The 144179-nt window shown below is 41.3% G+C and overlaps 8 protein-coding genes and 1 pseudogene across 8 annotated transcripts; 8 read left to right on the top strand and 1 right to left on the bottom strand.

Annotated features, from left to right (window-relative positions):
* Window positions 1–14548: 14548 nt before the first annotated feature.
* LOC133367780 (olfactory receptor 14A16-like) lies at window positions 14549–15511 on the top strand. The gene has a single exon (XM_061591882.1). The coding sequence runs from the start codon at window positions 14549–14551 to the stop codon at window positions 15509–15511; it is 963 nt and encodes a 320-aa protein (XP_061447866.1).
* Window positions 15512–22921: 7410 nt separating this feature from the next.
* Window positions 22922–37895, top strand: LOC133367779 (olfactory receptor 14A16-like). The gene is made up of 3 exons (XM_061591881.1): window positions 22922–23376; window positions 25382–25535; window positions 36912–37895. Exons 1-3 carry the CDS (start codon window positions 22922–22924, stop codon window positions 37893–37895), a joined length of 1593 nt encoding a protein of 530 aa, XP_061447865.1.
* Window positions 37896–65807: 27912 nt separating this feature from the next.
* On the top strand, window positions 65808–66740 carry LOC133367778 (olfactory receptor 14A16-like). The gene has a single exon (XM_061591880.1). The coding sequence runs from the start codon at window positions 65808–65810 to the stop codon at window positions 66738–66740; it is 933 nt and encodes a 310-aa protein (XP_061447864.1).
* Window positions 66741–80874: 14134 nt separating this feature from the next.
* LOC133367777 (olfactory receptor 14A16-like) lies at window positions 80875–95455 on the top strand. The gene is made up of 3 exons (XM_061591879.1): window positions 80875–81012; window positions 92948–93920; window positions 95442–95455. Exons 1-3 carry the CDS (start codon window positions 80875–80877, stop codon window positions 95453–95455), a joined length of 1125 nt encoding a protein of 374 aa, XP_061447863.1.
* On the top strand, window positions 85220–85322 carry LOC133368101 (5S ribosomal RNA; annotated as a pseudogene).
* A 13050-nt stretch (window positions 95456–108505) lies between the features above and the next one.
* LOC133367776 (olfactory receptor 14A16-like) lies at window positions 108506–109438 on the top strand. Its single transcript, XM_061591877.1, has one exon. The coding sequence runs from the start codon at window positions 108506–108508 to the stop codon at window positions 109436–109438; it is 933 nt and encodes a 310-aa protein (XP_061447861.1).
* A 5743-nt stretch (window positions 109439–115181) lies between these two features.
* On the bottom strand, window positions 115182–115909 carry LOC133366561 (ADP-ribose glycohydrolase OARD1-like). Its single transcript, XM_061589794.1, has one exon. It carries the CDS (start codon window positions 115907–115909, stop codon window positions 115457–115459), a length of 453 nt encoding a protein of 150 aa, XP_061445778.1. The 3' UTR covers window positions 115182–115456.
* A 4047-nt stretch (window positions 115910–119956) lies between these two features.
* LOC133367775 (olfactory receptor 14A16-like) lies at window positions 119957–120922 on the top strand. Its single transcript, XM_061591876.1, has one exon. It carries the CDS (start codon window positions 119957–119959, stop codon window positions 120920–120922), a length of 966 nt encoding a protein of 321 aa, XP_061447860.1.
* Window positions 120923–131480: 10558 nt separating this feature from the next.
* LOC133367774 (olfactory receptor 14A16-like) lies at window positions 131481–132446 on the top strand. The gene has a single exon (XM_061591875.1). The coding sequence runs from the start codon at window positions 131481–131483 to the stop codon at window positions 132444–132446; it is 966 nt and encodes a 321-aa protein (XP_061447859.1).
* Window positions 132447–144179: the final 11733 nt, after the last annotated feature.

Genomic DNA, 144179 nt, shown 5'->3' with positions numbered 1-144179 from the left:
GTACCCACATTAAATCCTAAAATAAATGTTTTATATGTGTGTCCTCCTAAAATATGCATTTTTTTATTTCTATGTGTTTTTGTGGATTTCACCAAAATAAAAATTATCTCATTTAATTATGTTAAATATGGTCTAACCTGGGGTGGCTCACACCCATAACCTTTCTTTCTATTTTGAGAAATACATTTTCTAATCTTAATATTTGGAGCTAAATGATTGCAGCCCCAGCAAATTGAGAGAGTGGAAACATCTAAGAGTTAAATGATTTGTTCATTCGAGAGGATTTTTAAAAATAAAATAAAAAGTGGGGAAAATTTGTGACAATTATCAACTGTCAAACTTATCTTGAATACACGGTATCTGAGTATATAATTTGGAGTGCCTAAAAATGTGAGAGACTCTGTCAGGGACGCTTGAGCAAGGATTGGACTGTGTAAATTGTTAATTGTTAACTTCCGCCAGGCCTTGAAGACCTGGTTTTTTAGGCAGGCCTTTGGGGAGGGTTAGGTTTTTATTATTCTTGGTTGAGATTTTATTGTCTTAATGTATTTGTATCTTCTTCTTGTGTACATCGCTCAGAGTGACTGAACAACCAGCCGGATGGGTGACAAACAAATCTAATAAATAATAAATAAATTCTTAAAAATAATTTGTTTTACAGACTTAAATGGAATTCAAGCATCTTTTGGTCTCATTCATGGGAAAACTGCTGACCTAAGAGAAGGCAAAAGGAGGAAGGGAAGCAGAAACATGGGAGGGGGCAGCTTCTGAGGGCTCACACTTTAATTCTAAAAATTTCTACTCAGAAGTAACTGCCACTTCCTTCAATGGTGTTTACTCCCAGGTAAGGGGAGTTAGGATTGCCTAAAAAAAGAGTGATCCCTGTCAGGGAAGTTAGAGTTAGTCATGGGCTGTCTAAACTGTTAGTTTTTTTAAAAAAAGTTTGTTTTACATTCACAGTGCAACCCTAACCATGCCTACTCTAAAGTAAAGTATATGCACATGTGTATCTGCCATCAACCAAGATGGCAGCAGGGGCATCAGACCCTTAGGGAAACTTTATGTGCCATCTTAGTTGATGGCAGGCTTGTGCCCACAGTGCCACTAACATTTATTTCAAAGGAGAGGTAGGTGGGGCATGCAGGTGGGTGTCGCAGGACTGCACAGTAGTAGAGGGGTACCTGGAAGCTCCCTCTCTTCAATTTGGACACTGCCACAGATCGTGGAAGGGAGAGTTACCCACCCACCCTAAGGAGAGGCCCTTCAGTTGCCCCTTGGGCCCAGGGGCCTTCAACCAGGGCTCAACCTGGCTGCCCTCTGGTGCTGGCCCTGATTACTACTGTCCACAAGTATTCTTAATTTCAGTTGTCAAATTTCCAAATGAGTGTATGTCCTTTTGTTGCTATTGTTAAAGACCTGGAAGCCAGAAGCACTTGCCAATTGACTACAAATCTCCCAGGAATCTACTAATAGATTACAGCTTACCTTCTGGCCACCACTGCACTAAATCATTCGTATGGGCAGAGGCCTACTTGCAGGGTTGTTGTAGCATGATTCAAAGGAGTGCTTGCAAGAATGAAACTACAATGGCAGAGGTATGACTCATCAAAACATTGTCAAAGAAACCATTCTCAAAAATACAATGTCACCTTCCTACTGTGTACCCACAAACTGAGCAGTTTTTTGGGGGGGGGATTTCCTCATCTCTGTGCAGCTCTCACTTTCTGAGTCAAGAGTCATGCATCAAAATTAGGCACACGTGATGGTCAAACACAGGATAATGGCTGCCTCCCTTAGAAACTGCCGCCAGAAGCATCTGCATCACACACTAACCTGCCTTGTGGGGTTGTAATACTGTAGATCAGGATGACTTTTGGTATCCAATTTTTTATCATTATTATTATTACAATAACCCAAGATCCATCAACCCGAGCAAGCCACAAACGATCTACATTTAGAGTTAAATCATTCTTAGCCCAGGGATTTGTTTTGAGTTCTAGAACTGAATTGAGCTCACAATATTTCCACACAAAAATCCATTCCTGATTACCAACCCCCAGCTTTCTTCTTTTCTGCAGTACTGAACTGACAGGCACCTTGACCTCTCCCCACTTAGTGAGTGGCAGTGCTGCCATTACCAGGGGAGCACTGCTGTTGCAGAGTCTGGGATCTACCCTGTGTTTTACTAGAACCCCAAATTCGACCAACTGCAGCCAGCTGCAAAAGACAGATGTTTAATATGAAAGAACATGATGTCTCTGAGATGATGTTGAGCACAAGGTTATCAGAACTGAGATCAGCTCACAGTCTTTCCACACATAGATCTATTCCTACTTTCCACAAGTATTCTTAATTTCAGTTGTCAAATTTCTAAACAGGTGTGTGTCCATTTGTTGCTATTGTGAACAACTGGGAGCCAGAAGTGCTTGCCAATTGACTACAAACCTCCAAGGGATCTATCTATAGATTACAGTCTACCTTCTGGCCACCACTGCATTAAATTATTTGTATGGGCATAGGCCTACCTCGCAGGGTTCTTGTAGCATGGAAGATTGAAACTACAGTGGCAGAGGTAAGACTCTTCAAAACATTGTCAAATAAGGCATTCTCAAAAAAACCCCACAATGCCACCTTTCTACTGTGTATCCAGAAACCAAGAAGAATTTTTGTTGGATTTGCTCACCTCTGTGCAGCTCTCACCTTCTGAGTCAATAATAATGCATGAAAATTAGACACACATAATGGTCAAACACATGATAATGGCTGCCTCCATGAGAAACTGCCGTCAAAAGCAGCTGCATCACACGGTTGTATGGTAACACAAACCTGCCTTGTAGGATTGTGATACTCTAGACCAGGATGGCTTTTGGTATCAATTTTTTTATAATTTTTATTACTACAAAAACCCAAGATCCACCAACTAGAGCAAGCCACAAAATATATACACTTAGACTTCTTAGCCCAGGGATTTGTTTTGAACTCACAGTATTTCCACACAAAAATCCATTCCCGATTACCAACCCCCAGCTTCCTTCTTTTCAGCAGTATAATGGTGGGGTGGTCATTTTCTTGTTTTCATTGTGAAAAAGGAGTCTGAAATCCTCACTGATCTTATTCCCTACCAGAAGTAGTTGAATTCCTCACCTGCCCATATGTTCTAATTTTGTTAATTGGAGATATTTGATTCTTGTAATATTATTTTATTTTTTAAAAATATAACATTCAATCTAATGCCTTGTCTCCGATTCTTCTTCTTGGGTGTGGGGGCAAAAGCTAAACATTATGACATAGGTCATAAAAAGGAGATACTGACGACCACTTCTTGATACTGAGCTACAAACTTTCCCACTGAAACACCATAAAAACCAAAGTCCAGAGCTTTCCTGTTTCCCAAATACCAGGAAAGGCTTTCAGGAGACAGAGTATGCTACAGGGGGAGCAGCAATCCAGAAAGCCCAACTGATAATTTCCCCCACGTTTATATTTTGAGTGTAGGTCTGTGTATTAAAATAGATGATATCCTTAAGAAAGAATCAGGTATACCATGTTGGAAGAATCATTTCAGTTCATACTGTTTTAAACAACTTGTTTCTATTGCAAGCACCTCCTCTTCAAAATATCTTCATATATAAATATTCAATATATTTAGGTCTGCATTTACACAGATTTATCGATAAGTCCTATTGAACTCTATAGGACTTATATTTCAGTAGACATTGGATTCAGTAGACATAGGATTGTTCCGCGAAAGCCCACATCAAAGAAAACCATACATACTTTAAGAATAACAGGCAATAATAACTGCTGTATTTTAATAGCTATAATTACAGAAGTGTAGGGTTGCCAGGTTCCTGGCCTGAGACTGATCCTGTATCTTTAGGAGAAGAGAAAGTCAACCAAGTGCAGGTGTTCTTGCAACACTATAAGAGAAAAACCACAAGGTAGAATTCTCCCTTCCCCCTGCACAACTTTTAAAGATACAGAAGACCTCTTGGTTGCCAGGCCCAGCCTCCAAGAGGTCTTCTGTATCTATAAACATTGTGCATGGGGAAGGGAGAATTCTATCTTGTGGTTTTTCTCATTATAGTATTGCAAGAACACCTGCACTTGGCTGACTTTCTCTTCTCCTAAAGATACAGGGTCAGTCTCAGGCCAGGAACCTGGCAACCCTACAGAAGTTGGTATTTTCTTTTAGACGTTGGTATTTTGATTTAAAATCTTAAGAATATTCAGGAAAAATGAAAAGAGTAAAACTACATTCCCCTTTCTGCCAAAATTCTTTATATTGAATACACCTTGACAGGAAACAGTTTCAGGAAGTATACTAGACCCAGCCTGCCTTGTCTTGTTGCCAGTAAAAGGGAATTGTTCAATGGCACATGTAATATATGTCAATGAAGCCATTTTCTTTTCCTGGCAACAAATGTGTATATAATGGAGACTCTACACTCATTGAATGTTACATGTGAATAACTGTACGAGTGTATAGCCCAACTACTTGTGTAGCCAGGTACACCGACTGTACACTCATTGAATGCACTGTGTGAACTCAGTCTTCTTCCATTCCTCCTGCACACCATTCATACTTTTATTTGTGAGACCGCATGACCTGGTGATCATTAATCCATTCATTTATTTTTAAGTTTACACCCCAATGTTCAGTTGAGTTATCCTCTGACTGATGATTTGGGACAAGCCATGTTTCCCATCTACTCTGTCATCCAAGAACATGCAACTGGCAATTGGAACAGATTTTTGGCAGAGAGCAGGAAATGAAAATCTCTGCAACTCCTCCTCCTCCTCTGGCTAATGGATTGGAGTAGGTTGATCTCCCCTTACTGTGACTCTCTATTTGGGAGACAGGTGCAGCCTTTTGGTGTTCTTTGGTCCTTTCACATATGTTATAGAGGGCAATTGTTGTGACATTCAGTTCCATAACAGTATTCATTCTTGATTGAATTTAGCTTTATGTATCTTCTTCCATGCCTAGACATAAAGGCATACAAGACTGCTGAATGTGCTTATCACCTTAAAGGAAGATGAACCAAATGGAGGCATATATTGTGACTGCTGCCACCAGTCACAGTACCAAGGGTCATTCTGTGTCTAAACCTCCTGCCCAGGAAGTAAAGAATGGCAAAAGGTAGACTAACTTGGTCCTGTCAGTGTCCTGTCCGATCAGTGATGCTTGATTTCCTCTTCCCTTAAGAATCCCTTGGGTAGCATGTCAGTAGGATAGGAAATATACCTCTGGTTAACTTACTTAAGCCTCATCCAAACTTCCGTTTGATGACATCACTGGATTTCCCACTTCAGATGTTCCACCTCTGAATGTAAGATCCTAGACAGGGAAGGCATGTTTCCCCTTTATGAGCACGTGGTCCTCAGCGAACCTGTGATGTTTTAGTCCACTAAGTCAAAATGGAGTGCAGGAAACAGAAGCCAAATAGTCTCACTTCCAGCCCCCTCTTCAGATTTGCTCCATAGAAGTATGTGATCCCTCTATGGATATATCACCCAGCTGTGGATGAATATGGGTGATAAGCCCATAAGTCATAGAGATAAATGGCAATGGTCCCTGGTCTGTTTCTATCCTTCTTCCTGGATATGATGAGCACAGTGGACAAACAGGCTTAGGTTTTGAATCCCAGCAACCTTCCCTAGCCGATCAGGAAAGGGGACTTGGAATATAAAGAGGACATTGTTTATAAATAAGTGTAAATCAGTAAAATGTTTAAATCTGAAAAAATATTTTTAAAAATTCATTTTGAAACAGTAGTTGAGAAGACAATTCTGTTAATGTTTGCTTTGTCATTCTCATGTACCTACCAATACTGAGCTAGTAGCTGGCTACTACTACTAGCAGAAGTCCAGTCCAGAAAGTTAACATTACTCAGCATGCCTTGATTGCTAATTTGTCTCGGACTCCTGAATCCAAGTCTCAAGGAACACAATTGTTGGGTTGGGTTGGACTCCTGAGACCAAGCCAGTAGGAATGAAAAATCTTATATTCTCCACCCGATAGTAAAAGCTTCATACTGTAAGGGTGCACAAACCTTTTAATGGTCTCAAAAACAAAAGGAGTCACTTATTTGTTCATTCGTTTAGAAATAGTTTCATGGTGCTTGAGGCATGCTGAGCACTGTAAGGAGGCTGAAGCTTAAAGAAGCAATTACATCTGGGAATTTACTATTGATGAAGAAAAATGGTAAGTTATTTTCAGCATTTATAACTTTAGTGATCACCTGGGTAATTTTCTGAGGGGGGGATGCAGACAAATACTACATTACATCTGTGCAGGCTGGGGCATCCTATTATATGATCTCTCCTAGAATCTATATAATCTATAAATTGTATACAAAATGATTTAGGAAGACTGCACAAACTCTTATTGACATCAGGCAGGCATGTTTGCTTTGCTCTTTCCGCTGTCTCCTTGAAACAGCTTTCTTTACAGCAGCCTATCCAGACATACAGAAGCTACATATAGACATATAGAACTAGTTTGAGCTTATTGTTGATTGTAATTAGTTTTGGAATGCTTTTAAATAGCTGTGTTACTGTCCTTTAATTAATAATTTAAATGTTTTATTTTATTGTAAACAGCTTTGAGGTTTTATTACAATCAAGTGTTATAGACATTTTGATAAATTTTACAAATGTTCAGCAGTTTTACATTATCACCATTTAAGGACAGAATTACATCTCCTCCCCCAACAAAAATAGGGAACATGCTTTCTTCAGTAGCTTGTGACAACTAAGTAGACATCAGTTTGTTCTGGCCATTAATTTCCACACCACAAATTGGGCTTCATTTGATTAAGAACATAAGAACATAAGAAGAGCCTGCTGGATCAGGCCAGTGGCCCATCTAGTCTAGCATCCTGTTCTCACAGTGGCTAACCAGGTGCCTGGGGGAAGCCCGCAAGCAGGACCCGAGTGCAAGAACACTCTCCCCTCCTGAGGCTTCCGGCAACTGGTTTTCAGAAGCATGCTGCCTCTGACTAGGGTGGCACAGCACAGCCATCACGGCTAGTAGCCATTGATAGCCCTGTCCTCCATGAATTTGTCTAATCTTCTTTTAAAGCCGTCCAAGCTGGTGGCCATTACTGCATCTTGTGGGAGCAAATTCCATAGTTTAACTATGCGCTGAGTAAAGAAGTACTTCCTTTTGTCTGTCCATAGTAGTAGTAGTCTTTATTACGGTCACAAGACCAGCCTTAAACAAACACATTTTAATTACATAGAAGAGGATATAAATAAGTAAATTTAAAATTACAGACATCATAGTATGAGTCCTATGATCAAACAGCATAAATCTTAAATGTTAAAAACTACATAGGTGTCAATTATATGAGTCGATTAGAAACAAATTAATCTGATAATTAAAATTAAAATTAATAGTGAAGTTTTAGTTCACTTCAAAAGTCAGATGAAATTTAAAAGAAATCAGTTCAGTTATTTTTCTTAAAATTTATAACTATCAGACTAAACTTAGCAACTGCTAAAGTTATCTCTGGGTAGTGGTCTGATAATAAATAATCCATCCAAAAGGATTCCGTTTGATGGCTATATGGGTCTAAAATTGGGAGAATTAAATGAGATCTATAAGAATGATAATATCGGCATCGTAATAAGACGTGAGCATTGGTCTCTATTTCCCCCAATCCACATTGGCATATGCGAACTTTATATGGAACTTTATTGTATCTTTCTTCAAGTACCGCTGAGGGTAGAACATTTAGCCTCATCTTAGTGAATGCCTTGCGATATTTAGGAATGATTAGATTAGATATATACGGCAATGGTCTTAAAAAGCTTAAGTTACAGCGATGATTTTTTATAAGCATTTGTTGATGTTGCACGTCAATATCTCTTAGACGTTGATTAATATTGCACCGAGCAGCATCAAAACCCATGGCTATAAGTGATGGTAAAGAGAAACCTATTTTTTGGACTTTATTTTGGATTGTGTTAGCCCAGATTGATTTATGATTATCGTAAAGGATAGAAGGAGTTAGGCCAGTCGGGTCCAATATTAATTTTAGCGATGTGGTGATTCTATAGAACCAAACCTTGGATTCTATAGACTGAACACCCAGCTCCAGCCTTAAAACACAATTAGGAACGCAAGGGGAAACTGCCATAATCGATCTTAAAAAACCATTCTGGACCGTTTCCAGTTCAGATAGGTTATAATTTTTAGCCAACTGCGACCCAAAGGTTAACTGCGGGATAACTTTAGCACTAAAGATTTTTAACGCTGGGAGAATGGACTGTCCACCTTTAGCATAGAAAAAGGTTGTCAATGCTTTCGTGGTCTTTTTTGCATTGAGCACCTCCAATTTGGTATGTTGTCGGTAGCTACCAGATGATTGGAAAATTATTCCTAGATATTTGAAGGAATTCACTTGTTCTATCTCTTGGTCTTGAATTACCCAGCGATGTTTGGATCTTGGTTTATTAAAGATCATTACTTTCGTCTTTTGATAGTTGATATTCAATAGTTCGGAGGAGCAATAGAAGGCTAATTTAGAAAGTAAGCGTTTCAGACCTATCGGGGTTTTTGAAATTAATATTATGTCGTCTGCATATAAGAGAATGTTTCTAGATTTACCTGCTAAAATAGGAGAGTGAGAGGATGTAGTAGCCATAGTTGTAACAATATCATTAATATAAATATTAAACAACAGGGGTGCAAGAATGCAACCCTGTTTTACGCCCTTGAATGTCGGAATAGGGTTAGTCAAATGTCCCTTGTTGTTACATCTAACTTGTAAAGAGGTATTTTGATGTAATCCTTGTATTAATATGAGCAGGCGCTTGTCAATCCCTAGGTTAATTAATTTAGACCATAATCTGGCTCTATCAACCGAATCAAAGGCCGCTTTCAGATCTGTAAACGCTGTGTATAAAGCACCACCTTTTTTATTTGCGTATTTTTCAACTAGATGTTGTAATATAAGTGCTTGATCTAGTATGGAACGTTTAGAACGAAAGCCCGCCTGTTCTGGCGCAAGAATATCGTTTTGTTCCGACCATAAGACCAATTTAGAGTAAAGATGGGCTGTGTATAGTTTACTTATAATATTAAGTAAGCTTATTGGCCTATAGTCGGCCGGATTGGTTTGAGAGCCTTTCTTAAAGATTGGGATAACAATTGCCTTACCCCAATCTGATGGAATTTTCATTGAGGAGTCAATATAGGTGAAAAGCGCCGCAAGGATGGGGGTCCACCATTTAGCATTAGCTTTGAAGATTTCAGATGGCAAATTGTCAGGACCTGGTGCTTTGTTGGATTTTAATCGGGAAATAAGCTCTGAGATTTCCTCAAGTGTTACAGGTGGCCAAGAAGGGACATCACTTGTCAAAAATTGGATATCGTGAAAAATATTATTATTTGCTTGGTAAATTTTTGAAAAGTAATTTTCCCAGTGGGTTGAGGGAATCACACAATTTATTTTAAAGTTAGACCTAGGCCAGTGACAAGAAATTAGAGACCAAAAAAGATTAGAATTTTGCAATTTGGCGGCATTTAGCAATTGTTGCCAGGTCTCAGTGATTTCTTGGGCTTTTTTCCTCCTTATCAAGTTTTTATATTTCTTTTTGATCTCACAGTAAGTTTGCAAATGGGAGATAGATTTGTTCTTAACATAACTATGGTAGGAGTCCAGTAATTCCTTGTGGAGTACTCTACACTCGTGGTCAAACCAGGGTTTTGAATTATAGTAATCCTTATGTGGTTTAATTTTTGTATTTTTATAGATAGCAGTTTGCAGAGCAAGTATTAATTTTTGAAGTTGGAAGAACGGATCATTGTGACAGGTGGGAAAGAGTAGTTGCTCTTTAATGGACTGAATTTCGGGAGAGTTTAGGCTGTCTATAATTGCCTTTTCTATTCTAGGGACCCATTTAATCCTAGCTTGGCGTATATTTATTTCCTCATCAGCAGAGGTATATTTATCTAAGTGTATAAACTCCTTACCACAATTAAGTTGCAGTGATACAGGCGAATGATCGCTTTCCGGGCGGTTTGCTATATGATAATTTTCAATCGATTGATATAATTCTTCAGATATGAAGACTAGATCAATCGTTGACGAACCCTGAGCAGCAAAGTAAGTAAATTCACCTTCTACGTCACCTCTAGTACGACCATTTAACAGGATAAGATTGAGTTTAATAATCAGGTTCATTAAACAGAAACCCGCAAAATTTATTCGTTTATTCTTTGATTGTCTGAGGGGTATATTATGGTCGTTTACTAATGAGGGGGAAACTAGATGAAATTTAGCAAAAAGGGATGAATCAGATTGTCCTAGTCTGGCGTTAAAGTCGCCAGCTAGGATCACCAGCATTTCTGGGTAGCTTGAAATCAAGTTGGTTATTTGAGATTCTAATGAGTCTATTTGATTTGTAACTGTTTTTTTATGTCGACATGGAGGAAGATAAACATTGATCATTATTAGCGAAAAGTTTGGCAATTTTAAGATGATAGCTAATGCCAAGTTACATAACTTGTGAAGCTTAATAAATTTAAATTTCATTGAAGTCGCAATATAAATGCTGAGTCCTCCTTTTGGGCGACCGCCTTTGTCACTTGCGGTAGCTGGCATATGGTATGCTGAATAGCCTTGCATATAGATCTCTTGCGTGGACCATGTTTCTTGGAGTAAGATGAAGTCGTAGGTGCATAAAAAGTCTTTTATATATTCGTCGTTCACTTTATTCTTCCACCCAGAAATATTCCAGGAAACCATTTTTAATTTGTCTGTTAATGGCTTGTCATTGAGTCAGTTATCAATAGAAGAAAGTTGATTAGGATTCAAGGATACGTCGCGTCGTGGGATTGTTTCATGTTCCAGTGAGTTTGGCTTGTTTTGAGACATTATATCAACTGTAGAACTTGAAATTGTATTTTGTTTAGCAGAGGATGTTTTCATTTCTAATACTTGAAATAGGTTTTTTAATCCTGTAAGAATCTCAAGTTGAGCATCTAAGTCCAGTTCATGGTATGAATTTAGAAGTAATAACTCTTCTGGTAAGAAATTTGGTTGCTCATTTGCCTTGTTTACTGATGACAGGTTTGCTTCTGCTGGTAGATGGTAGTGAATAACAACATTTTCCAGTAGGTTTTGAGGACTCACGGGAATTGGTTCTCCAGATGATCTATGATCCGGCGCTTTATTTTCTTCATTAGAGGAGCAAAGAGTTAAAGAAGATTTTAATCCCATTAGTAAGCTTAACGGGGAAGCATGATTCTCAAAAAGTCTGGTGATCCATATTTCACTATCTCGTAGATTGATTCGATTCCTAAGGAGAGTTTGCACTAAATTAGAATCATGAAAGGTTATTATAGTTCTGGTGTTTGTATAATTATAGAATAGATATTCAATATTAACAATTTTATTAGGTGGAATAGTTTTGTTCAACGTTTTTTTAATCAATTTGCAGAAATGATGTTTACGTTCTTGCAGATTAAGAACTGCTTTGGGCTTTGGATAATTTATTTCTGTTTAAGATTAAATTTGTGGTATGGCAAAATGAATTCATACTTGTGTGAATGTTTCCCTTTAGTTCAGGTTCTTTATAAATATCCTGTTGTACAGCCGTTTGATCTACTTCTGCAGCAGGAATGTCTAGTTTTGATGAGGAGTCTTTAGACGACAGGCTGGTATTTCCATTTATGGATAGATTTAACACCTCAGGGGCTTTTGATTTCTTATTTTTCCTTCTTCTCTTTCTCTTTTTCTTCGTTGTTTTCTTGGAATTCTGAGATGGAGGATCAATTAGCTTAAAAAGCTTACCATAGTTCATACGCGATTTGGTTTTGTTTCTAACATTTTTTATTTTTTTGTTATGAGGATTTTTGCAGAGATCTGGAACCTGAGATCTATCCCTTGGATCTTTTGTAATATTTTGTCTACTGCCTGTAGACGTCGTTTGACATGATTGAGATAACATGGGTTTTTGAGAATTCCTTCGGTCTTTATTGTCAAGTTTCATTAAACAGTCTATTAAAATAGTGAGTAATGAAATGGATTCTGTAACAAAATTTGATATCTGAGATAAAGATTGAGTTACAGCCGAAGCCCAGGTTTCATTTAGTACTGTTGGATTGTGAGGAGGGATCTTTATATATTCCTCACTCTTCAGAGTTTGCAGTCTGGCTGAGGTGTTAGGGCTAGATTGACTTTCATGCTGTAAGTACTCCGTAGACAAATTAGATTTAATTAGCAATTCATCTGAAAGATTGAAATCAGACATCACTTCTTCCTGTGCCCATTTTTCAAGTTGGTCCTTTAAATGAGATGAATCAGTAGATATCTTGTTGTGGGAGGATTCAAGCAAAGGCATAGAGCTATATGAAATCTCATCCAGCAAATTTACTCCCAGGGTTTTTTCATCCAGCTGAATAGAGTTATTTAACTCTTTGGCGAGTAAAATTTCCTGAGCCAAGTTTGAGTTTAGTACTTTACCTTCATTGTTTTCCATTAGATACATATTACAGAAGAGCTCTTTGAGATGTAAAGTCAAATAGGAGCTGGAAAGAAAAGTCGATGTGGCAAAATAATTTAGTAGGAGAATAATCCTTTTAGATAAGCTTTTAAATAGCAAACAGATGGAGCTCTAAGTAACCACGTCTTACTCCGTCGCCATCTTGAATCTATCCGCTTTGTCTGTCCTCAATCTTCCAACATTCAGCTTCTTTGAATTCTTTGAATGTCCACGAGTCCACCAGATTGTGGGGCAAGCTGCTGTCAATTGACTCTCGTCTTGCAGTACTTTTTTTATAATCCCACATTTAAAACATTAATTTTAAAATGACTAAATTGCAGCAGTTCTAGTTTAACCCGTGGTCTGCATAAGGTGAAAGAAGGGAAATTGGCCCAGACTTAAGGTACCTAAGAGTGTGTCTGTGCTACTCTGTGTGTTGTGTGAATGTGTGACTGTACAATATGGGAATGGTAATTCAACACTGACATCATTATGAAATAATGGAAGGAAATGTAAAATATAGTGAGTCTATCGAAAAGCAGATGTACCTGTGTGGGCATAACTACACAAAAGGTTTAAACCCCCCCCCATGTAATGTCAAATTCCTGGCCCTGGCCAAGTATAAGACAAGTTAAGTTTGAGATTTCAAATGGATAACAAACACTGCTGGTGGTGAAGTGGTTAAAGGTTTATTAGAGACTGTTTATTTTGTTTGCAAGCAGTAAAACACTAAAACAAAACTAATAGCTAGTGGGTCTCTTCCCCTCCCCTGTCTTTAGTTGCTCTTATGTTTGCCCTGCAGGCTGGAAGTCTTGAAACACAGCAGGAAGGATTCTGGCTGGAAACTCTAATTGAAGCTAAAGCTTAATCTTTCTTCTTGATGGTACTTCGAGGCTGTGTTAGCCCCCTGGAGTCTTTTCCTGATGTTATCTTGGAACTGCTTCAGTCCCATTGAGGCATAATCTCACTGTTCTAGGGGTCCTGTACTTATACCCCCCAAAACCCCTAGGAGAGGGCACCTTATACCTATTAAATCATTATCTTCCCATCATCCAGGTTGCTGGTTTAATCATCAGGTGATCTCTCCTGATCCTGTCCTTGTGACACCTTGGACTGGGAATGCAGCTGTATTCCCACTGTTAATGGCTTGTTTTCACTACAAAATGTATTCCCACTGTTAATGACTTGGCTACTTGTTTACATTAGCCAAGTGAGAACATTTGTAAGCCAATTAGCTCACCATCCCTTCAAAGCTTGAGAAAGTTCCGAACAATCCCCTGGAAAGCAGGAGTGCTGGACAGATTATATTGTTTTGATTACTTCAGCAAAGATTCTCAGACTCTGTGTTGGTTGTCAATACAGGCATAGGGAATTTCCCAAATGCTGCTTCTGTGTCAGGGAGCCTGCATTTTGAGCTCTCCAGATTCAAATGCTAAGCAGTAAAGTGTGCAGATGCAATCAGCACACCCATAAATCGGGTTTGGGGCAATAATCAGGGGACAGAGGGAGAATGAACATGCCATTCTACACCTCCTCAATTTACATCTAGATTCTTCCAGAAATTGGCCATACACCTCCCCATAATAATAATTGTGGAAAAAACTGCAGTTTGCAGAGGCACTGAGAATTCACCAATGGAATAAATCAAGGATGACACAAATATCAATGCAGAAAGCAGGCAGGAGAAGAAAAACAATGTAATTCTTTTCCTTACCAAATCATTAAGCAGCACATCTGTTAGCCCAAGGCAAGAGACAGACTCAAAGGTGATTTATTGATATGTAAATAGCACAATAATTTTCTGTAAGCATTTTTGTTAAAAATTATGTTATTTTTTTATTCTGCAAATAAAAACATAGCGGATGAAATCAGCAAATAGAAAAGCAAGCGGGGACAAGAAAGGGCGGATCAGGAATGAAAGACTGACTATCAGAATACAAGTGGACCAAAACTAGGCAGTGAAACCATCCCTAAATATTGCTTACCAGAACATCATTTGGTTTACTATTCATTGTTACTTTTTCTTCCACAGGTGGAAAGCATTTCAGTAATGAATGAACATTTAGATAACAAATCCTACGTCTCTGTGTTTCTGCTCCTTGAATTCTCAGCAATCCGGGAAATGCAGATTCTACACTTCTTTCTCTTCCTGGGATTGTACCTGGCAATTGTATCAGGGAATCTGCTCATTATCTCTGCAGTAGCCTTTGATCATCACCTTCATACTCCCATGTACTTCTTTCTGATGAACTTGGCCATCCAGGACATAGGTGCTGTTTCAGTAACTGTTCCCAAATCCATGGTCAATTCCCTCATGAATACTAGGCACATTTCTTATACTGGATGTGTGGTCCAAGTTTTTGGATTTATCTTCTTTGCCGGTTCTGATTTATTTCTTCTCACAGTCATGGCATATGATCGGTATGTTGCCATTTGCAATCCATTGCAATATGAAATGGTGATGAACAGAACAGCCTGCACCAAAAGGGTTGCTGCTGTGTGGATTGCTAGCTTTCTTTATGCAGTGCTGCACACTAGTGGAACTTTTGCGACCCCTTTCTGCTCAAATGCTATCAATCAGTTCTTCTGTCAGATCCCCCAGTTACTTCCACTTGCCTGCTCTAACTTATACTTAATAGAAACTGGGGTTATTCTGATGGGTGTTATACTTACGTTTAGCTGCTTTGTGTATGTTGTTGTCACTTATGTCCACATCTTCAGTGCTGTTCTGAAAATCCCTTCCACTCAGGGAAGGAAAAAGGCCTTCTTCACTTGCCTACCTCACCTCATTGTCTTCTCTGTATTTTGTTTCACTGCAAGTTTTGCTTACCTCAGGACTCCCTCTAGCACTCCATCTCATGTGGACTTTGTATTAACTGTGATGTATAGTATTTTTCCACCCATGTTCAATCCAATAATCTACAGCATGAGAAACAAAGATATAAAAAATGCATTGTCAAAGTTGTTGTGTTTGAGGCACTTTTCAGGGTCATTTACTTCCACAGGTATGTAGATATAAAATCCCACCTATATTACAAATTGGTCTACTTGCATTCCTTCAGCTCAGCTGCGCTATTCATATTTTTGCTTGTCAGATCACATGGCCTGATTATCAATAATGCATGCATTCATTTATTTTAAAGTTTGTACCTCACTGTTGAGTTCAGTGATTCTCAAAGTAGCCTACAACAAGGTGGATACCCACACAATAGAGCAACCATGAATTCTCTGGTTGACGTATGATGGATGGGACTAGGCTGATCTTCCCACTGTGCTGATCATCTTTCTGGGTGGCAGATGTTGCCTCCCAGAAACAACTTATATATTATCCTGAGAAAGAAAGAAAGAAAGAAAGAAAGAAAGAAAGAAAGAAAGAAAGAAAGAAAGAAAGAAAGAAAGAAAGAAAGAAAGAAAGAAAGAAAGAAAGAAAGAAAGAAAGAAAATTAATATATTTTAGTCAAAGTGCTATGATCCATGGGAAGAATTCAGTGTTCTACAATTTCTTCCTAATATGTTTCCTCTATTATTTCTTCCCTTGCACTCCTTGATCATGGGAATAGTTCTTAGGGAAATATGGGGATTTTCAACATGGATGATGATGTCTTCTCCGACAATGATAATTGTGGTTATTGTCAGGTTAAAAATAAAAATACTTTGCTTACAAGAATCCATTACAATACTAACATTTTGTATTCCAGTTATATCCAGATACTCGGGTAGCAAAAAGGATGTAATTCTTGTGGTGGAAAACCTTGCTTTTAAATTCACTTGTGTTATTCATCCATTTGATTCATTCAGATACTTGTTTTAATGATTATTTAATTATTATATTTGTATTTGACAGAAATCTTCAACTTCCTGCTGTGCTTAGGGATGTATACATCACTCTGTCATTCTCACATATTCAATTAAAATATGTTCTATATCATTTTCAGTAGTTGTTTTTTTTGAAGAGTGCACAAAAAGAAACATTAGATTATATGCATTTCCCCATGTGTGCATTTTCTAAAGTGTACACACACTTTATCATAAAATACACATTTTGCATATGCTTTCCTCTAAAATATGTATTTTTGGAACTTATATGTGTTTTTGTGAATTTCACCAAAATAAAAATTATCTCACTGAATTGTGTTAAATATGGCCTAACCTGAGATTGCTCACACCCATATTTTTTCAATATTTGGAAAAATACATTTTCTAATATTTTTAACTGATTAGGCCTATGAAGCCCCAGCAAATCGTGAGAGGGGAAACAACTAAGAATTAAATTATTTGTTCGTTTGAGAGGATTTTTAAAAATAAAATAAAAAAATGAGGAAAATCTGTGACAATTATCAAGTCACAAACTTATCTTGAATATACTGTATCAGAGTATACAGTTTGGTAAACTAGCAGCTACTACAAGCCTTGTGGTTCTCTGATTGTGCCTCCCTGTTGCAGTGAGATGGTAGTGTTCCCCTCCTCTCACACACATTTCCATGAATGAGGAAGACACAAGCATATTGGTACACCCAGAGCTTGGAAAAGTTACTTTTTTGAACTACAACTTCCATCAGCCCAATCCAGTGGCCATGCTGGCTGGGGCTGATGGGAGTTGTAGTTCAAAAAAGTAACTTTTCCAAGCTCTGGGTACACCTTGCATAGCATGGTTTTCAGCTGCTCATGGCAAATCAAAATATTGCACCCAACAAATTTCTACTCAGAACAGACCTATTAAAATCAGTGCACTGAATTGTCAATTCTAAAATGTTAAGTTTGTTTTACAGACTGAAATGGAATTCTTGTCTCAGTCATGGGCAAATTGCTGTCATAAGAGAACTTTCCTCTTCCAACAAGCCTTTTAAGTTGAGACCTATCCCAGTCTGTGTCTGTGTTAGAATTGTTTTTAATATGTCTTTTAATATTTTTAACCCTTTTAAAAAGATGTTTTAATGTTTTTTTAAATATTTTTAACATTGTTTTGTTTTAATGTATTTTAAGGACTTTTTATGATGTTTTAAAGTGTTTTTAGTGTTTCTGTTGGCCACCCTGGGCTCCTGCTGGAAGGAAGGGCTGGGTATAAATAAAATAATTAATAAATAAACAAGAGAAGGCAAAAGGAGGCAGGGGAAAATAACCTGGGGAGCAGCTTCTGGGGGCTCACACTATAATTCTAAAAATGTCTACTCAGAAGTAAGTCCCAATTCCTTTAATGGGGGTTACTCCCATGTATGGGAAGTTAAGATTGCCTTAAAAAAGAGTGATCATGGTCAGGGAAGTTAAAGTTAGACATTGGCTGTCTTAATTGTTTGGTTCACAGTGCAATTCACAGTGCAATCCTAACCATGCCTATTCTAAAGTAAATTCCATTCAGTTCAGTGGGATTTACTCTCAGGTAAGAGGGTTAGGATTCCAGCCCTATAGAAGACAGTTCCCCTGGGTGGAAATGACATTGGTACCTGAGGAAAGGTCCTCAGATGGCAGGCATGTAAGGACATGCAGGTGATAAGGCAACGATGGCCTGCGTACATCTGCTGCAGTCAGACATGCTTCCACACAGGGTGTGGCGTGGTGTATGGGATTCATGGGGAATGGATGAAGCACGGAAGAAAGTCAACCGGCAGATTTGGGTGGCTTTTCTTGGGCACGGGGAGTTAGCCATTCACATCCCCACATTCAGCACTGGAAGGGTGAACTATGCAGGGCCGATGGTGTTCACCTGTCAGACACAGGTAACAACATATTTCTGGGAGACCTGCAGAGGTGTTTGCAAGAGGTGCTTCTTGGCAGTGGGGTAAAGGGGACTAAATAGAGATTTGTCCCCCTTTTGTGGTGGGAAGGTGCAGGAAGGGAAATAGGTAAGGACAGCTAGGTGGCCCCTGAGGCACCTTTGGAGGTGAATGGCAGTTCCAGAGGCCTTTCTGTCAGGGCTTTACAGCTCAGGGGCAGGATATGGGCTGCTTCTGGGGCCAATTTATCTCATCTACACAGGGGTTATACAGCCCCAGGTGGGGATGATGTGGGAAGGCCCCCCTACTCACCTACAAGGTGTTGCTGGGACAAGGGGTAAGCAGATGGGTTTGCCCTTGTCCCAGCAGGGGCTGGTCGCCCGAGAGCTGTGTGGCAAGCTGTTTGCTTATAGACAGTTCCCACACCTAGGTTTCCTTCTGCAGGTCACTTTAAATTGGGTTTTTTATTACTATAATTTTAAATAAAGTGGCCCTTGTTCAACCCAAGCTGATGTCTCTGTGTTTTATTTTGCCCCTCAACTGCAATCCTGGGAAGTGTAGTTTCCTCCTCAAAATTATAGTTCCCACCACCCTTAACAAACACATTCTGTGGTGGGATTCATGTGCTTCTAATGTATGTTGAATGTGCTTTAAATGCATGGTGTGGATCTGCCTTAGAATGCATTCATTAGTGAACTGAAAATAACAATTTTAAAAGACACTTTTTTAAAACAGGGCCGTAGTTCAGTGGGAGGGCACATGCTTTGCAGCAAAGGTCCCAAATTCATTCTTTGGAAGAGCCAATGTTAGTCCATGTCATCAGTACTGAGCTAGATGGCATCATATGGCCTGACTCGGTATAAGGGGGATTACTTTGTGCCTAAAAAAGGAAAGAGACCCAAGGGCCACAGTGACTCCAAAATTTATTTATGTATTTTATTTATATTTATATACCATTTTTTTGTAAAAATACTGAAAGCGGTTTATAGAAGGAATTAAAACAATGAAATTATTTGCAGAAACAGTTAAAGACAGATTTTAAAAAAACATTCAAAATGCTAAAACCAACAATGAGATAAAAACAGATAAAAAACATAACCCCGCTTCGCACCCGGGACTTACCGGGTTGCGGGGTGTGTTTGCGGCCTGGGTGAAGCCTGAGCCTCCATGCCTGGAGAGGGCAAGCGCACCAGACTGGGGTGACGCAGTAACGGTGCGCTTCTAGAGGGGGCGGGGCATACAAGCTTATTTAGGCTCACGCCATCCACCCCCTCTCCCTCTTCATAATTGTGGCAGAGTGCCTACAGCAGAGTGCCTTGTTGATGTGTGCGGTATTTGCATTGTAAGCGCTGTTACACTAGACTATAAGTGGTCAAGAAATCCAAGAACACGACATAGTATTAAGAGTCCATTTACTCCAGACATTAAGGCATGTAAGCTTTACAAGCAGTTTAGTTTTTCCCCATAGCAAGAGCACACACAGAAAGATGCTTCTTCTTCAAGAACAAAACCCCCACAGAGAAACTGGCTGCTCTGTCTCCAGCCCTTATCTCTCGTTGCCTAGAAACCAGCAGGTGTTGACCTTGACAGCCTGCAAGTTCCTACAAAGACATAACAAAAACTCTTCCTTGCTCCAGGCTTTCAGACTTGATGAAAATAACCAGAGGTAGTATTGCCTAAGGGTCAACATGCCCACCTTTTCATCAAGACTGTATCTATAACATTTGCAACTATAACATTTCCATTTCAGCAGTACAGTTCTACAATACATAGTTACACATATGCATCCAGTAATACATTTCAATTCATGGCATCATACATTACAGTTTCCAAGCTCAAACTTTATTAATCAAACTTTGGTTGTACACAAGTCAGATATAACGTTTCTGCCTCCATCTGTATTTCTTTGTGCATACCTGGGCTGCTGACTATACCCACAGTAAATCTGTCAGGAGGTTTCCCAATGTTAGCTCTCTCAGAGCGCCTTAATGGAATTGGAGCTTCGGCTCCTGCTGCACCCCCATCTGAAGCACTTGTACTTGGAACGACTTGCTCAGAATACATTAGATCGTCAGCCTTACATTTCTTTGTTTTACGTTTGCCCCAAATCAGTTCATTTAATGCATCCTTCAGTGGTATTTGTGTTCCTTCCACTTTCACCCCTTGTGTAGGTGTTGGTCCTGGTGTTGTTGTTTCATCTGACCCATTGAGAATAATTGTTTGTTCATGATCCCAAGGCTTGTCTGAGACTTTAATGCTTCTGCTCAGAACAACTTGCTGTGTTTGTGGAACCCACACTCTGTAATATGCATTCTGAAAACCCAGCACAAACCCTTCCTGTGCTCTAGGTGCCAATTTGCCATGTCTTTTCCCAGCAACGGGCACCAAATCTCTCAATGTGCTGCACCCTCGGCTTTCTCCCAGTGAGTTTCTCGTAGGGTGACATTCCAATGGCACTATGTAACACCCTGTTGTGCATGTAATTTGCATACAGAATACATTCTCCCCAAAAAGAGTGTGTGAGACTAGAATCCTCCAACATGGCTCTCAAAGCTTCCTGAAGCACTCTGTTTTTTCTCTCCGCTATCCCGTTAGAAAACGGAGAAAATGGAGCTGTGAAATGTTGTTCTATACCTTCACTTTCAAGGTATGCATGTAATGCTTTGCTTGTAAACTCCCCCCCTTGGTCTGATCGTATCGCCTTCACGGTGACATTATGCTGCGTTTGAATTTTCTTGATGAACAGACGCAACTTCTGCTCTGCCTCATCTTTCCTTTTGAGCAAATAAACATGAGTGAACCTCGAAAAATCATCTACTATGACCATAAAGTATCTTGCACCTCCTCTTGAACTGTTTATTGGCCCTGATAAATCAACATGGATTAGCTGGTAAGGGGCGGTTGTCAAGCTTTCCGCCTCCCGGTTTATGGGTGCAATTGTATCTTTTGCTTTATGGCAGGCATCACAATCCATCATCTGCCCACACTCAGTCAATTTCATGTTTTCACTAAGACTCGGGGTTTTCTTAATTGTTTTGTAGTTTGCATGCCCCAGCCTTTTGTGCCAATCATGTACACAGCCTTTATGTGTTCCAGCATTTAACATAGCACACTCTGCCTGATTGCTCTTTAATACAAACTGTGCATCTTTCAGGCTCCCTTGCATGCATATTTCACCCCCTCTTTTCACAAAACATTTGCCTTTTTCAAACACCACTGAAAACCCAATGCTGGTTAATTTTCTGACTGACAAAATATTATTAGACAATTCAGGGACATACAATACATCAGAAATTATGCCAATCTTACTCAGTTTCAATGTCCCTTGCGCCTTGACAGTTCTTCTCGATCCATCAGCTAAAAGAACAGAGTCCTGCACCGCCTTCGAAGTGTGCAATAAACGTAAATCCTTTACGAGACTATGGGATGCTTCACTATCACAGACCCATTCTGTCTCCATTAAATGAGGCTTTTCTGCGCTAACAAAGTTCACACTGCTCTGCTTCCAGCCTCCGTCTCTGTTTCTTTGTTTGACTGCACAGTCCCTTTGAATGTGCCCACGCGCTCCGCAAAAATAACAAGTTTTCAGCTGTTGCTGCTCCTGGTAGTTTGCCTGCTTGCTTCTGACAGCTTCCTTTGGCTCGGCCTTTTGCGCCTCCTGTCTCCGCTGCCACTCCTGGGTCAATTTTTCCTCAATAAAACCCACGTTCAGGTCGCCATCTGGCATTGCTTCCATAGGCATGACAAAATTATTCCAGCTTCCATCGAGTGAAGCCAGGATAATATACATCTTCTGAAGGATACTGTGTTCCACGCCTCTGTCTTCTAATTCAGCAAATAGGCGCCTAAATTCAGTAAGATGCTCAGACATGGTGCTTTCTCCGGTGAATCGCATCTGGTACAGCTTTCTTGCCAAACATAATTTTGATCCTGCAGTCTGTTGCACATGCAAAGCCTGCAACACGTCCCACATACGTCTGGCAGAGGGTTCATCTCTCACGTACATCAGTTGAGAGTCAGATAGAGCCAAAGTAATAAATGCCTGCGCCTTCTCATCTTTCCGCTTCCAGGCCTCTGTTGGTGGTGCTGGTGGGGTCCCTTCAATCACCTCAGATAAATCCTCTTTTATCAGAAAAGCCCGCATTCTCATCTTCCAGCTGGCGTAATTATTTTCTGTAAGTCTCTCCATCGGCATGCCTCCAGACATGTTTACAGCCATCTTCGTTCACCTCTGTCTGGCACAATTAATCACGCTGCTCTCTGGAACTCAGTCTGCAGCTCAGACTGCAGCTCAGACCACTTACTCCGTTCCAACGCGCGCTGGATCTGGGCCCATAACCCTGTTGATGTGTGCGGTATTTGCATTGTAAGCGCTGTTACACTAGAGTATAAGTGGTCAAGAAATCCAAGAACACGACATAGTATTAAGAGTCCATTTACTCCGGACATTAAGGCATGTAACCTTTACAAGCAGTTTCGTTTTTCCCCATAGCAAGAGCACACACAGAAAGCTGCTTCTTCTTCAAGAACAAAACCCCCACAGAGAAACTGGCTGCTCTGTCTCCAGCCCTTATCTCTCATTGCCTAGAAACCAGCAGGTGTTGACCTTGACAGCCTGCAAGTTCCTACAAAGACATAACAAAAACTCTTCCTTGCTCCAGGCTTTCAGACTTGATGAAAATAACTAGAGGTAGTATTGCCTAAGGGTCAACATGCCTGCGCTCTTGGTGTTAGAGCGCGAGTCGGCAGCAGCAGCAGCGCCATTTTGGGGAGCACGAGGCTCGGGCGCTAACCTTGTCCAGCCGCAACTTCGGCCTGAGGGGCCTTGCTGGGCCGCGATTGCGGTGCGCAAGGCTCGGGCGTTGGCCTTGCTCGGCTGCGCCGACAAGCAGTTCCACGCGGCTTTGGACTGCGCCGACAGTCAGCTCCATGGCGTGACGGGCCTTCCCAGCGGGGCTCTGTCAGCTCCGCAGCAGCAACAGCGGCAACCTACAGCAGCGCGACAGGCCTTCTTTGACGGGCCTTCTGGCCTTCACAGCAGGGTTCTTCTCTCCTGGCTTCCCGGCGGCGGCAGGAGTTGCGGGCGGTGGCGCGGTGGCACCCCGCCTCAGGTGCAGCAGCGCCAGTTTAAAGCACTCTTCCCACCCACTTACAGGCTTTTGGCTGGGTACCGGGAGGGAGGAGGCGCATACACACATTTTCCCTAAGTATTTAGGGCAGGACTAGCGGCCTTGGAAGGCGGGTTGGGCCTGATTCTGGGAGAGAGGGAGTGGGTGCGTTCCTCCCCTCAATATAAGGCTTTTGGTTGATAGGCCGGTGACCTGTCAACGGAGGGAGGAGGCAGGAACATTTTCCGCCAAATTATCTAGGTCTTGCTAAGGGTCGCCTGCCTATATATATTTTAAATATCCCTAGATCTTCCATCATGGCACCAAAAAAAGGTCAGGGTGGGCCCAAAGGAAAAGGGAGGGCACCAAGACCAGGCCTGAGATCTTTCCCTCCCGGAGTCTCTGGGGCGGGGGATGGCGAACTACCATGGGCGGCTGTCCTGGCTCATCTTACGGCCCTAGAGGGATCTTCCTCCCGTCCATCCCCACCAGCACAGTTAGTTACTGCTGTGGCATGCGCCCCCCCAACGAAGCGCACCAGAGGGCAGGCGCGAAGAGCCTCCAATTCAGCGCAAGCCTCACCTTGTGGCAGCCAGTCCAACGCAGCCACAGGTTGGCAAGCATCTGTTTCTAATCAGTCACTGTTGGATTCAATTTTAGCCCGTCTGGATGCCCTCGAGGCTGGTCCCATCAGCTCGATCGGAGAGACTCCCACCCAGGACCTATGTGCCACCACTGAACAGTCATCCATGGAGGCTGGGTCAGAAGGTGAGTACGTGGTGACTGGCTCGCAGGGGCCGGGCCCCACGTGGGGCTGGCCACCATGGGGGTACCCATATTGGGGACCGGGGCAGGTTTGGCCTTTTTCTCCTCCACACAGCACTGAGAATCAGACAACACTTCCAGCTGCCCAGGCAAGTGACACACCACAATTACAACCCTCATCGCTTGAGGGCTGTGACCAAGTTTGGGCGGCTCCCCGAACAGGAACTGGGGCTGAGGCAGCTATGTCTGTCCAGCCCACTGCTTCTTCGGGGGTTCCAACGGTCCCCCAGAGCATTAGTGACCCCCTGGGACATATCAAAGAGGGTGCCATTCCTTTTGGAGAGACTTTTGCTCCTCTAGGTTTCCATTTGCTTCCAGCAACTAAAGAAAAAATCTGGAATGGGGAATACATTGACTTGTTTTCCCTGTTGTATAGGGAGCCTCTTAAGAGGGACAAGGAAAAGGGGGAGGAGAAGGAGCTGGACAGGCCCAGGAGGTGCAGGATTGAGCACACTTGGGCTAACTGGCTCCCCGCCTACATTACCTACATAGGAGTGGTTCTACAAAAACAGCCACAGCGCAGTTTGGTCCTGATTAAATATTTAGATATTATCTACAGGGGCTATACAGAGTTTATGGGGTCAGCGTGGCTCTCTTACGATGTGGTTTTTCGTATGAGGGCGGCGTATGACACCTCCTTGCCATGGGATAGGAAGGAGGCTGAACTATGGTTACAGTTCATGTCTCATTCAAGGCCGGTGGCCGGGGACAGGACTGATAGTGGCCACCTCATAGCTAGACAATTGACACCAGTTCCTTCCCGTGGGCCAGCGGGGCAGGGGGTTCAACCCCGCCTGCTCTGCTGGGAGTTTAGCTCCCGTGGCTTCTGTAGTAGGAACCCTTGCTGGTACAGGCATGACTGCACTCTGCAGGGGCCAACACACATCCGCTGCCTGCCCTAGGAACCGACCTTATAGAGGTGGCAATAGAGACTTCCAGGGGCAGCGCAGGCAGGGACCCCCTGGTGCAACTCAGGGAAAAGGGCCCCAGCCCAATTAAGTTACCAGCTTTGCAAAGCTTATTAAGTTTTTACCCTTGAACACAAGAAGCTCGTTGCCTCTTAGATGGTTTTTCAAATGGTTTTCGGATCCCTTATTCAGGGCCCCGGACTGCCTTCCGGTCTAGGAACCTGAGGTCTGTCTTGGGCATGGAACAGGTTGTTTTGGATAAGATTAATAAAGAAAGGGAAGCGGGCCGAGTTTTGGGCCCCTTTGCTTCCCCTCCCGTCCCGTCTCTTAGGGTTTCATCACTGGGTATTGTGCCTAAAAAGACGCCTGGAGAGTTCCGCCTCATTCACCACCTCTCCTATCCTCATGGGCAGTCAGTTAATGATTTTATTCCACCTCACTTATGTTCAGTACGCTACACCTCTTTTGACTGTGCAGTGCGCATGGTTAGGAGTTGTGGTGTGGGTGCCCTCATGGGGAAGTGTGACATAAAGTCTGCATTCCGCCTCCTCCCCGTCCACCCTGGAGATTTTGATCTATTGGGTTTTGCTTTTGCGGATCACTATTACGTGGATCGTGCACTGCCCATGGGCTGTTCCATTTCATGCGCCGTATTCGAGCTTTTTAGCTCTTTCCTGGAATGGGCGGCAAGGAGGCGGTCTGGATCATGTTCTGTTGTCCACTATTTGGATTATTTTTTATTTGCTGGAAGGGCACACACGGGGGAGTGCAAGGATCTTATGGATCAATTTATGGAGCTGTCTAGGGATCTTGGAGTCCCACTGGCAGGGGGAAAAACAGAGGGTTTGTCCCCGATTATTACATTCCTGGGGATCGAAATAGATACCTTGGCCCAGGCATGTAGGCTCCCACTGGCTAAATTACAGCTGCTACGTGAAAAGTTATCTCATGTTCGGACTTCCAGGAGCGTAACTCTGCTCACCCTTCAGGAGCTGGCGGGTTCATTGAACTTTGCCTGCAGGGTAGTGGCACCGGGGCGGGCTTTCCTCAGACGAGTATATGATGCCATGTCAGGTTTGTCCCATCCTCATTATCACATTAGGCTCTCAGGTGCGCTCAAAGATGATCTGTCGGTCTGGGCTAAGTTCTTACAGGACTTCAATGGGATTTCTTTTTGGAGGCAGGACCGCCTCCTGGAGGCTAAACTCCAGGTGCACTCCAACGCCTCGGGGGCATTTGGTTTCGGTGTCATCCTTAATGACTCTTGGAGCCATGGCAGCTGGCCACAGACCTGGGTTCAGGAGGGCTGGACTACAAACTTAACTCTCCTGGAATTTTTTCCCATCGTGGCGGCAGCGCATCTTTGGCCCAACAGGCTACGTGATTCCACAGTCCACTTCTGGTGTGACAACCTGTCCACGGTGCACGTTATTAACACCTTGTCATCAAAGAACCCCAGAGTTATGCACCTAGTGCGCGCATTTGTTTTACAATGTCTCCACTTTAACATTCTGTTCCTGGCGCGCCACGTACCGGGTATTGATAACAGTATTGCTGATGCTCTGTCATGGAACCAGATGGAGAGGTTTCGCCATCTGGCGCCGTGGGCCAAGGCTCAGCCGGACGTGGTCCCGCCAGATCTGTGGGAGATTGGCAACTTGAGTCGGAGAGAGCGATAAGCCTGTCCATTGCGCCCAGTACTATGGCCAGCTACCTGAGAGCAGGTAGGGAGCTATTGGCTTTCAGGGTAGAAAGGGGTTACGTACAGCAGTGGCCCATCCCGGTGGAACACCTCATAGAGTTTTGCGTGGAAGGCAGGAGGAAGAGACTTGCTGTTAAGACTATTCGAGGTAAGCTCTCTGGCCTATCCTTTTTAGCCAAGTCCCAAGGCTTGCGGGACTTTTCTGATGACTTCCGACTTTGTAAGATGTTGGAAGGCTGGGCAAGGGAACACCCCGCCACTTCTGATCCCCGCTCCCCTATTCACCCAGAACTTTTGCTAGGGCTCTTGGCCCAATTTGAACGTTTATGTTCATCGTCTTTTGAGGCCCGGCTTTTTCATGCGGCCGCACTTACACTGTTCTTCGGAGCTTTTCGGATCAGTGAGGTGCTGGCGGGGTCCAGGACTGACCTATCCTCCCGTGCCCTCTTGCTGTCTGACTTTAATTGGAGGGAGGGACAGGCTACCCTCCAGCTGCGCTGGTCAAAGACTGATCAGCGCAAGAGGGGACGTATGGTGGTTCTTTCCCCCTCACAGTGGCACGAAATTTGCCCTGTAACAGCATTGGCTAAGTTCTTAACAGTCCGTGGCCAACAGCCAGGATATTTATTTGTTCATAAGGATGGCCTTCCCCTTTCTAGATTTCAGTTTGGGGCAGTTACCAGGTTAGCCCTTGGGCATATGGGACTCGATCCCAACACGTTTGGGACACATTCTTTCCGTATTGGCGCAGCGTCTACGGCTGCCTGCTTGGGTTTTTCCCAAGGCCAGTTACAGTCCCTGGGCACATGGCGTTCCACAGCCTATAGATCCTATATTCGGCCTCTTTGAGGGGTTCCAAAAACCAGTTTGTGACTTGTTTCTGTCACTGTTATGAGTTTCCATTGGTTGTTTTGACAGGCCGCTGGAAGGGAGACGAAAGGGTGCGCATCCTCCTCTGCGGCCATACTATGGTCTTTTGGGCATGCCGCAGGGCGGCGAAGTTGCGTTTGGGCACACAGCTTGGGCTTAGCCGGTAGGCTACTGTGCAATGGTTGGGCCGCCGTGGTATGCACTGGGACGGGCTCCTTCCAGCGCTCTTCCAGATGGCAGTAGTGCAGAATGCACCACAGTTTTTGGTCATTCACCTGGGGGGGAATGACCTTGGCATGTTGAAGGGCAGAGCCCTTATTGAACAAGAGACTGCTGACTTCCGCGCCATTATGCAGCGTTGGCCAGGGGTACACTTGATTTGGTCCGATATTTTACCCTGTAGACACTGGAATAGTATGGGTGACCCTAGGGGGATAAAAAGGACCCGCAAAAAAGTAAATAGGCAGCTCCGTCTTGCTCCATTGGACTCTGGTGGTTTTGTCATTCACCATCCAGAGATAAGGCACAGTAAGGTTGAGCTATATTGGTCAGATGGCGTTCATATGACCGATGTAGGTAATGATAACCTTTTAGAAGACCTGCAGAGGGGCTTGAAAGACATCTTGTTTGAGGGTGGGGTAAAGGGTGACTAAACAGAGGTTTGTCCCCTTTCTGTGGCGAGGAAGTGCGGGAAAGGTTGAAGGTGAAGGGCAGCTAGGTGACACCTTTAGGCACCTTTGGAGGTGATAGGCGGTTCTGGAGGCCTGCAGCTCTGGGTTTTACGGCCCGAGGGCAGGATATGGGTTGCCTTTGGGGCCAACAGGTCTCATCCACCCAGGGTTTCAGGGCACCGGGGGACAGTGACGCAGGTTGGCCTCCCTACGCACAATTGGAGTGTGGTCAGGGCAAGGGGTTGACAGATTGCACCCCTTTGCCCGACAGGGGTTTGGGTCACCCGAATAGCTGCAAGCAGGCTTTGCCTAACTCATCAGTTGAATCCCGCACTTATGTTCCCCTTTGCAGGTTCATTGTCATAATATGAATTTGGTTTAATAAAGTGGCCCGTTATTTAACCCATCATATTGTGTCTGCGTCTTATTTCACCCCTGGGTCGCAATCACTTCTACATGCCTGGGTAGGCTTGCCTAAACAAAGATGTTTTTAGCAGATGCCAAAATGAGTACAATGAAGGCTCCTGCCCAATATAAGTAGGCAGGAAGTTCCAAAGCCTAGGTGCTGCCACACTACAGGATCAATTTCTTACAAAAGTAAAACAAGTACTATGTGGAATCCGTAACATGGAAAGCATACCTGGAACTTGGCCTGGTAGCAAATCAGCAACCAGTGCAGATTACAGAGCAGAGGAGTTATGTGCTGATTGGGATTCACTCATGTCATCAATCACGCTGCAGCTTTCTGCACTAACTGCAGCCCCGGGGTCACGTTGTGCTGCATGGGGATTTCTGTGACTTGACTGACTGGCTGCCAGGATTTATTTAGTTCTGGTTAGGAACCCTAACTGGTTGGGGGATGCTGAGTTTTCTGTCTTATCAGATTCTTGCTGTGGTTGGTATGGTATTACATTTAGAAAATCACCACTGTTTTTTTTTTCTGTTTCCATTTAATTTACGTCTGACCTTACTCCCTTATAGCCATAGAAGCGACAACAGCAGGTCCATGTGGTCAGCTCAACCCCCTTAAACCTACTGATCATGCACCTTGTTATTTGCATCATGGTTTGTTGTTTGCCCAATAGTAGTAAAAGAGAATTCACATTCTTGGAAGTTGCTGTTGTTCCCAATCTACTGTCTGTGAAAGTAGAGCAAACCATGTGTGTTTTCTCTGTCAATTATTACTAACTGAAATTGAGTTGGCTGTTGAAGTGAGTTTATAGCATCCCCCACAGTAGGCAGGGAAGCGGTGGGAATCTTCTTACCTTACTCATTTCTCAACCCTCTCTCTGCAGTGAAGGGGCAAGTCTGTACAAATCTCCCAGGGATCTACTAACAGATTACAGTCTACCGTCTGGCCACCACTGTACTAAATCATTTGTATGGGCACAGGCCTACCTTGCAGGGTTGTTGTAAAATGGTTCAAAGGAGTGCATGCAAGCCGCAAAATATATGCACTTCGAATTAAATAATTCTTAGACCATGGATTTGTTTTGAGTTCCAGAACTGAACTGAGCTCACAGCATTTCCATACAAAAATCCATTCCTGATTACCAACCCCCAGCTTTCTTCTTTTCAGCAGTATAATGGTGGGGTGGTCTCTTGGTTTCATTGTGAAACAGGAATCTGAAATCCCCACTGATCGTCTGCAAGTCATCCTGAGTTAAGCCAATACATTTTGATCTACCTTCTGCCCACCCTGCATTTAAAGTGCTATCCAAAAGCTAAACAATCTGACATAGATCATAAAAAGAGATACGGATGACCACTTTTTGATTCTGAGCTACAAACATTTCCACAGAAGAACCATAAAAACCACAGTCCAGAGTTTTCCTGTTTCCCAAATGCCAGCAAAGGCTTTCAGGAGACAGACTATGTTACAGTGGCAGCAGCAGTCTAGAAAGCCCAATTGATAAATATTTTCCCCATATTATATTTTGAGTGTAGTTTTGTGTATTAAAATGCATAATGTCCTCAAGAAATTAATTTGTAAATTAATTTGATTTTTTTAATTGTACCTTGTGTAATCTATTGTAAACCGCTTTGAGATCTTTTAGATAGTAAGCGGTCTATAAATGGAAATAATAAATAAATAAATAAATAAATAACGAATCAGGTGTACCATGTTGAAAGAATCATTTCAGTTCATACTCTTTTAAGTAGCTTGTTTTTTTTGTTGCAACCCCCTCCTCCTCAAAATATTTTCATATATAAATATGCAATATATTTTGTTCTGTGCTTACACAGATTGATCTATAAGTCCTATTGAATGCTATAGGACTTATATCTCAGTAGACATCTATAGGATTGTTCCGTGAAAGCCAGCATCAAAGAAAACCATACATACTTTACGAATAACAGACAATGAAAAATGCAATATTTTAATAGCTATAATTATGATAATTACAGAAGTTGGTGTTTTCTTTTTAAAAATGGTGTTTTGATTTTAAAAACCTAAGAATATGCAGGAAAAATGAAAATAGTAAAACTACATTCCCTTTTCTGCCAAAAATATTTCAATTGAATAGGGAGAGGTTATAAGCCCCTCAGTCATGGAGATAAGTGGCAATGGACCCTGCAGGCCCACCCTTAGCATGTGCGGGGCCTGGGGAAGAAACATAGTTGCCCCCCCATTATCTCTCTCTCTCTCTCTCTCTCTCTATATATATATATAGAGAGAGAGAGAGAGAGAGAGAGAGAGAGAGAGCTGATGAGTGGCAGCAGCACAGGGAAGCCACTGACTCAGTCACGCAGTCGAAGAGCAGGCAGGGGATTCAAACCTCCCACCTAAAATCAGCTCGGGAAGAGGCTGGTGAGACAGCCGCTGCACGGCTGAAGACAGAGGTTAACCCCCGCCGCAGCCCAGCTTCTCAGATTGCCAAGCGTAGGGCCCCCCGAAAGCACAGGGCCCAGTGCAACTGCCCCGCTTCCCAGTGCCTAGGGGCAGCTCTGGGACCCTGGTCCATTTCTATCCTTCTCCCTGGATATGATGTGCCACAGTGTATAAATAGGCTTAAGTTTTGAACCCCAGAGACCTCCCCTAGCCAATCAGGAAAGGGGACTAGGAATAAAAAGAGGACATTGTTTATAAATAAGGATAAATGGGTAAAATGTTTAAATTTAAAACTGAAAACAAATACGTTAAAAATCTATTTTGAAACAGTACTTGAGAAGACAACTCTCTTCATGATTGCTTTGTCATTTTCATGACCTACCAACACTGAGCTAGTAGATGCCTACAACTACTAGCAGAAGTATAGTCCAGAAAATTAACTTTCCTCAGCATCACTTGATTGCTAATTTGTCTTGGACTCCTGAATCCAAGTTTCAAGGAACATAATTGTTATATTGGATTGGACTCCTGAGACCAAGCCAGTAGGAACAAAAAATCTTATATTCTCCACCCCAAGGTAAAAGCTTCATACTGCAAGAGTATAGAAACGTCTTCAACTGCAAGAGTACATAAACCAACTCATGGTGTCAAAAAGAAAAGAAGTTACTTATTTCATCATTCATTTAAAAATAGTTTCATTGGTGACTTGAAGAATGCAGAGAGCTCTAAAGAGGCTGAAGCATAAAGAAGAAATTACATTTGGAAATTTACTTTCCATGAAGAAAAATGGTAAGTTATTTTCAGCATTATAACTTTAGTGATCACCTGGGTAATTTTCTGAGGGTTGAATGCAAACAATACTACGACACTCTGCGTTTTATGTGGTCTCCCTTGGAATCTATATAATTTTCACCAAGTGTACAGAATGACTTAATCTGCTTAAAATATTGTTGTTTAGCGCAACCTGTCCAGTGTGGTGTAGTGGTTTGAGTGTTGGACTATGACCTGGGAGAACAGGGTTTGAATCCCCACACAGTCATGGGTGACCTTGGGCCAGTCACTGCCTCTCAGCCTCAGAGGATGGCAATAGTAAACTACCTCTGAACGCCACTTACCATGAAAACCCTATTCATAGGCTCACCATAACGCAGAACTGACTTGAAGGCAGTTGATTTCCATATTCCACCCAGACAAGTACAAGCTACATGTGTTTAGAATTGTTTTTAACATATTGTTGATTTTCATTAGTTTTTGACTGTCTTTTATTGATCATCTCAAAATTTTATTTTATTATAAATTGCTTGGAGGTTTTATTAAACCAAGTGTTATATACATTTTGATAAATAAATAAATAAATGTTCACCAGTTTTACAGCATCACAGTTTGAGGACAGAATTACATCTATGCCCCCCAAAACGAAAATAGGGGACATCCTATCTTCAATAGCTTGTGACAAATCAACGAGTTATACCCAGCTCCAAGTTCTGCTCCAAGTAGACATAAGTCTGTAATGCCCATTAATGTCAGTCAGTTGACTCTAAGCAGAACTGGGTAGAGACAAGACATACAAACAGAGTGAATGGAGACCCACTAACACTTCAACACACCTCTTAAAGGGGTTACGTTTTGAGAGATTCTTAACCAGTGAGGGCTCAAAAAATTAGATTATGTTTAGTTTAATTAAGTTGTTAATCAGTTTGCTCTGAAAAAATCCTAAAGTCACTTATAACAAAAGTTTAAGCATCAAATAAAAATCATATTAAAAACAGATCTAACAGTACAATATCAGTACAATACAAAAGGTACTTTGCTGAAACAAATAGACTCCAAAGACCGTTCTTACGAGAGCAAGGATGTTCCTGTGCCCATGAAATACAAATCTATTGTGATTGAAACCTGGGGGGGAGCAAATTGGACATCAGAGATATTTGAGGGGGGAGACAGTCTCTGTCTCTGTCTCTCTCTCTCTCTCTCTCTCTTACTGCATTTTAGACTACGTGTCTAAATACAATTTATATGAAGCTTGACACCATAGCTTCTCAATGGTGTACTGTATGGTTGAAAAGTCACAATGAAAATAAAATCAGTTGAAACGAAATCCAATAACTTAATTAAAATTAATATTAAAATCCCTGCTTAAATAAAAAAGTCTCCTCTAGGTTCCACAGGTTCAACGGGGAGGAGGGTCTCTGATCTCAGCTGGAAGGGAACTACACAGAATTGGGCTTACAGTACTGAATCCATGGCCCCTAGCGAGTACAAGCCATGCTTTTGAGCCATGGGGAACTCTCCTGAAGACTGCAATGATCAGACAGGGTGTAAGGGTTCAGGCCATCAGTAAATCCCACTGTACTCAACAACCATGCAATTAATCAAACGTGCCCTCCCCCTCCCCTCCCCCTCAACCTTCTCCCATCTGGCTTGTTCCCTCTGTACTTCCTCATCCCACCCTCCTCCTACACTATCCCTGCCTTTTCTCCTGCTCCCCTCCCCCACCCCATGGTCAGTTTCACCTATCCTAAGCATGATTACAGGGAAGTAAATCCCATTGAAATCAATAAGCATGCAAATGATCAATCCATTCTCAGCAAACATTCACAGGATCCCATTTCTTACTTCCCAGTTTAAAAAACAGACATATTCACTAATAGACAAAAAGAACCAACTGTCAGTTTTCTAAAAGCCAGACTCACAGCTGCTTGGCTTAGCTAATCAGACCTTTATTTCACTTGAGATAGTCATGGCTTCCCCCAAAGAATCATGGGAAGTGTAGTTTGTGAAGGGTGCTGAGAAGAGAACCTATTCCCCTGACAGAGATCCAGTGACCAGAGTTGATTTAACAGTCAGCCCCTCTTCCCAGAGATTTCTGTGAATGCAGCTCTGTGAGGAGAATAGGAGTCTCGTAACACCTCTCAGCCGCCTTCACAAATGATACTTCCCAGGAAGCCAGGATTGTTTAAATTGGAATAAATGTCTGTTGTGGATGTGGCCAGGGACACATTGGTTAAAATTTGGGTGGGAGACTGCATATGTCTGTTGTAAAACAAAAAGGTGAGGAAAAGCCTGAAAAATAATAATACTGTTAACAATGTTTTCCTTTTGGAAAGGCATGGTGCTTTCCTTCTGCCCAGTATCCAATCTCCTCTCCTCCCCTTCCCCTCCCCCTCCCCTTTACTCCCCTAGGTCAGGTAGACCTATCCTAAGTAGGATGGCACAGGACTAAATCACATTGAACTCAATAAGCATGCAAATGATCAAACCTACCCTACCCTCCTCCTCCCTCCTGCACCTTCCTCTCTTTCTTCTTCCTCTCCCTTGCCAACTCCGGTGATCCCTCCTTCCCCTCCCTCCCCCATAGTCTATTACACCTATCCTAGCATGATTGCACAACAATAAATCCCACTGAAGTCATAAAGCATGCAAATTATAAAGCCTGCCCTCTTCCTCCCCTCCTGCCTGCATCCATCCCCCTTCCTCCACTCTGCCCTTCCTCTTCCCCTATCTCGTCCTCCCCCTCCCTTCCCTGTGGTCAGTACCATCTTTCCTAAGCATGATTGCAGGGCAGTAAGTCCCTGTGAACTCAATAAGCATGGAAATGATCAATCCATTCTCAAAGAACTTGCACTGGACCCCATTTCTTACATCCTGGATTCAAAAGCAGGCATATTCATTAACAGGCAAAAAAGAAACCCTTGCAGTTTAAGAATATACATATAGCTAACACATTTTTCTATCAAACTTTAAAAAGCAGGGAAATTTGGCAGCTGTAATTAATGCACCAGAGGAGCAGGAGACCTGACCTCCTCTCTGAGATATTGTACCGCCCTACAATTTTGTAAAAATGCAAATTCACAGTCCAATCCACTTCCCGTGTAGCTTTGTAGAATTTGCTTACATATGCCACTGACCACATGATGAGTGGTAGCAACACCTGCAATCAGGACTGCATCTGAAAAAAAATGCTTTGTATGATTGATTGTGTTCATACTTTGCTTCTTTCCTATGTTACAACTCTTCCTACAGAGATTCAAACCTAGGAAATTATATTTCTCTAATTATTCACCCTAGAAATCTGTGTCAAATTTATATTCATTAATTTCAAAGCCTTTTTATTGGTCAATGTAATATGATAGTGAAGACAGCCTTTTGTGTTTCAAACTGGAGGTTATGTTCTATTTCTATTTTGGGTGCATTAACAGTTGAATCTGAAACTGCAGCTTTGATGTAAAATCAGACTGATTACAATATGTTGCTACTTAAGTTGTTGGAAAACAAACTTGGCTTGCCCAAGATGCATGTGTTCAGCGTGCTATGCTTAATCCACTGTAGTTAAGGAAGGGTGGACATGGTCAATGAAAAACATACAGCACAGCCAGAAGTGTTCTAGAATATATTTTAACTTCCACTGTTTTATTTTGTGTAAACTGAGACACTCTGCATGTCCACTGGAGACTATGCTGCAGAATAATCAGTGACATCATTCCACTTTTTAAAGTGTAAATTATGCAAAGTATTCCTGTACTTCACACATTCACAGAAGCAGAAGCACAAGAAAATGATATACTATAGGAAACTTCACTAAAATAACAAAGTAAAACAAACATATTTAAAGTGACTGTCTGAATTATATCAACGGTCTTAATATTGTTGTTTCCTCCCTGCTCCAACAAGATCAGAACAGCACATGTCTTGCTTCTGTTATTTGGGCTGATTGCGGGTGTTGCCACCACTCACCATATGCTCAGAGGCACATGTTAATAAATTATTCCAACCTACACAGGAAGTGGATTGGACTGTGAAAGACATAACCAAATAGTGTTTGGATTTGTACACATTTGTAGGGCAGTCCAATATCTCAGAGAGAAGGTCGGGTCTCCTGCTCCCCTAGTGCATTCACTATAGCGCTCAATTTCCCTGCTTTTTGGTGTTTGATAGCAATATCTGTTGGCTATAGGTATATTCTTAAACCGCAAGATGTTCTGAAACTGCAAGGAATTTTTGCCCATGATGGAATCTTCAACTTGGCCATGTAGCACATGTAATGTAAGCCTTACTCCTTATACTTAAGAGCTAATTATTTCAGTACTGATGCTGAATTATGGTTTAAAAATTGTCCTCTAGCCCTTTCAGAGTTCTTATTAATCTGCCATTGCATTAGTGGAGTGGCAAATTCAGACGTGCAGGGTCTCTTCATGATAGTCATAGCCACTTCCTCTTCCCCCCTTTTGTTGTTGTTGCTGGGTTGAGAATGACATCCTTGTTAATGCCTTCATCCACAATATGAACTGTCCCTAGGAGCCATAATCATGAAAGGGAAGAGTGTTCGCTACTGAAAAAAAACTTCTCAGTGGCTGATTCCCCTCTTTCCAACTGATTGGTTGCAATCAGGAGGAAAGGACAAGGAAATATGTTAGAAAACTCTACTCAGTGGCTAACACACTCCCTTTGCTTCATTGCTTCATTGGCTACTGGAGACATTGGGACTTTGCTCCCAAATAAGTAATGGGTCTTTCACTCTCTGTGATCCTGGATGACTGCACCCCTGTCTGCCAATATTAAAGCAGTGCTACACCTTTTTCAGAATAGCATGCTTTAGATATATGAAGATGAATGCTATAATCCTCCATAAGATGCAGCTTTATTGTTTCTCTTCTTCTGTTTATTCTCTTCCTTCCTTCATCTTTTCACTCCTTTCCATTGAAAATCAATTAGAATGTATTAAAAATTGGTTACCAGAACATACTGGAATTTGATTTAGCATTCATTGTTCCCTTTTGTTCCACAGGTGGGAAGCATTTCAGTAATGAATGAACATTTAGACAACAAATCCTATGTCTCTGAGTTTCTGCTCCTTGAATTCTCAGCAATCCGAGAAATGCAGATTCTATCCTTTTTTCTGTTCCTGGGATTGTACCTGGCAATTGTATCAGGGAATCTTCTCATCATCTCTGCAGTAGCCACTGATCATCACCTTCACACTCCCATGTACGTCTTTTTGATGAACTTGGCCATCCAAGACCTTGGTATTATTTCAGTATCTATTCCCAAATCCATGGTCAATTCCCTCATGAATGCTAGGCGCATTTCCTATGCTGGATGTGTGGTCCAAGTTTTTGGATATATCTTCTTTGCAGGCTCTGATTTCTTTCTCCTCACAGCCATGGCATATGATCGGTATGTTGCCATTTGCAATCCACTGCACTATGAAATGGTGATGAACAGAACAGGTTGCATCAAAAGGGTTGCTGCTGTGTGGGTTGCTGGCTTTCTTTATGCAGTGCTGCACACTAGTGGAACTTTTGTAACCCCTTTCTGCTCGAATGTTATCAATCAGTTCTTCTGTGAGATCCCAAAGTTACTTACACTTGCCTGCTCTAACTCATACTCACTAGAAATTGGAGTTGTTATCATGAGTATTATACATTTGTTTAGCTGCTTTGTGTACATTGTTGTTACTTATGTCCACATCTTCACTGCTGTTCTGAAAATCCCTTCCACTCAGGGAAGGAAAAAGGCCTTCTCCACTTGCCTACCCCACCTCATAGTCTTCTCTGTATTTTGTTTTACGGTATGTTTTGCTTACCTCAGGCCTCCCTCTAGCACTCCATCTCATCTGGACTTTGTATTAACTGTGATGTATATTATTGTTCCTCCCATGTTCAATCCAATAATCTACAGCATGAGAAACAAAGATCTAAAAAATGCATTGTCAAAGCTGTTGTGTTTGAGACACTCTTCAGTGTCATTTACAACATCCACAGATATGTAGATATAAAATCCCACCTATATCACAGATTGGTCTACTTGCATTGCTTCAGCTCAGCTGCACTATTCATATTTTTCTTTGTCAGATATGGCCTGGCTATCAACCATGCATGCATTCATTTATTTTAAAGTTTGTACCTCACTGTTGAGTTCAGTGATTCTCAAAGTAGCCTACAACAAGGTGGATACCCACACAATAGAGCAACCATGAATTCTCTGGTTGATGGATGATGGATAGGACTAGGCTGATTTTTCCACTCTGCTGATCTTTTTTCTGGGAGGCAGATGCTGCCTCCCAGATACAACTTATATATTATACTAGAAAGAAAGAAAGAAAGAAAGAAAGAAAGAAAGAAAGAAAGAAAGAAAGAAAGAAAGAAAGAAAGAAAGAAAGAAAGAAAGAAAGAAAGAAAGAAAGAAAAAGCATTTATGATTTATTGAGTTCATCAACTGCTATGATGCATGCGGTGAATTCAGTGTTCTGTAATTTCTACCTTTTTATTTTTCCTATATTATTTCTTCATTTATACTCCTTGATCATAGGAATAGTTCTCACGGAAATATGGGGTTTTTCATCATGGGTGGTGACATCTTCCACAATGCTAACTGTGATAATTATCAGGTTAAAAGAAAGCTTGTCTTAGAAGAATCTATTACAATGATAACATTTTATATTCCATTCCTATCCAGATATTCGTGTAGCAAAAAGGATGCAACTCTTATGGTGGATAAAATTGTTATGAATTCAGTTATGTTGTTGATCTGTTTGATTCATTCAGATACTTCACTACTTTTGTTTTAATGATTATCTAATAATTATATTTGTAATTGCCAGAGGACTACTGTTATAAACCTCCTACTGTGCTTAGAGATGTATATATCACACTGTCAATTTCACATACATTTAGTCATACATATGTTCTATATCATTAACAATAGTTTTTTTTAAAAAAATTTAGAAAAAGAAACACATTTAAATTGTGTGCAGTCCCCCACATGTGCATGTTCTAATGTGCACACACGTCCTTGTAAAACGCACAACTTGTATGTGCTTTCCTATAAAATGTGCATTTTATCTGTATTTATATGTGTTTTTGTGAATTTTAAAATAAAAATTACCTCAATGAATTCTGTTGAATATGGTGTAACCTGGGATGGCTCACACCTATATAATTTGTTATATTTTGAAAAATACATTCTCTAATCTTAAGGTTTTTGAGCTAACTGATTGTGCCTATGCAGACATAGCAAATGGGGGAGGGGAGACATCTAAGAATTAAATGGTTTCTTCATTTGAGAGGGTCTTTAAAAATAAAATAAAATAAAAAGTGGGGAAAATTTGTGGCATTTATTAACCGTCAAAGCAGAGCTTGGAAGATTACTTTTAAAAAGTAATAAATTACAGTTACAATTACATGGCCCAAAAAAGTAGTAATTACCATTACAATTGCAATTGTTCTGAAAGTAGCTGATTACTTTTTCTCAAAAGTAATCAGTACTGTTACATTTCAGTTACTTTTTTTAAAAAAAAGCACCTACAAGGTGCTGGCCTTGGCTGCTGCTCATCTAAGTAGTCTAAAACAATGTTAAAAATAAACACACACACACAGTGGGTAGTAAAATATTTTTTTATCCATAAGATTAACAGCATGGCATAACAGAATCTCACATCCCCCCATCCTCCCCAGCAATGATGATACCCCAATACTTGAAACCAAGTTTTACACTTGAAATGCTGCTTTTACAATACATTTCTGTTATGTCTCAAAAGAACAAGATGCTCAAAGAGCACGTCAGACCAGGAATGTCTTTCTACAGTAAGAAATTACAAGTAATTCGCTATTTGTAATGAGTTACTTCCAAGCTCTGGACACTCACAGGCTGATTTGAAGTAACAGGACAGCTCTGTAGCTTCAGTCCTTTCGTGTAAGTTGGGATGAAGAAAGTGACCCCCTCTGATGTTGCTGGACTGCAACACTTCTGGGGGGTTGCAGACTTTTACTATTTTCGGGTGGTGTTCAATCACATACTGGCATATTCAGGGCATGCAGTTTAAGATGATTTGCTGCTCTTGTGGAACAACAAATATGTTTTCCCCAACAAAAATCTTAGGAAGGAAAGTGGTGTGAAGATGCAGTGAAAAGTGTGGGATAATATTGGCTTGACGTAATGTCTAGTCTCCCTCCAAACAAATCTGAGTAAGCGTTCAATAAATAGTCCATGTCACTTAACCTCCCTACAAACTTTGTGCAAACAAATCAGGATGAATGTTCAATAATCATTGTCTGGAAGCAGGGGTGTAGTTGTCCAGGGTCTCAGGGAGTCTTAGACTCTTTACTGTTTTGGGAGCCAGATCCCAGCAGTGTCTCTATGTCTCCAGCGTCTTATGAGCCAATCAGCATGAAAAGGGAGTGTGTTGGCCACTGAGAAGAGTCTTCTAACATGCTTCCTTGTCTTTTTCTGCTGATTGGAAGCAATCAGAGTGAAAGGAAGTGAGTCAGCCACTGAGAAGACTTTTCTCAGTAGTTAACACACTCCCCTTTCATGCTGATTAGCATGTAGGGACATCTGTTGTGGGAAAAGGCATTAACAAAGGTAGAGATGCAGAAAGTATTCAAACCTGGCCATATTATACTATAATCTTAGAAGGAGCATGGCTGTGACTAACATGAAGGAACCCTTCCCTTCTGAATTTGCCACTATGCTACTGTCTGGAAGTGACCTTTGACCATTGGCTATGCTAGCTGGGGCCGATGGGACTTCCAGGGTTGGGTGTTGAGGTGAGCAAGAGCTGGACAAACAGAAAAAGACTGAATTGAACAGAAAATGACATGCCTACCAAGTATGGACAGGGAAGCTTCAGATTTTGAACAGTGGAATCCTGATATGCACTCTTGGGGGACAATTCAAATTAGGAAAATGTGGATTTTAAGCAACAGCATGAATGAGCCCAGTGTTTAGAAAAGGTGCTGGTAGAGGGTCCTTTTGTAGGAGGTGCACAAAGGTCCCCAAAGCAGCACACAACAGTTAAAATTCAATATACAACAAAATACCAACAAATTATACCACGTCAATTACATATACACTGAAAAGATTTTTAAAACAACACAGCAGAAGCATGTGATGAGGGAGCTGGAGCAATAAATGCAGTTGTCATCAAGTCACTGCACACTGCACACATGTGCACTGCACACTGCACATTGCACACTGCTCTGACTGGCCCTGGGTAGGTCATGCTTCCTGTTCACACTTCCCCATCTGTTGTAACTGCACATGACTTTTGCACCCATTCACAGTGTTTTGTGGACACCTTTGCTCTTCTGCTGCTGATGTGTGATAGAAGGTCTAACCATCACAGGGCACAATACCCAGACTGATACTGTGTACATGCAGTTTTGCTTTTGTTCCAAAATAATCTGTTGCAAGCTATTGTGTGCGTATGTGAATAGTATCCTGAGTGTATGGTGTTTGCAAGATTACGGACCACTATCAAGCTGCAGTTGAGTGTTGACCCAGGTTTGGCAAAATACAACAGAATTCAGGAAAAGAAGAAATAATTTTGGGGTATTTCTTTTTTTCTTTTCCCCAATTTATTTATTTGACATAACATTACCAGTTTTTTTTTAAAAAAACAACCTCTTTTTTTAGCAAGACATAATTCAGTTTACACTTGTGTCAGAGGTGTTACATGTTAATTCTTGACGCACCACAGGGCCAGTCCTACCATTAGTCAGAGTGAGGCAGCTGCTTCTGAAGGCAGATTTTGGGTTTTATGAAATGGCAGCAAATCGATCAGTTATTTTATTAACGACCGTGGTATTTTTACAACAATCCCCCCCCCACTTTTCTGCTTCATTAGGCCTCTCCTTGTGGGCTTCTAGTAGCATTAATAAAGCATTTAACATTGTTAATTGCTTCTCTGTCTGAGAAGAGGCTTGGGGGCAGTGGCTAGAGCAAAACGAGTGGCTGTTAATAATGCTGCTCAGAACATTGCCTGTGCTGTAGCTAAAGAGGGATGATGTGTGTGTGAGAGAGAGAGACAGACAGACAGACAGTGTGTGTGTGAGAGAGAGAGAGAGAGTGTGTGAGTCTGTGTGTGTCTATGTGAGAGTATGTAAGAGAGACAGACACAGACTCTGTGTGTGTGTGTGTGTGTGTGTGTGTGTGTGTGAGAGAGAGAGAGAGAGAGAGAGAGAGAGAGAGAGAGAGAGAGAGAGAGAGAGAGAGAGAGTACAGACAGGCAGACTGGGTGAGAGAGTGAGAGAGACAGTGGGTGTAAGAGAGAGACAGAGATAGTGTATGTGTGTGGGGCTGAGAAAGAGAAAGAGTGTGTGTGAGGGAACAGACAGACTGTGTGCGTGTGTGTTTCTCCCTTACCAATGGATGCCAGTATACTGATATGGCAACAATTCACTACACCCACAGCCTGAAAGAACCCCATTGCCCTGAACCCACAAATGATCTGTGAAGAAAAGAATAAACTAGATTTAGATTATACTGAAGTGTTCAGTTTTGTGTAAAAGTAGAAATCTGGATAATCAAGAGAATAATGCTATATAGATACAAATTTCCAAATACATACATACATACATACATACATACATACATACAGTTACCTTACAGTGATTTTAAAGGTTGACTGTTCTGTTTAGAAGCAATCAGCCCAAATAACAGAAACAAGACATACACTGTGCTGATCTTGTTTTAGCAAGGAGAAAGCAACAACATTAAAACAGTCGATATAGTTCAGATCGTCACTTTAAATATGTTTGATTTATTTGGCAATTTTAGTGTAGTTTCCTATAGTATATCCTATAATATATCATTTTTGTTTTTGTTTGCTTCTGCTTCTGTGAATATGTGAAGCGAAGCAACACTTTGCAACACTAAAAAAACCTTTAAAAATTGTGGAATAATGGCACTGACTATTCTGCAAGTGGCTTCCAAAGGACATAAGGAGTGTCTCAGTTTGCACAAGATAAAACAGTGTGTGGTGATATACATTCTAGCAAAATTCTAGGTGTGCTCTACATTTTTAATTGACCATGCCCACCTTTCCTTAAGTGGAGTAGTAAAAGCATAGCAGGATAAAAATATGCATCTTGGGCAGCCCATGCTTGTTTGTTTTCCAACAGCTGGAGTCATTGCTTAAGTAGCAACATATTGTAATCAGTCTGATTTTATGTCTAACTGCAGTTTCAGATTTATTTTATATATTTATTTATTTATTTTATTAAATTTCTATACCGCCCCATAGCCGAAGCTCTCTGGGCGGTGCACAACAGTCAATACAATACAATAAAATACAATATGTCACATACAAACAAATTTAAAAACTTTTTAAAAAAACTTTAAAATTATAAAATACCCAGAAGAATCAAAACAGTTTACAACACATACTAAAAAGCTAAAATGCCTGGGAAAAGATTCAACAGTTAATGCACCCAAAATAGAACATAACCTCCAGTTTGAAACACAAAAGGCTATCTTCATCATCATATGACATTGACCAATAAAAAGGCTTTGAAATTAATAAAAATAAATTTGACACAGATTTCTAGGATGAATAATAAGAGAAATACAATCTTCTAGGTTAGATTCTCTGTAGAAACAGTAGTAACACAGGGAAACAAATTAAGACGAACACCAACAAACATACAAAAATCTAATTCTTCATATTTGGAGATAACAGGTGTGCCACCATTCACCATATGCTCAGAGGCACATGTTACCAAATTCTTCCAAGCTACACAGAAAGTGGATTGGACTATGGAAGACCAACCCAAATTGTCTTTGCTTTTTGAGAAATTTGTAGGGCAGTACAATATTCAGAGAAGAGGTCAGATCTGGGATGGGTAGGGGAGGATGAAGAAGGAAGAGGGGAGGGGAGGAAGAAGGGAAGAGGAAGGGGTGGAGAGGGGAAGGAGGAGAAAGGCATGTCTGATCATTTGCATGCTTATTGAGTTCAATGGGATTTACTCCCATGCAGTCATGGTTAGGATAGGTAAAACTGAACATGGGGGAGGAGGAGGGAGAGGAGAGGAGAGGGAAGGAGGATGGGAGGGAAGGGGGAGCAGAAGGTATGTGAGGGGGTAGGACGGTGTTAGAAGGGGAAGGGGAGGGGTGAAGGAAATGAGAGGGAAGGGCCAAAAGGGAGGTGATGGGAGGGAGGAGGTGATGGGAAGTCAGGTTTGATTATTTGCATGCCTATTCAGGGGGATTTGATCCCATGCAAGCATGCTTAGGAAATGTAAAACTAACCATGGGTGAGGAGGAGGAGGGTGAAAGAGGGGATTGGAAGGATATGGGGGGATAGGGATGGGGGAGAAGGCAGGAGGAGGGGGAGGGCAGCTTTGATCATTTGCATGCTTTTTGAGTTCAGTTGGATTTACTCCTATACAAGTGGGGAGGAATCAGGAAGAGAGGGGAAGGGGAGGAGATTGAGTAGGCAGGGACTGGATAGAGGGAAAGCCCCTTTCATTTCCAAAATGAAACCTTTGTGAACAGTATCATTGCACCGGTCAACACTAATTTTATTGCCAATGGTGTTTGATCGATTTTAGGGTAACTTTGTGTGGCTTATTCCGAATATGGCATCGGTTTTGCTAGATTGGCTCTAATTTTTGAGATAATGGATGCCCCCATTGAAAAACATAACAAATTCAAAAAATTTAATGGTCAGGCATAGCCTACCCACAAATGACATGGAAACTGTCCCAAATCATAGAAAAGTAAACACATGAAATACCTAATGGTGTTGTATTCGGTACAATAACATTAAAACAAAGTAAGCTGATTCAGATCATTACAATTAATGCATAGAAAAATGCTGTGTGTACGATTTTCTTTTATGTGGGGCATCAGGACAATCACATTGGAGGCTCCAGCAGTAGTCTGCCATCATGTGTCTGTCCCATCTGCCTCGATACCTTTCCTCCATCACCTTTATATCCTGATGGAACCTCTCCCCTTGCTCTTCACTAAAATCACCAAGATTATCCAGAAATCTGTCTAAGTGGCTATGGAGATAGTGTACCTTTATGCTCATATTAGTACCCAAATGTTTAAAGTTAGCGAGCATGTTTTGCACCAATTCTTCATAATTGTCTGCTTTGTGGTTACCCAAGAAGTTCTTGACAACTGCTTTTAGTTTTTCCATAGTCAGTCCAAGGAACAATCTACAAATGTATTTGCAGCAATCACCATCTTTGTCCAAGGCCTTAACAGATTGCTTCATCAGTCCAAGCTTGATATGGAGTGGTGGGAGAATGATTTTTTTTCTGTCAACCAATGGCTTGTTAATGATGTTCGCTGAACCTACAGTCATGTGTTCCCTTGAAGGCCATGTCACTTTTTTCCAGTGATCTCGCTTTGCCCTACTATCCCACAAGCAAATGAAACAAGGGTACTTCATGTATCCACTTTGCTGCCCAAGCAAGAAGTTCACCATCTTTAGATCAACACAAATAGACCACTGCTGCTCATGATAGCAGAGCTTCTGCAAGACCGTTTTGATATTTTCATATTCTTCTTTAAGTTTTGTTGAGTGAGCAATTGGAAGAGATGCATAGCAGTTACCATTGTGCAATAAAACACATTTCAAGCTTCTGGTGGAGCTGTCTATAAAAAGCCGCCAATCTTCTGGTCAATATTCTGGTAGTCCCATTTGGAGAAGAAGTCCAGGAATGTTATTGGAGTATACAAGTTCTTCATCTTGGCTGAAGTATGGAAGAAGTCCCTCGTCTCTTGTCTGATAAGCTGTTATGTTAGCTTCCGACTGTAATAATAATAATAATAATAATAAATTTAATTTCTGTGTCGCCTATCTGGCCAAAGGCCACTCTAGGCCACGTACAAAACAGTTAAAACACAAGAGATAAAATACAATAATACAATAAAAAACAGTATGAGAATAATACAGCAGCAACAATATTAAAACAGGGTAGGAGGCATTTCTTTTCCATTAGCCTGGATGCTAAAAGTTCAGATGCTTGCTTTGACAGACTGAGGTCTCATAAGAACATAAGAACATAAGAAGAGCCTGCTGGATCAGGCCAGTGGCCCATCTAGTCCAGCATCCTGTTCTCACAGTGGCCAACCAGGTGCCTGGGGGAAGCCTGCAAGCAGGACCCGAGTGCAAGAACACTCTCCCCTCCTGAGGCTTCCGGCAACTGGTTTTCAGAAGCATGCTGCCTCTGACTAGGGTGGCAGAGCACAGCCATCATGGCTAGTAGCCATTGATAGCCCTGTCCTCCATGAATTTGTCTAATCTTCTTTTAAAGCCATCCAAGCTGGTGGCCATTACTGCATCTTGTGGGAGCAAATTCCATAGTTTAACTATGCGCTGAGTAAAGAAGTACTTCCTTTCGTCTGTCCTGAATCTTCCAACATTCAGCTTCTTTGAATGTCCATGAGTTCTAGTATTATGACAGAGGGAGAAGAACTTTTCTCTATCCACTTTCTCAATGCCGTGCATAATTTTATACACTTCTATCATGTCTCCTCTGACCCGCCTTTTCTCTAAACTAAAAAGCCCCAAATGCTGCAACCTTTCCTCGTAAGGGAGTCGCTCCATCCCCTTGATCATTCTGGTTGCCCTCTTCTGAACCTTTTCCAACTCTAGAATATCCTTTTTGAGATGAGGCGACCAGAACTGTACACAGTATTCCAAATGCAGCCGCACCATAGATTTATACAACGGCATTATGATATTGGCTGTTTTATTTTCAATACCTTTCCTAATTATCGCTAGCATGGAATTTGCCTTTTTCACAGCTGCCGCACACTGGGTCGACATTTTCATCGTGCTGTCCACTACAACCCCGAGGTGTCTCTCCTGGTCGGTCACCGCCAGTTCAGACCCCATGAGCGTATATGTGAAATTCAGATTTTTTGCTCCAATATGCATAATTTTACACTTGTTTATATTGAATTGCATTTGCCATTTTTCCGCCCGTTCACTCAGTTTGGAGAGGTCTTTTTGGAGCTCTTCGCAATCCCTTTTTGTTTTAACAACCCTGAACAATTTAGTGTCGTCAGCAAACTTGGCCACTTCACTGCTCACTCCTAATTCTAGGTCATTAATGAACAAGTTGAAAAGTACAGGTCCCAATACCGATCCATTGGGAGAACTGTTCATTTATTCCTACTCTCTGCTTTCTGCTTCTTAACCAATTCCTGATCCACAAGAAGACCTCTCCTCTTATTCCATGACTGCTAAGCTTCCTCAGAAGCCTTTGGTGAGGTACCTTGTCAAACGCTTTTTGAAAGTCTAAGTACACTATGTCCACTGGATCACCTCTATCTATATGCTTGTTGACACTCTCAAAGAATTCTAATAGGTTACTGAGACAGGACTTTCCCTTGCAGAAGCCATGCTGGCTCTGCTTCAGCAAGGCTTGTTCTTCTATGTGCTTAGTTAATCTAGCTTTAATCATACTTTCTACCAGTTTTCCAGGGACAGAAGTTAAGCTAACTGGCCAGTAATTTCCAGGATCCCCTCTGGATCCCTTTTTGAATATTGGTGTTACATTTGCCACTTTCCAGTCCTCAGGCACGGAGGAGGACCCGAGGGACAAGTTACATATTTTAGTTAGCAGATCAGCAATTTCACATTTGAGTTCTTTGAGAACTCTCGGGTGGATGCCATCCGGGCCCGGTGATTTGTCAGTTTTTATATTGTCCATTAAGCCTAGAACTTCCTCTCTCGTTACTACTATTTGTCTCAGTTCCTCAGAATCCCTTCCTGCAAATGTTATCTCATATCAGATCATTGAGTTCCTTTTGGGAGAACTGCTCAGGTGTTGAAAAGCTTTCTTCATATCCACTTCCAGGGCTACCACCTGTGCTACATTCCACGTCCAGCATTTCTTCAACATCTGACAATGGAAGGTCAAGCAGTGAGGTAAACACTGTTATGGGAACGTCTTCGCTGTGTGGCACAGGTCGCCTTGCTGAGTCCAAATCAGGATACTCCCACTTATGTTTCTTGTAGCGATTGAACCCTTTCACATTCACAACACAAAAATAACAATCATCGTGATGGTTTTGCGGCTTTATCCACACCATAGGAGCACCACAGTTTAAATGTTTCCTTTCTCCATTTTTCCACTGTCGTAGGCACTCTACACAGGTTTTGCAAACCTTATGGGGAGCCCAATCTTCACTCCAAAATAAGCGAGATATGCTTGTTTTACAAAGTCAGTGATGTTTTTTCTTTGTTTTTGCAGAGTGTATTCGCTACAAATGTACAGTAGGACCCCGCTTACCGGTGCTCCGCTAATGCAGCGGCTTTCGTTTTCAATTTTGAAGCCGATTTTGCTGCTTTTGCGGCATTTTTGTGTAAATTTTGTGCAATGCGCCCCATTAAAATCAATGGGGTTATGCTTTACAGTGTTTTCCGCTTTACAGCGGGGGTCCGGAACGGAACCTGACATATAAGCGGGGCCCTACTGTAGCAGAATGCATTAGGATTGTTTAAGCAGCCTCTTCGTGATGAGCTCATATCCCTCTTCAAAAAAAAAAGTATCAATGTGATATTATATGCAATGGATAAACTTGCAAAACAATGTTCAAGAGTAAAAAGACAGACCAAACCCTGCTGCATATGTCAGCAGCTACAGGTCATATTGGAGTACAATCGTCATTTGAGGGTTATCCATTATCTCAAAAACTAGAGCCAATTCGGCAAAACTAATGTAATTTTTGGATTTAGCACCCCCAAAATACCCTAAAGTCATTCAAACATCCTTGGTAACTAAAACATTTTTGTTGTTGTTGTTGGGCTGTGTTGTTTTTCAGCATTGCCCCCACCTTTTTATTCTATAGCAGGCACATGTAGCTTCACACCCAAATTTAAACCAAAGCTGTCCCTGGCCACACCCACACCAGACTGTTATTTCATTTTAGACACTCATGGCTTCTCTCAAAGAACCCTGGGAAGTGTACTTAGTGAAGTCTGCTGAGAGTTGCTAGGAGACGCCCTGTTCCCCTCACAGAGCTTCATTCAGAGCAGCTGACAGTTAAATCACTCTGGCCATTGGAGCTCTGTCAGGGGAATAGGAGTCTCGTCTCAGCACCCTTCACAAACTACACTTCCCAGGATTCTTTGGGGGAAACCATAACTGTCTAAAGTGAAATAAAGATCTGACCTAGGTGTGGCCCCCTAATTAGGCAAGCCCACCAGCTGTGAGTCTGGCTTTTAGAACACTTACAGTTTGTTCTTACTGAGTATGTCTGACATTATAATTGAGTTCAATGCTAAATTTCTTAAATTAATTAAAAATCAGCCAGGCATTTTTAAAAACTTTTAAACTGCAGAAGATGAAGGTCAGAGTATGGGGCAAGGTCAGTAATACGATTACAGGTACTCTTTGAACATGGCTGATTTTTAATTAATTTCAACAAATTATGAAAAGTTTGACAGAAAAAAGTCCGAAAGGGGTCTGGTTTTCCCCCTTGTCTTTTTACACTTTGAACTCTCGGTTCTCTCACACTGTTTTGTGTATCGGCATGAAAATTTAGAGGGTTGTTAAGGAAGTGTTTCTCAGTTCAGGATTATATGTTTTGTAAGATTTTGTTTTGAAATGAGCTCATGGTAAGCATCAGAATGGCATGGGGGTCTTTTCAAATTAACATTGGCAAATGTGAAAAATCCATGCTGGCTATAGTATACAACCACTCTTGTGGCTATATACTACTCAGAACCAAAACACCTTGTTTTTCATTGTGGCTTAACTATGTTGTATATTACTGCTTGTCTGCAAATAGGCTTGGTGGAAGAATGTTTCTTCATTTGACTACTGGGTTCAAGCAGCTTCACACCAAGCTTTCTAGCTCTATGGTTTAGTAAAATACATGCTTAATATTTGGGGAATAGGAGTTGCTGTTTCTTCATAAAGAAAACACGATGATCTTACCCTCAAAAGACAGGTTGACATAAAATATGTGATTGATATTACATTACATCACCCTGAATTTTGCCTTGTATTATTCCATTTGTAACAATACACTATTCCCAGTTATGCCCTGTAGGTTGTTCTGCTTTTCTCTTTGCATAATAAATGTAACCATGACATTGCTCAGAGACATTACTGGGCCTTCCCCTATGCATACCTTTCCACCTACCTTGGATTTGAAGGAGAATGAGCTGTAAGGAGAACTAAAAGGGCTTCCCTTACCACCCATGCAACACTGAATGGAAGATTCTGAAAACTTAGCTTCAAATTTCCAATTTCTTAGCTTCAAATTTCAAAATTTAAAAGTGGCTTACATAATTTCAGTTAATGTTATTTAAGGGGTTCCTATTTTTGTTGTTAACATTCAGGATAATATGTAATGAAACATCTGTATCTTTCCACTTAAATTTGGATTGTGATGGCCTATTGTTGTTATGTGCCTTCAAGTCGATTACGACTTATGGTGACCCTATGAATCAGTGACCTCCAAGAGCATCTGTCATGAACCACCCTGTTCCAATCTTGTAAGTTCAGGTCTGAGGCTTCCTTTATGGAATCAATCCATCTCTTGTTTGATCTTCCTCTTTTTCTTCTCCCTTCTGTTTTTCCCAGCATTATGGTCTTTTCTCCCCCTTTAGGATGCACACCTTAATTCTATGAGGGGGTTTGAGAGTGTTGAAGAAGCTGAGAGCAATGCCGTCAGGAGTCTAGACCAAGAGGCTAGACTCCTAGTAGGGGCACCCATGGCGGAATGATGAAAGCTGAGACACCAGACTAAGATGCATCCAAACTCAGAAGAAGGCAATGGTAAACCACCACTGAATACCTCTTACCACGAAAACCCTATGAACAGAGTATCCAAAATGCAACACGAGATAGTGCTGGAAGATGAGACCCCCAGGTCAGAAGGCACTCACTGAGCTACTGGGAAGAACAAAGGGAAAGTATGAGTAGTGCTGTGACTAATGATGTAGCTGGGTCAAAGCTGAAAGGAAGCCCAGAGGCTGATGCGCACAGATGCGAAAGGATAGTACGGAGTTGTATAACGCATACAATAGGAACATGGAATGTGAGAAGCATGAACTAGGGAAAGTTAGAAATTGTCAAGCAAGAAATGGAGCGTATCAACATTACAATACTTGGCGTGAGTGAATTAAAATGGACTGGAATGGGACATTTTCAATCAGGCAACTACAAAATATTTTATGCAGGAAATGAGAAATCAAGAAGAAATGGGGTTGCTTTCATAGTGAGAAGTGATATAGCGAAAGCAATTAGGAGCTGCAACGCATGGTCTGAACGAGTGACGAGTTCCCCCGTTTGTCTCGAGACTTGTCAATTAATAAGTATGGGCACGCCCTTTTTTCTTTAATTTTTAAACTCCAACTGGTGTGCCTTAATGGATCTTTCCTTGACCATTCTAAGGGCTATTATACGTACATCTCTGGGAGGGGAGCCAGTGTTGTAGATTACATCCTTGGCTCATCCTCCCTTGTCCCCTTTATCCAGAAGATGCTTTTAAAGGACAGGTCAGATAGCGACCATCTTCCACTAAGACTTACTCTCCACTTCCAGGATTACCGTCCTTCTGTACTGACAGACTCCCAAATGCTAGGTCATCTACAGGGGTTTAGACGCCTTAAATGGTCCCAGGAAATGGACACCAACATAGGCCAGGTGTTGGCATCAGAAAAACTTCTTCATCTTCGTCAGCTGGCCGTTGAATCCCCGGGGTCTATTCTCTCAATCTACCAAGACATAGTTCACACGATAAGACCCCTTGTCTCTGCCACTTCAGCTGCCAAGCCTTCCGGTAACTGCCGGTCATGGTTTGACAGCGAATGCAGAGCAAAGAAAAAGGAGCTTCGGCAGCTGACTATGAGGTTATTACGGGTGGGATCCCGTGAGCCTATTTTCCATCTGCAATCCTGCCAAAGAGAATATAAAATCCTTCTTAGAAAAAAAGGGCTCTTTATGTGGATAATTGGAAAGCTCTAGGACTTGCACTGAGCGAACGGAATGATCCCAAATTTGGGGAATTGATTCAGGGAGATCTAACCCCTAATGATTTCTGGGTGGTGCCCCCAATCCCTCCCGATACCTGGGTCTCCCATTTCTCCAATATTTTTGGTGGCAGTAAAAGTCCATTTCCTGACCCATTGAGGAATCTTTCTATGCTTCCCCCTTGGCCCCCGGTTTCCACCTCGGAAATATTGGAGCTAATTGTACATCTCCACCCTCGCAAGGCCCCTGGCAGAGACATGATCCCTCCAGAGGTCTTTTTCACTGATGCCAACTGGTGGGCTCCAGTATTAGCCGTACCGTATGCATATAAACTCAACTGGTGACCTTCCCCCAAGCTGGTGATCTAGTATTATTGTTCCCATTTTCAAAAAAGGCAACGCCTCAGATCCTCAGAACTACAGACCAATTAGTCTTCTGGACATTGCCTCCAAATTGTATGGACGGTACTTTCTAAACAAGCTCCTTGAGTGGGAGGGTAGTAATTCTATCCTCTATGAGGAGCAGGCAGGGTTTAGAAAGGGCAGAAGTACTGTCGACCAGGCCTTGGTTTTGCAGCATCTCATCAATAAAACAATCAGGGGTCCAAACAAATCTTTATATGCAGCCTTTGTAGACTTTACCTCAGCCTTTGACCTTATAGACAGGGAACTACTTTGGCAAAAACTGGCTGAGACCAATATTGATAGGAGACTGTTGTTCCTGATTCGGACCCTTCATCAGGACAACACCCTACATATTCGTTTAGGCCTGCAGGGCACTCTTTCCCAGGAGGTTAAGATTTCTAGAGGGGTAAAGCAGGGTTGCATCCTGGCCCCCTTCCTGTTTAATTTCTTTGTCAACGATATTGTCCCTGTAATGGCCTCTCCCTCCTTTTTTCCTCCCTCGGTTGGTAATCGTAAGACCCCATTACTCCTTTAATTTCTTTGTCAACGATATTGTCCCTGTAATGGCCTCTCCCTCCTTTTTTCCTCCCTCGGTTGGTAATCGTAAGACCCCATTACTCCTTTATGCCTTTGACTTAGTATTGCTATCTCTAAACAAAATTGGCCTTCAAAGGATGTTAAACCATCTAGGTGCCTATTGTGTGGCCCAACGTTTAACACTCAGCTATACTAAAACTAAGATCCTGGTCTTCTGCAGGAAGAAAAAAATTTCCAACTGGACCTTGAATGGGCACCTCTTGGAACAAGTTCGCCTATTTAAATATTTGGGCATCTGTTTCACTGAGAACCTTTCTTGGAAGGCCCACATAAAATCAATCAAACTGGTAGGTGCCAGATCCATAGTACAACTCAGAAAGTTCTTCTATGCTAGAGGGGGGCAATTGGTTAATCCCATGATCAAGGTCTTTACTGCTAAAATTACAGCTGCTATACTTTATGTGGCAGAACTTTGGGGGGAAACTGCTAAAAGGGAGATAGAGACCCTACAAAACAAGTTTCTAAGGCAGACATTGGGCCTCCCCCCTGGAACACCGGCAGCTCATCTCAGAGCAGAGCTTGGTCTTCCCTCGCTCGCAGCCAGAATTGATCTTCCCTATTTCAGGTACTGGCGTAGAGTCTTTAGGATGGCTGATCACTCCCTCACCAAATCATGCTGGTTAGAACAACTTACAAAGGGGGGGTGGGCCTTTGGCTGCCAGGCAAAGCTAGAGATGTACAACCTCACCATGGGGGAATATTTAAGTCTAAGCCCCCGAGCCCTTAGGAACTGGGTCTGTGATCAGGATGCAAGACAGGATCGGGCATCCATCATAGCCACCCCATTTTCTAGCTGGTATCCCTTATTGCATGTTAACCATGCCAAACCACATTATTTCAAGAGGCTAACATTTGCCCTGTCCATAGAGCCTTTTCGGAACTAAGGTTTCAGCTGATGCCCTCTGCCTATTTAGATGGGAGATTCTTGGGCATTCCAATTGACGAATGGAGATGCATCCTGGGGTGCAATTTAGTGGAAGACATTGTTCATTATTTGTTAAATTGCTCATTGTATGATGAGCCTAGACAGAAATTCTTGGCCCATCATATTTACACCTCGTCAGATAAATCCACCCAGGAACAGGTCGTGGAGCTTTTATGTGATAATCAGAATGACGTGACGTTAGCCGTAGCCAACTTTGCGTTGGCTGCCAGGAAGCTGCGGGCGACCCATATTCAGAAATATAAAATCTCCTGAGCGCTTTCTTATTTTTGTACTTTGGCTCATTTTATTTGCATGTTGTTTTAACTGTAACTGTCACTGTTAAATTGTCGACATTGCAGCCGATCCTGTGTTGGTGGCCAAGAAGTCGCATGTGGCTCATATGCAGAATCATAATATTCTTTGAGTATTTCTGCACTTCTGTATCTTGGCCTATTTTAATTCTATGTTGTTTTAATTGTTAAAATTGCTGTATTTTGCAATGGTCTATGGCTGAATGAAATAAATCAAAATCAATATCAATGAGATTAAATGGGAAACCTATTAACATAACCATCATCCAAGTCTACACTCCAACATCAAACGCAGAAGAAGAAGAATTGGAGAGATTTTACGCAGAAGTACAGGAGGAAATTGATCACACACCAAAACAAGATATGATGATAATCATGGGGGACTGGAATGCAAAAGTAAGGAACAGAGAATAACTAGGAATTGTGGGAAAATGGGGCCTAGGAGACAGAAATGAAGCAGGAGAAAAACTTATTGAATTCTGTGAAGCCAATGATTTGTTTCTTGCCAACACATTTTTTGAGCAACCAAAAAGATGACTGTACACGTGGACATCACCAGATGGTCAATACAGGAATCAAATTGATTATATAATTGGAAACAAAAGATGGAGAAGTTCCATACTTTCTGCAAAAAGAAGACCAGGAGCAGACTGTGGTACAGATCTTGAACTAATCGTATTGAAAATCAGAGTAATGCTAAAGAAGAACAAAGCACTCATAATGCCAAAATATAATTTAAATAACATCCCAGAAGAATGTAAAGATCAAATAAGGAACAGGTTTGAGGCTTTAAACTTAGCTGACAGAGAACCAGAAGAACTATGGACTGAAGTCAGGGACATTATCACGGAAGAATGCAAAAAGACAATACCTCTAGCTAAAAAGAAAGACCTCAATGGATGACTGAAGAAACTCTTAAAATGGTTAAAGAGAGAAGGAAAGCAAAAGGAGATAGAAACATGGTCAGAACCCTAAATGCAACTATACAACAACTAGTACATAAACCACGAGTAAGGATGTTGAATAAACAACAGGGAAACACACTGACTGACCGAGATGAAATCAAAGGAAGATGGAAGCAATACAGTGAAGAACTCTATAAAAGAGATTCATTCACGTAGGAACCATATGATGAAGAACCAGAAAACAGCGGGGAGTAGAAAAAGAGGAAGGCCAAACAAGATTGATTCCATAAAGGAAGCCACAGACCTGAAATTATAGGATCTGAACGAGGTGGTTCAAGACAGATGCTCTTGGAGGTCGCTGATTCATAGGGTCGCCATAAGTCATGATCGACTTGAAGGCACATAACAACAGCAACATGGCCTTTTCTAGTGAATCAGGTCTTCTCATTATGTGTCCAAAGTATGATAATCTCAGTTTCATAATTTTAGCTTCTAGTGACAGTTCTGGTTTAATTTGTTCTAACACCCAATTATTGGTCTCCACCCCCATGCCATGAAAATGTATCTTCATTGGCAGTACAACATTGCCGCCCTGGTCACCTACTGGGAGGAAGGGCAGGATATCAATCAATCAATCAGTCAATCAAACCGTCAGTCAATCAATCAATCAACAATCAATACAATAAATTTGCCACTATGGAATGAGGTTTATTGTGTTGCTTGACACATGGCTTCAAAAGTGGCATACAACTTAGCAGAAGAAGTCCCCCAGAAAGCTGATATTCAGTTTTTTGCCTCAGAAAATATAATTAGTTTATAACAAATGTATGTTTGAGTACATTGTGTTTTTTTGGCTTATTTATTCAACATATTGATTGTTCAACCCATAACTCAGGTTTTCTGAGCAATGATCAATTTAAATAATTTAAAATCTCAAAATCTAGTAATATAGTATTTAGTCCTTCCCTGGCATGGTTAAGTGATGAAGAAACTGCCTCAATTTCTGAATTTGTACTATAAGATTATGGATTACACATTATCAAATGCTGCAACAGCGTATCAGGATGCAATGTTATTCTCACTTACCTGAGATAGGATCCACTGAGTTTAACAGGTCTCACTTGTGTGGCAGGTGCATACTCCACCTCCCCATTGGCTCTGGATTGTGGTGGTTTGTATGGGTGACATCAAGGCCACAGCTTTATTGATTACAGCAAGTTAGTGGGGTTCACATGGCAGTAGGGTGAGGATCCATCTTCCCTCAGTTTGATGCTGAGGGAATGTTTCCCTATCCATCAAGCAGCTGGAAAATAAACACCCATAGGCATTGGCCAGCATTGATGGACCCCAGGTGGCTACAAGCCAAAACACCTGGGCTCCTGCTGCACAACCAAATAGGGAAGGGTACACACCATATGAGATCTAGCCCCACCCGTGCTACAGGTATTTTACATATGTATCATCTGTTAGACCACTTAAGGGAGTTCCCTTTTATGTTTGATCCTGTCTGATGCCATTTCTGCCACAAGGGAAGGTAGCAGAGGTTCCTGACCCATCACCAATCTGACTCACAAGCTGCAACAAAAGAATTACACACTATGTGGTGTCACCAAGCCAGGCTTCAATGCCCATGGAATAAAGATGAACACCAACTGGGAAGAACATTGTGGGCAATCATGTTTGATCAGTGGGTGATAAATAATTATGGCACCCAGGGCTTGGATTTCATGTACCAGTGCTTTATGGCTCTGTCAGAAACCTGCTTCAATCTTTTATTTATTTATTTATTTATTTATTTATTATTTCAATTTATATACCGCCCTTAGCGAAATAGCTCTCAGGGCGGTGAACAAACAAAATAAAATACAATATATCATAATAAAAATACAAAAACATATACAAACAAACAACGAAAAGCACAGCAAAAACAAAATAAATACTACAAAAATTAAAATACAGATTAAAATATTTAAAAAGTTAAGAAGATTAAAATGCCTGGGAGCATAAAAAGGTCTTTACCTGGCGCCGAAAAGATGGAAGTGTAGGCGCCAGGCGTACCTCTTCGGGGAGGCTGTTCCACAACTCAGAGGCCACCACAGAAAAGGCCCTAGATCTCGTAACTACCCTCCGGGCTTCCCGATGGGTTGGTACCCGGAGGAGGGCCTTAGATTCTGAACGAAGTGAACGGGTAGGTTCATAGCAAGAGAGGCGTTCCACAAGGTATTGAGGTCCCACGCCGTGTAAGGCTTTATAGGTCAAAACCAGCACCTTGAATCTCGCCCGGAAGCAAATAGGAAGCCAGTGCAGACGCGCCAGGACAGGTGTTATATGCGAAGACCGACTGGTCCTCGTCAATAATCTGGCAGCTGCGTTCTGCACCAGCTGAAGCTTCCGAACTGTCTTCAAGGGCAGCCCTACGTAGAGCACATTACAGTAATCCAATCTTGAAGTTACCAGAGCATGGACAACGGAGGCGAGGTCGTCCCTGTCCAGATAGGGGCGTAGTTGGGCTACCAGACGAAGATGGTAAAACGCATTCCGTGCCACCGAGGCCACTTGGGCCTCGAGAGACAGGGAAGAGTTGAGAAGAACCCCCAAACTACGTACCTGTTCCTTCAGGGGGAGTGTAACCCCATCCAGAACAGGGTAAGCATCCACCATCTGAGCAGGGAAGGCATTCACCAACAATGTCTCAGTCTTGTCTGGATTGAGTCTCAGTTTATTAGCTCTCATCCAGTCCATTATTGCGGTCAGGCAACGGTTCAGCACATCAACAGACTCACCTGAGGAAGATGAAAAGGAGAAATAGAGCTGCGTGTCATCAGCGTACTGATGGCAACGCACTCCAAAACTCCTGATGACCGCACCCAGCGGCTGCATGTAGATGTTGAAAAGCATGGGGGACAAGACCGATCCCTGGGGGACTCCACAATGGAGAGTCCATGGTGTCGAGTGATGTTCCCCAAGCACTACCTTCTGGCGACAATCCGCGAAGTAGGAGCGGAACCACTGCCAAGCAGAGCCCCCGACACCCAACTCCACGAGTCTCCCCAGAAGGATACCATGGTCGATGGTATCAAACGCCGCTGAGAGATCAAGGAGAATCAACAGAGTCACACTCCCCCGTCCCTCTCCCGACAAAGGTCATCATACAGGCGACCAAGGCTGTTTCGGTGCCAAAACCGGGCCTGAAACCGGATTGAAACGGATCTAGATAATCGGTTTCATCCAAGAGCACCTGGAGTTGGCTGGCAACCACCCGCTCCAAAACCTTGCCCAAAAAAGGGACATTCGCCACCGGTCTATAGTTATTCAGATTATCTGGGTCCAAGGAGGGTTTCTTTAAAAGAGGTCTCACTACTGCCTCCTTGAGGCTACCAGGGACTACTCCCTCCCTCAAGGAGGCGTTAACCACTTCCTTGGCCCAACTGGTGGTCCCAGCCCTGCTAGCTTTCACTAGCCAAGATGGGCAAGGATCCAGAACAGACGTGGTTGCCCGAACCATTCCAAGCACCTTGTCCACTTCCTCGAGCTGCACCAACTGAAACTCATCCAATAAAGGACAAGGCCGTGCTCCAGACACTTCAATGGATTCATCTGTCACAACATCAGAGTCAAGGTCCCTGCGGATACTTTTGGTGGTACTTTTGTATCTCTCCTCACCCTTCTCTGGATCAAAGGTGATGAGCACAAAGTCATGGAAGGGGGCTCTTCTGCCAAGCAGAATAGATCATCTTTCACTGCTAACTCCAAGTCAATACCTTTATGCAGTGCTTTTTTGGTAAAATACTGAGGTGCCAGTATGCATACCATGACAAAAGTGCTATGTGTGCCAGCACAAAATGGTTACAATGAGTAACAAAAAGAGAGAGAAAAAGAAAGGGACTGTGCTCCATACCAGAAAGTTCCATTACAAAATTACCCAGTGCCTTTATGGATGGAGAGGTCATTCTCTTCCAGATGCATGAGCAGCAGATCAGGATGGCCACAGCATGGTAGTAGTAGTAGAATTTTATTGCATAGCCATAGGCCGTTGCAATGCAGACAAACAAATAAGTGGACAAACAATCAGCACATATTAAAATCTTGCAATAAAATACAACAAATGGTATAAACTTAAAATCACTTAGCAAAAATACTCTCCACAGATGCTAGCGGTAATACAACGAGAGGGTAGCCTACTCTTGGTGTGATTTCGACACCTCTCAGCAGGATAGCCAAGCTACAGTCTATTGTCCCGGCGACTCCAATATGTCAAGATGATTAGCCCTTAATTTTTGTGCAGCTTGTGCAAAGTGGGCTACCCTGTAAGTGACTAAATACTCCTTCTTGGCTAAAAGAAAAGAAATAACCTTTACATCATGGCTATCTCTCTGATGTTTAATCATATCGCCTAAGAATTTATCCCTGGGTGTGCGTAGAGAGGGCAGTGTAGAAGGTAATGGGGCAGATCTTCCACCACCGCGGCCCCACAGATGCATAAGCGTTGCTTCCAGGGGATCTGTTGATAGCAGCCCAACAGAACTGAGGTTGGCATCGTCTGCAGCCTGGGATCCAATGGTTAACTAGGGGGCACAGCTCACTCCATGTCATACCCCATCTGGAAATTCAGGAAATGCATGCCAAAGCCAACAACCCCAGCATCTTGCATGATGTTCTGTCCAGTGCACTGTGTTGTACCTGACAGTCCACGGCATCTTGTGGCCTGAAACAAGTCACAAAATATTGGCAGAGTGGGAACCAGCTCTGGGGTGGATGTACTCCTGAAAAGACTTGTGATTTCCAGTGACCCAATGCTTTTATGTGGGTTGCAGGCATTCCTCACTCTGCTGCAGAAATAGCAGTTCCTGTTCTAAAATGCATGTCTGAAACTCCCGCCAGGCACATTTGGAGCACGCCAGCAAACTGATGTCCTGTTAGGAGCACAGAATTATGATTGATAAAGAAATGATGTGGCCCGAAGGTATTTTGTTGACACCCCACACCAGGCAGAGGCCCTGAATGGGGGAGCAGTGTCTGGGGCAGAGAGGACTGTTTGGCCTTCTGGTCTGTCATAGATTTGCATATAACCATAGTAAGTGGTGCTTTTGTCATAGACACATCACTAAATGGAAGGGAGATTAATGATGAATCTCCCTTCCAAGGGATCTTCTGCCCTGCCCCCTTGTGAAACAGGTGTCTGAAGTTGCTGGTCGGTAGCATGAAGCCCCATTGCTCCCTGCATTTCCATGAGAGCACTCCATATGGTGGCATTGGGCTCATCCAGACGACTGTATAATCTGCGATATGATTGCTTTGTGTGTTCATTAATTTTCCATGGTCCATATGACCTCACCTGTTAAAGTGGACTTTCTCGCGGTTAAATCCCCTTTGACATTACCGCAAAAAATGCAATTTGCTTTTTTAAACTGGGAATCATCTGCTGTACCTTCAGGAGCTCAAATGCAATACCGCAGACTTTAGAGCAGGAGGCATTCCATGGGAGGTGCTTGGGCGTTTCCCCATACCCCGTCTCTCATTCCCAGCCAATCATGTATTTCCACTTTTGTGCATGTTCGAAAATGACCAGGGAAAGCCCGGGAAAACTGAACCAATCAGAGCAATGGGGTGGTGTTGGGGGGCTCTGCAACTTCTACTGTGCAGATGCAAAAAAGCGCATTTGCGCAGAAGCAGAATCAGCCATTAATTTTTAGCCAGCATGCGAACTGGGCAACAATTGTGGTTGTTTGTAAAGCCCCCCTTTTCCTGGCTGGTCTCACTCAAGTGCAGCTGGTTGGTGCAGGGAGCTCGCTTTGCTCTTTCCTCCTTGCTCGGGGGCAGACAGACATGCACAGGCACACACAGGGGAGAAAAGCGAGGCCCTGGTGCTTTGCAAAGGGCCATGGGAAGGAAAGGGAGAAGGAGGGGGTGAAGCCTCTCTTGGTGGCTCTTCCCTGATGCTGCCGATGCTGCCTTTGTGGAGAACGAGAAGCAGGCAGAGTGAGAGTGAGAGAGAGAATGGGGAGGAGCTGGGAGCCGCCACCAAGCACTGCACTCTAGAAAAGTTTTGCGGGTGCTCCCCATTAAACGCTGAACTTCCCTGCCATTCTTTACAAAAGAAGCAAGTAGTAGCAGCTCCTCAGTGCCCCAATATCTCCCCTTTCAGTTCTGGAGAAATAAGTGGAATTGCCAGCCGTGTGTATCTCCAGAAACTGTAATATGCATAAAGGCAGAAAAGAATACAGTCGGTTTTGCGAAATATCGCAAACAGAAGCAAATAAAAACACAGGAATTATTGGCATATAAGTGGTTTGCTAGAGCGTCTTGAACGCCCACAACCATAGACACTGGTGGTCTACCTTCCTAGACATGACATGTCGTTACTTGCTGTTCTGGAGAAATAAGTGAAATTGCCAGCCGTGTGTATCTCCAGAATGTTTAGTATGCATAAAGGCAAAAACACATACATTCGTTCTTGCGTAATATCGCAAATACAAGCAGCGAGAGGCAAGGAACTCCATTACAGCCACAGGAAATTCAAACTTTCGCACTCTTACGTTCATGCGCATTGTGCCTCGTTGCAAAGGGGGAGAGGAGCATACGTCATATTTTGCGGACCGATTGGCTGATGGGGGGAGTGTTATGGGCAGATCTGGGAAAAAGCGAGAAGAAGTATGGGTCCTCCCACTGCGTGTGCGGGTGCAAGAAAAGCATTTCTTTTAATCGGAAAAGAGCGAACAAACTGGCAAAGTGAGGACTGTCAGATGACAAACCGAATATGGAAAACATGGATTATCCCGCTCTGTTTGGATGAGCCTATTGTCAGGGGTTGTTTCTGGGGATTACATGGTCATAATTCATAATAAAACATACAGTAAGTTTTAATCCCTTTTTCACACACTTCTCAGGAGCCATTGCTCTCTGCATCTCCATGAGAGCACACCATATAGTGGCAATGTCAGGGGGTGCAGATGGGAATTGGGTGGCGGTGGCCGTGATGTGGGTTTTAAGGAATCAATGCCCCCGCCTGAAATAAGTGAGTTGTGACATAGGAAGCTGCCCATATTCCAAGCAGAGCTGGGAAAGATTCTTGTCTGTACCCATATATAGCCACTGTGGATCACTGTAGGCAATTCTGAGTTAGATCAAAGAAGTGTCTGATTCACTATAAAACAGCTTCCTATATTTCTTGCAGTAGAAGCTCTTGTGGCACTCAGAAGGATTTAGTTGTTAAGAATGCTATGCCATTCTCACTGTCTTCTACACATAAACTTCTCTCCTAACTAAGCAAAACATAGATAGTATTTTCCCCTAGTACATCTACAATCCTAGTTTTCAGTAGATTACTAAAACCAAGTCTCAATGGAAATAAAGCTGGTATTAATAAGCCTCCTCCCTCTGGTGGTGTGGATCTCTTACTGACAACGCAGACAGGCTTTTATTGCCTCAAACAGGGCAGGAGAACATTTATAACATGCCATGTATCACCAGTGAAAACTTAATGCCTGCATCAAAAAGTGCATGAGGAGTCAAAATAAATATATGGAAAATGTAAGTCTTTTATCTACATAATTTATCTTCTTAATAATTTAGAAAATGGCAGAGATATTTTGAGATATTCAATATATGTAAATTGTCCTTCTAGGTATTGAGATACATTTTGGTAACAGCACAGTGCTGAAGGATTAAACAGCAGCAGGAGGTTATATGTAGATTAGGATTTTTAAATATATGCAGTATTCAGTACTCAAATGCTCAAAATAAACACTTTAATCACAATGCTGTAGGGTTCTTTTTCATTACAATTAGTTTGGTGTACTGAACTTTTTGAAATTTCAAAGTTCCTGCCATCATCAAGCATTTAGCTTAGGGTACATTATCCAGCACATGTACTGAAGTTATGAAGAGTTGCCCTCCATTAAAAGAGGTAGAGCATTAGACTGGGAAGCCCAAGATGAAGAGAAGGTGCACGGAGACTAAATTGTCAGTGAGCACAAGATTCAAGACTGTATGTAAAACAGGGCTGAAGAACCTGTCACCTTTCAGGCGATTTCTAACAATGCTGGCTGAGGATGATGGGAGTGGGTATCCATTCACAAGTTCCCCATCCTTGTTGCAGAATATGCTTAGTGCTTACACATCATAGAGGTTAGGCAGGCACCTTAGATTGCAAGTTCCATGTCTTTTGGTATATTGTAAATAAGTGTTTTGCCTCTGTTCTTAAACTGAAGATTGTCTTTAAATTATAGAATCTGGCAGTTACTAAGCTTTGAAGCCTAAGTAGTCTGAAAGGCTCTGCAAAAGAGCAAGTCTGTAAACAAAGTCTTGCCACAGTCTTCTTGCCATTCTGTTTTGTTACCATTCATGCAGTGTGGGAAATCCTGTCTGTAAGGGTGAGAATATGTGACTGTGTGAGATATGCCTGTCTGCTCATATATGCATGGATTGAGAATTAAGTGGTGGTGCCATTACAGGTGTGGAGACTATAAGATGCCCATATTCAAGTACTGGAACCTATAAGTACAGCCCAAGAATCTGGATGTTTAAAATATCAAAATACATCTAAACTGGATGAGCAAAAGACATTCATGCTGAGGAAGAGCTGGTGAGTCTCATATCTCTTGCCTAGTTCTCATGATAACACAACATCAGAACTTTTGGCTATATTGTATCACTGCTTTTATTTTGTCTGTTTCATGTTGATCATTTACAACTTAACATTTTGACTCTACCGAGTCTTGTAGCACATTAAAAGTGACAAAAAATATTATTACGTTCTAAGCTTTCATAGACTAGTCTCCACTTAATTAGATGCACAGAACCTGCATGTAGTGATAAAGCTATAGCCCACAAAAAACTTCATTCACCCAATTTCATTTTCACTTTTAGTCAGGCTTTAATATAAAGTGCCCAAACTAAACACTAGATGCCCATCTTCTCCACATTACTTTTCTTTCAGTAGTATGAGAAATAAGATTTAGAGAATTTGGTCCCTCTTTTGTGTACATATTTATATATTAACTAAGCACAAAGACTGATTCAGTGGAGTTTCCATTTCACAATCCAGCTTGTTCTTCACAAAAACAAACAAAGCATTATATCCCCTTTTCAAATTTATTAAGTAAAATTTGAACATCCTTCATGCTTAAAATAACATTGATCATACTCACTGGTATGCATCATTTATCAGTTATCAGTCTTTTTGGTAGAAAATCTGTGCTCTGCCCACTTTTTCCTTTAGTGCCTATTCTATAAGCACGATAGTTATCTCGTGTTTCTTCCATCCAGTTCACATTAATTTACCCAACCCCTCCAAACAAAATCATATTGCTGTCAAGATAATGGGTTATATTCAGCTAAACCTTTCTCAGAATAGACTAACTGAATTTAATAAACCCAACGAGACATGCTCATTAACTTCAATGGGTGTACACTGAGGAGGACTAGCAATGAATCCCACCAAATACTTCATAATACTGTGTTCTGCCAAATCTCTTTTATCAGCTTCTGCTATGTTTTTCCCCACCTGACCTTTTCTCATATCCAATGACATTATTTAATTGAGACAAGATTGATTTGAACTGGTTTGCAAAGTTAAAGTCAAAATTAAGAATTAGTAATCTGGCAAACTATTCATTGTTGCAATCAGACCCATCTATAATAATTTCTATTTCAACTACCTGGATAGATTTTGTTTCATCTTTGAAATATCATAAAGAAATATACAAGAAATGTGTTTTTCAAATAGTGATGCAATTAGATCACTTGTGAGCTCAGTGCCCAACAAGGATTCAGAGCTGAATTAATTTATGCTCCTGTGTGGGTTTGAATGGGAAAGAAAAAAAGAGTGCATCAGAGTGGTTTTTAATATGATTATTTTAGCAACAGAACTGGGAGCGTTATAAGACTAAAATGAACTCAATATTGGGAGAGTCTTGATACTTCTGGTACAGGACAAGAATAACTGGTGACTCTGGCTTGCATGGGATAGTATTAGCTGTGCTGTTAGTTTCATGACAAACAAGCTTATTATGAATTGTTCTGGAACACAAACTGCAATCATACATGCAGCTAGGCCACCTGACATTAGCTATAAGATATATATTTTTAAATTCACATTTTAACAAAAGCCTACCTAAGTTTCAGTACAATTCTCCAAACAGAAAATGTACACAAAAAAGTGGATTAGGGAAATGTGTGCAAAAATGCATAAATAAATGAAAATAAATTAGAAAGCACATTATAGTAGGGATAATTATTTGCAAAACTGTGCATATTAGGAGTGATGTGCATGGAAAAGCTTACAAATTTTAATGTAGACTTTCCTTTAAAAATTGCAAATTATGCAGAAAACAATAATATATATTTAAGCCTGGACAAATGAGAAAAAAACTGGTATGTGACAGATTTATTCATTCCTGCTTGAATCTCCTTGAAGTTCATAAGATATAAGAAACTTCATAACACTGAAAAAAGCCCTTCTTCACTGAAAGAGTGTTGCAGTAATGTTGGAGAGCGTCAATTACAAATTTTGTATTATGTCACCTCCAAATTTCCCCAACTCCTGAACAAGAGTCCTATTCTAGAGTCCCATTCTCTGGTAACTGAGGGCTTCATTATAAAGGGTATTTAGCTAAGGAGTACTCCTGACATAAAAATTAATTTGAAGAATCAAAGTATTTACCAAGACCATATTTTTATCCCTTTTTTCCTCCTCCTCCAAGTTTCTCCGAAATTAAGTAAATATTTGTTGGTAAATTAGGCTACAAAGCTAACAGTTTCCTTTCTGCATTCTTCCAGAGCTGGCAAGCATCTTAGTCATACATTTCTAAATATGGATAATGGATCCTCCTTTTATGAATTTCTGCTCTTTGAATTCTCAGAAATTCGGGAACTGCAGATTCTACACTTTCTTCTGTTCCTCATATTGTACCTAGCAATTGTAACAGGAAATCTTCTAATCATCGCTGCTGTCACTTTTGACCACCACCTACACACACCTATGTACTTCTTCCTGATGAACTTGGCCATCCAGGACCTTGGCTCTGTTTCTGTCATTATACCCAAAGCCATGGCCAATTCTTTCAACAATACCAGAAACATTTCCTATTTTGGATGTGTGGCTCAAGTTTTCTCTTTTGTCTTCTTTGCAGTATCTGATATCTTTCTCCTCACTGTTATGGCATATGATCGGTATGTTGCAATTTGCAATCCTTTACGATATGAAATGGTGATGAACAGGCAAGCCTGCACACATATGGTTGCTGGTGTTTGGATCATTGGCCTTTTCTATGGGGTAATGCACACTGGAGGTACCTTCTCTGTCACTTTTTGCTCCAATATGGTCAATCAGTTCTACTGTGATATTCCACAATTGCTAAAACTCTCCTGCTCTGACTCATACTTAACTGAAGTTGTCATTCTTGCAATCGGTGTGACTATAGAGTTTGGGTGTTTTGTCTTCACCATTGTAACTTACGTGCTGATCTTCACTGCAGTGCTGAGAATCCCATCTGTCCAGGGCAGGAAAAAGGCCTTCTCCACCTGCCTGCCACACCTCATTGTGTTTTCTATATTTGTATTCACTATATGGTTTGCCTATCTGAGACCTCCTTCTAATACTCCATCTGATCTGGATTTGGCATTAACTATGATATACACCTTTGTTCCACCCATGTTAAATCCAATTATCTATAGCATGAGAAACAAAGAGATCAAGGTTGCCCTAGCAAAGCTATTAGCTGCTGTGTCCTCTTTTTATGTGTAACTGTGGATCTTGGGTTTGCTTAATTACCGTCCTTTATGTGGAAGAAAGTAAAGACAAACAAATAAAAATACTTCAACCAGGTAAGGAGGCAAAACTTGGCTTTATCGTTCCAGAATCTGTTGACTTTTGTATTGGGAGAGTTTGAGACCACATAAATAGTGACCTTCAGCTATTGTGCTATGTAAATTTTGAGGCTGTGCACCAGATTCAGCTGAGTCTCAAACTGAGTTGAGGTGCTTTGGAGGGATCCAAGTACAGGGTCGAGTCGGGTTTAGAAAGCTTTGGATAACCACAGGTCATGTTGGGCAGCACAGTGTGATCTGTGGCTGGAATCATGGAGGCTCACTGCATATTTTAGAATCCTGGTCTTCCAAGGATCTAAAGCACAGAGATACATCATTAGTACAGGAGGATCCATACTTCAGTAGGGCTAAAGTCTTCAACAGACCTCAGTGAAAAGGTGATGGTTGCAAAGGCATTGTCTGGGCAGTGCCTACAGCAGTAGCACACTCAATTGTGAACACTGTGAAGTGATTCTGCACAAAGAGAAACAGATTGCTTTCCCTTCCTGCCCCATTATCTTTGTGACACTGAGCTTCTTGTGTGCACTTCTTCTAAAGGAATGCAGTGGACATTTTACCAAATACCTAGCATTACGAAAAGATGTTCTATTACCCAGTGGTTATTGATATGATTAGGAAAAGTTTCGGGGAACTTTGTGGATGTGAGTGGAGTGTGGAGTGATAAGAGGGGTTCATTTCCTTTCCCCTGAATAAATGAATTCAGCAATTCACTATAGTAAACTCTTACTAATAAGGCAGGACTAAACCAGTTCCTTCTTGCTGCAGCATTGATCAAATGTGTTCCTGCCTAAATTCTTGTTTATGGTCAGAATGTTGAAGTCCATGCAAATGCATATATTTGGTCACGTAAAACTAATTCTAAAATGATACATACAGAATATTGTGTCAAACCCTGAAATGACACATTAAATATAACCAAAGCTAAAAGATTTTTTTTCTTTTTGCTCATCCCTTATCAATATACTTGAGACATTGAAGATTGAACTAGATTTCTGATAAACCCACTAGTGCCCCCTCCCTCTTTAGAGGAACTTGGCACATGTATATCAGTATGCTCATGGAGCCCCTTCACATGCCAACCAAACACACAGATGATGGACAATGTAGTCATGGTGAATGCTGGGAGTGGGGTACAGGCTTAGCCCATATTTCTCCATAGCCCCCCTCACATTTTCTTTCATTATGTAGGATGGGTTCATTGGATCTCCTTAATAAGCTGTGAAACTAGTGGAGAAAAGGGGGTACATGAAACCCAAAGGGCAAGGTTTGTCAGTACCTTCTCTTTTTTTGTTTTAGGAATGACTGATTGCTTTCAATAACTGGATCTTCCTTAAGTCTTCTGTACATGGCAAAGACATATTTTTCCTTCCTTTAAACAAGAGTGATATAATCTATGTAAGTGAGGAAAAGAACCAATAACAACTACAGTTTGAATTCAGATGTGAGACATGCACATATAGGAAGATGTGAGTTTTGGGGGTTTAAGCATTTTGGGGTTCTGCCTGCCTCTTTCTGGAGATCTTAACGGGGTTCAGAGGAATTTGCTGTTGCAGTATTTAAGTTATGTGCCTTCATCTATGCTTGACTTGTGTATTTATAAATAAACTCAATTATGACATAACACCTTAGTCAGTTTGCAATATTGGCATTCCTGGAACTCTCTGTGTCTTTTGATGCCAATGACAATGGCATTCTTTTGAATGCATTGGACTGGAAAACCCAGTGTTATGGTGCCTCAGGTCCTTATTGGAAGGTTGGTCTCAGAAGGCAATTCCACTCAATCGTCCTACTGGAGTGTTGGGGAAATGTTGGAAGTTTCATTTCAATCAATGCTTTCTCTTGTTGTGTGCTCTGAATCTATTGACCATTAGGGGGAATGAATATAGTTAGTTGAAAGGGCCTCTGCTTGAATTCTTTCTTTGTTACTTTCCTCAAATTTAAGCATGCCTCTGATTGGTGAGACTGATATCCTTAGGACTATCATCACTTCCAATTTCTCCTACAACTTCTCACAATTCTCTCTCTCCCTGCCCTCTTGAATTCAGCTAGTGTAGAAGCGTAGGCTTTCCTATCCCTGTGTACTTCCTTAATAAAATGAGTTTATCGTGTTTAAGATAAACACCAGTCTTTTTATTTTATTTTACTACTTTAATGCTGCACAAAGCAACTTTCTTGATAGGGTTATAGGTAGAGCTTGGAAAAGTTACTTTTTGAACTACAACTCCCATCAGCCCAATCCAGTGGCCATGCTGGCTGGGGCTGATGGAAGTTGTAGTTTAAGAAAGTATCTTATCCAAGCTCTGGTTATAGGCCCAGATATTTGAAATTTATAGAAGGAAAAGGAAAAAGGATTCTGTGGAGCCTGTTATACAGACAGATTAGATAAGAAAGGATGGCTACTTCTTAATCTTCTAGGAGGTCTGATGCCGCTGAACTGTTAAATGACTCAAAGAAGATGGTCCTTTCACATAAAAATGCTGCTGAATACTTTGGGGTTAGCCCATGGCCAGAGGTGTCTGGAAAGAAACAATGTGATGCTGCAAACAGCATCTCTAGCTTTAAGTGATAGTTTAATTTACCATGTTGAAGATAAGCAAACAGCAAGGGAAATATGGGAACAGCTGAGACAAGTTTTTTCAACAAAACACAATTAATAAGTTTCCTTGATGCTAAATCTCTGTAACAAGAGGCTTAAAGATTCAAATAATCTATCAGAGCATTTGAGCTCTTTCATATGGAGTAAGATAAATTTACCTGAGGCAGCTAAGATTGACCTTTTGCTCAATACTTTGCCTCCAGAATGTGAAGAAATTAATTTACATTGAGTTAGGAAAATGTAACTTTGAGTTTTGACCAGGAAGTTTTACAAGAATTTAATCTAAGAAACCATATACAGAGTGAGGAAATTAAAAACCAAGCCTACAGACTGATTCAAGGTAAGCATTGTTTCTTTTGTGGAAATAATTAGCATTGGAATAGCTATAGCCCTTGCCTAAGAAAACCCCTTAAGGGCAAATTCCAAGGAAATGAGTCAGCAAGACTAAAATACAAAGTAAAGGGGGATGCCTCTCCATGAAATAATTTTGGAAAAGGAAATAACGTATGTACTGCAAAAGAAAAAAAAAATGTAAAGTTGACTCAAACCAAGTCCACAACAAGGCTTACATAGACACTAGGGCAACATCACATTTCTTCAACAATTTGGATGTATTCTCATATATAGATATAGATTGTAAAGTCCCAATTTATCTTACTGATTGACAACATATTTATATATGTAAAAGGGACAGTCCATTTAAAATGCAAACTGGATGAAAAGAACACCAGTGAGGTGTGCATTCCTGAAGCTTACTATGTGTCATCTCTACAGAACAGCTTAATGAGTGTGAAAACAGCCACAAGGCAAGGATGCAGAGTTTTCTGTAGGAGAGATTGTTGTTATGTATTCAAAGGCAGAGAACTACTTATGAGAGGGGTTTTAAGTAATGAAGACCTTTATGAAGTAGACTGTGTGAGACAGTAAGCTAAGGCTACTAAAGAGTGTCTTCCTAAAGACTGCATGGGCTTGTGGCATCACAGAATTGGCCATATTAATCTTGAAAGCATTTCAAAACTTGTGAAAGACAATTTAACAATGAATTTAGACATAAAATATGCAAATTTGAGTTCAGGTGGGTTTATTGTGTTAAAGCAAATGCCGCCAATGAAGTGCAATCAGAAAAACACCTGGATTTAATCCACAGTGACATCTGTGAACCTACCTGTAATGGCATCAGGAAGGAATGTTTAGTTCCTTACTTTATAGACGATTTTTCAAGATATGTCTACATTTACCTCCCACAAGAGAAAAATGAAGTGTTACAAAAGTTTAAAGAGCATGTGACCATAGAGAGTAATTTGGGAGAAAAATCAAGTCTCTGTGCACCGACAATGGTGGTGAATACTTATGAAAAGATATTGAAGAATGCCTAAAGGAACAAGGCATTAAACATGAGGAAAAAAATCCTTATACCCCAGAACAAAGTGGAATGTCAAAAAAGAAAAATAGAACCGTGTTAGAAATTAGAAGAAACCTACTTGTGGAATGGAACCAAACCAAGTGTAAGGCATATCAGAGTGTTAGGATCTAAGGTGTATGCTTACATTCACAAAGAAAAATGAGGCAAACTAGATTGCAGAAGTGAAGAAGGCATATTTATTGGCTATGAATTGGGCTGCAAAGGCCACAGAATACTTGATCCTACTACAGAAATAATTGGGGTGTGTAGTATTGCATACCTTGATGAAAGGCAAAGACCAAATACCAGTAAAATAACAGAAATCAAGCTAGACATACCAACAGGAGAAGAAACAGTGTAGCAGTCAGAGCAAGAAAACACTGTGACCTTTGAACCTTCAAGTGAACCTGAGCAAGAAGGGGGGTGCAAGAGCTGATCAAGAGGTGAGAACCTCTAGCAGACCTAGCTATGGGATGGCATCTAATAGACTATCTTTTCTAACCAGAGTGGATGAGACACCAAAGGCTTCCAATTGACTAGACACAGAAGGAATGCCACATACTGAGACAGACGAATGGTTTGAAGCTGCTGGAAAAGAAATAGAATTTCTTCAGAAGAAAAAGCATGGCCTCTTACAGAGCTACCAAAAGGGAGAAAGACCATTGCATGTAAATGGGTCTTTACAACCAAACGAGGTGCAGAAGGGATATCCAATGCTATGGTCCCAGGCTGTGGTCTGAAGGCAGATGAGGCCACCACCTTGCTGAAGCTAATCAGGTCTGGGTCTGGTCGGTGCCTGGATCGGAGACTGTCTGGGACCTACCTGTATGCCACCTTGGGTTCCATAGTGAAAGAAAGGCAGGATATAAATGTAACAAATAAATAAATACATAAATAATAATACAAAGCTAGGCTAGTTACTAAGAGATGCTCCAAAAAGTATGGTGATTATGCAACTTTTGCACCTGTGGTCAAATACACTTCTATAAGTACACTCCTCAGTATTGCCACCTCAAGGAACATGCAGGTTCAACACGTGAATGTAAAGACATCCTTCCTATATGGAGACATTGAGGAAGATATATATATATATTGACTAAAAGGGAGAACTTTTGGATTTACTCTTTGGACACATTGGCACCACATGGCCTGAACCTGGAGGACAGTACCACCACTACTTAGCTTCTGCAAAAAAAGCCCCTCTGAGCATTCCATCCTCAAAGCTCTATAACTGCCACCTTGGTAACAGCATTTGTATGTTGGCAGCTGATGAAGGCGGAAGCTGAAACGTTTTGTTAATATAATAAAAACCTATGTTTGGTTAATCACAATTATGTTCATATATATATATATATATCTTGGAATACAGATGGAAAGGCGGAAAATGGAAAGGGGAAAAAATGGAAGCTTCTTCATTAACCAGAAACAGAAGATAATGGACCCGACAGAACACTTTGGGCTGACAGAAGCCAATGTAGCAGAATCATAGAATCATAGAACAGTAGAGTTGGAAGGGGCCTATGTCCATCAAGTCCAACCCTCTGCTTAATGCAGGAATCCAAATCAAAGCATTCCTGACAATCACAGATGGAAGTGTACATATCAATTATAACAAGACCAGACATTGCAACAGCAGCAATGTACAGAAAAGTTAATGCAACAAATATATATCGGACAGCAAGAGATCTAAAGGGAACTGCAGATCTGAAATATATACTACCTGTAAACAGTAATCCCAGACTGGTGGACTTTATGGATGCAAACAGGGCTGAAGACAGAGAAGACCAAATATCTACTAATGGGTATCTGTTCTATTATGGAGGAGGAGTCATCAGTTGGACTAATAAGAGGCAGCCAGTATCCCTCTCATCTACAGAAGCAGAATATATATCTGCAAGCACAAGCATGTGAGGAAGGAAAAACTCTTCACAATAAATTTAGAAGAAAGTGTTGATTGGACAGATGTTTATCAAAAGATTCTGATGACCACCAGGAGAGAGTGTGCAAGAAATCTCTCTGCCTACTGACCTGTTACAAACCCCTTTATAGTCAAAGCTTCAGCACACAAGTTTCCCATATATGGAAACAAAATACAGTTACATAGCATACTTACAAGGACACAGTCTACAATTTAGAGGTGAGGTCTTCAAAGTGAATCAGTGGTCCTGGCATAAGTCATAAGCATAGTTGCATTCTGATGATTCCTCATATTAAATGCACAGCACTGTGATTACAAATCTTTATCTTAACCACTTCTGCATTTTAGTAGACACAGTATTGGCTTGCACAGGATGTTCCCTCGACCCCTTCCTTATGTCCTAATCAAGTGCAATAATAAATGCTTAACTGCAAAACATTTCAAGCTGGATTAATATGTAAAGCAATAATTAATATTTAGGGTCTGGGTCTACAGGAAGGTCAAGCCTTCCTTCCTCAGTTCCGCCCTTCAAGGCCATTTTCAGGCTTCACTGAGGGTCCCACTTGCCATGGACAGGTTCAGATTGAAATCTGCAAAACTCTAGTTCACCTCCTCCTGCTGGGAGAAGTCATATCCTTCTCATTACCAACTGCACACCCACCTCTGATTCATCATTGCTCATTTTTTCCTGCCTGTGCAACAGATTTCTTCAAATGGTAAGTAAGGCAAACCCAGCATAAGTAAATAGAGAGCAAAACCAGCAAAAATCTTAATAAGCCATGGATTATTGTTGAACCCAAGGAGCCAAAAATGTTGGTGAACCATTCTCCCACATCCCAAGACTCTTCTCCATCTGTATGTACCTGTGTCCAGTGGTGTGCTGGAGCCGGCTTGCACCGGCTCACAAGAGCCGATCGTTAAAGTTTTGAGAACTTTACAAGCTGTTTGTTAACAGAGGGAGCAGGGGAAATCTTCTGCTCCTCTGATTGGTGGATGAAAGACATGTGCCAGAAACATGGGCTTCTGGGCAGAGCTTAGAAAAGTTACTTGTTTGAACTGCAACTCCCATCAGCCCAATCCAGGGGCCATGCTGGCTGGGGCTGATGGGAATTGCAGTTAGGGTTGCCATATTGCCCGGTTAGCCTTTTACCCAGACTCTTTGCATGCCACCCAGTGCCCGTTTAGCCCCTTAGGTGGCCCGGATTCTCAGCTTTAATTTAAAAATAAAATTAAGTTTCTAGGTGGTCCGGTTCTTGAGATATGCATAAAAACGTCAGCTGCCCCCACAGTTGAATCTTTTTTAAAAGCAAATCTGTCCTGTATAGCACTTCGTAGCTCAGTCTAACCCCAGCCATTCAGGATTGCAGCTAATCAGTGTGAAGCCAGTGTGGTTGACCTGGGCAGTGTCTAGAAAACCTCATTGCAATGCCAGAAAATGGTGGTTGCCCCCCTCCCCGTTTATCTGAAAATCTCATAAATTAGGTAAGTATATACATTTCAGTTTTTTTCCCTCTTGTGTGCAGGAGTCAGATCCTGGGCAGTGTTTTCAAAACCTTCCCCATACTTGCTTTTGTGGGGGTAAAAGTATGATAATTCCATATGTCCAAAGTAAATCCCATTGAATTCAATAGGACTTTTGAGTAGACATGGTTATGAATGTGCTGTAAATTAATGGGACTTTTGAGTGAATGTAAAAAAGAATTGTGTTTGTGTTCTAACTCCTTCTGTTTCTCTCCAGTCCTATTTTAAAGCAAGTAGGCAGGTATTACAGTTTTTATTCTGTAGGAAAGTTCCTTATCACTTGAGGCTGTAGTTCTCTGCACACTTCCCAGTTTGAGTAAGCCCCATTGAATACATTGGGACTTGCTTCTGAGTAAACAAACATTGGATTGCACTATAAATATATTTACAGATTGTATAATTCATAAACATATTTGATAGTCATGTTTATATAAATATTTCTTCATACTGTGTCCCAATAAGTATTTGATTTCACACTATGGTTGTAGATGATTTTTTCCTCTCATTTTAAGTGTGCCCTTCTTCCTGGGGGTGGTCATGGTTCTCCGTTGTTTTCATCCTGAGGGGAGGATAGGCTGAGAGATGGTGAGTAGCACATTTAAGGTCTCTTCACCTCCCCCACTTTTTTTATTTGTATTTATTTTATATTTCTCCAATACCTTCCCCTGGCTGTTTTTATGTATTTTAAATATTTTAGATTAAATAAATAGGAAATCATAATTGTGAATCTCCCTAAAAGCAATTTACCTATCCTTATGTTTTGGCAATGTGATGGTGTGAAGGCATGCTCATAGAACAAGAGACCATGTTTGAGGCATGTTATAAAGTGTTTGAGGACTTTGTACACATTACTTTTTGAGACCTGTAGATTCATGTTGGAAAGAACACATGCACGTATTGAATGGTGGCTTGGGTGCTGTTTTTTCAGTCTATGCTGCATGCGTATGGAAGGTGATACATCATCTGGCAGCAAGCTTCATAATGAAAAAACATTTGGATCACCATTCACTTGTTTACTTTTCTCACTATTGACACCACTTCAAATATTACTTTTTCATACACAGAAATTTAATGTTTGTATAGGAAAAAGTATTTTGTAAAATATGAAGGACAGTGGCTTCCCAGTCAGTATAACCACTGTACAAGATCTACTCAGCCACTGTAATTACCTTTTTGTTTTGAGTGCCCTGTTGTCTGGGTCTTGTTTCAGGTGTGTATCCAACTTTGATGTGCTTATGGAAGGGGTGTGCAAGTAGTGCCCCCCCCAAGTGTGGAGGATTGGACAAACATTGTGTTATGGAAAACCAAAGTCTGTGTGAAAGTACATATTTGGGAATGCCATCAGTGTAATCCTAAACACACTTAATAAATAATATTGAACTTGCACGTCACAAAATATTTTATGGTCATGTCCATAAGCACCAGGAGGGTAGTTGCCCAGGGGGTCTTAGTCCCTCTGCTTTTTTGGGAGCAGGGTCCCTATGTCTCCAAGCATCCTACAGTCAGCATTAAAAGGGAGTGTGTTAGTCACTGAGAAGAGTCTTCTAATATGCTTCCTTGCCTTTCCTGCTGATTGGAGCCAATCAGAGTGAAAGGAGGTGAGTCAGCCACTGAGAAGACTCTTCTCAGTTGCTAACGCTCTCCATTTACATGCTGATTGGCTCCTAGAGATGTTTGTTGTTGTGAGAGAATGCATTAACAAAGATCTCATTCTTAATCCAGGAGCAAAAAAGGGTGTATGTGGCTGCAACTATCATGAAGGGAGTCTGCACTTCTGAATTTTCTACTAAACAACTGATAAATACCTATGTATCTTTGTCTCTGGAGACTTATTATTAAGAATCACTTTCCATAATTGTAAGGAGGTATGTCCACATGCATGCATCCCAGGCACCTAAACGAGGGGTGAGAGCGGCATAGGGACATAAGCAGATGTCTTATACCAGGGGTTCCCAAACTTTTCTTCTACATAGACCACTTGAAAATTGCTGAGGGTCTGAAAGTATCTGAAAATTTACTATGGGTATGCAAGATAATTAACTCCCATTAGTGATAAGAGCAAGAATTTATAATTATTATTTTGATTAAAATGAGAGGCTTATCAGTACTTTGAAGAGGTTGTTGTTGTTATGTGCCTCCAAGTCGACTATGACTTATGGCGACCCTATGAATCAGCGACCTCCAAGAGCATCTGGCATGTACCACCCTGCTCAGATCTTGTAAGTTCAGGTCTGTGGCTTCCTTTATGGAATCAATCCATCTCTTGTTTGGTCTTCCTCTTTTTCTACTCCCTTCTGTTTTTCCCAGCATTATTGTCTTTTCTAGTGAATCATGTCTTCTCAATATGTGTCCAAAGTATGACAACCTCAGTTTCATCATTTTAGATTCTAGTGACAGTTCTGGTTTAATTTGTTCTAACACCCAATTATTGGTCTTTTTCGCAGTCCATGGTATGCACAAAACACTGCTCGAACACCACATTTCAAAGGAATTGATTTTTCTCTTATTTGCTTTTTTCACTGTCCAACTTTCACATCCACACATAGAGATTGGGAATACCATGGTCTAAATGATCCTGACTTCAGTGTTCAGTGATACATCTTTGCATTTGAGGACCTTTTCTAGTTCTCTCATAACTGCCCTCCCCAGTGCTAGCCTTCTTCTGATTTCTTGACTATTGTCTTCATTTTGGTAAATGACTGTTCCAAGGTACTGATAATCCTTGACAAGTTCAATGTCCTTATTATCAACTTTGAAGTTACATAAATCTTCTGTTATCATTACTTTAGTCTTCTTGACGTTCAGCTATAGTCCTGCTTTTGTGCTTTCCTCTTTAACTTTCATCAGCATTCGTTTCAGATCATTACTGGTTTCTGCTAAGAGTATGATATCATCTACATATCTTAAATTACTGATATTCCTCCCTCAATTTTCACACCTCCTCATCTTGAGCCAATCTCACTTTCCATATGATGTCTTCTGCATATAGATTAAACAAATAAGGTGATAAATACACCCCTGTCTCACACCCTTTCCGATGGGGAACCAATTGTTTTCTCCATATTCTGTCCTTACACTAGTCTCTTGTCCAGAGTATAGGTTGTGCATCAGAACAGTAAGATATTGTGGTACCCCCATTTCTTTTAAAACCATTCCATACTTTTTTGTTATCTACACAATCAAAGACTTTGCTGTAATCTGTAAAGCACAGGGTGATTTTCTTCTGAAATACCTTGGTCCATTCCATTATCCAGCTTATGCTTGCAATATGATCTCTGGTGCCTCTTCCCTTTCTAAATCCAGTTTGGATTTTTTTTTCCAGAGAGCTGGTTGTTAAATATTTACCAACACACCACTGCCTGTGTCCCAAGGTCTTTTATGTGGTTAGCCAACTCATGTATCTGGGTAAAATTATTTGGGATGTATACACAACAATGGGCTTTAATAATTACACATATCTGCCTTTGGATGCCAGAATGAAATCCAGAAGCCATTCTATTCTGTAGGATCATTGCCCTCATTGCAATCATTTCAACACTTATAACATCCAAAGCATGGGCAGTACTATTAGCCATGGCTTTCATTATATTAGAAAGTTGCTGAATCTCATATAAACCATATGGCAGACCAAGATTTGGAAATAAGAAACCAAAAAATGACTCAGCTATGAGAGAGACCTCTGTCTGTTTCTACCCACCAAGAGCAAAGTGGGTACATGTACCATGGCCAGTATGATATAGCCCTCATAACGAGAGCCCCTCCACTTTACTGGAAACCATTTGTAGGCATATTGACCACATATGAAATAAGTACCATTCCATGTTTTGAGACCATTATATTCAAAACTACAGTTCCCCTCAACCAATTTTAAGTCCAATTATCCATTTTCCTTTGAATTTAAATTAGGAAAGGATACAATGTTGGAGCAATTTAGATAATAACCACAGGCACTTCCCCCCCTAAATTTCTGTCATTTTTAGGTGAAACATACCAAACTCTTGGTTTGTTCTCTCAACCTAATTGGAGATGAAGGTAGCTGGGGAAATGTTTAAAAGTTCAAACCAGATTCATCCCACCAATTGTCTCATTTTGCTTTTTTTTTAATTATCAGGGTATGGATGCAGGAACCACAGGCAGCAGTCCCATGCGGTCCAACATCCATCCATATTTCTTAAACATTCTATTCCCAAAATTTAGATTTTTATATACATCAGTTCAGACAAACCCACGCTCCCTGAGCTCACTTAATTATATGGCTACAAGACGACTAAAACACTACACAAAACATAAACATAATCTCTTTCATTGATCTTAAAACAGGAGACCTGCAACATAAAATCATGCAGATCAACAAAGAAACCCCCATAAAGATAGTCTTCCCTACTGACCTACACTTCCTTCATCTTAAACAAAACAAACACATAACATAAAACACATAGCATAAAACAACACAATAATACCAATTTGTCTTAAGCCTTCTAGTACCTCACCTGATGACATTCCAGTTTCCAGTTTTTTTCCTGTTTCTAGTTTTCTCATTTTATACCTTAATTGTTCAATCTCTTCTGACATCCTTTCATAAGCAAGAAAGGGAATGCATTCCATTTCAATCAAGCACTCTGATAGATTATCCATGATCTTACTATGGAGAATAAAAATCTTATGAATATTATATGCAAAAGAAAAATATGCATCTAATATCCTAGATTCAATAATTCCAATTCCAATGAATCATTCTGATGTTATCCCTTTCACAAATACATTTTAACTGTAGGAGCATTTACCTTTTTGATTTTACCAGTATTTTACCATTTCCCGCATCTTCAGGCTTGGAACCCTATCCCTATAATCTTGTTCACCATTTGTGACCGCCCACCTAGTTTTCAACCTCTATATTATTTTCTCTAATTCATTGACTTCTTGAGTTAATTGAGCTAGCTGGTAGCACATGTTCTTCAGTCCTCAACTGATCATTAAGCTCAGTTAAATACCTATCTCTAGATGTTTGTTTCTGTATCAGAAACAAAGATATAAAAATGCTTTGTCAAAGTGGTTAGGTTTGAGGCACTCTTTAGGGTCATTTACAACATCCATAGGTATGTAAATTCAAAATTCTACCTATGTTACAAATTGGTCTTCTTGAATTCCTTCAGCTCAGCTACATGATTCACATTTTTGTTGGTCAGGTCACATGGCTTGGCTATCAATCATGTATGTATTTATTTATTTTGAAGTGTATACCCCACTGTTGAGTTCAGTGATTCTCAAGGTAGCCTACAACAGTTTGAATACCCACATAATACAGCAACCCTGAATCCTCTGGTTGATGGATGATGGAGAGGACTAGGCTAATCTTCCCAATGTGCTGGTCTGTTTTCTGGGTGGCAAATGGTACCTCCCAGAAAGAACTTGTATATTATCCTGGGAAAGAAAGAAAGAAAGAAAGAAAGAAAGAAAGAAAGAAAGAAAGAAAGAAAGAAAGAAAGAAAGAAAGAAAGAAAGAAAGAAAGAAAGAAAGAAAGATTAATATATTTTATTCCTCAAAGTGCTATGACGAATGGGATGAATTCAGTGTTCTGCAATTTCTTCCTTTTTATGTTTCCTCTATTATTTCTTCCCTTGCACTCCTTAATCATGGATATAGTTCTCAGGGAAATATGAGGACATTCAACATAGATGGTGATGTCTTCTCCTAGAATGATAATTGTAATTATTGTCAGGTTAAAAAGACTATGTTTATAAGAATCTATTACAGTGGTATTACAGTGATAACATTTTGTATTCCACTTATATCCAGATACTCATGTAGCAAAAAAGGATATAACTCTTATGGTGGAAAACATTGTTTTGAATATATTTGTGTTGTTCCACCATTTAATTCACTGATATACTTGTTTTAATGATTATTTCATTATTATATTTGTATTTGCCAGAGGTCTATTGTCTTCAACTTCCTGCTGTGCTTAGGGATATATACATTACTCTGTCATTCTGACATTCTATGTCATTTTCAGTAGTTGCTTTTTAAAAAAATGCACAAAAAGAAAAACATTAAATTGTATGCATTTCCCCATGTGTGCATTTTCTAAAGTGTACACACACTTCATGCTAAAATACATATTTTTGTATGGGCTTTCTCCTAAAATATGTATTTTTGTACCTATTTGTGTTTTTGTGAATTTCCCCCAAATAAAAAATATATATCTCATTGAATTGTGTTAAATATAGACTAACCAGGGATGGCTCAGATCCATAACTTTTCTTTATATTTTGAGAAATTCTTCTACTAATCTTAATATTTTTGAGCTAACTGATTAGGCCTATGCAGCCCCAGCAAATTAGGAGAGGGGAAACATCTAAAAATTAAATTATTTGTTCATTTGAGATGATTTTTAAAAATAAAATAAAAAGTGGGGAAAATCTGTGACAATTATCAAGTCTCAAACTTATCTTGAATAAACTGTATCAGACTTTATAGTTTGGTAAAGCAGTAACCACTCCAGGCCTCATGGTTCTTTGATTGTCCCTCCCTGTTGAAGTGAGATGGTGGTGGTCCCCTCCCCCCCACATTCCCATGAAGGAAGACACAAGCATATTGGTGCACTTTGCATGACATGGTTTTCAAGCCTCTTGTGATCTCAGTCATGGAAAATTTATGTCCTAAGAGAAGCCAAAAGGAGGCAGGGGAGAAGAAACCTGGGGGTCAGCTTCTGAGGGCTCACACTGCAATGCTAAAAAATATCTACTCAGAAGTAAGTCCCACTTCCTTCAATGGAGCTTATTCCCAGGTAAGGGGAGTTAGGATTCTCTAAAAAAAAAAGAGTGACCCCTGTGAGGGAAGTTAGAGGTAGGCATTGGCTGTCTAAATTGTTCATTTTTTAAAAAAAAAATAAGATTGGTTCACAGTGCATTTCACAATGCAATCCTAACCATGCCTACTTAAATGTAAATCCCATTCAGTTCAGTGGGACTTACTTCCAGGTAAGATGGGTTAGGATTCCAGCCCCACGGAAGATCATTGGGGGGCAGAGGAAGGGCAGGGAGAGAGTTTGTCTGTGTGTCTGTTCACAGTACAGTCCTAGCCACGTTTACTCAGAAATAATTCCAACTGAGCTTGATATGGCTTACTCCCAGGTAAGAGGAGTTGGGGTAGGATTGCAACATTACTTTGAGGGGAATATATGAAGAGGTGAAAAAACAATAGCAAGGTGATGAAGAGAGAAATGCCCTGAAGGGGACCCAAAGACTCTGAAACAGAACTTATGTGGCCCATGTGTTTTTGAGAGAAGGTGGAAGGATGTATTAATAATCTAGTAAAGGGGGTGGGGAAAAAGACGTAGGAATCTGAAGTTATAGTGCAGTCCTAACTATGTTTATTCAGAAGTAAGTTCCACTTTGTTTAATGGGGCTTACTCCTGAAGTGAAAGTGAACAAAGGATTGCAGCCTTTAACATCTAAGTTCAGTTCTTTCCTTTAAATACTAGATGATTTATCAATAAATATTATAAAATTTATAGTAATTCTGTTAAATGTTCAATGTGTCATCATTTGACTCTTGTTGTTGCTTGCTATGGAGTAGCACAGCTACTTTTCAGGACTGTACCACAAATAAATCCCAAAAAGTCAGCTTTAAAATTGATCCAATCCCCTGTGGCATGTAATGAATAATAGCTGCAGTCGCAGCTGCAAAAACAAAATAACTTAATGGCTAGGTAACTAGAATTGCCAGGTTCCAGTTCTTGCCCAGAGACTCCAACTTTTGGTGGCCTCTCTGGGTGAATCACCTTAATCTCTGGACTGTTAGCTTTCATTTAAAAAAAAAGTTTCTATATGGTCTGTTTCAAATGATACAAAACAAAATGTCAGCCACACCCCCACAACTGCTGTTAGTACCATCTGTTCTAATCCCTACCCTTTCAGGTTTTTAGCCAATAAGTGAAGTGAGGATTGTGATTGATAAGATTTGTTGACGCTAGGGTTGCCAGGCTTAGGGCCTGAGAATGATTCTGTATCTTTAAGAGAAGAGAAAATTCAGCCAAGTGCAGGTTTTCCTGCAACCCTGTAATGGGAAAAACCACAAGGTGAAATTCTCCCTTCCCCTGCACACCTTTTAAAGATACAGAAGACCTCTTGGTTGCCAGGATTTATTTAGTTTTGGTTAGGAACCCTGACTGGTTGGGGGATGCTGAGTTTTCTGTCTTACTTATAGGATTCTTGCTGTGGTTGGTATCATATTGCATTTAGGAAATCTTCACTGTTTTTTCTTTTTTCTTTTTCTGTTTGCATTTCATTTAGGTCTGACCTTACACCCTTATATCCATAGAAGCAAAAACAGTGGGTCCATGTGATCAGCTCAACCCCCTTAAACCCACTGATCATGCACATTGTTATTTGCATGATGGTTTGTTGTTTGCCCAATAGTAGTAAAAGAGAATTCACATTCTGGGAAGTGTGGCTTCATTTGCTGTTCTTCCCAATCTACTGCCTGTGAAAGTAGACCAAACCATGTGTGTTTTCTCTGTCAATTATTACTCATTGAAATTGAGTTGGCTGTCAAAATGAGTTTATAGCATCCCAGTAGGCAGGAAAGCGGAGGAAATCTTCTTATCTTACTCATTTCTCAACCCTCTCTCTGCAGTAAAGGGGCAAGTCTGTACAAATCTCCCAGGGATCTACTAACAGATTACAGTCTACCTTCTGGCCACCACTGCACTAAATCATTTGTATGGGCACAGGCCTACCTTGCAGGGTGGTTGTAAAATGGTTCCAAGGAGTGCATGCAAACTGCAAAATATATACATTTAGAATTAAATAATTCTTAGACCATGGATTTGTTTTAAGTTCCAGAACTGAACTGAGCTCACAGTATTTCCACATAAAAATCCACTCCTGATTACCAACCCCCAGCTTTCTTCTTTTCAGCAGTATAATGGTGGGGTGGTTTCTTGATTTCATTGTGAAACAGCAATCTGAAATCCCCACTGATCTTCTGCAAGTCATCCTGACTTAAGCCAATACATTTTGATCTACCTTCTTCCTAAATCAGGCAAATGTTTAAATTTAAAATTGAAAACAAATATGTTCAAAATCTATTTTGAACCAGTACTTGAGAAGACAACTCTCTTCATGATTGCTTTGTCATTCTCATGTACCTACCAACAGTGAGCTAGTAGATGCCTACAACTACTAGCAGAAGTATAGTCCCAAAAGGTAACTTTCTTCAGCTTCACTTGATTGCTAATTTGTCTTGGACTCCTGAATCCAAATCTCAAGGAACACAACTGTTATATTGGATTGGACTCCTGAGACCAAGTCAGTAGGAACAAAATATCTTGTATTCTCCACCCCATGGTAAAAGCTTCATACTGCAAGAGTATACAAACATCTTCAACTCATAAACCAACTCATGGTGTCAAAAAGAAAAGAAGTTACTTATTTGTTCATTCATTTAATAGTAGTTTAATTGGTGACTTGAAGAATGCAGAGAGCTCTAAAGAGGCTGAAGCATAAAGAAGAAATTACATTTGGAAATTTACTTTCCATGAAGAAAAATGGTAAGTTATTTTCAGCATTATAACTTTAGTGATCACCTGGGCAATTTTCTGAGGGTTGAATGCAAACAACAGTACTACAACATCCAGCTTGTTATGTGGTCTCCCCTGGATTTTATATATTTTTCATCTAATGCAGTGGTTCCCAACCTGGGGGCCCTGACCCCCAGGGGGGCTGTGACATAATCCAGAGGGGGCCGTGAACAGTAAAGGAATGAATTGTTTATTAATATTTTTAAAAGGTCTTCACTCCCTGGTCACTGTCTGCTCCCCACTGCTGCTGCAGATCATACCTTCCCCTTGCTCCAAATGAGAGGGGAGAACTTTGCTGAAGCACCAGAGCATCTTTCAGGTGCACTGAGGGCAGGTGCCTGCTTATAAAACTTGGCAGATGCCAAAGGAGGCTGAGTTTGGAGCTACCAGGAAGAGGAGAATACTATCGCCAACTCCTGTCTTCTTGCACTGCCGCTGCTGACACCTTTGCTCAGAATGATAGGAGAGGGCTTTTCTTGAAGCAAAAAGAAGGAATGCTGGAAGGAAAGGCTGCTTTCCCCCTGTCTTTCTGGCAGCCAACCTGCCTGCCTCTCTTGGGTCCTGCTTCATTGCCACCCCCTTTTAAAAATTATTCTTATTTGCGAGACCACCCAGATCTCACCTTCGACCCAGATGGAGAAAAGGAGCAGTGAGAAACCTCAGGACTTGCTCGCCCCCCATCTCTGAGGCTAAGTGTGTGTGCCAGCATCCCCCCTTTCTTCCACCTACACCCACTCTTCTCTCTCTCCAAGATGCTGAGGCAGTTGAGTCCCCCCTCCCACATGCCCAAACGCATGCATGCTTGCAGATGCTTCTGTGTGTGCTGATCTGTCTTCTTTTGTCTTCACAATCTAGCATCCCTGCTACTGCCACATTGCTGCTTCTTGATTTTATTACTACTACTACTACTACTACTACTATTTAAAAAGCTCAGCAGGTTGGCTGAGGCTGGAGTTCACATACTGCAGCTGAAATCTATTTATTTGTTTAACTATTATTGCATTTATATGCCACCTTTCCTCCAAGTTCCTCAATGTAGTTCACATGCCCCCCTTTCCATTTTATTCTTACATCAACCCTGTGAGATAGGTCAGGCTGAGAGACTGTGTCTGATCTAAGGTCACCCAGTAGGCTTCATAGCTGGGTGGGGATTTGAACCTGGATCTTAGTCCAACAATGTAACCACTGGAGTTGAGAGACAGGACTGTATACCTTCAGACTGTGCATGTGGGGGAGGGAGATATCAATTTGATTGGACCTTTGCATTAAGAAAAGAAAGCAACACCTCCCTGTCTGCAGGAAGTGTTTTATGGAAAAAAGATATTTGGAGATGTGATTTTTGTCATGCATCCTTTTTTTTTCAATTAACAGGGAAGTTACTACCCTGAACACGCCCGATCCTGTCTGATCTTGGAAGCTAAGCAGGGTCAGGTCTGGTTAGTACTTGGATGGGAGACCACCTGGGAATACCGGGTGCCATAAGCTTAGAGGAAGGCAATGCTAAACCACCTCTGAATACCTTTTACCAAGAAAACCCTATGAATATATAAAATATATTTTTAAAAAAGATTCATAGGGTCACCATAAGTCATATTCGACTTGAAGGCATATAACAAGAAGAACAAAGTTACAATTAGCATGGGGGGAGACATGAAATTTTTTGAGCTTGGGGTCCCATACTCATAAAGGTTGGGAACCACTGACCTAGTGTACAGAATGGCTCAGTCTGCTTAAAATATTGTTGTTTAACGCAGCCTGTCCAGTGTGGTGTAATGCTTTGAGTGTTGGACTATGACCTGGGAGACCAGGGTTGGAATCCCCACACAGCCATGAAGCTCACTGGGTGACCTTGGGCCAGTCACTGCCTCTCAGCCTCAGAGGATGGCAATTGTAAACCACCTCTGAAAGCCACTTACCATGAAAACCCTATTCATAGGCTCACCATAAGGCAGAATCAGCTTGAAGGCAGTCATTTCCATCTTCCATCCAGACAATTACAAGCTTCATGTGTTTAGAATTGCAGTTGAGGGGCGAAGTAAGACACTGACACATCAGTTTGAGTTGAACAATGGCCACTTTATTAAATTACAGCAGACAAACCCAATTTTAAAGTGACCTGAAGAGGGAAAATCTAGGTGTGGGACTATCCATAAGCAAGTAGCTTGCCATACAGCTCTTGGGTGACCAGCCCCTGCTGGGGCAAGGGCAAACCCATCTGCTTACCCCCAGAGCTTGGAAAAGTTACTTTTTTGAACTACAACTCCCATCAGCCCCAGCCAGCATGGTGCTGGCTGGGGCTGATGGGAGTTGTAGTTCAAAAAAGTAACTTTTCCAAGCTCTGCTTACCCCTTACCCTGGCCACACCTTATAGGTGAGTAGGGGGGCCTTCCCACATCATCCCCACCCCATCCCCACCTGGGGTTGAATAACCCTTGGGTAGATGAGATAAGCTGGCCCCAGAGGCAGCCCATATCCTGCCCTCGAGCCAGACAGGACTCTGGAGCCACCAGTCACCTCCAAAGGTGCCTATGGGGGCCACCTAGCTGTCCTTAACTATTTCCCTTCCCGCACCTTCCTGCACCAGTGCTATAACAAAACTGCCCCATAGGGCATTAGCCTTCAATATATCAAATTTGCCAAAACCACCTATTCATAACAATTCCCGCTAACCCAATTCCCTCCCACTCCCATAGTGTGGAGCAGGTGAAAAACCTCCCCGCCAACGAGGGTGGGCAGGATAAAAATTCCTATTCGACCCCGAAGCAACCCATAGGCACACCATAAAAGAGGGAGGGTGAGGTGGGCATCATGATTCAAAAGAGGAAGGTAGCTGGGGTAGCTGGGCTTAAATAGGCCCACCAGCCTCACCCCTCCTTTCAGCCGAGTCGTGTTTGCGTCATAGGCGCGATGCACGACTTTGCCTCATTTATAGATGGAGGCGGCAGCTTCGGCCCATTTGTTTTTAACATATTGTTGATTTTCACTAGTTATTGAATGTGTCTTTTAGTGATAATCTCAAATTTTTATTTTATTATAAATTGCTTTGAGGTTTTATTAAATCAAGTGTTATATACATTTTGATAAATAAATAAATAAATGTTCACCAGTTTTACAGCATCACAGTTTGAGGACAGAATTACATCTATGCCCCCCAAAACAAAAATAGGGGACATCCTATCTTCAATAGCTTGTGACAAATCAACGAGTTATACCCAGCTCCAAGTTCTGCTCCAAATAGACATAAGTCTGTAATGCCCATTACTTTCAGTCAGTTGACTCTAAGCAGAACCGGGTAGAGACAAGACATACAGAGTGAATGGAGACCCACCAACACTTCAACACTCACGTGTTAAAGAGGTTAAGTTTTGAGAGATTCTTAACCAGTGAGGACTCAAAAAATTAGATTATGTTTAGTTTAATTAAGTTGTTAATCAGTTCGCTGTGAAAAAATCCTAAAGTCACTTATAACAAAAGTTTAAGCATCAAATAAAAATCATATTAAAAACAGATCTAATAGTACAATATCAGTACAATACAAAAGGTCATTTGCTGAAACAAACAGACTTCAAAGACCATTCTTATGAGAGCAAGGACGTTCCTATGTCCATGAAATACAAATCTATTGTGATCAAAACCTGGGGGGAGCAAATTGGACATCAAAGATATTTGAGGGGGGAGACAGTCTCTGTCTCTCTCTCTTTCTCTCTCTCTCTCTCTCACTGCATTTTAGACTACATCTCTAAATACAATTTATATGCAGCTTGACACCATAGCTTCTCAACGGTGTACTGTATGGTTGAAAAGTCACAATGAAGATAAAATCAGCTGAAATAAAATCCGAAAACGTAATTAAAATTAATATTAAAATCCCTGCTTAAATAAAAAGTCTTCTCTAGGTGCCACAGGTTTAACGGTGAGGGGGGTCTCTCTGATCTCAGCTGGAAGGGAACTACACAGAATTGGGCTTACAATACTGAATTCATGGCCCCTGGTGAATACAAGCCATACTTTTGAGCCATGGGGAACTCTGCTGAAGACTGCAATGATCAGACAGGGATGTAAGAGTTCAGGCCACCCCCTTAAGGTATACTGGATCCAAATTGTTAAGCATCTTGTAGATTAATAAAATAATTATACAGCCAAGAGAGTGGCTGTATACTATTGCCAGCATGGATTTTTCACATTCTGCCATTTTTAATTGAAAATACCCCTCATGCCACTCTGCTGCTTCCCATAAGCTCACTTCAAAACAAAATCTTTAAAAGCTTATAATCCTACATGCACAAACACTTTCTTAGCAACCCTCTAAGATTTCATGGTGATACATAAAACACTTAGAGAGAATCTAGGATTTAAATTGTATAACAAGAGAAAAGAAAAGAACCTTATTGCACTTTTTTCTGTTAATGGTCTCATAATTGCTTGAAATTAATTAAAACTCAGCCACGTTCACAGAGTACCTGTAATCCTATTACTGACATTGCCCCATACTCTGAGCTTCATCTCCTGCAGTTTAAAAGTTAAAAAAAAATGCATGGCTGATTTTTCATTAATGTAAGAATTTTAACATTGGACTCAATGATAACGTTGGGCAGACTCAGAAAGAACTAACTCTCAGTGCTCTAAAAGCCAGACTCACAGCTGTTTGCTTTGGCTAATCAGGGGGCCACACCCACAGCAGACATTTATTTCACTTGTGACAGTAGTGGCTTCCCCCACAGAATCCTGGGAAGTGTACTTTGTGAAGGGTGCTGAGAGTTGTTAGGAGACTCCTATTCCCCTGACCAGCTCCAGTGGACAGAGTGGTTAAAAATCAGCCTGTCTTCTGGGGATTTGTAGCTCTGTGGGGCGAATAGGGCACTTCCTAGCCGCTCTCAGCACCCATCACATACTACACTTCCCAGAATACTTTATGGAAGCCATGACTGACTAAAGGGAAATAGAGGTCTGGTGTCAATGCAGCCAGGGAAGCTTTTTTTAAAATTTGGGTGGGAGGCTACATGTGCCTGCTGTAGAATAAAAAGGTGGGGGACACCCTGAAAAACAATGATACAATTCATAATGTTTTCCATTTGGAAAGGAAAGGGGCTTTCCCTGTGCTCATCTGCCCAATCCCCTTCCCCTACCCATCCTTTGGCTCCCCTCTCCCCTCCCCCCTCCCTTTCTCTTTCCCTCTCCTCTGCCCTCCCAGTCCTCCTCCCCCATGGTCAGTTTTATCTGTCCTGACCATGATTGTACAGATGCAAATAAACTCAAAAAGCATGCAAATGATTAATCCTCTAATCCTCTTCCCTCCTCCCTCTTCCATCTTGCCCCATCCCTCCCCTTCCTTTGCCATCCTTCCCTGTCCCTCTCCCCTCCTCTTCCAATCTCCTCCCCTTCCTTACCCCTTCCCTCCTTTCCCTCCCCTTTTCTGTCCCTTCCTTCTTTTCTCTCCTCTTCCTGCTTCTCCTCCCCGTGGTCAGTTTTACTCATCCTAAGCATGATTGCACAGGAGTAAATCTCATTGAACTCAAAAAGCATGCAAATGATCAGACCTCCCTTCCTCTCCTTCCCCTCCTCCTTCCTTATTCCTCTCCTTCCCTCTTACTTCTTGCTCTTCCTCTGCCCAAACCTGCCCTCTCTCCCTCCCTCATGCTTAGTTTCACCTACCCCATGATTGCATGGAAGTAAATCCCAGTGGACTCAATAAGCATGCAAATCTTGAAACCTGCACTCCCCCTCCCCTCCCCCTCAGCCTTCTCATATCCTGCTTGTTCCCTCTCTCCTTCCTCGTCCCTCCCTCCTCCTCCCCTCCCCCTCCCCCATGGTCAGTTTCACCTATCCTAAGCATGATTGCAGGGAAGTAAATCCCATTGAAATCAATAAGTATGCAAATGATCAATCCATTCTCAGAAAATGTTCACAGGATCCCATTTCTTACTTCCCAGTTTAAAAAACAGACATATTCACTAATAGACAAAAAGAAGCAACTATCAGTGTTCTAAAAGCCAGAGTAATAGCTGCTTGGCTTGGCTAATTAGGGGGCCACACCCACAACAGACCTTTATTTCACTTGAGACAGTCATGGCTTCCCCCAAAGAATCATGGGAAGTGTAGTTTGTGAAGGGTGCTGAGAAGAGACACCTATTCCCCTGACAGAGATCCAGTGACCAGAGTGGTTTAACAGTCAGCCCCTCTTCCCAGAGATTTCTGTGATTGTAGCTCTGTGAGGAGAATAGGAGTCTTGTAACACCTCTCAGCCCCAAATGATACTTCCCAGGATTCTTTGGAGGAAGCCAGGATTGTTTAAATTGGAATAAATGTCTGGTGTGGATGTGGCCAGAGACACATTGGTTAAAATTTGGGTGGGAGACTGCATATGTCTTTTGTAAAATAAAAAGGTGGGGGAAAGCCTGAAAAATAATAATACTGTTAACAAAGTTTTCCTTTTGGAAAGGCATGGTGCTTTCCTTCTGCCTAGTATCCAACCACCCAATCTCCTCCCCTCCCCTTCCCCCTCCCCCTCCCCTTTCCTCCCCTAGGTTAGGTAGACGTATCCTAAGTAGGATGGCACAGGACTAAATCCCAGTGAACTCAATAAGCATGCAAATGGTCAAATCTATGCTACCTTCCTCCTCTCTTCTATCCCCTCCCTCCTGCACTTCCACTCTTCCTTCTTGCTCTTCCCCTGCCAACTCCAGTGATCCCTCCTTCCCCCCCTCCCTCCCTCATACACAATTACACCTATCCTAAGCATGATTGCACAGCAATAAATCCCACTGAAGTTATAAAGCATGCAAATTATAAAGCCTGCCCTCTTCCTCCCCTCCTGCCTGCTTCCATCCCCCCTTCATCCACTCTGCCTTCCTCTTCCCCTATCTCCTCCTCCCCATCCCTTCCATGGTCAGTATCATCTTTCCTAAGCATGATTGCAGGGCAGTAAGACCCTGTGAACTCAATAAGCATGGAAATGATCAATCCATTCTCAACAAACTTGCACAGGACCCCAGTTCTTACAGCCTGGATTCCAAAGCAGACATATTCACTAACAGGCAAAAAAGAAACCCTAGCAGTTTAAGAACATACCTATAGCCAACAGATATTTCTATCAAACTTTAAAAGACAGGGAAATTGGGCAGGTGTAATTAATGCACCAGAGGAGCAGGAGACCTGACCTCCTCTCTGAAATATTGTACTGCCCTACAAATTTGTCAAAATGCAAATACAATTTAGGTTGGTCTTCACAGTCCAATCCACTTCCTGTGCAGCTTGGAAGAATTTGGTAACATGACTGCCTAAAGTGCCTAAAGAATTGTGGGAAGTGTAGTTAGTGAAGGATGCTGAGAGTTTTTAGGAGAGTCCCTTTCCAAAGTTACTACTGTTTCTACAGAGAATCAAACCTAGGAAATTATATTTATCTAATTATTCACCCTAGAAATATGTGACAAATTTATTTTGATTAATTTCAAAGCCTTTTTCTTGGTCAATGTAGTATGATAGTGAAGACAGCCCTTTGTGTTTCAAACTGGAGGTTATGTTCTATTTCTATCTTGGGTGCATTAACAGTTGAATCTGAAGCTTCAGCTTTGATGTAAAATCAGACTGATTAAAATATGTTGCTACTTAAGCTGGTGGGAAAAAAACAAAGTTGGCTTGCTCAAGATGCATGTGTTCAGTATGCTGTGCTTAATCCACTGCAGTTAAGGAAGGGTGGGCATGGTCAATCAAAAGCATACAGCACAGCTAGAAGTTTGCTAGAATATATTTCAACTTCCACTGTTTTATTTTGTGTAAACTGAGACTCTCCATGTGTCCACTGGAGACTATGCTGCAGAATAATCAGTGACATCATTCCACAGTTGTTTTTGGAGCTTTTTAAACTGTAAGTTATGCAAAGTGTTGCTGTACTTCATATATTCACAGAAACAGAAACACAAGAAAATGATTTACTATAGGAAACTTCACTAAAATGGCAAAGTAAAACCAACATATTTAAAGTGACTATCTGAATTGTATCTACTGTTTTAATATTGTTGCTTCATCCCTGCTCGAACAAGATCAGAACAACATATGTCTTGTTTCTGTTATTTGGGCTGATTGCAGGTGTTGCCACCACTCACCATATGCTCAGAGGCACATGTTAACAAATTCTTCAAACTTACACAGGAAGTAGATTGGACTGTGAAAGACCACACCAAATTGTGTTTGGATTTTTACAAATTTGTAGGGAAATCCAATATCTCAGAGAGGAGGTCAGGTTTCCTGCTCCCCTAGTACATTCACTATAGTGGCTCAATTTCCCTGCTTTTTGAAGTTTAATAGCAATATCTGTTGGCTATAGGCATATTCTTAAACTGCAATGGTTTTTTTGCCCATGATGGAATCTTTAACTTGGCCATGCAGCATATGGAATGTGAGTCTTACTCCCTATACTTAAGAGCTAATTATAGTTTAAAAAATTTGTTCTCTATCCCTTTCAGAGTTCGTATTCATCTGCCATTAAATTAGTGGAGTGGAAAATTCAGAAGTGCAGGGTCTCTTCATGATAGTCATAGCCACTTCCTCTTCCCCCATTTTTATTGTTTCTGGGTTGAGAATGACATCCTTGTTAATGCCTTCATCCACAATACGAAATGTCCCTAGGAGCCATAACCATGAAAGGGAAGAGTGTTTGCTACTGAAGAAAAAACTTCTCAGTGGCTGATTCCCCTCTTTCCAACTGATTGGTTGCAATCAGGAGGAAAGGACAAGGAAAGATGTTAGAAAACTCTACTCAGTGGCTAACACACTCCCTTTCATGATCATTGCTTCATTGACTTTGCTCCCAAATAAGTAATGGGTCTTTCACTCTCTGTGATCCTGGATGACTGCACCCCTGTCTGCCAATATTAAAGCAGTGCTACACCTTTTTCAGAATAGCATGCTTTAGATATATGAAGATGAATGCTATAATCCTCCATAAGATGCAGCTTTATTATTTCTCTTTCCTTTCTGTTTGTTCTCTTCCTTCCTTCATCTTTTCACTCCCTTCCATTGAAAATCAATTACAATGTATTAAATACTGGTTACCAGAACATACTGTAAGTTAATTTAGTATTCATTGGTCTCTTTGCTTCCACAGGTGGGAAGCATTTCAGTAATGAATGAACATTTAGACAACAAATCCTATGTCTCTGAGTTTCTGCTCCTTGAATTCTCAGCAATCCGGGAAATGCAGATTCTACACTTTTTTCTGTTCCTGGGATTGTACCTGGCAATTGTATCAGGGAATCTGCTCATCATCTCTGCAGTAGCCACTGATCATCACCTTCACACTCCCATGTACGTCTTTTTGATGAACTTGGCCATCCAAGACCTTGGTATTATTTCAGTAACTGTTCCCAAATCCATGGTTAATTCCCTCATGAATGCTAGGCACATTTCCTATGCTGGATGTGTGGTCCAAGTTTTTGGATATATCTTCTTTGCAGGCTCTGATTTCTTTCTCCTCACAGTCATGGCATTTGACCGGTATGTTGCCATTTGCAATCCATTGCAATATGAAATGGTGATGAACAGAACAGCCTGCACCAAAAGGGTTGCTGCTGTGTGGGTTGCTGGCTTTCTTTATGCAGTGCTGCACACTAGTGGAACTTTTGCAACCCCTTTCTGCTCGAATGTTATCAATCAGTTCTTCTGTGAGATCCCAAAGTTACTTACACTTGCATGCTCTAACTTATACCTAATAGAAATTGGAGTTGTTGTGATGAGTGCTGTCCTTGTGTTGAGCTGCTTTGTGTACATTGTTGTCACTTATGTCCACATCTTCAGTGCTGTTCTGAAAATCCCTTCCATTCAGGGAAGGAAAAAGGCCTTCTCCACTTGCCTACCCCACCTCATAGTCTTCTCTGTATTTTGTTTTACAGTATGTTTTGCTTACCTCAGGCCTCCCTCTAACACTCCATCTCATCTGGACTTTGTATTAACTGTGATGTATACTATTGTTCCACCCATGTTCAATCCAATAATCTACAGCATGAGAAACAAAGATATAAAAAATGCATTGTCAAAGTTGTTGTGTTTGAGGCACTTTTCAGGGTCATTTACTTCCAGAGGTATGTTGATATAAAATCCCACCTATATTACAAATTGGTCTACTTGCATTGCTTCAGCTCAGCTGCATTATTCATATTTTTGCTTGTCAGATCACATGGCCTGGCTATCAACCATGCATGCATTCATTTATTTTAAAGTTTGTACTTCACTGTTGAGTTCAGTGATTCTCAAAGTAGCCTACAACAAGGTGGATACCCACACAATAGAGCAACCATGAATTCTCTGGTTGACGGATGATGGATAGGACTAGGCTGATTTTTCCACTCTGCTGATCTTCTGGTGCCTCCAAGAAACAACTTATATATTATCCTATATGGTCTATAATTTCTACCTTTTTATGCTTTCTATATTATTTCTTCATTTGTACTCCTTGACCATAGTGTTGTGTGCCTCCCCAATCTCCTAGCGGTGAGATTCCAGGGGTCCCTGCCCTCATCCAAGGTTGGTTTCCTTTGCAAAGAAGGTCAGCGGAGACTGTGGTGTCTTTATGAAATATGGTTTGTTTATTTACACACATTCCAACCTGAGCTTAGGATGGAGGGGTTCAAGGCATCAGCAGTCCAATATCCAGCTTTCCCATCAGTTTTACAGGAGGCACCCCAAAGCCATAGTGCAGAGAGCCAGTCTCTCCACCTGCCTCCAGTCCCCAGCAATTCCTTTACACAACTAAAAGCACAAGCCTCTCCAAGGCCCCAGGAGGAGGGGAGGCTCCCCTGAAGAGTTTCAATGCCAAAAGCATCTTCCTGGCCCATTCACCAGTTGCTGGGCACCTGATAGACCCATTACAAACATGGCCACTCTATTTGTTTAACAAAAGAAGCTCAGCAGCTGAGCAGAGTTTCCCACTCCAAGGCACATAATTCCAAATCAGAGGCTGGAAGGGGACCCACAGGAATCATCCATTCCAACCCACCCACCCCCCAAAAAACTCACAACAATAGGAATAGTTCTCAGGGAAATATGGGGTCTTTCAACATGGATGGTGACATTTTCTCCCACAATGCTAATTGTGATAATAATAATAATAATAAAATAATAAAAAAATATTTGTTAGTCGCCCATCTGTCTGACTTAACAGACACGCTGGGTGACTTACACAATATAAAATACAATTATCAGGTTAAGAAAGTCAGCCATGTGCAGGTGTTCTTGCAACCCCGTAATAGGAAAAACAACAAGGTGAAATTCTCCCTTTCCCCTGCACAACTTTTAAAGATACAAAAGACCTCTTGGTTGCCAGGCCCAGCCTCCGAGAGGTCTTTTGTATCTTTAAAAGTTGTGCAGAGGGGTGGGATAATTTCACCTTGTGGTTTTTCCTATTACAGGGTTGCAAGAACACCTGCACTTGGCTGACTATCTCTTCTCCTAAAGATACAGGATCAGTCTCAGGGATCGAACCTGGCAACCCTATTTAACATTGCTAATTGCTTTCTTGTCTGAGAAGAGTCTTGCGGGCAGTGGCTAGAGCAGAACAAGTGGCTGTTAATAATGCTACTCAGAACTTGTTGCCTGTGCTGTAGCTAAAGATGAATGAGGAATGTATGTGTGTTAGTGAGAGAGAGACAGACAGACAGAGTGTGTGTGTGAAAGAGAGACAGAAAGAGTGTGAGTCTCTGTGTGTGTAAGAGAGACAGACACAGACTTTCTCTGTGTGTGAGTGAGTGAGTGAGAGAGAGAGAGAGAGAGAGAGAGAGAGAGCAGGCAGACTGTGTGAGAGAGTCAAAGAGAGTGTGTGTGTGTGTAAGAGAGAGACAGAGATAGCATATGTGTGTGCGGCTGAGAAAGAGATAAGAGTGTGAGAGAGAGCAGACTATGTCTGTCTCTCTCTCTCTCTCTCTCTCTGAGCGTGTGTCTGTGTGTGTGTATGTGAGAGAGAATGTGTGTGTGGCTGAGAAAGAGAGTGTGTGTGAGAGAGCAGGCAGACAGACTGTGTGTGTGTGTGTGTGTGTGTGTGTGAGTGAGTGAGTGAGTGGGTGAGTGTGTGAGAGAGGGGAAGGATTTCTAGGTTTTTCAGAGTCCACAACTGGGAGGGGGGGCAGGACACAGTAGGTTAAGGTAAAGAAATGCTATTGTGGGCATTGAGGCAAGCTCCACACTCCCAATCAACACATAATAGCCTCAAGCCACAGCTTCACATGCAACCCTGTTGAACAGGATAAGCAAGCACTGAAAGGATGAACGGCCCAATAAAAGTTATTCCTTTTGCATGTGTGAATGCGTGCATGTGCAAGCTAAAAGGGATGGGCCTCATTTTGCAGCACCTTAAGACTAGCCTACAGCCTGCCCATCCAAATATATACAGCTTCTGGCTAGTAAAAGTCTCAGCATCCCATTTAGAATCGTGGGAGCATCTCTATCACCTGTGCACTTCCTCATGCAGTTCCTTCAGAGCAGAATGTGGGGGTGGGGTGGCAGGGTGATTGAGCAAGTGAGCAAGTGGGGGGCAGGCAGGGGATAGAGTGGGGGTGGGGTGGCAAGGTGAGCAAGCGAGCAGGCCAGGCAGGGGGAGAGAGCGGGTGCAACAGGGCAAGTGAGTGAGTGAGTGAGCAGGGGGGCAGGTGGGGGTAGAAAGCGGGGGTGGGGGCAGCAGGGCAATTGAGCGAGTGAGCAAGCGGAGGGGCAAGTGGGGCAGGCCTCCCCCCTCATGCCTGCTGCCTCCCCCCTCATGCCTGCTGCCTCCCCCCTCGTGCCTGCTGCCTCCCCCCTCGTGCCTGCTGCCTCCCCCCTCGTGCCTGCTGCCTCCCCCCTCGTGCCTGCTGTCTCCCCCCTCGTGCCTGCTGTCTCCCCCCTCGTGCCTGCTGTCTCCCCCCTCGTGCCTGCTGTCTCCCCCCTCGTGCCTGCTGTCTCCCCCCTCGTGCCTGCTGTCTCCCCCCTCGTGCCTGCTGTCTCCCCCCTCGTGCCTGCTGGCTCCTCCACCTCGTGCCTGCTGCCTCCCCCCTCATGCCTGCTGCCTCCCCCTCACACCTGTCACGGCCCCCGCTTGCCCTGCTGCCCCAGGTTGCTTAACAGCCAGTCGGGCCTCATTGCAGGAAGGTGGTGAGAATGATGCAAAGGAGAACAGGACTCCAGTAGAATTAGCTGCATAGAAAGGGGAACCTCAGGAGTTGCTGCTTTCCTCCTTCCAAGGTGACAAGGTGCTCCTGCCAGAATTCCCTCTCCTCCCCAGAAATTTCAGGTAAATGAGTCCTGTTCTCCCTTGCCCTTGATTTGGAGGATACCATGAGAAGCAGCTGTGTGCAGTTATATTATAATGTAAATCACTTTGGGATGCCTCACTGGAAATGATGATGATGGTAATAATAACCACCACAACCACCACCACAACAATAGCAAATCCAAAAAGCCCACAACCCCTGTAGAGAGAGCTCCTCCCCCTTCCTGCCCCCTGCCCAGTTCATTGTGATGCCATCACAGGGCAACTGCCACCAGAGCCAGCAATAAAAGCAAAGTTGCTTCTAAAGGAGTCCTGTTGTCCCTTGCCCTTGATTTGGAGGCTAGGATGAGATGCAGCTGCATACAGTTATAATGTAAATTACTTTGGGATGCCTTATTGGAAGTGATTTGTAAGTGCAAATGCAATAATAGTAACAACAACAACAACAATGATAAAAGCAAATCCAACCCCCCCCCCCGTAGACAGATCTCCTCTGTCCCTGCCTTCCAGCTCATTAATATGCCATCACCAAAACCAGCATTCAAAGAAAGGTTGCTTCCGTTGTTGTGTAGAAATAACCATTGACGCAGGAGCTCTGGTGTTCTGTGAAGAACTAATAAAGGCATTAAACAGATGTTTCCAATACAATGTCCAACAGTTTCATTGATTAAAAATTAAATTAAAACGCAGGGGACCCACAACTGAGGAGATGCCTAGATCAAGATATCCATAGTGCTTCAGCACTTACTACCCGGAGAGGGAACATTTTTCTTTTCTGCTTTTACAAATTTCTTCTCCTTCTCCCCTGGTCCTGGATTGCTTTCTTAGCCCATTCTGCAGAACAGGCAGAGACATGGCACGCTCGAGGTTTTAAAATCTCACAAATAAGCATAGTTGTACTAACTGGTGGAGTGACTTTTTGCTCCTGCAAAAACAGCGAAAGGTCTTAAGGCATCTTAATGTCCACCAAATGTATTATGGTATAAGCATTGGTGGCCTACAGTCCACTTTATCAAATGCATGTGGCGTAATCCTAAATTGGTTACCATATATATGTACGGTTGGAGGGAGGAAGTATATGGAATTGAAGTCAGAGGCAAATGGGATGCAAAAGGAACAGACAGTAACCGTTATACTTGTTAACTGATCACTGTCATTGCTTTGCTTTTAAGTTATGTTGGTAATTTTATGACTCTACTTCATGCGTTTGATAAAGCAGACTGCTACCCTTTAAGCTGCCATAATATTATTTATAGTTGTACTAGCTTAGTAGCTAGTATACAAATGAAGGCAGCACATTTCCATCTGTCTCATTGGTTAATTCCATTATTATAGCTGCTCAGCTGGTGGATGTAAATGCAAATTGTGCTTCTGTTATGTGCCTCCAAGTCGATTACGACTTATGGTGACCCTATGAATCAGTGACCTCCAATAGCATTTGTTATAAACCACCCTGTTCAGATATTATAAGTTCAAGACTGTGGCTTCCTTTATCATATCAATCCATCTCTTGTTTGGTCTTTTTCCTATTCTACTCCTTTCTGTTTTTCCCACCATTATTGTATTTTCTAGTGAATCATGTCTTCTCATGATGTGTCCAAAGTATGAAAACCTCAGTTGCATCATTTTGGCATATAGTGATAGTTCTACTTTAATTTGTGCTAACACCCATTTGTCTTTTTCCAGTCCATGGTATGCACAAAGCTCTCCTCCAACACCACATTTCATATGAGTGGATTTTTCTCTTATACACTTTTTTCAATGTCCAACTTTCACATCCATACATAGAGATTGGGAATACCATGGTCTGAATGATCCTGACTTTAGTGTTCAGTGATACATCCTTGCATTTGAGGATCTTTTCTAGTTCTCTCATAGCTGCCCTTCCCAGTCCCTAGCCTTATTCTGATTTCCAGACTATTGTCTCCATTTTGGTGAAGGACTGTGCCGAGGTATTGATAATCCTTGACAAGTTTAATATCCTTATTGTCAACTTTAAAGTTACATAAATCTTCTGTTGTCATTACTTCTGTATTTTTGATGTTCAGCTGTAGTCCAGTTTTTGTGCTTTCCTCTTTAACTTTCATTATCATCATGGTCTGTGGGTGGGTAAGAGGTGACAAGGAGGAGGTGGAGAGTGAGGCAGGGTGGAGTGGCAAAAACAATTGTTAAAAAAAATGGAATGGAGGGGGAAAGAATCCAAAGGGCAAGGACATGGATAAATGAGGAGAAGGAGGCAGCCGCAGAATTGAGATAAAGAACTGTGGAGGTGAAAGATGACAACATGTGTGTGCTTGAACTTGGCACACAAAGTGGCCTCCACCACCCTTTCTGGCTACTGTGCTGCATTTGCAGTATTTTAACTTTTTTGCATCTCAGGGGAAAATGTTTGCTTGGGTGAGTGTCCTTTAGTTGGTGGCAGGGCAGGGGGCGGGAGGTGGCTAAGTGAGAGAGATTATGCTTGCTGGCTGAGTGGGGGGGTTGCACTTGGTTTGACATGCAAAGGTCTGAGTAGTGGCCTCAGCCTGCGTCCCCACCTCCCTTACCAGCAGAGAGAGAGACCACCATTGCTATCATGGATAAAAAGAATTATTCTACTACCTCTGTATGTGTGTGTTTATCTTTAATGTTGTTTTAGGCTACTTAAATGTGCAGCAGCCAAGGCCAGCACCTTGTAGGCTTTTTTTTTGAAAAAGTAAGTGAAATGTAACAGCAGTGATTACTTTTGAGAAAAAGTAAATTAATCAGTTACTTTCAGAGCAATTGTAATTGTAATGGTAATTACTACTTTTTTGGGCCATGTCACTTTATTACTTTTTAAAAGTAATCTTCCAAGCTCTGGAACTGGGCCACTATCTTTTAGAGTGAAATTTCCCATACAAGGTAGTGTACAAAATTGTTCAAGATATAGTAATAAAATTCAGTAATAGGCAAAAAAAACCCTTGTGGTTTAAAAATGTTTCTATAGCCAATGGATATTTCTATCAAACTTATAAAAGCAGGGAAATTGGGCCCCAATTTTTTCTCTGCTTTCAGCTTCATCGCCTCTCTGTGCCACTTCCATGAGAGGGACTCGCTGAAGATGATGCCCAAATATCTAAATGAGTAGAATTGCTCTATGACCTGTTGATCTAAAGTCCAATTGTACCTTGGACTGTGACTACCAAAAAGCATAGTTTTAGTCTTAGAGTAATTTATTGCTAGATGTTCAAGTTTACAGTAGGTGCTAAATGCATCCCAAAATTTTTAAGCCCCAAATGAGAAAGGGAGATGAACACCAAATCATCTTCCTCCCTCCCTCTCCCCAGTCAGTTTTACCTATCCTAAGCATGATTGCACAGGAGTAAATCCCACTGAATTCAATAAATGTGCAAATTATCAAACCTCTCCTCCTCCTCCCCTCCCACCTGCTCCCATCCCCCTCCTCCCCTCTGCCCTTCCACCCCTCCCTCCTCTCCTCCCCATCCACTGTGGTCATTTTCACCTATCCTAAGCATGATTGCAGGGGAGTAAATCCCGCTTAACTCCATAAGCATGCAAATGATCAATCGATTCTTGGCAAACTTGCACAGGATCCCATTTCTTACCTTCCTGATTAAAAAGCAGAGATCAGAAATTTACTAATAGGCAAAAAAATCCTTGCGGTTTAAGAACGTGCGTATAGCCCACAGCTATTTCTATCCAACATTAAAAAGCAGGGGAATTGGGCAGCTACCTTGAATGCATCAGGGGAGCAGGAGATCTGACCTCCTCTATGAGATATTAAGGGTGAAGGCTCTTCTGCCAAGCAGGATGTATCATCTTGCACTGCTAGCTCCAAGTCAATGCCTTTATGTAGTGCTCTTTTGGTAAAAAAAAGTGAGGTGCCAGTATGCATACCATGACAAAAGTGCTACGTGTGCCAGCACAAAATGGTTACAATGGGCAACAAAATTAGAGAGAAAAAGAAAGGGACTGTGCTCCATACCAGGGAGTTCCATTACAAAAATACCCAATGCCTTTATGGATGGAGAGGTCATTCTCCTCCAGATGCATGAGCAGCAGATCAAGATGGCCACAGCATGGGATCCAATGGTTAACTAGGGGGCACAGCTCACTCCATCTTGTACCTCATCTGGAAATCCAGGAAATGCATGCCCAAGCCAACAAGCCCAGCTGTTCAGACAAGAGTATGCATGTTGCATGGAGTTCTGCCCAGTGCACGATATTGTACCTGACAATCCACAGCCTCTTCTAGCCTGAAACAAATCACAAATTATTGGCAGAGTTCAAAACAGCTCGGGGGTGGATGCACTCTGAAAAGTCTTGTGATTTCCAGTGATCCAATGCTTTTATGTGGGTTGCAGGCATTCCTCACTCTGCTGCAGAAGTAGCAGCTCCTGTTCTAAAAACGTGTGTTTGAAACACACCCGCAGGGAGGTCAGCCTTGGCCAGGCACATTTGGAGCACACCAGCAAACTGGTGTCCTGTTAGGAGCACAGAATCATGATTGATAAAGAAATGATGTGGGACATGGTGTTCACATTCCACACCAGGCAGAGGCCCTGAATGGGGGGGTTATCCAGGGCAAAGAGGACTGTTTGGCCTTCTGGTCTGTCTTAGATTTGCATATAACCACAGTAAGCGGTGCTTTTGCCATAAACATATCACTAAATGGAAGAGAGATGAATGATGAATTTCCCTTTCAAGGGATTTTCAGCCCTGCCCCCTAGCGCAACAGGTGTCTGAAATTGCTCCCTGCATCTCCATGAGAGAACTCCATATGGTGGCATTGTCAGGGGTTGCATCTGGGGATTGGGTTGTGGTGGCAGTTATGGGTTTTTTTAAAGAATCAATGCCCCTGCTTTAAATAAGTGAGCTGTGACATAGGAAGCTGCCCATGTTCCAAGTAGAGCTGGAAAAGATTCTTTTCTGTAACCATGTAAAGCCACTGTGGATCACTGTAGGCAATTCTGAGTTAGATCAAAGAAGTGTCTGATTCACTATAAAACAGCTTCCTATATTTCATGCAGTAGAAGCTCTTGTGGCACTCAGGAGGATTTAGTTGTTATGAATGCTCTGCCATTCACACTGTCTTCTACACATAAGATTATCTCCTAACTAAGCAAAACATAGATAAGATTTTTTTCCGTACCACATCGACAATCCTGTCTTGCAGCAGATTGCTGAGACCAAGTCTCAATGCAAGTAAGGTTGATATTAATAAACCTCCCTCTGGTGGTGTGGATCTCTTACTGCCAATGGAGACAGGCTTTTTTTGCCTCAAAAAGGGCAGGAGAACATTTATAACATGCCATGTATCACCAGTGAACACTTAATGCTTGGAGCAAAAAGTGCATAAGGAGTCAAAATAAATCTATGAAAAAAGGTAAGTCTTTTATCTACATAATTTATCTTCTTAATACTTTAGAAAATGGCAGTGATATTTTGACATGTTCAATATATGTAAATTGCCCTTCTCGGTATTGAGATACATTTTGGTAACACCACAATGCTGAGGGATTAAACGAAAGCAGGATGACAGATATAGATTAGGTTTATTAAGTATATGCAATACTCAAATACTCAAGATAAACACTTTAATCACAATGCTGCAGGGTTCTTGTTCATTACACTTAGTTTGGTGCACCTAACATTTTGAGATTTCAAAGTTCCTGTCTTCATTAAGTTTTAGCTAAGGATACATTATCCAGCACATGTGCTGAAGTTATTCAGAGTTGCCCTCAAAAGAGGTAGAACATTAGACTGGGAATACCAAGAGGAAGAGAATGTGCATGGAGACTAAATTGTAAGTGAGCACAATATCCAAGACTGTATCTAAAACAGGGCTGATGAACCTGTCACCCCCCAGGTATTTTTAGACTACAACCCTCATCATTTCTAACAATGCTGGCTGAGGATGATGGGAGTGGGAATCCATTCACAAGTTTCCCATCCTTGTTGCAGAGTATACTTAGTGCTTACACAGCATAGAGGTTAGGCAGACACCTTAGATTGCAAGTTCCATTTGGTGCATTTTGAATTAGTGTTTTGCCTCTATTCTTCAACTGAAGATTGACTTTCAATTTTAGAATCTGGCAACTACTGAGCTTTGAAGCTTAAGTAGCCTGCCGGGCTCAGGAAAAGAGAACAAGACTGTAAACAAAGTCTTGCCACAGTCTTCTTGTCATTCTGTTTTGTTACCATCAGATGAGCTTTGTGCAGTATGGGAAATCCCCTTTCTGAGGGTGAGAATATATGACTGTATGAGGTATGCCGTCTGCTCCTATGTGCATGAATTGAGAATTAACTGGTGGTGCCGTTACAGGTGTGGAGACTATAAGATGCCCATATTCAAGTACTGAAATATATATAACCTATAAATAGAGCCCAATAATCTGGATGTTTAAAATATCAAAGTACATCTAAACTGGATGAGCAAAAGACATTCATGCTGAGGAAGTGCTGGTGAGTCTCGTATCTCTTGCCTAGTTATCAAGATAACACAACATCAGAACTTTTAGGTATATTGTATCACTACTTTTATTTGAGCTGTTTCACATTGATCAGTTACAACATAACATTTTGACTCTACGGAGTCTTGTAGCACATTAAACATGACCAAAAATATTATTATGTTCCAAGCTTTCATAGACTAGTTTCCACTCTATTAGATACACAGAAGATGTATGTAGTGATAAAGCTATAGTCCACAAAAAGCTTCATTCATCCAATTTCATTTTCACTTTTAGTCAGGCTTTAATATGAAGTGCCCAAACTAAACACTAGATGCCCATCTTCTCCACGTTACTTTTCTTTCAGTAGTATGAGAAATAAGATTTAGAGAATTTGGTCCCTCTTTTGTGTACATATTTATATATTAACTAAGCACAAAGACTGATTCAGTGGAGTGTCCATTTCACAATCCAGCTTGTTCTTCACAAAAACAAAGAAAGCATTATATCCCCTTCTCAAATTTATTAAGTAAAATTTGAACGTCCTTCATACTTAAAATAACATTGATCATACTCACTGGTATGCATCATTTATCAGTTATCAGTCTTTTTGGTAGAAAATCTGTGCTCTGCCCACTTTTTCCTTTAGTGCCTAATCTTTAAGCACGATAGTTATCTCGTGTTTCTTCCATCCAGTTCATATTAATTTACCCAACCCCTCCAAACAAAATCATATTGCTGTCAAGATAATGGGTTATATTCAGCTAAACCTTTCTCAGAATAGACTAACTGAATTTAATAAACCCAATGAGACATGCTCATTAACTTCAATGGGTGTACACTGAGGAGGACTAGCAATGAATCCCACCAAATACTTCATAATACTGTGTTCTGCCAAATCTCTTTTATCAGCTTCTGCTATGTTTTTCCCCACCTGACCTTTTCTCATATCCAATGACATTATTTAATTGAGACAAGATTGATTTGAACTGGTTTGCAAAGTTAAAGTCAAAATTAAGAATTAGTAATCTGGCAAACTATTCATTGTTGCAATCAGACCCATCTATAATAATTTCTATTTCAACTACCTGGACAGATTTTGTTTCATCTTTGAAATATCATAAAAAATATACAAGAAATGTGTTTTTCAAATAGTGATGCAATTAGATCACTTGTGCGCTCGGTGCCCAACAAGGATTCAGAGCTGAATTAATTTATCCTCCTGTGTGGGTTTGAATGAGAAAAAAAAAAGAGTGTATCAGAGTGGTTTTTCATATGATTATTTTAGCAACAGAATTGGGAGCGTTATAAGACTAAAATGAACTCAATATTGGGAGAGTCTTGATACTTCTGGTATGGGACAAGAATAACTGGTGACTCTGGCTTGCATGGGATAGTATTAGCTGTGCTGTTAGTTTCATGACAAACAAGCTTATTATGAATTGTTCTGGAACACAAACTGCAATCATACATGCAGCTAGGCCACCTGAAATTAGCTATAAGATATATATTTTTAAATTTACATTTTAACAAAAGCCTACCTAAGTTTCAATACAATTCTCCAACCAGAAAATGTACACAAAAATGTGGATTAGGCAAATGTGTGCAAACATGCATAAATAAATGAAAATAAATTGGGAAAAAAAGTAGTGATTTTTGGCTGGAAGGCTCCTTGAGAGTGATGCTTTTCCTGTTGTTTCTCCACCATCTCTCTACATCTTTGCCTAGTGAGTACCATTCTCAAAAAAGATGAATAGAGAGCTCAGATTAAGGCCTTAGCTGAAAAACTCTACGTGGGGCTGCCCTTGAAGACTGCTCAGAAACTTAAATTGGTACAAAGAGCTGCTGCCAGAATGTTAACTGGAGCTGGGTCTCGAGAACATACAACTCCTCTGTTATACCAGCTCCACTGGCTGCCAATTTGTTTCCGGGCACAATTCAAAGTGCTGGTTTTGACCTATAAAGCCTTATATGGCTTAGGTCCAGGTTATCTGTTGGATTGTGTCTCCCTCTATGAACCTATCCGGACTCTAAGATCATCTGGTGAGACCTTACTCACTATTCCATCTTTTCCGCAAGTTCTTCTTGCGAAAACACAGAATAGGGCTTTTTCGCTGGCTACCCCCAGATTGTGGAATTCCCTCCCCAGTGAGGTTCGATTGGCCCCTTCACTTTTGTCTTTTCGTGCCAAGGTGAAGACTGTTTTATTTAGACAAGCTTTTAATTGAAATTGATAAATATTTTTAAATGTCTTAATCTGTACGATTACTGTTTTAATTGTTTATGGTTCTTAATTGTAAGCCGCCCTGAGTTCTACGGAAGTAGGGTGGGGTATAAATATTAAAAATAAATAAATAAATAAATAAACTGCCAAAGCTGTTTATTTATTTGATTCCAGCATTCCAATTTCCGATAATTAAATACTTTTCCTCTCAGCGAGGGAGACTAACAACTTGTTGAGAGATAAATCTGGCTCGGAAACCCCCACGGAAGAAGAAGGTAATAAATTAGGTTAATCAGTCCAATTTAGTTTAAAAAATGAAGGTTACCTACTCCCGAGGGTTCCCAAAAGATAAACCCTTCAAAAGGGAAGAATTATTAGTCCAGGAAAAATAAAGATAGTCGCTTACATGAAAGAGCTTGATAGTTCTACAAGCTCAGCCGCCATCTTCCCCGACTAGCAGGATTTAGGGAAGGGACCAGCACGATTGATCAAATGTTTATTTTACAGCATTTTATTAGGAAAGTTAAAAAAGGTTCATTTCAATCACTTTATTTAGCGTTTATCGACTTTGCGGCTGCATTCCATTCGATAGACCACCCTCTTCTTTGGGAAAAATTAGATAAGGCGGGCATTGATAAGAGGCTATATGGCTTCTTCAAATATTACATTATGATACCTTTATAAGAGTTTGTCTTGGTTTAAATGGCTCTCTGTCTCGAAAGATTTTAGTGAGAAAAGGAGTCAAACAAGGATGAATTCTGGCCCCATTCTTATTTAATTTTTTTATTAATGATATTGTCTCAGCAATGGCCTCTCCTGCCTTTTTCCCACCATCGATTAAGAAAAGTAAGATCCCTGTCCTTCTCTACGCAGATGATCTAGTCCTGTTATCCCAGAATAAGATAGGACTTAGACGTATGCTCCTATGCCTTCAAGAATATAGTGATTCTCAACTCCTACAAATTAATTATACAAAATCTAAAATAATGGTTTGTGGGAAATATAGTAGATCCAAAACATCATGGAATTTAAATGGCCATAGTATAGAGCAAGTATATACCTTTAAATATTTAGGAATCCACATTAACAATAAATTGATCTGGTCCCAGCATTTGACTTATATTAAAATACAAGCTCTTAGGGCCCTTGGGCAACTGAAATTTTTTTTTTATTCTAAAGGAGGTCAATTTATGAGACCCATGTCCAAACTTTATGCAGCTAAAATACTCCCTACAATCATGTATGGTTATGAGATCTGGGGCCCTTCCCTGCGTTTAGCTCTTGAGCCACTTCAAAACAAATTTTTTAAGCACATTCTGGGCCTACCTAGGGGTACCCCTGCCGCCCATTTGAGAGCTGAACTCAATCTTCCCTCGCTATCAGCTAGGATGGATCTAGCGTTTCTATGTTATTGAAAGAAATTATTAATATCTGAGTCCCTCTCACTGGCTAAATTATGTTGGGAGGATCAGTTGGAAAACAGAGGCTGGGCAGCAAATTTCTCGGCAATAGCATCTCTTTACCATTTAACTCCTAATTTGCTTAGAAATCTTAATTCAAAGGCCTTGCGTATTCGGATCTTCGATTATGAAGCACAATACGATAGAGCAACGATTGCCACATCACATTTTCCCAGCTGGTTTCCCTCTATCAAACCAAATCATGCATGGCCCTTATATTTGGATGTACTGACGAAGGCCCCTCTCCGTAGAGCCTATACAGAACTGAGATTCCAGGTCATGCCCTCAGCGTATCTACAAGGCAGATATTTGGGTATTCCCTTTGCCGAACGTTTATGTGTAGCAGGTTGTAAGGTGCCTGAAGATTTGATCCATTATATGTTAGACTGCCCATTGTTTCACCTCCCGAGAGTTAAATTTTTACTTCCACTGACTCATAAGAATAAAGCTCTGAGTAGGTTCTGTACAGTGGTTTTCCTAGTATCATCTGATCAACCATACATAATTATGTCTACTGCAAATTTTGCTTTGGCAGCAAAGAAGATCAGAGCTAGTCATGTTAAAGATTGTATATAATGTCTCAAAACTGTTTTATTTTATACCTGAGTGATTATTATCCTTTTCGGTTTTATGTATATATATTTGTGATGGTTTTATAATACTTTTGTAACAGCCAATGGCTATATACAGATTACTAATAAACAAACAAACAATTAGAAAGCACATTATAGTAGGGATAATTATTTGCAAAACTGTGCATATTAGGAGTGATGTGCATGGAAAAGCTTACAAATTTTAATGTAGACTTTCCTCTAAAAATTGCAAATTATGTAGAAAACAATAATATATATTTAAGCCTGGAAAAATGAGAAAAAAACTGGTATGTGACAGATTCATTCATTCCTGCTTGAATCTCCTTGAAGTTCATAAGATATAAGAAACTTCATAACACTGAAAAAAGCCCTTCACTGAAAGAGTGTTGCAATAATGTTGGAGAGCATCAATTACAAATTTTGTATTATGTCACCTCCAAATTTCCCCAACTCCTGAACAAGAGTCCTATTCTAGAGTCCCATTGTCTGGTAACTGAGGGCTTCATTATAAAGGGTATTTAGCTAAGGAGTACTCCTGACATAAAAATTAATTTGAAGAATCAAAGTATTTACCAAGACCATATTTTTATCCCTTTTTTCCTCCTCCTCCTTCTCCGAAATTAAGTAAATATTTGTTGGTAAATTAGGCTACAAAGCTAACAGTTACCGTTCTGCTTTCTTCCAGAGCTGGCAAGCATCTTAGTCATACATTTCTAAATATGGATAATGGATCCTCCTTTTATGAATTTCTGCTCTTTGAATTCTCAGAAATTCGGGAACTGCAGATTCTACACTTTCTTCTGTTCCTCATATTGTACCTAGCAATTGTAACAGGGAATCTTCTAATCATCGCTGCTGTCACTTTTGACCACCACCTACACACACCTATGTACTTCTTCCTGATGAACTTGGCCATCCAGGACCTTGGCTCTGTTTCTACCATTATACCCAAAGCCATGGCCAATTCTTTCAACAATACCAGAAACATTTCCTATTTTGGATGTGTGGCTCAAGTTTTCTCTTTTGTCTTCTTTGCAGTATCTGATATCTTTCTCCTCACTGTTATGGCATATGATCGGTATGTTGCAATTTGCAATCCTTTACGATATGAAATGATGATGAACAGGCAAGCCTGCACACAAATGGTTGCTGGTGTTTGGATCATTGGCCTTTTCTATGGGGTAATGAACACTGGAGGTACCTTCGCAGTCCCTTTTTGCTCCAATATGGTCAATCAGTTCTACTGTGAAATTCCACAATTGCTAAAACTCTCCTGCTCTGACTCATACTTAACTGAAGTTGCCATTCTTGCAATCGGTGTGACTATAGAGTTAGGGTGTTTTGTCTTCATCATTGTAACATATGTGCTGATCTTCACTGCAGTGCTGAGAATCCCGTCTGTCCAGGGCAGGCAAAAGGCCTTCTCCACCTGCCTGCCACACCTCATTGTGTTTTCTATATTTATATTCACTATATGGTTTGCCTATCTGAGACCTCCTTCTAATACTCCATCTGATCTGGATTTGGCATTAACTATGATATATACCTTTGTTCCACCCATGTTAAATCCAATTATCTATAGCATGAGAAACAAAGAGATCAAGGTTGCCCTAGCAAAGCTATTAGCTGCTGTGTCCTCTTTTTATGTGTAACTGTGGATCTTGGGTTTGCTTAATTCCTTCCTTTATGTGGAAGAAAGTAAAAACAAACAAATAAAAATACTTCAACCAGGTAAGGAGGCAAAATTTGGCTTTATCGTTCCAGAATCTGTTGACTTTTGTATTGGGAGAGTTTGAGACCACATAAATAGTGACCTTCAGCTATTGGGCTATGTAAATTTTAGGGCTGTGCACCAGATTCAGCTGAGTTCCAAACTGAGTTGAGGTGATTTGGAGGGATCCAGGTACAGGGTCGAGTCGGGTTTAGAAAGCTTTGGATAACCACAGGTCATGTTGGGCGGCACAGTGTGATCTGTGGCTGGACTCATGGAGGCTCACTGCATATTTTAGAATCCTGGTCTTCCAAGGATCTAAAGCACACAGAGATACATCGTTAGTACAGGAGGATCCATGCTTCAGTAGGGCTAAAGTCTTCAACAAACCTCAGTGAAAAGGTGATGGTTGCAAAGGCATTGTCTGGGCAGTGCCTACAGCAGTAACACACTCAATTGTGAACACTGTGAAGTGATTCTTCACAAAGAGAAACAGATTGCTTTCCCTTCCTGCCCCATTATCTTTGTGACACTGAGCTTCTTGTGTGCACTTCTCCTAAAGGAATGCAGTGGACATTTTACCAAATACCTAGCATTACGAAAAGAAGTTCTATTACCTAGTGCTTATTGATATGATTAGGAAAAGTTTCGGGGAACTTTGTGGATGTGAGTGGAGTGTGGAGTGATAAGAGGGGTTCATTTCCTTTCCCCTGAATAAATGAATTCAGCAATTTACTAAAGTAAACTCCTACTAATAGGGCAGGACTAAACCAGTTCCTCCTTGCTGCAGCATTGATTAAATGTGTTCCTGCCTAAATTCTTGTTTATGGTCAGAATGTTGAAGTCCATGCAAATGCACATATTTGGTCACGTAAAACTAATTCTAAAACGATACATACAGAATATTGTGCCAAACCCTGAAATGACACGTTAAATATAACCAAAGCTAAAAGATTTTTTTCTTTTTGCTCATCCCTTATCAATATACTTGAGACATTGAAGATTGAACTAGATTTCTGATAAACCCACTAGTGCCCCCTCCCTCTTTAGAGGAACTTGGCACATGTATATCAGTATGCTCATGGAGCCCCTTCACATGCCAACCAAACACACAGATGATGGACAATGTAGTCACGGTGAATGCTGGGAATGGGGTACAGGTTTAGCCCATATTTCTCCATAGCCCCCCTCACATTTTCTTTCATTATGTAGGATGGGTTCATTGGATCTCCTTAATAAGCTGTGAAACTAGTGGATTTAGAGAAAAGGGGGTACATGAAACCCAAAGGGCAAGGTTTGTCAGTACCTTCTCTTTTTTTGTTTTAGGAATGACTGATTGCTTTCAATAACTGGATCTTCCTTAAGTCTTCTGTACATGGCAAAGACATATTTTTCCTTCCTTTAAACAAGAGTGATATAATCTATGTAAGTGAGGAAAAGAACCAATAACAACTACAGTTTGAATTCAGATGTGAGACATGCATATATGGGAAGATGTGAGTTTTGGGGGTTTAAGCATTTTGGGGTTCTGCCTGCCTCTTTCTGGAGATCTTAACGGGGTTCAGAGGAATTTGCTGTTGCAGTATTTAAGTTATGTGCCTTCATCTATGCTTGACTTGTGTATTTATAAATAAACTCAATTATGACATAACACCTTAGTCAGTTTGCAATATTGGCATTCCTGGAACTCTCTGTGTCTTTTGATGCCAATGACAATGGCATTCTTTTGAATGCATTGGACTGGAAAACCCAGTGTTATGGTGCCTCAGGTCCTTATTGGAAGGTTGGTCTCAGAAGGCAATTCCACTCAATCGTCCTACTGGAGTGTTGGGGAAATGTTGGAAGTTTCATTTCAATCATGCATTCTCTTGTTGTGTGCTCTGAATCTATTGACCATTAGGGGGAATGAATATAGTTAGTTGAAAGGGCCCCTGCTTGAATTCTTTCTTTGTTACTTTCCTCAAATTTAAGCATGCCTCTGATTGGTGAGACTGATATCCTTAGGACTATCATCACTTCCAATTTCTCCTACAACTTCTCACAATTCTCTCTCTCCCTGCCCTTTTGAATTCAGCTAGTGTAGAAGCGTAGGCTTTCCTATCCCTGTGTACTTCCTTAATAAAATGAGTTCATCGTGTTTAAGATAAACACCTGTCTTTTTTTTTATTTTACAACTTTAATGCTGCACAAAGCAACTTTCTTGATAGGGTTATAGGTAGAGCTTGGAAAAGTTACTTTTTGAACTACAACTCCCATCAGCCCAATCCAGTGGCCATGCTGGCTGGGGCTGATGGGAGTTGTAGTTTAAGAAAGTATATTTTCCAAGCTCTGGTTACAGGCCCAGATATTTGAAATTTATAAAAGGAAAAGGAAAAAGGATTCTATGGAGCCTGTAATATAGACAGATTAGATAAGAAAGGATGGCTACTTCTTAATCTTCTAGGAGGTCTGATCCCGCTGAACTGAGAGGCCTACTTGCAGGGTTGTTGTAGCATGATTCAAAGGAGTGCTTGCAAGAATGAAACTACAATGGCAGAGGTATGACTCATCAAAACATTGTCAAAGAAACCATTCTCAAAAATACAATGTCACCTTCCTACTGTGTACCCACAAACTGAGCAGAAATTTTTTGGGGGGATTTCCTCATCTCTGTGCAGCTCTCACCTTCTGAGTCAAGAGTCATACATCAAAATTAGGCACACGTGATGGTCAAACACAGGATAATGGCTGCCTCCATTAGAAACTGCCGCCAGAAGCATCTGCATCACACACTAACCTGCCTTGTTGGGTTGTAATACTGTAGATCAGGATCACTTTTGGTATCCAATTTTTTATCATTATTATTATTACAATAACCCAAGATCCATCAACCCAAGCAAGCCACAAACGATCTACATTTAGAGTTAAATCATTCTTAGCCCAGGGATTTGTTTTGAGTTCTAGAACTGAATTGAGCTCACAATATTTCCACACAAAAATCCATTCCTGATTACCAACCCCCAGCTTTCTCCTTTTCTGCAGTACTGAACTGACAGGCACCTTGACCCCTCCCCACTTAGTGAGTGGCAGTGCTGTCATTACCGGGGGAGCACTGCTGTTGCAGAGTCTGGGATCTACCCTGTGTTTTACTAGAACCCCAAATTCCACCAACTGCAGCCAGCTGCAAAAGACAGATGTTTAATATGAAAGAACATGATGTCTCTGAGATGATGTTGAGCACAAGGTTATCAGAACTGAGATCAGCTCACAGTCTTTCCACACATAGATCTATTCCTACTTTCCACAAGTATTCTTAATTTCAGTTGTCAAATTTCTAAACAGGTGTGTGTCCATTTGTTGCTATTGTGAACAACTGGGAGCCAGAAGTGCTTGCCAATTGACTACAAACCTCCAAGGGATCTATCTATAGATTACAGTCTACCTTCTGGCCACCACTGCATTAAATTATCTGTATGGGCATAGGCCTACCTCGCAGGGTTCTTGTAGCATGGAAGATTGAAACTACAGTGGCAGAGGTAAGACTCTTCAAAACATTGTCAAATAAGGCATTCTCAAAAAAACCCCACAATGCCACCTTTCTACTGTGTATCCAGAAACCAAGAAGAATTTTTGTTGGATTTGCTCACCTCTGTGCAGCTCTCACCTTCTGAGTCAATAATAATGCATGAAAATTAGACACACATAATGGTCAAACACATGATAATGGCTGCCTCCATGAGAAACTGCCGTCAAAAGCAGCTGCATCACACGGTTGTATGGTAACACAAACCTGCCTTGTAGGATTGTGATACTCTAGACCAGGATGGCTTTTGGTATCAATTTTTTTATAATTTTTATTACTACAAAAACCCAAGATCCACCAACTAGAGCAAGCCACAAAATATATACACTTAGACTTCTTAGCCCAGGGATTTGTTTTGAACTCACAGTATTTCCACACAAAAATCCATTCCCGATTACCAACCCCCAGCTTCCTTCTTTTCAGCAGTATAATGGTGGGGTGGTCATTTTCTTGTTTTCATTGTGAAAAAGGAGTCTGAAATCCTCACTGATCTTATTCCCTACCAGAAGTAGTTGAATTCCTCACCTGCCCATATGTTCTAATTTTGTTAATTGGAGATATTTGATTCTTGTAATATTATTTTATTTTTTAAAAATATAACATTCAATCTAATGCCTTGTCTCCGATTCTTCTTCTTGGGTGTGGGGGCAAAAGCTAAACATTATGACATAGGTCATAAAAAGGAGATACTGACGACCACTTCTTGATACTGAGCTACAAACTTTCCCACTGAAACACCATAAAAACCAAAGTCCAGAGCTTTCCTGTTTCCCAAATACCAGGAAAGGCTTTTAGGAGACAGAGTATGCTACAGGGGGAGCAGCAGTCCAGAAAGCCCAACTGATAATTTCCCCCACGTTTATATTTTGAGTGTAGGTCTGTGTATTAAAACAGATGATATCCTCAAGAAAGAATCAGGTATACCATGTTGGAAGAATCATTTCAGTTCATACTGTTTTAAACAACTTGTTTCTATTGCAAGCACCTCCTCTTCAAAATATTTTCATATATAAATATTCAATATATTTAGGTCTGCATTTACACAGATTTATCTATAAGTCCTATTGAACTCTATAGGACTTATATTTCAGTAGACATTGCATTCAGTAGACATAGGATTGTTCCACGAAAGCCCACATCAAAGAAAACCATACATACTTTAAGAATAACAGGCAATAATAACTGCTGTATTTTAATAGCTATAATTACAGAAGTTTAGGGTTGCCAGGTTCCTGGCCTTTTAAACTTTTAAAGATACAGAAGACCTCTTGGTTGCCAGGCCCAGCCTCCAAGAGGTCTTCTGTATCTATAAAAGTTGTGCATGGGGAAGGGAGAATTCTATCTTGTGGTTTTTCTCATTATAGTATTGCAGGAACACCTGCACTTGGCTGACTTTCTCTTCTCCTAAAGATACAGGGTCAGTCTCAGGCCAGGAACCTGGCAACCCTACGGAAATTGGTATTTTCTTTTAAACATTGGTATTTTGATTTAAAATCTTAAGAATATTCAGGAAAAACGAAAAGAGTAAAACTACATTCCCCTTTCTGCCAAAATTCTTTATATTGAATACACCTTGACAGGAAACAGTTTCAGGAAGTATACTAGACCCAGCCTGCCTTGTCTTGTTGCCAGTAAAAGGGAATTGTTCAGTGGCACATGTAATATATGTCAATGAAGCCATTTTCTTTTCCTGGCAACAAATGTGTATATAATGGAGACTCTACACTCATTGAATGTTACATGTGAATAACTGTACGAGTGTATAGCCCAACTACTTGTGTAGCCAGGTACACCGACTGTACACTCATTGAATGCACCATGTGAACAGGGTCTCAGTCTTCTTCCATTCCTCCTGCACACCATTCATACTTTTATTTGTGAGACCGCATGACCTGGTGATCATTAATCCATTCATTTATTTTTAAGTTTACACCCCAATGTTCAGTTGAGTTATCCTCTGACTGATGATTTGGGACAAGCCATGTTTTCCATCTACTCTGTCATCCAAGAACATGCAACTGGCAATTGGAACAGATTTTTGGCAGGGAGCAGGTAATGAAAATCTCTGCAACTCCTCCTCCTCCTCCGGCTAATGGATTTTATTTATTTATTTTTTTATTTATGAGATTTGTTAGACGCCCATCTGGCAGAGGTTAATCTGCCACTCTGGGCGACTTACAACCAAACACAAGTACATTCCATATAGACATAATCAAAATCCTAAAAATTAGAGATTAAAAATTAAAAGCTTTAACTATAAATTTCTACAAAACACTGTCTATGATTGGATATTAGTAATGGTGAGAAATGTCTGAAAGAGAAAGGGAAATAGAACAAAATCACATCACCATCTTTTCACAAATCAGTTACAAACACAGAATACAAAAGGATAATAAATTAAAGGGTATAAACTGTAATGCTAACATCTGTATCCTCAAATACTTCATCAAGCATTGTTGAAACTTTACTCCAATTCAGGCGGTCAAGTCCACACCCAATCTTCGGCATAGAAATACAAGTTATAGCATTATTAAGGCAATGGATTTTCATCGCTTCCAAGCTCTTCCGTAGATTGTCATAGGTAGGCTTATGAAAGTATTTGTTCTTTGTAATCAGATAGTACACATATCGATTCTCTCTCTTCAGAACAGCCACATTCCCAGTCTTCTTTTTCTGGTTCAAGAGCTCCTGAACACCACCAAACTTCTTCTTAAAAATGGCAGCTATGCCAGCACTCATATGACAATCCTCACTGATACAATGAGCCAAGGAGTCTGTTCCAGGACATGTAAAAAGGTCTCCCTGTATGTACATGATTCTTTCTTCTTTTGCCGACCGGGCACTAGCCATGATAGTATGGAGGACTTTTCAGGATTTCTTCAGATATAAGAACAAGGAAAAAAGACATAGAAATGCATCCTGCCCTGCACATGCGTAGAGCATGTAGGTTGATCTCCCCTTACTGAGACTCTCTATTTGGGAGAGGTGCAGCCTTTTGGTGTACTTTATGTTATAGAGGGCAATTGTTGTGACATTCAGTTCCATAACAGTATTCATTCTTGATTGAATTTAGCTTTATGTATCTTCTTCCATGCCTAGACATAAAGGCATACAAGACTGCTGAATGTGCTTATCACCTTAAAGGAAGATGAACCAAATGGAGGCATATATTGTGACTGCTGCCACCAGTCACAGTACCAAGGGTCATTCTGTGTCTAAACCCCCTGCCCAGGAAGTAAAGAATGGCAAAAGGTAGACTAACTTGGTCCTGTCAGTGTCCTGTCCAATCAGTGATGCTTGATTTCCTCTTCCCTTAAGAATCCCTTGGGTAGCATGTCAGTAGGATAGGAAATATACCTCTGGTTAACTTACTTAAGCCTCATCCAAACTTCCATTTGATGATATCACTGGATTTCCCACTTCAGATGTTCCACCTCTGAATGTAGGGTCCTAGACAGGGAAGGCATGTTTCCCCTTTATAAGCACGTGGTCCTCAGCGAACCTGTGATGTTTTAGTCCACTAAGTCAAAATGGAGTGCAGGAAACAGAAGCCAAATAGTCTCACTTCCAGCCCCCTCTTCAGATTTGCTCCATAGAAGTATGTGATCCCTCTATGGATATATCACCCAGCTGTGGATGAATATGGGTGATAAGCCCATAAGTCATAGAGATAAATGGCAATGGTCCCTGGTCTGTTTCTATCCTTCTTCCTGGATATGATGAGCACAGTGGACAAATAGGCTTAGGTTTTGAATCCCAGCAACCTTCCCTAGCCAATCAGGAAAGGGAACTTGGAATATAAAGAGGACATTGTTTATAAATAAGTGTAAATCAGTAAAATGTTTAAATTTAAAACTGAAAAAATATTTTTAAAAATTCATTTTGAAACAGTAGTTGAGAAGACAATTCTGTTAATGTTTGCTTTGTCATTCTCATGTACCTACCAATACTGAGCTAGTAGCTGGCTACTACTACTAGCAGAAGTCCAGTCCAGAAAGTTAACATTACTCAGCATGCCTTGATTGCTAATTTGTCTCGGACTCCTGAATCCAAGTCTCAAGGGACACAATTGTTGGGTTGGGTTGGACTCCTGAGACCAAGCCAGTAGGAATGAAAAATCTTATATTCTCCACCCGATAGTAAACGCTTCATACTGTAAGGGTGCACAAACCTTTTAATGGTCTCAAAAACAAAAGGAGTCACTTATTTGTTCATTCATTTAGAAATAGTTTCATGGTGCTTGAGGCATGCTGAGCACTGTAAGGAGGCTGAAGCTTAAAGAAGCAATTACATCTGGGAATTTACTATTGATGAAGAAAAATGGTAAGTTATTTTCAACATTTATAACTTTAGTGATCACCTGGGTAATTTTCTGAAGGGGGGATGCAGACAAATACTACATTACATCTGTGCAGGCTGGGGCATCCTATTATATGATCTCTCCTAGAATCTATATAATCTACAAATTGTATACAAAATGATTTAGGAAGACTGCACAAACTCCCTGCCTATTGACATCAGGCAGGCATGTTTGCTTTGCTCTTTCCGGTGTCTCCTTAAAACAGCTTTCTTTAGAGAAGCCTATCCAGACATACAGAAGCTACATATAGACATATAGAACTAGTTTGAGCTTATTGTTGATTGTAATTAGTTTTGGAATGCTTTTAAATAGCTGTGTTACTGTCCTTTAATTAATAATTTAAATGTTTTATTTTATTGTAAACAGCTTTGAGGTTTTATTACAATCAAGTGTTATAGACATTTTGATAAATTTTACAAATGTTCAGCAGTTTTACATTATCACCATTTAAGGACAGAATTACATCTCCTCCCCCAACAAAAATAGGGAACATGCTTTCTTCAGTAGCTTGTGACAACTAAGTAGACATCAGTTTGTTCTGGCCATTAATTTCCACACCACAAATTGGGCTTCATTTGATTGTGGGGCAAGCTGCTGTCAATTGCAGCAGCTTGACTCTCGTCTTGCAGTACTTTTTTTATAATCCCACATTTAAAACATTAATTTTAAAATGACTAAATTGCAGCAGTTCTAGTTTAACCCGTGGTCTGCATAAGGTGAAAGAAGGGAAATTGGCCCAGACTTAAGGTACCTGAGAGTGTGTCTGTGCTACTCTGTGTGTTGTGTGAATGTGTGACTGTACAATGTGGGAATGGTAATTCAACACTGACATCATTATGAAATAATAGAAGGAAATGTGAAATATAGTGAGTCTATCGAAAAGCAGATGTACCTGTGTGGGCATAACTACACAAAAGGTTTAAACTCCCCCCCCCCGTAATGTCAAATTCCTAGCCCTGGCCAAGTATAAGACAAGTTAAGTTTGAGATTTCAAAGGGATAACAAACACTGCTGGTGGTGAAGTGGTTAAAGGTTTATTAGAGACTGTTTATTTTGTTTGCAAGCAGTAAAACACTAAAATAAAACTAATAGCTAGTGGGTCTCTTCCCCTCCCCTGTCTTTAGTTGCTCTTATGTTTGCCCTGCAGGCTGGAAGTCTTGAAACGCAGCAGGAAGGATTCTGGCTGGAAACTCTGATTGAAGCTAAAGCTTGATCTTTCTTCTTGATGGTACTTCGAGGCTGTGTTAGCCCCCTGGAGTCTTTTCCTGATGTTATCTTGGAACCGCTTCAGTCCTATTGAGGCATAATCTCACTGTTCTAGGGATCCTGTACTTATACCCCCCAAAACCCCTAGGAGAGGGTACCTTATACCTATTAAATCATTATCTTCCCATCATCCAGGTTGCTGGTTTAATCATCAGGTGATCTCTCCTGATCCTGTCCTTGTGACACCTTGGACTGGGAATGCAGCTGTATTCCCACTGTTAATGGCTTGTTTTCACTACAAAATGTATTCCCACTCAGAGCTTGGAAAAGTTACTTTTTAAACTACAACTCCCATCAGCCCAATCCAGTGGCCATGCTGGCTGGGGCTGATGGGAGTTGTAGTTCAAAAAAGTAACTTTTCCAAGCTCTGTTCCCACTGTTAATGACTTGGCTACTTGTTTACATTAGCCAAGTGAGAACATTTGTAAGCCAATTAGCTCACCATCCCTTCAAAGCTTGAGAAAGTTCCGAACAATCCCCTGGAAAGCAGGAGTGCTGGACAAATTATATTGTTTTGATTACTTCAGCAAAGATTCTCAGACTCTGTGTTGGTTGTCAATACAGGCATAGGGAATTTCCCAAATGCTGCTTCTGTGTCAGGGAGCCTGCATTTTGAGCTCTCCAGATTCAAATGCTAAGCAGTAAAGTGTGCAGATGCAATCAGCACACCCATAAATCGGGTTTGGGGCAATAATCAGGGGACAGAGGGAGAATGAACATGCCATTCTACACCTCCTCAATTTACATCTAGATTCTTCCAGAAATTGGCCATACACCTCCCCATAATAATAATTGTGGAAAAAACTGCAGTTTGCAGAGGCACTGAGAATTCACCAATGGAATAAATCAAGGATGACACAAATATCAATGCAGAAAGCAGGCAGGAGAAGAAAAACAATGTAATTCTTTTCCCTACCAAATCATTAAGCAGCACATCTGTTAGCCCAAGGCAAGAGACAGACTCAAAGGTGATTTATTGATATGTAAATAGGGGGAGAAAAACCATGTGGAGCACAATAATTTTCTGTAAGCATTTTTGTTAAAAAATATGTTATTTTTTATTCTGCAAATAAAAACATAGCGGATGAAATCAGCAAATAGAAAAGCAAGCGGGGACAAGAAGGGCGGATCAGGAATGAAAGACTGACTATCAGAATACAAGTGGACCAAAACTAGGCAGTGAAACCATCCCTAAATATTGCTTACCAGAACATCATTTGGTTTACTATTCATTGTTACTTTTTCTTCCACAGGTGGAAAGCATTTCAGTAATGAATGAACATTTAGATAACAAATCCTACGTCTCTGTGTTTCTGCTCCTTGAATTCTCAGCAATCCGGGAAATGCAGATTCTACACTTCTTTCTCTTCCTGGGATTGTACCTGGCAATTGTATCAGGGAATCTGCTCATCATCTCTGCAGTAGCCTTTGACCACCGCCTTCACACTCCCATGTACTTCTTTCTGATGAACCTGGCCATCCAGGACATAGGTGCTGTATCAGTAACTCTTCCCAAATCCATGGTTAATTCCCTCATGAATACTAGGCACATTTCTTATGCTGGATGTGTGGTCCAAGTTTTTGGATTTATCTTCTTTGCCGGTTCTGATTTATTTCTTCTCACAGTCATGGCATATGATCGGTATGTTGCCATTTGCAATCCATTGCAATATGAAATGGTGATGAACAGAAGAGCTTGCACCAAAAGGGTTGTTGCTGTGTGGATTGCTGGGTTTCTTTACACATTGGTGCACACTATTGGAACTTTTGCAACCCCTTTCTGCTCAAATGTTATCAATCAGTTCTTCTGTGAGATCCCACAGTTACTTACACTTGCCTGCTCTAACTTATACCTAATAGAAATTGGAGCTCTCGTGATAAGTGCTATCCTTGTGTTGAGCTGCTTTGTGTATGTTGTTGTCACTTATGTCCACATCTTCACTGCTGTTTTGAAAATCCCTTCCATTCAGGGCAGGAAAAAGGCCTTCTCCACTTGCCTACCCCACCTCATGGTCTTCTCCATATTTTGCTTCACTGTATGCTTTGCTTATCTCAGGCTTCCCTCTAACATTCCATCTTATCTGGACTTTGTATTAACTGTGATGTATGCTATTGTTCCACCCATGTTCAATCCAATAATCTACAGTATGAGAAACAAAGATATAAAAAATGCTTTGTCAAAGTTGTTGTGTTTGAGACGCTCTTCAGGGTCATCTTCAACATCCATAGGAATGTAGATTTAAAATTTCACCTGTATCACAGTGTTCTTGAATTCCTTCAGCTCAGCTACACCAATTTTGTTTCTCAGATCATATGACCTGGCTATCAATCATATAAGTGTCTATTTATTTTGAAGTTTATACCCCACAGTTCAGTTGATTGATTCTCAAAGTAGCCTACAACAGGCTGAGTACCCAGACAATACAGCAATCATGAATCCACTGGATGATGGATGGGACTAGGCTGACCTTCCCACTGTGCTGATCGTCTTTCTGGGTGGCAGACGTTGCCTCCCAGAAACAACTTATATATTATCCTGAGAAAGAAAGAAAGAAAGAAAGAAAGAAAGAAAGAAAGAAAGAAAGAAAGAAAGAAAGAAAGAAAGAAAGAAAGAAAGAAAGAAAGAAAGAAAGAAAGAAAGAAAATTAATATATTTTAGTCAAAGTGCTATGATCCATGGGAAGAATTCAGTGTTCTACAATTTCTTCCTAATATGTTTCCTCTATTATTTCTTCCCTTGCACTCCTTGATCATGGGAATAGTTCTTAGGGAAATATGGGGATTTTCAACATGGATGATGATGTCTTCTCCGACAATGATAATTGTGGTTATTGTCAGGTTAAAAATAAAAATACTTTGCTTACAAGAATCCATTACAATACTAACATTTTGTATTCCAGTTATATCCAGATACTCGGGTAGCAAAAAGGATGTAATTCTTGTGGTGGAAAACCTTGCTTTTAAATTCACTTGTGTTATTCATCCATTTGATTCATTCAGATACTTGTTTTAATGATTATTTAATTATTATATTTGTATTTGACAGAAATCTTCAACTTCCTGCTGTGCTTAGGGATGTATACATCACTCTGTCATTCTCAAATATTCAATTAAAATATGTTCTATAACATTTGCAGTAGTTTTTTTTGAAGAATGCACAAAAAGAAACATTAGATTATATGCATTTCCCCATGTGTGCATTTTCTAAAGTGTACACACACTTTATCATAACATACACATTTTGTATGTGCTTTCCTCTAAAATATGTATTTTTGGAACTTATATGTGTTTTTGTGAATTTCACCAAAATAAAAATTATCTCATTGAATTGTGTTAAATATGGCCTAACCTGGGATTGCTCACACCCATATTTTTTTTCAATATTTGGAAAAATACATTTTCTAATATTTTTAGCTAACTAATTAGGCCTATGAAGCCCCAGCAAATCGTGAGAGGGGAAACAACTAAGAATTAAATGATTTGTTCGTTTGAGAGGATTTTTAAAAATAAAATAAAAAAATGAGGAAAATCTGTGACAATTATCAAGTCACAAACTTATCTTGAATATACTGTATCAGAGTATATAGTTTGGTGGGAAGGTGCGGGAAGGGAAATAGGTAAGGACAGCTAGGTGGCCCCCTGAGGCACCTTTGGAGGTGATTGGCAGTTCCGGAGGCCTTTCTGTCAGGGCTTTACAGCTAGGGGACAGGATATGGGCGGCTTCTGGGGCCAACTTATCTCATCTACACAGGGGTTATACAGCCCCAGGTGGGGATGATGTGGGAAGGCCCCCCTACTCACCTACAAGGTGTTGCTGGGACAAGGGGTAAGCAGATGGGCTTGCCCTTGTCCCAGCAGGGGCTGGTCGCCCGAGAGCTGTGTGGCAAGCTATTTGCTTATAGACAGTTCCCACACCTAGGTTTCCTTCTGCAGGTCACTTTAAATTGGGTTTTTTATTACTATAATTTTAAATAAAGTGGCCCTTGTTCAACCCAAGCTTATGTCTCTGTGTTTTATTTCGCCCCTCAACTGCAATCCTGGGAAGTGTAGTTTCCTCCTCACAATTATAGTTCCCACCACCCTTAACAAACACATTCTGTGGTGGGATTCATGTGCTTCTAATGTATGTTGAATGTGCTTTAAATGCATGGTGTTGATCTGCCTTAGAATGCATTCATTAGTGAACTGAAAATAACAATTTTAAAAGACACTTTTTTAAAACAGGGCCATAGTTCAGTGGGAGGGCACATGCTTTGCAGCAAAGGTCCAAAATTCATTCTCTGGAAGAGCCAATGTTAGTCCATGTCATCAGTACTGAGCTAGATGGCATCATATGGCCTGACTCGGTATAAGGGGGATTACTTTGTGCCTAAAAAAGGAAAGAGACCCAAGGGCCACAGTGACTCCAAAATTTATTTATATATTTTATTTATATTTATATACCATTTTTTTGTAAAAAAAACTGAAAGCGGTTTATAGAAGGAATTAAAACAATGAAATTATTTGCAGAAACAGTTAAAGACAGATTTTAAAAAAACATTCAAAATGCTAAAACCAACAATGAGATAAAAACAGATAAAAAACATAATCACTTCTACATGCCTGGGTAGGCTTGCCTAAACAAAGATGTTTTTAGCAGATGCCAAAATGAGTACAATGAAGGCTCCTGCCCAATATAAGTAGGCAGGAAGTTCCAAAGCCTAGGTGCTGCCACACTACAGGATCAATTTCTTACATGAGCAGAACAAGTACTATGTGGAATCCGTAGCATGGAAAGCATACCTGGAACTTGGCCTGGTAGCAAATCAGCAACCAGTGCAGATTACAGAGCAGAGGAGTTATGTGCTGATTGGGATTCACTCATGTCATCAATCACGCTGCAGCTTTCTGCACTAACTGCAGCCCTGGGGTCACGTTGTGCTGCATGGGGATTTCTGTGACTTGACTGACTGGCTGCCAGGATTTATTTAGTTCTGGTTAGGAACCCTAACTGGTTGGGGGATGCTGAGTTTTCTGTCTTACTCTTCGGATTCTTGCTGTGGTTGGTATGGTATTACATTTAGAAAATCACCACTGTTTTTTTTTTCTGTTTCCATTTAATTTACGTCTGACCTTACTCCCTTATATCCATAGAAGCGACAACAGTGGGTCCATGTGGTCAGCTCAACCCCCTTAAACCCACATTTTTAATGTTCACCGCCCAGAGAGTTGTTGCTAGTCAGGCGGTATATAAGCTTAATTAAATAAAAAATAAAAAAATCATGCACCTTGTTATTTGGATCGTGGTTTGTTGTTTGCCCAATAGTAGTAAAAGAGAATTCACATTCTTGGAAGTTGCTGTTGTTCCCAATCTACTGTCTGTGAAAGTAGAGCAAACCATGTGTGTTTTCTCTGTCAATTATTACTAACTGAAATTGAGTTGGCTGTCAAAGTGAGTTTATAGCATCCCACAGAGTAGGCAGGGAAGCGGAGGGAATCTTCTTACCTTACTCATTTCTCAACCCTCTCTCTGCAGTAAAGGGGCAAGTCTGTACAAATCTCCCAGGGATCTACTAACAGATTACAGTCTACCGTCTGGCCACCACTGTACTAAATCATTTGTATGGGCACAGGCCTACCTTGCAGGGTTGTTGTAAAATGGTTCAAAGGAGTGCATGCAAGCCGCAAAATATATGCACTTAGAATTAAATAATTCTTAGACCATGGATTTGTTTTGAGTTCCAGAACTGAACTGAGCTCACAGCATTTCCATACAAAAATCCATTCCTGATTACCAACCCCCAGCTTTCTTCTTTTCAGCAGTATAATGGTGGGGTGGTCTCTTGGTTTCATTGTGAAACAGGAATCTGAAATCCCCACTGATCGTCTGCAAGTCATCCTGAGTTAAGCCAATACATTTTGATCTACCTTCTGCCCACCCTGCATTTAAAGTGCTATCCAAAAGCTAAACATTCTGACATAGATCATAAAAAGAGATACGGATGACCACTTTTTGATTCTGAGCTACAAACATTTCCACAGAAGAACCATAAAAACCACAGTCCAGAGTTTTCCTGTTTCCCAAATGCCAGCAAAGGCTTTCAGGAGACAGGCTATGTTACAGTGGCAGCAGCAGTCTAGAAAGCCCAATTGATAAATATTTTTCCCATATTATATTTTGAGTGTAGTTTTGTGTATTAAAATGCATAATGTCCTCAAGAAATTAATTTGTAAATTAATTTGATTTTTTTAATTGTACCTTGTGTAATCTATTGTAAACCGCTTCGAGATCTTTTAGATAGTAAGCAGTCTATAAATGGAAATAATGAATGAATAAATAAATAAATAACGAATCAGGTGTACCATGTTGAAAGAATCATTTCAGTTCATACTCTTTTAAGTAGCTTGTTTTTTTTGTTGCAACCCCCTCCTCCTCAAAATATTTTCATATATAAATATGCAATATATTTTGTTCTGTGCTTACACAGATTGATCTATAAGTCCTATTGAATGCTATAGGACTTATATCTCAGTAGACATCTATAGGATTGTTCCGTGAAAGCCAGCATCAAAGAAAACCATACATACTTTACGAATAACAGACAATGAAAAATGCAATATTTTAATAGCTATAATTATGATAATTACAGAAGTTGGTGTTTTCTTTTTAAAAATGGTGTTTTGATTTTAAAAACCTAAGAATATGCAGGAAAAATGAAAATATTAAAACTACATTCCCTTCTCTGCCAAAAATATTTCAATTGAATAGGGAGAGGTTATAAGCCCCTCAGTCATGGAGATAAGTGGCAATGGACCCTGCAGGCCCACCCTTAGCTGCCGCCCCATTATCTCTCTCACTCTCTCTCTCTCTCTCTGGAGAGAGAGAGAGAGAGAGAGCTGATGAGCGGCAGCAGCACAGGGAAGCCACTGACTCAGTCACGCAGTTGAAGAGCAGGCAGGGGATTCAAACCTCCCACCTAAAATCAGCTCGGGAAGAGGCTGGTGAGACAGCCGCTGCACGACTGAAGACAGAGGTTAACCCCCGCCGCAGCCCAGCTTCTCAGATTGCCAAGCGTAGGGCCCCCCCAAAGCACAGGGCCCAGTGCAACTGCCCCGCTTCCCAGTGCCTAGGGGCAGCTCTGGGACCCTGGTCCATTTCTATCCTTTTCCCTGGATATGATGTGCCACAGTGTATAAATAGGCTTAAGTTTTGAACCCCAGAGACCTTCCCTAGCCAATCAGGAAAGGGGACTAGGAATAAAAAGAGGACATTGTTTATAAATAAGGATAAATGGGTAAAATGTTTAAATTTAAAACTGAAACAAATACGTTAAAAATCTATTTTGAAACAGTACTTGAGAAGACAACTCTCTTCATGATTGCTTTGTCATTTTCATGACCTACCAACACTGAGCTAGTAGATGCCACAACTACTAGCAGAAGTATAGTCCAGAAAATTAACTTTCCTCAGCATCACTTGATTGCTAATTTGTCTTGGACTCCTGAATCCAAGTTTCAAGGAACATAATTGTTATATTGGATTGGACTCCTGAGACCAAGCCAGTAGGAACAAAAAATCTTATATTCTCCACCCCAAGGCAAAAGCTTCATACTGCAAGAGTATAGAAACGTCTTCAACTGCAAGAGTACATAAACCAACTCATGGTGTCAAAAAGAAAAGAAGTTACTTATTTCATCATTCATTTAAAAATAGTTTCATTGGTGACTTGAAGAATGCAGAGAGCTCTAAAGAGGCTGAAGCATAAAGAAGAAATTACATCTGGAAATTTACTTTCCATGAAGAAAAATGGTAAGTTATTTTCAGCATTATAACTTTAGTGATCACCTGGGTAATTTTCTGAGGGTTGAATGCAAACAATACTACGACACACTGCGTTTTATGTGGTCTCCCTTGGAATCTATATAATTTTCACCAAGTGTACAGAATGACTTAATCTGCTTAAAATATTGTTGTTTAGCGCAACCTGTCCAGTGTGGTGTAGTGGTTTGAGTGTTGGACTATGACCTGGGAGAACAGGGTTTGAATCCCCACACAGTCATGGGTGACCTTGGGCCAGTCACTGCCTCTCAGCCTCAGAGGATGGCAATAGTAAACTACCTCTGAACGCCACTTACCATGAAAACCCTATTCATAGGCTCACCATAACGCAGAACTGACTTGAAGGCAGTCGATTTCCATATTCCACCCAGACAAGTACAAGCTACATGCGTTTAGAATTGTTTTTAACATATTGTTGATTTTCATTAGTTTTTGACTGTCTTTTATTGATCATCTCAAAATTTTATTTTATTATAAATTGCTTTGAGGTTTTATTAAACCAAGTGTTATATACATTTTGATAAATAAATAAATAAATGTTCACCAGTTTTACAGCATCACAGTTTGAGGACAGAATTACATCTATGCCCCCCAAAACTAAAATAGGGGACATACTATCTTCAATAGCTTGTGACAAATCAACGAGTTATACCCAGCTCCAAGTTCTGCTCCAAGTAGACATAAGTCTGTAATGCCCATTAATGTCAGTCAGTTGACTCTAAGCAGAACTGGGTAGAGACAAGACATACAAACAGAGTGAATGGAGACCCACTAACACTTCAACACACCTCTTAAAGGGGTTACGTTTTGAGAGATTCTTAACCAGTGAGGGCTCAAAAAATTAGATTATGTTTAGTTTAATTAAGTTGTTAATCAGTTTGCTCTGAAAAAATCCTAAAGTCACTTATAACAAAAGTTTAAGCATCAAATAAAAATCATATTAAAAACAGATCTAACAGTACAATATCAGTACAATACAAAAGGTACTTTGCTGAAACAAATAGACTCCAAAGACTGTTCTTATGAGAGCAAGGATGTTCCTGTGCCCATGAAATACAAATCTATTGTGATTGAAACCTGGGGGGAGCAAATTGGACAGCAGAGATATTTTACGGGGGAGACAGTCGCTGTCTCTGTCTCTCTCTCTTACTGCATTTTAGATTACGTGTCTAAATACAATTTATATGAAGCTTGACACCATAGCTTCTCAATGGTGTACTGTATGGTTGAAAAGTCACAATGAAAATAAAATCAGTTGAAACGAAATCCAATAACTTAATTAAAATTAATATTAAAATCCCTGCTTAAATAAAAAAGTCTCCTCTAGGTTCCACAGGTTCAATGGGGAGGAGGGTCTCTGATCTCAGCTGAAAGGGAACTACACAGAATTGGGCCTACAGTACTGAATCCATGGCCCCTGGTGAGTACAAGCCATGCTTTTGAGCCATGGGGAACTCTCCTGAAGACTGCAATGATCAGACAGGGATGTAAGGGTTCAGGCCATCAGTAAATCCCACTGTACTCAATAACCATGCAATTAATCAAACCTGCCCTCCCCCTCCCCTCCCCCTCAACCTTCTCCCATCTGGCTTGTTCCCTCTGTACTTCCTCATCCCACCCTCCTCGTACACTACCCCTGCCTTTTCTCCTGCTCCCCTCCCCCACCCCATGGTCAGTTTCACCTATCCTAAGCATGATTACAGGGAAGTAAATCCCATTAAAATCAATAAGCATGCAAATGATCAATCCATTCTCAGCAAACATTCACAGGATCCCATTTCTTACTTCCCAGTTTAAAAAACAGACATATTCACTAAAAGAGAAAAGAACCAACTGTCAGTGTTCTAAAAGCCAGACTCACAGCTGCTTGGCTTGGCTAATCAGACCTTTATTTCACTTGAGATAGTCATGGCTTCCCCCAAAGAATCATGGGAAGTGTAGTTTGTGAAGGGTGCTGAGAAGAGACACCTATTCCCCTGACAGAGATCCAGTGACCAGAGTTGATTTAACAGTCAGCCTCTCTTCCCAGAGATTTCTGTGAATGTAGCTCTGTGAGGAGAATAGGAGTCTCGTAACACCTCTCAGCCGCCTTCACAAATGATACTTCCCAGGAAGCCAGGATTGTTTAAATTGGAATAAATGTCTGTTGTGGATGTGGCCAGGGACACATTGGTTAAAATTTGGGTGGGAGACTGCATATGTCTGTTGTAAAATAAAAAGGTGGGGGAAATCCTGAAAAATAATAATACTGTTAACAATGTTTTCCTTTTGGAAAGGCATGGTGCTTTCCTTCTGCCCAGTATCCAATCTCCTCTCCTCCCCTTCCCCTCCCCCTCCCCTTTCCTCCCCTAGGTCAGGTAGACCTATCCTAAGTAGGATGGCACAGGACTAAATCCCATTGAACTCAATAAGCATGCAAATGATCAAACCTACCCTACCCTCCTCCTCCCTCCTGCACCTTCCTCTCTTTCTTCTTCCTCTCCCTTGCCAACTCCGGTGATCCCTCCTTCCCCTCCCTCCCCCATAGTCTATTACACCTATCCTAGCATGATTGCACAACAATAAATCCCACTGAAGTCATAAAGCATGCAAATTATAAAGCCTGCCCTCTTCCTCCCCTCCTGCCTGCATCCATCCCCCTTCCTCCACTCTGCCCTTCCTCTTCCCCTATCTCGTCCTCCCCCTCCCTTCCCTGTGGTCAGTATCATCTTTCCTAAGCATGATTGCAGGGAAGTAAGTCCCTGTGAACTCAATAAGCATGGAAATGATCAATCCATTCTCAACGAACTTGCACTGGACCCCATTTCTTACATTCCGGATTCCAAAGCAGGCACATTCATTAACAGGCAAAAAAGAAACCCTTGCAGTTTAAGAACATACCTATAGCTAACACATTTTTCTATCAAACTTTAGAAAGCAGGGAAATTTGGCAGCTGTAATTAATGCACCAGAGGAGCAGGAGACCTGACCTCCTCTCTGAGATATTGTACCGTCCTACAATTTTGTAAAAATCCAAATTCACAGTCCAATCCACTTCCCGTGTAGCTTTGTAGAATTTGCTAACATATGCCACTGACCACATGATGAGTGGTAGCAACACCTGCAATCAGGACTGCATCTGAAAAAAAAATGCTTTGTATGATTGATTGTGTTCATACTTTGCTTCTTTCCTATGTTACAACTCTTTCTACAGAGATTCAAACCTAGGAAATTATATTTCTCTAATTATTCACCCTAGAAATCTGTGTCAAATTTATATTCATTAATTTCAAAGCCTTTTTATTGGTCAATGTAATATGATAGTGAAGACAGCCTTTTGTGTTTCAAACTGGAGGTTATGTTCTATTTCTATTTTGGGTGCATTAACAGTTGAATCTGAAACTGCAGCTTTGATGTAAAATCAGACCGATTACAATATGTTGCTACTTAAGTTGTTGGAAAACAAACTTGGCTTGCCCAAGATGCATGTGTTCAGCGTGCTATGCTTAATCCACTGTAGTTAAGGAAGGGTGGACATGGTCAATTAAAAACATACAGCACAGCCAGAAGTGTTCTAGAATATATTTTAACTTCCACTGTTTTATTTTGTATAAACTGAGACACTCTGCATGTCCACTGGAGACTATGCTGCAGAATAATCAGTGACATCATTCCACTTTTTAAAGTATAAATTATGCAAAGTATTCCTGTACTTCACACATTCACAGAAGCAGAAGCACAAGAAAATGATATACTATAGGAAACTTCACTAAAATTACAAAGTAAAACCAACATATTTAAAGTGACTGTCTGAATTATATCAACAGTCTTAATATTGTTGTTTCCTCCCTGCTCCAACAAGATCAGAACAGCACATGTCTTGCTTCTATTATTTGGGCTGATTGCGGGTGTTGCCACCACTCACCATATGCTCAGAGGCACATGTTAATGAATTATTCCAACCTACACAGGAAGTGGATTGGACTGTGAAAGACATAACCAAATAGTATTTGGATTTTTACAAATTTGTAGGGCAGTCCAATATCTCAGAGAGAAGGTCGGGTCTCCTGCTCCCCTAGTGCATTCACTATAGCGCTCAATTTCCCTGCTTTTTGGTGTTTGATAGCAATATCTGTTGGCTATAGGTATATTCTTAAACCGCAAGATGTTCTGAAACTGCAAGGAATTTTTGCCCATGATGGAATCTTCAACTTGGCCATGTAGCACATGGAATGTAAGCCTTACTCCTTATACTTAAGAGCTAATTATTTCAGTACTGATGCTGAATTATGGTTTAAAAATTGTCCTCTAGCCCTTTCAGAGTTCTTATTAATCTGCCATTGCATTAGTGGAGTGGCAAATTCAGACGTGCAGGGTCTCTTCATGATAGTCATAGCCACTTCCTCTTCCCCCCTTTTGTTGTTGTTGCTGGGTTGAGAATGACATCCTTGTTAATGCCTTCATCCACAATATGAACTGTCCCTAGGAGCCATAATCATGAAAGGGAAGAGTGTTCGCTACTGAAAAAAAACTTCTCAGTGGCTGATTCCCCTCTTTCCAACTGATTGGTTGCAATCAGGAGGAAAGGACAAGGAAAGATGTTAGAAAACTCTACTCAGTGGCTAACACACTCCCTTTGCTTCATTGCTTCATTGGCTACTGGAGACATTGGGACTTTGCTCCCAAATAAGTAATGGCTCTTTCACTCTCTGTGATCCTGGATGACTTCACCCCTGTCTGCCAATATTGAATCACTGCTACACCTTTTTCAGAATAGCATGCTTTAGATATATGAAGATGAATGCTATAATCCTCCATAAAATGCAGCTTTATTGTTTCTCTTCCTTTTCTGTTTATTCTCTTCCTTCCTTCATCTTTTCACTCCTTTCCATTGAAAATCAATTAGAATGTATTAAAAATTGGTTACCAGAACATACTGGAATTTGATTTAGCATTCATTGGTCTCTTTGCTTCCACAGGTGGGAAGCATATCAGTAATGAATGAACATTTAGACAACAAATCCTATGTCTCTGAGTTTCTGCTCCTTGAATTCTCAGCAATCCGGGAAATGCAGATTCTACACTTTTTTCTGTTCCTGGGATTGTACCTGGCAATTGTATCAGGGAATCTTCTCATCATCTTTGCAGTAGCCACAGATCATCACCTTCACACCCCCATGTACATCTTTTTGATGAACTTGGCCATCCACGACCTTGGTATTATTTCAGTAACTGTTCCCAAATCCATGGTCAATTCCCTCATGAATGCTAGGCACATTTCCTATGCTGGATGTGTGGTCCAAGTTTTTGGATATATCTTCTTTGCAGGCTCTGATTTCTTTCTCCTCACAGTCATGGCATATGATCGGTATGTTGCCATTTGCAATCCACTGCAATATGAAATGGTGATGAACAGAACAGGTTGCATCAAAACAGTTGCTGCTGTGTGGATTGCTGGCTTTCTTTATGCAGTGCTGCACACTAGTGGAACTTTTGCAACCCCTTTCTGCTCGAATGTTATCAATCAGTTCTTCTGTGAGATCCCAAAGTTACTTACACTTGCATGCTCTAACTTATACCTAATAGAAATTGGAGTTGTTGTGATGAGTGTTATACTTGTGTTGAGCTGCTTTGTGTATGTTGTTGTCACTTATGTCCACATCTTCACTGCTGTTCTGAAAATCCCTTCCACTCAGGGAAGGAAAAAGGCCTTCTCCACTTGCCTACCCCACCTCATAGTCTTCTCTGTATTTTGTTTTACGGTATGTTTTGCTTACCTCAGGCCTCCCTCTAGCACTCCATCTCATCTGGACTTTGTATTAACTGTGATGTATATTATTGTTCCTCCCATGTTCAATCCAATAATCTACAGCATGAGAAACAAAGATATAAAAAATGCATTGTCAAAGTTGTTGTGTATGAGGCACTCTTCAGTGTTATTTACAACATCCACAGATATGTAGATATAAAATCCCACCTATATCACAGATTGGTCTACTTGCATTGCTTCAGCTCAGAGGCACTACTCATATTTTTCTTTGTCAGATCACATGGCCTGGCTATCAACCATGCATGCATTCATTTATTTTAAAGTTAGTACCTCACTGTTGAGTTCAGTGAGTCTCAAAGTAGCCTACAACAAGGTGGATACCCACACAATAGAGCAACCATGAATTCTCTGGTTGATGGATGATGGATAGGCTGATTTTTCCACTCTGCTGATCTTCTGGTGCCTCCAAGAAACAACTTATATATTATCCTAATATGGTCTATAATTTCTAACTTTTTATGCTTCCTATATTATTTCTTCATTTGTACTCCTTGATCATAGTGTTGTGTGCCTCCCCAATCTCCTAGCGGTGAGATTCCAGGGGTCCCTGCCCTCATCCAAGGTTGGTTTCCTTTGCAAAGAAGGTCAACGGAGACTGTGGTGTCTTTATGAAATATGGTTTGTTTATTTACACACATTCCAACCTGAGCTTAGGATGGAGGGGTTCAAGGCATCAGCAGTCCAATATCCAGCTTTCCCATCAGTTTTACAGGAGGCACCCCAAAGCCATAGTGCAGAGAGCCAGTCTCTCCACCTGCCTCCAGTCCCCAGCAATTCCTTTACACAACTAAAAGCACAAGCCTCTCCAAGGCCCCAGGAGGAGGGGAGGCTCCCCTGAAGAGTTTCAATGCCAAAAGCATCTTCCTGGCCCATTCACCAGTTGCTGGGCACCTGATAGACCCATTACAAACATGGCCACTCTATTTGTTTAACAAAAGAAGCTCAGCAGCTGAGCAGAGTTTCCCACTCCAAGGCACATGATTCCAAATCAGAGACTGGAATGGGACCCACAGGAATCATCCATTCCAACCCACTCACCCCCCAAAAAACTCACAACAATAGGAATAGTTCTCAGGGAAATATGGGGTCTTTCAACATGGATGGTGACATTTTCTCCCACAATGCTAATTGTGATAATTATCAGGTTAAGAAAGTCAGCCATGTGCAGGTGTTCTTGCAACCCTGTAATAGGAAAAACCACAAGGTGAAATTCTCCCTTTCCCCTGCACAACATTTAAAGATACAAAAGACCTCTTGGTTGCCAGGCCCAGCCTCCGAGAGGTCTTTTGTATCTTTAAAAGTTGTGCAGAGGGGTGGGATAATTTCACCTTTTGTTTTTTCCTATTACAGGGTTGCAAGAACACCTGCACTTGGCTGACTGTCTCTTCTCCTAAAGATACAGGATCAGTCTCAGGGATCGAACCTGGCAACCCTATTTAACATTGCTAATTGCTTCCTTGTCTGAGAAGAGTCTTGCGGGCAGTGGCTAGAGCAAAACAAGTGGCTGTTAATAATGCTACTCAGAACTTGTTGCCTGTGCTGTAGCTAAAGATGAATGAGGTGTGTGTGTGTGTGTTAGTGAGAGACAGACAGACAGACAGAGTGTGTGTGTGAAAGAGAGACAGAAAGAGTGTGATTCTCTGTGTGTGTAAGAGAGAGAGACACAGACTTTCTCTGTGTGTGAGTGAGTGAGTGAGTGAGTGAGAGAGAGAGAGAGAGAGAGAGAGAGAGAGAGAGAGAGAGCAGGCAGACTGTGAGACAGTCAGAGAGAGTGTGTGTGTAAGAGAGAGACAGAGATAGCATATATGTGTGCGGCTGAGAAAGAGATAAGAGTGTGAGAGAGAGCAGACAGACTATGTCTGTCTCTCTCTCTCTCTCTCTGTCTTTCTGTGTGTGTCTGTGTGTCTGTGTGTGTGTATGTGAGAGAGAGAGTATGTGTGTGTGGCTGAGAAAGAGAGTTTGTGTGAGAGAGCAGACAGACTGTGTGTGTGTGTGTGTGTGTGTGTGTGTGTGAGAGAGAGAGAGAGAGAGAGAGAGAGAGAGAGAGTGTGTGAGTGAGTGTGTGAGAGAGGGGAAGAATTTCTAGGTTCTTCAGAGTCCACATCTGGGAGGGGGGGCAGGACACAGTAGGTTAAGGTAAGGAAATGCTATTGTGGGCATTGAGGCAAGCTCCACACTCCCAACCAACACATAATAGCCTCAAGCCACAGCTGCACATGCAACCCTGTTGAACAGGATAAGCAAGCACTGAAAGGATGAACGGCCCAATAAAAGTTATTCCTTTTGCATGTGTGAATGCGTGCATGTGCAAGCTAAAAGGGATGGGCCTCATTTTGCAGCACCTTAAGTCTAGCCTACAGCCTGCCCATCCAAATATATACAGCTTCTGGCTAATAAAAGTCTCAGCATCCCATTTAGAATCGTGGGAGCATCTCTGTCACCTGTGCACTTCCTCACGCAGTTCCTTCAAAGCAGAATGTGGGGGTGGGGGTGGCAGGGTGATTGAGCAAGTGAGCAAGTGGGGGCAGGCAGGGGATAGAGTGGGGGTGGGGTGGCAAAGTGAGCAAGCGAGCGTGGGCAGGCAGGGGGAGAGAGCGGGTGCAACAGGGCAAGTGAGTGAGTGAGTGAGCAGGGGGGCAGGTGGGGGTAGAAAGTGGGGGTGGGGGCAACAGGGCAATTGAGCGAGTGAGCAAGCGGAGGGGCAAGTGGGGCAGGCCTCCCCCCTCATGCCTGAAGCCTCCTCCCCTTCGTGCCTGCTGGCTCCCCCCTCGTGCCTGCCACCTCCTCCCCCCGATGCCTGCTTCCTCCCCCTCACACCTGTCACAGCCCCCGCTTGCCTTGCTGCCCCAGGTTGCTTAACAGCCAGTCGGGCCTCATTGCAGGAAGGTGGTGAGAATGATGCAAAGGAGAACAGGACTCCAGTAGAATTAGCTGCATAGAAAGGGGAACCTCAGCAGTTGCTGCTTTCCTCCTTCCAAGGTGACAAGGTGCTCCTGCCAGAATTCCCTCTCCTCCCCAGAAATTTCAGGTAAATGAGTCCTGTTCTCCCTTGCCCTTGATTTGGAGGATACCATGAGAAGCAGCTGTGTGCAGTTATATTATAATGTAAATCACTTTGGGATGCCTCACTGGAAATGATGATGATGGTAATAACAACCACCACAACAATAATAGCAAATCCAAAAAGCCCACAACCCCTGTAGAGAGAGCTCCTCCCCCTGCCTGCCCCCTGCCCAGTTCATTGTGATGCCATCACAGGGCAACTGCCACCAGAACCAGCAGTAAAAGAAAAGTTGCTTCTAAAGGAGTCCTGTTGTCCCTTGCCCTTGATTTGGAGGCTAGGATGAGATGCAGCTGCATACAGTTATAATGTAAATTACTTTGGGATGCCTTATTGGAAGTGATTTGTAAGTGCAAATGCAATAACAGTAACAACAACAACAACAATGATAAAAGCAAATCCAACACCCCCCTGTAGACAGATCTCCTCTGTCCCTGCCTTCCAGCTCATTAAGATGCCATCACCAGAACCAGCATTCAAAGAAAGGTTGCTTCCGTTGTTGTGTAGAAATAACCATTGACAAGGTTAATAGCGAGGATTTATTTGTCCGTCACAGTTCCCCGCTGGTGCCCCTTTACTGTTCGTAAAGAAGAAAGGAGGAGAACTCAGGCCCTGCAATGATTACCACGCCTTAAATCAAATCACCATCCCTAACAGCTACCCATTGCCCTTAATCCCGGAGTTGTTAGATCGTTTGCGCTCTGCAACAATCTTCACAAAATTGGACTTAAGAGGGGCGTATAATCTGATTCGAATGAAGGAGGGGGATGAATGGAAAACAGGGTTCCTTACCTCCTATGGTCAATTTGAATATTTGGTAATGCCATTTGGGTTAAGTGGAAGTTCTGGCGTGTTTCAGAAGTTTATGAACGAAGTGTTTAGTGACCTCCTGGATCAGTATGTGATTTGTTATCTGGATGATATCCTGGTGTTTTCAAAGAGTCAGGAAGAACATGATCAACATGTGAAAACTGTGGTGAAGAGACTGAGAGAGAACCACTTATATGCCAAGTTAGAGAAATGTGGATTTGACCTGTCATCTTTGGACTTCCTGGGATACCGAATCTCGGCAGGAGGTGTGGAGATGGACCCAGGAAAAGTGAGTTGTGTATTGGATTGGGGTCAGCGCATCACCAAGAAGGATGTACAACATTTTCTGGGATTTGCCAATTACTACAGAAAATTCATCCCACGTTTTTCCAAGCTAACCGCCCCCCTTACAGATTGTTTGAGGGGAAAGGGAAAGTTCCAGTGGACAGAGGATGCGACAAGAGCCTTTGGAGAACTGAAGCAGAAATTCGCCTCCGAGCCTATTTTGCGTTTTGCTGACCCTACCCGCCCTTTCATCGTGGAAGCAGATGCTTCAGACTTAGCTATAGGGGGGGTTCTTTTGCAAGCTGACCTGGATGGGAAGGAACTGTACGCTTGTGCATATTTCTCCAGAAAGTTAAAAGATGCTGAAAGAAATTATACAGTGTGGGAAAAAGAGTTACTAGCCATCAGACACTCATTTGAGAACTGGAGACAGTATTTGGAAGGAGCTCAGCATCAGATAGAGGTGCGTTCTGATCATAAGAACTTAGAAAGTCTGCAGAGAGCTCGAAAGTTGAACCAGAGACAGATACGTTGGTCGCATTTTTCGCCAGGTTTAACTTCAAGATTACTTACCATCCCCATGCAAAAAAATCAGAGAGCAGACGCGCTATCCAGACAACCGCAATACAAAGGAGATGAGGGTGGCAGCCCCCCCAGTAAATTATTCCCCCTGAGAAGATGATGTTGGGATTATGCCAGCCTTCATGGGAGGAGGAACTCAGAAAGGCTCAGCAGGAGGATCCCTGCATGCAACAATATACCCAGGAAATGGAACAAGATCAGGATTCAGAAGTAAGTTTCCATTGGAAGGATGGATTGTTGTGGTTCAAAGCTGCCAGATATGTGCCAAAGGGAGACGTAAGACTCAGAGTTTTGCGTCAGTGTCATGACTCCATCACCGCTGGGCACTTTGCCATATTTAAAACCATTCAGAATGTAGCCAAGGACATTTGGTGGCCTCAAATGCGTCGAGACATTGAGAATTATGTAAAATCCTACTCTGTCTGTATGCGTGCAAAGACGGACACCAGGAAACCAGTGGGGTTGCTGGAACCTCTACCCACCCCGAGCGAACCCTGGAAGGACCTTTCCATGGATATTGTAACTGATTTACCGAGATCACAAGGGATGACGGCTATCCTGGTGGTAGTAGACTCTTTGACCAACATGACACATTTTCTTCCTACTTCAGGAGCCTTGGAAGCTAGAGGAACAGCTAAACTATTCATAAAGGAAATTTACCGACTGCATGGACTGCCACATAGCTTAGTCTCGGATCGGGGAACTCAATTCACCGCCAAATTTTGGAGAGCTGTTTGGAAACAGATACAGACAGAGTTAAAGCTCTCTTCAACTCATCACCCCCAGACGGACGGGCAGACTGAGAGACTGAATGCTGTCTTGGAAAGGTATTTACGCTGTTATGTGTCTTACCAACAGACTGATTGGGTCTCCTATTTGCACTTTGCAAAATTTGCTTATAATAACTCCCTGCATACCAGTACTGGACAAACTCCCTTCTTTGCTAACTATGGATATCACCCCAAAGCTTTCCCCAGCAGCACAGGGAGTCTACCGGTTCCTGCTGCAGGGGAATTTTTGCAGGAGCTTCAGGCAGTGCAGCAAGAATTGAAACACCAACTAGACGATGCCAAAACAGAGTATAAACGAGTTGCTGATCAACATTGGAGAGAGGGGCCCCCCCTTCAAATAGGAGACAAGGTATGGTTGTCTACCCGCTTTCTTCAGATGCCAGGCAAATGTAGAAAGCTGCAGGATAAGAGAGTGGGACCTTTTGAAGTAGAGGCAGAGATCAATCCAGTGGCTTATCGTTTGAAGTTGCCAGCTGCTTTTAAAATACATCCTGTGTTCCATCGCTCCTTGTTAACGAAAGCAGCCCCTCCCAGTGAGTTACGACCAGTGGAAACCCCAGGGGCGCCGTTAATAATAGATGATCAAACGGAGTTCGAAGTAGCAGAGATTCTGGACTGTCGGAGGAAACATAGCAAGCTACAGTATTTGATTCACTGGAAGGGCTATGGGCCGGCTGACAGATCATGGGAGAATGAATGCGATGTTCATGCTCCGGACTTAGTAAAAGCCTTTCATCAAAAGTTTCCTCATCGCCCCAAGCCGACAAGTGGGGGGGCACAGCATGGGAGAGGGGATGGTGTCGGGATGCAGGATTGGGACCCTGATCTTTCTGAAGACGAAGAGAGGGAGGGGGGCATATGGTCTGAGTTGTGTGAAGGAGAGGGGGAGCAAATCTCCCAGATAGAACTGTCTGGCAGAGAAGAACTTGAGAGGCCAACTGACACAGGCCCTTCCCGTGAGCTTCCCACGCTCCCCCCTCCTTCGAGTTTAGAGCAGTTTGAGAAGGAGGGAGGACAAGGGGGAATTCCACCCCCTCCTGACCCAGGAAAAAAGCCAGATGGAACAGGCCCCCTCACTTTCACCCATACCTGAGTCAGAGTCTTCAGAAGGGGAGGGGTCGTGCTTCCCCCTTCACCACGTACAAGGAGACAGCAAAAAAGACAGCAAAGGAGAGAGGAGAGGAGGGGTATGGATCACTTTGAGGTGGAGTGAGAGAATTCACGCCAGATTGCACCCTTCATAAGGGAGGGGGGAATAGAGATTCCTTGTTCTGTCAACTGTCTTCTCTGTTGCAGGTCATGCCTAGTAGTTAAAGTTCATGAGATGACGTAGTCTTTGTCTGGATATTACTTTAATAAAAGCTGAATTGCTTGCATCAACTGGTCTGGTTTCTGAATCTCGACCTAGACACGACATCTAGTGATAGTTCTACTTTAATTTGTGCTAACACCCATTTGTCTTTTTCTCAATCCATTGTATGTGCAAAGCTCTCCTCCAACACCACATTTCATATGAGTGGATTTTTCTCTTATACACTTTTTTCAATGTCCAATTTTCACATCCATACATAGAGATTGGGAATACCATGGTCTGAATGATCCTGACTTTATTGTTCAGTGATACATCCTTGCATTTGAGGATCTTCTCTAGTTCTCTCATAGCTGCTCTTCCCAGTCCCTAGCCTTATTCTGATTTCCAGACTATTGTCTCCATTTTGGTGAAGGACTGTGCCGAGGTATTGATAATCCTTGACAAGTTCAATATCCTTATTGTCAACTTTAAAGTTACATAAATCTTCTGTTGTCATTACTTTTGTATTTTTGATGTTCAGCTGTAGTCCAGTTTTTGTGCTTTCCTCTTTAACTTTCATTATCATCATGGTCTGTGGGAGGGTAAGAGGTGACAAGGAGGAGGTGGAGAGTGAGGCAGGGTGGAGTGGCAAAAACAATTGTTAAAAAAATGGAATGGAGGGGGAAAGAATCCAAAGGGCAAGGACATGGATAAATGAGGAGAAGGAGGCAGCCGCAGAATTGAGATAAAGAACTGTGGAGGTGAAAGATGACAACATGTGTGTGCTTGCACTTGGCACACAAAGTGGCCTCCACCACCCTTTCTGGCTACTGTGCTGCATTTGCAGTATTTTAACTTTTTTGCATCTCAGGGGAAAATGTTTGCTTGGGTGAGTGTCCTTTAGTTGGTGGCAGGGCAGGGGGCGGGAGGTGGCTAAGTGAGAGAGATTATGCTTGCTGGCTGAGTGGGGGGGTTGCACTTGGTTTGACATGCAAAGGTCTGAGTAGTGGCCTCAGCCTGCGTCCCCACCTCCCTTACCAGCAGAGAGAGAGACCACCATTGCTATCATGGATAAAAAGAATTATTCTACTACCTCTGTATGTGTGTGTTTATTTTTAATGTTGTTTTAGGCTACTTAAATGTGCAGCAGCCAAGGCCAGCACCTTGTAGGCTTTTTTTTTTTAAAGTAAGTGAAATGTAACAGCAGTGATTACTTTTGAGAAAAAGTAAATTAATCAGTTACTTTCAGAGCAATTGTAATTGTAATGGTAATTACTACTTTTTTGGGCCATGTCACTTTATTACTTTTTAAAAGTAATCTTCCAAGCTCTGGAACTGGGCCACTATCTTTTAGAGTGAAATTTCCCATACAAGGTAGTGTACAAAATTGTTCAAGATATAGTAATAAAATTCAGTAATAGGCAAAAAAACCCTTGTGGTTTAAAAATGTTTCTATAGCCAATGGATATTTCTATCAAACTTATAAAAGCAGGGAAATTGGGCCCCATTTTTTTCTCTGCTTTCAGCTTCATCACCTCTCTGTGCCACTTCCATGAGAGGGACTCGCTGAAGATGATGCCCAAATATCTAAATGAGTAGAATTGCTCTATGACCTGTTGATCTAAAGTCCAATTGTACCTTGGACGGTGACTACCAAAGAGCATAGTTTTAGTCTTAGAGTAATTTATTGCTAGATGTTCAAGTTTACAGTAGGTGCTAAATGCATCCCAAAAATTTTAAGCCCCAAATGAGAAAGGGAGATGAACACCAAATCATCTTCCTCCCTCCCTCTCCCCAGTCAGTTTTACCTATCCTAAGCATGATTGCACAGGAGTAAATCCCACTGAACTCAATAAACGTGCAAATTATCAAACCTCTCCTCCTCCTCCCCTCCCACCTGCTCCCATCCCCCTCCTCCCCTCTGCCCTTCCACCCCTCTCTCTTCTCCTCCCCATCCACTGTGGTCATTTCCACCTATCCTAAGCATGATTGCAGGGGAGTAAATCCCGCTTAACTCCATAAGCATGCAAATGATCAATCCATTCTTGGCAAACTTGCACAGGATCCCATTTCTTACCTTCCTGATTAAGAAGCAGAGATCAGAAATTTACTAATAGGCAAAAAAAACCTTGCGGTTTAAGAACGTGCCTATAGCCCACAGCTATTTCTATCCAACATTAAAAAGCAGGGAAATTGGGCAGCTACCTTGAATGCATCAGGGGAGCAGGAGATCTGACCTCCTCTATGAGATATTAAGGGTGAAGGCTCTTCTGCCAAGCAGGATATATCATCTTGCACTGCTAGCTCCAAGTCAATGCCTTTATGTAGTGCAGGCTACTTGTCGCTCCTAAGGGATGACGGGTACCTTTCCACCTGGATGAAATGTTTTTTAGATAAGCTGCCTTACCTTGGCCTATCTATAGAATTTCTCTCCTCCCAAGACCCCAGCAAGGCTGGGCAGATTATTAGGTCCCGGCTACAGGACATCGACAGACAATCTACAATGCAAGCTGCAGCTAAAATGTGCTCTCCCCTTCAGCACAAATTGTGCTCCAATTTTATAAAGCAACCCTATCTAGACGCTCTAACGAACCCTAAATATCAATTAGCCTTCTCTAAGGCGCGATTGAACTGCGTAGAGTCTGCGCTGCTGGAGGGCAGATTTAAGGGTATACCTCTAGCCCAACGCTTATGTCTGTGGAAGGAAGGACATGTAGAATCCCTTTCCCATGTTCTATTTGACTGCCCATTATATGCTGAGGAAAGGGTCCGATATATTACACCTCTCATCCCAAAGTTTCCTAATAGATCTCCAGAACAGCTGATGATACTGCTGTTATCTGGTAAGGACAGTACCCATTTGATTCCAGTTGCTAAGTATTTCTATGCAGCTCAGTGTAAACGATCGTTATTTGCCTCTAACTCCTCTCTGTAGATTTTATACTATTTTAGTAGTTTCAGTCCTTATTTTAGCTAATTTGCCATATTGTCTGTAAACTTTTTATCTCCTTTGATGGGTCGTTGACAGTAATAAAGAATGTCTGTCTATGTAGTGCTCTTTTGGTAAAAAAAAAGTGAGGTGCCAGTATGCATACCATGACAAAAGTGCTACGTGTGCCAGCACAAAATGGTTACAATGGGCAACAAAATTAGAGAGAAAAAGAAAGGGACTGTGCTCCATACCAGGGAGTTCCATTACAAAAATACCCAATGCCTTTATGGATGGAGAGGTCATTCTCCTCCAGATGCATGAGCAGCAGATCAAGATGGCCACAGCATGGGACCCAATGGTTAACTAGGGGGCACAGCTCACTCCATCTTGTACCTCATCTGGAAATCCAGGAAATGCATGCCCAAGCCAACAAGCCCAGCTGTTCAGACAAGAGTATGCATGTTGCATGGAGTTCTGCCCAGTGCACGATATTGTACCTGACAATCCACAGCCTCTTCTAGCCTGAAACAAATCACAAATTATTGGCAGAGTTCAAAACAGCTCGGGGGTGGATGCACTCTGAAAAGTCTTGTGATTTCCAGTGATCCAATGCTTTTATGTGGGTTGCAGGCATTCCTCACTCTGCTGCAGAAGTAGCAGCTCCTGTTCTAAAAACGTGTGTTTGAAACACACCCGCAGGGAGGTCAGCCTTGGCCAGGCACATTTGGAGCACACAAGCAAACTGGTGTCCTGTTAGGAGCACAGAATCATGATTGATAAAGAAATGATGTGGGACATGGTGTTCACATTCCACACCAGGCAGAGGCCCTGAATGGGGGGGGGGGCATCCAGGGCAAAGAGGACTGTTTGGCCTTCTGGTCTGTCTTAGATTTGCATATAACCACAGTAAGCGGTGCTTTTGCCATAAACATATCACTAAATGGAAGAGAGATGAATGATGAATCTCCCTTTCAAGGGATTTTCAGCCCTGCCCCCTAGCGCAACAGGTGTCTGAAATTGCTCCCTGCATCTCCATGAGAGAACTCCATATGGTGGCATTGTCAGGGGTTGCATCTGGGGATTGGGTTGTGGTGGCAGTTATGGGTTTTTTTAAAGAATCAATGCCCCTGCTTTAAATAAGTGAGCTGTGATATAGGAAGCTGCCCATGTTCCAAGTAGAGCTGGAAAAGATTCTTTTCTGTAACCATGTAAAGCCACTGTGGATCACTGTAGGCAATTCTGAGTTAGATCAAAGAAGTGTCTGATTCACTATAAAACAGCTTCCTATATTTCTTGCAGTAGAAGCTCTTGTGGCACTCAGGAGGATTTAGTTGTTATGAATGCTCTGCCATTCTCACTATCTTCTACACATAAGATTATCTCCTAACTAAGCAAAACATAGATAAGATTTTTTTTTCCGTACCACATCGACAATCCTGTCTTGCAGCAGATTGCTGAGACCAAGTCTCAATGCAAGTAAGGTTGATATTAATAAACCTCCCTCTGGTGGTGTGGATCTCTTACTGCCAATGGAGACAGGCTTTTTTTGCCTCAAAAAGGGCAGGAGAACATTTATAACATGCTATGTATCACCAGTGAACACTTAATGCTTGGAGCAAAAAGTGCATAAGGAGTCAAAATAAATCTATGAAAAAAGGTAAGTCTTTTATCTACATAATTTATCTTCTTAATACTTTAGAAAATGGCAGTGATATTTTGACATGTTCAATATATGTAAATTGCCCTTCTCGGTATTGAGATACATTTTGGTAACACCACAATGCTGAGGGATTAAACGAAAGCAGGATGTCAGATAGAGATTAGGTTTATTAAGTATATGCAATACTCAAATACTCAAGATAAACACTTTAATCACAATGCTGCAGGGTTCTTGTTCATTACACTTAGTTTGGTGCACCTAACATTTTGAGATTTCAAAGTTCCTGTCTTCATCAAGTTTTAGATAAGGATACATTATCCAGCACATGTGCTGAAGTTATTCAGAGTTGCCCTCAAAAGAGGTAGAACATTAGACTGGGAATACCAAGAGGAAGAAAATGTGCATGGAGACTAAATTGTAAGTGAGCACAAGATCCAAGACTGTATCTAAAACA

Source organism: Rhineura floridana, chromosome 11 (genome assembly GCF_030035675.1).
Source record: "Rhineura floridana isolate rRhiFlo1 chromosome 11, rRhiFlo1.hap2, whole genome shotgun sequence".
Classification (NCBI taxonomy): Eukaryota; Metazoa; Chordata; class Lepidosauria; order Squamata; family Rhineuridae; genus Rhineura; species Rhineura floridana.
The sequence above is the reverse complement of the archived record's forward strand: the minus strand, read 5'-3'. Positions and strand labels throughout refer to the sequence as shown.

What these genes read in the sequence shown, in the direction of transcription:
- LOC133367780 (XM_061591882.1), top strand. Translation starts at nt 14,549, where the DNA reads ATGAATGAACATTTAGATAACAAATCCTACGTCTCTGTGTTTCTGCTC.
- LOC133367779 (XM_061591881.1), top strand. Translation starts at nt 22,922, where the DNA reads ATGCCTGCGCTCTTGGTGTTAGAGCGCGAGTCGGCAGCAGCAGCAGCG. An exon ending in ACTTACAGGCTTTTGGCTGG is followed by an intron (nt 23,377 to 25,381) that starts GTACCGGGAGGG and finishes CCCGTCTCTTAG; the next exon opens with GGTTTCATCACTGGGTATTG. An exon ending in TTGACTGTGCAGTGCGCATG is followed by an intron (nt 25,536 to 36,911) that starts GTTAGGAGTTGT and finishes TTTGTTCCACAG; the next exon opens with GTGGGAAGCATTTCAGTAAT.
- LOC133367778 (XM_061591880.1), top strand. Translation starts at nt 65,808, where the DNA reads ATGGATAATGGATCCTCCTTTTATGAATTTCTGCTCTTTGAATTCTCA.
- LOC133367777 (XM_061591879.1), top strand. Translation starts at nt 80,875, where the DNA reads ATGGTTTTCAAGCCTCTTGTGATCTCAGTCATGGAAAATTTATGTCCT. An exon ending in TAAAAAATATCTACTCAGAA is followed by an intron (nt 81,013 to 92,947) that starts GTAAGTCCCACT and finishes TTGCTTCCACAG; the next exon opens with GTGGGAAGCATTTCAGTAAT.
- LOC133367776 (XM_061591877.1), top strand. Translation starts at nt 108,506, where the DNA reads ATGGATAATGGATCCTCCTTTTATGAATTTCTGCTCTTTGAATTCTCA.
- LOC133366561 (XM_061589794.1), bottom strand. Translation starts at nt 115,909, where the DNA reads ATGGCTAGTGCCCGGTCGGCAAAAGAAGAAAGAATCATGTACATACAG.
- LOC133367775 (XM_061591876.1), top strand. Translation starts at nt 119,957, where the DNA reads ATGAATGAACATTTAGATAACAAATCCTACGTCTCTGTGTTTCTGCTC.
- LOC133367774 (XM_061591875.1), top strand. Translation starts at nt 131,481, where the DNA reads ATGAATGAACATTTAGACAACAAATCCTATGTCTCTGAGTTTCTGCTC.